General features: G+C 32.5%; 9 protein-coding genes and 1 long non-coding RNA gene across 10 annotated transcripts; 7 read left to right on the plus strand and 3 right to left on the minus strand.

Moving 5' to 3' along the window:
- The first annotated feature begins 42,487 nt into the window (after positions 1-42,487).
- LOC127239245 (uncharacterized) lies at positions 42,488-47,644 on the plus strand. Its single transcript, XM_051257314.1, has 5 exons — positions 42,488-42,608; positions 42,696-42,745; positions 43,761-44,928; positions 46,393-46,509; positions 46,612-47,644. The coding sequence occupies exons 3-5, from the start codon at positions 43,768-43,770 to the stop codon at positions 47,425-47,427; spliced, it is 2,094 nt and encodes a 697-aa protein (XP_051113271.1). The 5' UTR covers positions 42,488-42,608; positions 42,696-42,745; positions 43,761-43,767; the 3' UTR covers positions 47,428-47,644.
- A 4,664-nt stretch (positions 47,645-52,308) lies between these two features.
- Positions 52,309-53,021, minus strand: LOC127239186 (glutathione S-transferase T2-like). Its single transcript, XM_051257214.1, has 2 exons — positions 52,619-53,021; positions 52,309-52,502 (listed from the first exon to the last, which is right to left on the minus strand). The coding sequence occupies exons 1-2, from the start codon at positions 53,019-53,021 to the stop codon at positions 52,309-52,311; spliced, it is 597 nt and encodes a 198-aa protein (XP_051113171.1).
- Positions 53,022-62,913: 9,892 nt separating this feature from the next.
- On the plus strand, positions 62,914-64,991 carry LOC127239359 (uncharacterized). The gene is made up of 3 exons (XR_007836111.1): positions 62,914-63,253; positions 64,706-64,787; positions 64,890-64,991. It is a non-coding gene; the product is annotated as an uncharacterized LOC127239359 (long non-coding RNA).
- LOC127239358 (RHOMBOID-like protein 2) lies at positions 63,859-66,694 on the minus strand. The gene is made up of 5 exons (XM_051257465.1): positions 66,396-66,694; positions 65,215-65,542; positions 64,895-65,136; positions 64,687-64,804; positions 63,859-63,987 (listed from the first exon to the last, which is right to left on the minus strand). Exons 1-5 carry the CDS (start codon positions 66,692-66,694, stop codon positions 63,859-63,861), a joined length of 1,116 nt encoding a protein of 371 aa, XP_051113422.1.
- A 1,916-nt stretch (positions 66,695-68,610) lies between these two features.
- Positions 68,611-75,092, plus strand: LOC127239362 (oxysterol-binding protein-related protein 3C-like). The gene is made up of 10 exons (XM_051257466.1): positions 68,611-68,966; positions 70,454-70,547; positions 71,074-71,190; positions 71,305-71,377; positions 71,478-71,596; positions 72,046-72,167; positions 72,321-72,497; positions 73,185-73,329; positions 73,470-73,648; positions 74,592-75,092. The coding sequence occupies exons 1-10, from the start codon at positions 68,866-68,868 to the stop codon at positions 74,833-74,835; spliced, it is 1,371 nt and encodes a 456-aa protein (XP_051113423.1). The 5' UTR covers positions 68,611-68,865; the 3' UTR covers positions 74,836-75,092.
- Positions 75,093-78,166: 3,074 nt separating this feature from the next.
- LOC127239187 (uncharacterized) lies at positions 78,167-80,902 on the plus strand. Its single transcript, XM_051257215.1, has 3 exons — positions 78,167-79,536; positions 79,722-79,738; positions 79,869-80,902. The coding sequence occupies exons 1-3, from the start codon at positions 78,167-78,169 to the stop codon at positions 80,900-80,902; spliced, it is 2,421 nt and encodes an 806-aa protein (XP_051113172.1).
- Positions 80,903-83,612: 2,710 nt separating this feature from the next.
- LOC127239189 (uncharacterized) lies at positions 83,613-85,519 on the plus strand. The gene is made up of 2 exons (XM_051257216.1): positions 83,613-84,126; positions 84,174-85,519. Exons 1-2 carry the CDS (start codon positions 83,613-83,615, stop codon positions 85,517-85,519), a joined length of 1,860 nt encoding a protein of 619 aa, XP_051113173.1.
- A 14,831-nt stretch (positions 85,520-100,350) lies between these two features.
- On the plus strand, positions 100,351-103,276 carry LOC127239355 (magnesium transporter MRS2-3-like). Its single transcript, XM_051257461.1, has 6 exons — positions 100,351-100,853; positions 101,148-101,345; positions 101,433-101,561; positions 101,789-101,958; positions 102,052-102,238; positions 102,977-103,276. The coding sequence occupies exons 1-6, from the start codon at positions 100,461-100,463 to the stop codon at positions 103,274-103,276; spliced, it is 1,377 nt and encodes a 458-aa protein (XP_051113418.1). The 5' UTR covers positions 100,351-100,460.
- Positions 103,277-114,062: 10,786 nt separating this feature from the next.
- On the plus strand, positions 114,063-119,176 carry LOC127239426 (telomere repeat-binding protein 2-like). Its single transcript, XM_051257565.1, has 10 exons — positions 114,063-114,543; positions 115,069-115,178; positions 115,268-116,081; positions 116,161-116,373; positions 116,451-116,510; positions 116,601-116,680; positions 116,767-117,008; positions 117,099-117,428; positions 118,288-118,351; positions 118,521-119,176. The coding sequence occupies exons 2-10, from the start codon at positions 115,098-115,100 to the stop codon at positions 118,689-118,691; spliced, it is 2,055 nt and encodes a 684-aa protein (XP_051113522.1). The 5' UTR covers positions 114,063-114,543; positions 115,069-115,097; the 3' UTR covers positions 118,692-119,176.
- Positions 119,177-128,900: 9,724 nt separating this feature from the next.
- LOC127266692 (scarecrow-like protein 14) lies at positions 128,901-131,141 on the minus strand. Its single transcript, XM_051297042.1, has one exon. It carries the CDS (start codon positions 130,987-130,989, stop codon positions 129,220-129,222), a length of 1,770 nt encoding a protein of 589 aa, XP_051152999.1. The 5' UTR covers positions 130,990-131,141; the 3' UTR covers positions 128,901-129,219.
- Positions 131,142-144,179: the final 13,038 nt, after the last annotated feature.

Here is a 144,179-nt window from a genome sequence, read left to right on the forward strand (position 1 = left end):
TCCACAGCTTGTCCGAGGCTACTGATGCCTTTTCCATATCTCACAAAATTGCATCCGAAGTTCAAACAATCGATTTGTCCTCTCGGCGGATGGAATCACTCCAACCCTAAGGAATCTCTCCAAAAGTAGCTAGGGCAAACTCTCTCTAATTGTTTCTCAAGTCTAGATTGTGTGTCCAACAAAAAAATACAAGACTATATATACTAAGCGACAAATTAATCTAAGTCATAGCTTGAGTGGCAAGTTAATCTAAGCCACACATCTTGATTAAGATCAAAGGATCACAATTTCCAAGCAAACAAATAACTTCAACCGGGTCTGGGTTGCAATTGGTCCGTCTAAGGTCGGGTTCGAGTCTTACGGAGCCATGCCACTTATGTTAAGATTATTATAGTGTTTTAAGTTGAATATTAAATAATTTTTGAAATGGGTTAGAAACCCTAAATTTTCCATAACCTAGATTATGGTTTTTGGAGAAGAGTTTGTGATTGTATTTAAATATTATGACTTTCGGAGTTGAATTATGTCTCTTTGAATGAACGTATTGTCCAAATGGTTGTTTAGCAAGATAACATGAAATTTTAATGAACTTGTTGGATTTCAATATTTTCTTTTTTTTCTTTAGTTGTCAAATAAAAATATTATGGATGGAAAATATTTTATGAACAATTTTGAAAACTTTTGTTGTTTTCAATTATGTTGCAAAGTATGATTTCTTGGCCAATGATTTTATGGCTTAGTGGCTAAATATTTATAAATGGAATGTTTTGAGTTGAAACTCATTTTTAAGACTTACCTAATCACACGTCTGATATTGGGTTAAATTGTTAACTGAACTATCCGTCAAGTCATATCAACTCGTCGATTGTATAGGATGATAAGGCGTAGGCTTCCACCATTGTGCCTTGAAAACACATGAAGATATACCACCAATAGTTTAGGATAATTAGATAACCTTGAATTAGATCTTGAATGGGCTAGGTCATGGCATTGAGATGGCGGATTTTCTTTTGGGTGATTTTGAGTTGCACATAATTCATAATGAAAATGGTTTTTAGACCGTCATCCGTGATTGAGTTATGGATTTTGTACAAACTCTTGTTGATATGTTATGTATGAGAGTAGAGGGTTTGGTTGTTGCTCGTCCCTTGAAAACTAATAAATAAATTGTTTTACGCTTACTTTGGGCCTTAAACCCTTATGTACCAATTGTGAAGTTTTCTTTGAGGGTTGAGATCCTATATTTTCTATGTGTACTTATGTGATGTATCATGTGAAATAATAAAGTTGAAAAACCTGATCAAACCGATCATAATTAAAGCCTAGTGCAGTTTTCTTTATGATGTGTTTATGACAATTATTTGAGAATGAAAGAAAGACATAAGGGAGGCAATAAAACACTTGTGTGTGTGAGTTATCATTATATGATATGTGTAATTCATTTAATCTACCTTTTCCAAATGATTTTTTTGGTATTTACATGTGTGTTGGCTTACTCAACCGTGGTGTTGATCCTATTTCTTCAATTTTTTAGGTGATAATGCTTCCGATAAGTTTAAATGATGCATCCACGTTGCATGATCCATTAGGCGAAAATAGAACTATATCATTTCTTCTGATGCTTTTGAAAATTATTAGTAATGTTTTACGAATTAATGCTTTATGAACTAATTTGGCTTATACTTTTGACTCAAACCATATTTATTTATATGGCAAGCCGGTGAGCTTTAGCTTTTAAATTTATATTTAGTTTATTGCATTGGGTATTTTAGCCTTAGCACAACAACATACCACTTATTGGGTAATGAATGAGCTGTCCGGAGTGGTGTGGCAATGATACTCTAGCTTGAGCCGACTGGTCTGTTACAGTAGTTGATTTTTTAAGTGGTATTAAGTTGTTGTTCAAGGGTTATTGTAATGGTTGCTTGTTTGCAAAATATTTTTTTTTCGCCTTTTTCGCCAACGCAACGAATAAACAAGTTCAAAACATGTTCTTTGTAAAAATGTTTGCTTCAAATGCTAAACATAATTTCGAAGAAAGGTTGAAACAACTTGCATACAATGCAAACCATTTCGAGAGGATTAAATACAACTAATCCTCACTAGAATAATATGAAATACGCCTACATGACAAATTATTTCACAACGACAATTAAAACTATTGCAAACACTACAACTTTGAAAGACTTAAGTCTTACATTCAATGCCTCATTTCTGCAATCACTATTTATTACATCTATGGAACATTGTGGCTAAGGAATATATATTGGGAATAATTATAAACGGTTGGACTTTGTCAGAAACACAAGCTGGTGAAGCTTGTGCAATAGAGAGGATAAGCTGTGAACATTTTAATGTAAAAACTTAGAAAAAATATATACTCAGGTTTTTTTCAACAGATGAAATACCTTTTTCACTTTAAGAGGTCTACTGCCATACGGGGTAGTGTAGGAGATGCTCCATTCATCCAGCCAAGAAGGTGCAACTACAATTGGTTTTTACGGTGATTAAACTCAAAATCATTCTTATCATTGGCATGTTTGTTGTTCCACCAAATATTCACAGGATTCAACCATAAAAAAATAAAAATAAAATCATACCCCTATCTAGAAATTGTAGAATAATTACCTTTTATCTCTTCCGAAGGCCTAAGAACCTAGATTGCCACTTCTACCTCGCATTTGTATCGTGGACACTTGTACCCCAATTCCATATCACCCATGAATCTTGCCTATAGTTTCTTTTGGTGGAAGACATTTGCGAGAATAAGGCAAAAGTGCACAAAATCCACATGTGGCTTCATGAAATTGCGTAAAAAAATCATGCATACTTCCAAAACTACGTCAAACTTCTTCATAGTTTTATAAACTCTGCATCTAATCCTCTCGGCCATTTTTTTAACGGTGTTTAACCTATATGCTCCCAAACTGCCAATGAGTTTCAGAATCTCAATTTATAAACCCTTAAAACTATAAATATACTCGTTCTTCTTATATTCAACATTAAGAAACAATAAATATACTCAGAAATAATTGTTTTTCTCTTGTTCTAAATTTTTTTTAATGTATGATATTTCGCTTGTTATGAATTTAATTCCCGATGTGTATTTTTTTTTACTATGAATGAGTTCGATCCAAATTTCAAGAACAATGAGATGGACCCTACAAACCGCAAACAACAATGAAAAACGATATGTCAAAATTGTAGCGACATCTCTGACTTCAATAAATAACCGAATGGTGTTAACTGGAGCACTTTCAAATGTGTGTCAGACATTTCTGACTTCAATTTATGAATTTTATTGTAGAATATGGAATGAAAATCCGATAAATCTATAATTTGTATTCTTTAATTGGTCTATACAAGATTAAATAGTCACAACTAAAGCATATATAAATGTAAGATTTTACACAGTATCCTTATAAATATTTATCAATATATTCTGAGTGCATAAATTTAATAATGTAGTATATGAAATACTATAATATGTGTAAAAAAGACCATTATTGATATATAAAAGAAAGGATAATTGCTTTAACATATCATGTGATACCTTCTCTAATTTTTCAACCTCACTATGGAAGTAAGGAAAGATAAATCGGAAAATTAAAGATTTGTATTCTTTATCGACTTTGTGAAAAAATTTAAAAATCATTCAACAGGACATATGGAATGCATTTAAAAGTTTATGTAGTTCTATAATGAGTATTTAATACCACAATAGAGTACAGAAATTATACATACAATCATATAACATAGCACAATAGATTTAAGATATGTAATTGCGAGTACCAAATAAATACATACTGAATCTTGGACGTTTTAACTTGTAGCACAAATATCAACCCACAAACATCACAAATGTGCTAAAAACAACAAATAGTACAACAATCACACAACAAAATAATTTCGTTTACTGTAAAACGATGCCAAAATTTAAAAAGAAAACTAAAAAAAAAAAAAAAAAACCTAGACTCTCACAATGGCTTATACTGGCATGAACCTAATTAAACTCTTCAATTAAAACACTACATAAAAACCTGCAAAAATTTTCAATAAATTATGTATTAATAAAAATGACAACGGATATACAAGTACGAACAAACATAAATAATGGTGAACATTGGCTTCTCAGCAACTAACAAAGGCACATGGGAAACAAGGCTTACACTAAATTCAACTGAAAAAAAAAAGAATATGAACAAGCTACTATAAATTTTTGAGCAAAAATCAATATTGGTTCCAATTAAATCCATTTTTTTTGGTCTCATTTAAAATTAATTATCAAAACTAGTCCCATACAAAAAATAAATAATCATTTTTGGTCCTACCGTTAAAATTTCAATGGAATGAGCTGACGTGGCATGTGATTTTGAACAAACACGGACATGTTAATTATAACACAGGCGTATTGTATCAATCTAATAAAATAATTTTGTATTTTTACAAACACGAGCGTGTTTAAAATTGAACATGCCCGTGTTTAAAATAAATTTGTGCCTTACATGCTGCCTGCGATTCCCAGGGCAGCCCGTGTTCATTTCGTCTTCACCATTGAGGAACCCTCTCGACGCTCATCTCACCATCCATGGAATCGACGACATGCTCAACCCTTCCTTCGCCGCCAAGTGCAGTGCCTCCGAAAATTCCGACGTCAGTCCGATGGCGCAGGAAGGTCGCTGCCACGTCAATCGGACTTTCCTCCGTACAGGCTTCAGCATGGTGGCGGAGACCACGGGACCGTCATTAGATCAGAGATGCTGTCGCTACTATCAGTTACAATTTTTTCAGTTTTCTGGCGGTTTTCAAATCGATTTTGATCACCACGTTGTCCCAATACGACACTGTATTGCAGATCTCACCATTGGGACAGGGCTTATTACTCTTGCTGAAAACAGAACCCTTGATCATCCGTTGGAACATTTCTTGAATCGAAGTCGAGTTCCCGAAGAACGTCGACGGGATGTGGCACACTGTCGACTTCATGTTGTTTGGGTTTCACTCCACAAAGTACGACGAGTTCTTGTTCTGCACAATCAACATTTTCTCATCGACCTCCTTCGTGTGCATTTTGCCGTGAAACATGTTAGAGGCGGTTAGGTACCGGCCATGGCGAGAAACGGCTGCCCTGGGAATCGCAGGCAGCATGTCAGGCACAAATTTATTTTAAACACGGGCGTGTTCAATTTTAAACACGCCCGTGTTTGTAAGAGCTAATAGGAATTTAAGATACCATAGAGGTTTCAAACCCTTTGAATGACTAAAAAGATTTTCTTTGGGACCAGATAGGAGAGTTAAAAATGTGGATAGTGGGTTATTGCATCTCTCGCAAAATCAAACTTGTGTTTAACTATTTCATTTTAATTATTTTTTAAAAACAAAAAGATACATACACATAAACTAAATATTAGTATTCTAGTGAATAAGGAGATATAGACTCTAATATTATACTTCATCTGTCTCATTTACCATGTCCAAATTTTCATTTTCTATCGTCCCACTTAGTTTGTCATTTTCTTTTTTTTTTTTGGAAAAGAATTATAAACTTTAATCTTATTTTAAATTTTTTAATTTATAATTTTTAAAATTTTAATTAGATTAATTAGTTATCTTAATCTTAATATATAATTATTTTTATTATACAATAATTACTTTCACAAATATATTTTTAATTATTTACTAATTATACTCCTCGTAAATTCTTGTGCTCACAGTAAAGATGACACCATAGTCGGAATAGAGGGAGTATAAATATACAGCAGAACTGTGAGAACATTTGAATGGATTTTAAAAATACATAATAAAGTCAAATTTACCCGCAACAAGAAAAAATGGACAAAAATATGAATGAAGACCAATAAATAACCAATAACAAAAATAGAGATTGTAGACTAACTTTTTTGCACTGATGATTGAATTCCATTTAAAAAACAAAGATAGACATTTTAATCCAAGTCTCCACAAATAAATAGACAAAAAATATTATGAAAATAGATTAACTTTTGTACGGTCTTTAACAAATATATAATTAATTATAATGGAAATTATTTAAACAATAAATAGACAAAAACATTAAGAATTGGATTTGACTAGGGATGACAATAGATCAAATATGGATTGGATCCGGTCGGACTTGAGGTTCGACCTGAATACATATTATTGGACTCGATACTTGAATTGGATCTGGCTATAACTAAATCCAAACAAATTCGAACCTGACCCGAACTATACACGATAATACCGAAATTGTTTTTTACAATTCTTAATATTTAAACTTAAAATTGAAATCAAACCCGAACTCATATCCAATATATATTAAAATGTGTATATTTTATTCAAAAATATTATAATAAATTAATAAATAATAAATAAATTAAACTATTATTATAATTGATATATTATTAATATATTTATTAAGTCCGAGTCGGATCGGATCCGAATAGGATCTACCTTTAAACACAAAAAACATGAACCATAACCAATAAATATACTCATAACCTAATCCGTAATTGAATCCAACTCCAAATAAATAAGTCGGAGCCGAATTGGGTCTCCGTCTTGGCTAGGTTTGATGTAGAAACCGTAACGGTATGTTTGGACTGTTTTCATTGGGAATATTATTTGTCTGTTGAAACAATTAGTGGTTAATTTTATAGCCATCTTGTTTTCTTGCAACTATATTTGGTGTTTGTCATTTCTCGTTTGTTCTTATTTTTGGATTTTCTTTCATTGGGATATGTTTTGACTTTTGTAATGTGGTGTTTTCTGTCTTCGTATCTTTAGTTTTAGTTGAGTTAACCACTATAGACTATATATATATATATATATATAACTATTTTATCATTTAAGTATATCCAATTCTAATGTATTCATTAGTTTTTTCATTATTTCATTTTTTACCTTAATAAAAAAAAAATAAAAAATTCATATACTTTACACAAAATTACAAACAATATTAGAAATAAATTTGAAGTCAAAATTGTCTTTTTATCATTTTATTTTACTATGATCTATAAAATACTAATATACTAAAATATACGTGAAAATAAAAAATACTTATATTTGCGCGAAATGGAGAAAGTATTAATTACAAAATAAATACAAATTAAGTAAAGACTCAAAAAATATGGGTAACTATTTAACGCCGTGATATATATGAATATTAGTTAATATGTTAATTTTTATTGTTTTTATATTTTATATCATTCATATTGTTAAAATATATATTAGAAAAAAATATATTGATAAATATATATTAGAAATAATAACTTTTAAATTGTTGAATAACTAAAGTATATTCAGTCTGTTTATTCAATATTTTTACATGAATTATTTTTTTTCTTTTTGTTGTGGTAAGGGGAATTGCATTGGTAATATTTAAAATAATATATTGTATTACATGATTGATTTTTTTACGAGTGTATAATATATATAATGTGTGTGTATATTTTTAGTTTTCTAATAATATTTATGAAAAGTTATTTCATTAACTAATGTTATGTGAACAAACTGAATATTGTTACCGAGAGATGACAAAATATTTTTAAATTATAATTTCTGTGATTTTTAATATATCTAATTTTAACTTTATAAGTTTAATTTTTTGATATTTTATATTTATAAATAAAAATTATAATTTGATAGTAATTTCAAATGTATAAAAAATTGATATTATATTTTTGTTATTTTTTCTGATAAATATATAATTTTAAAGAAATAAATATATTAAAATATGATTAATCAAATGATAGTAATTTTGAATTGAGTTATATATTAATATATATATATATTATTTTGGGTGTGTTTTTTGTGATTATTTGGGAATAAACTTAGTTTAAATTTGATATTAAAATAATATTTAATGGGATGTTTGTAACAAAAAAATATATATTTTTTGTGAAGAGAAAAAATCAAATAGTAAAAAATTAGGTGGTTTGGTGTAAAAAAACACACCCTTAGTGTATATGATAAAAAACATATTATGCAGTGATTATTATATTACAATTCATCTACATCCAATCATATGTACTCGCTTCAGTCCCATAACAAATTATCCACTTGTCTTTTGCCTCATTGTATTTAATATTGAAAATATCTTTATATTTGTATAATTTTTTATACAAATATTATTGTATTAGTATTATAAGACATCAATAGAAATATTTTTGTCATTTTCTCTTTATTTGTAATACGATTTAATATAATAATTAATATTCAAAGATCAATACGCAAAAAGTAAATGAATACTTTGTTATAGGACGGAGGGAGTATTACAGATAACATCAAATTTACATTTATTGAATTATTGGAAAAATATTAATTATGAAATAGGTATTTTATTTTTTTAAAAAAAATATTACAATATATATTTATATTTTAGTGTCAAAAACTTCAAAAGTATATTTGTAGACAAATAGTAAATTTTTACAAAATCCATCAAAACGAAGCTTAAGGTGTTTTTGGTTACATTACTGTACACACAGTACAAAACTTAAGGTGTGTTTCTCCAGCCTAGTTATGGGCTGGACTGGATGAGTTTTAGGTGAAACAATCTGAAAAGGTTTATTTATTTATTTTTTTCTTTTTATATTATAAATATAAAAAATTTATAATAATTATAATTTAATAAAATATATACAATATATATATATCATTTTGTAAAGAATAAAATTTTTTACAATACAAATAAATAAAAATTTAGAAATATATATAGATGTAATATAAATTTATAATCAAATTATACAAATTACTACACATTTATATTATTATATTCATTACCATCAAATTAAATATACTTCCAAATTCTCCAAAGCGAACCCAAACCTAAACATAAAATAAACACATAAATTTAAAATCGCCTCAAAATTTAAATAAAAATTATATTCAAACCCAAATTTCCTCAAAAACCTCGGTAAAGAAACACACATAAGACACTGTAAAAATTCTCAGGTGTAAACCCATTCCTTCATTAGTTGACATTTAAAATATACTTTATACGGGAATAAAATTTCAATATTTCACATTTGCAGGGTAAAACTTTTTGTGAATGTGGTATGACATTATTATTATTTGAGATAAATGCATTTTTAGTCTTATAATATTAATTATTTTATTATTTCTATTTTAGATAAAAAAATATATACAAAAATAATAATATATATGATCCTACCGGAATTGAAATAAATTAGTCATACAAAAATTTCTAACACTAAAATTTGATTTCACTTTAATTTTTAATTAAATATACAAATATATATATTTATATATATTAACAAATATACAAGATTATATTCATCATATCAATACATGGCGATAAATATTACTCTTTTTGTTTTATATATTTTGCAATATTTTTCTTTTTCGATTGTCTCATATATCCTACAATAATTTCAAAATAGAAATTAATTAACTCTCTAATAGTTATACACTATATTTTATTCCATCAAAATATTCAAGATAAAATATACACTTCTTTTCTATTATATCACTTAATTCACAAATTATTATAATTAATACTCCATCCGGAGCTATGTAACCCATTTATTTTTTGGATATTGAACTTTAAATATTAATATTATATTCATACATAATACAAAACAAAAGACAAAAATAAAGATATCTTTATCAGTGTTCTATAATACAAATACAATAATTTTTGTATAAAATATTATACAAATATAAAGATATTTTTAATATTAAGTATAAGGATACAAAAAACAAATGAATATATTTTCATTAGGTGTTTTGTTAATTAAATATCTTAAAGTTATTATTGTGAATATGTCAAATTCAAACGGCCGTATATTTTTGAATTCATATCTTATTTTTATGAAATTTATATAATTGGATAGATTTTTAAGTAACATTTTCAACGCTGCAAACGGTGAGTCAATTCGAGTTCATATAAAAAAATTTTAGCCAAAATAATAATCAAATGTCTGCTGTATATTTCAATTTATTTTTTCTTTTAAAAAAAAGCGTCAATAAGATTTTAACTTGAGTTTTAAATATAAAATTTCACTTTCTCACCCTTCATGTCACCCCTCCTCTCAAACACTCCTTAGAAACCCTAGCCATCACTCATTCTCTCACACTCAAGTTTGAAGTGATTTTGAAGTAAGTCTTCGTACCTTTTTTCTTATTCACTCTTGAAATTCGGGATCATAACATGTATGCATCATTTTAAATTATTTTGTTTATTTAAACCATGGACTTAATGTTTTAAAACTATATTCATATTATTCATGATTTTATTTTCATTTTGACATTATATGAGTTATTTGAAAGATAAATGAGTTTTATATGATTTTCTGAAGATATACATTCATTTTCTTGACAAAAAAATTATTACAGAGAGCTTGACGGATTTTTTGTAACTTTTGGATGCTATTTTCATACTTTTGTTTCATGTTAAATGTATATATTTGGTTTACCTTTAATTAGAGACCAATTTTATTCCATTTGGATATAAAATGAATTTTATATAAATTTTTAAAATTACACATCCTATTTCTTGGCGAATGATCTATTGAGTATGTTTAACTTCTACTTGAGCTTCTTTTTGTATTTTTGTTTAATTGGGAATATAAATATGTGTTATCTTTAATTAAAGACCATGTTGGTCCCATTTGAATGTAAAATTGATTTTTAATAATTTTTATAATACAATTGTTTTGTTTTTCTAAAGTAAACGGACTATTTCAGTTAAGATAATATTTTGAATGTAATTCAAATTAATAATGACATTTTTTGTCTTTAAAGTATAATTTAGGAATGTTAGCTTTAAATTGGCACTATTTTCATAATTTTTGAGCCAACAATAAATTTATAGTGAATTTTATAATTAGATTTACGCTAAATTTGAGTAAGTTGATTTATTGAACACTACAAAAAAATAATATATTTGTAACGGAATTCCGTCCCTAAAGTTCACGTAGCTAACGTAATTTCATTCCTAATTCCGTTTCTAATGTCATTAGTAACGGAAAAAGTAAATTTAGAGATAAAAACGTTTTGTTACAAAAATAATTTTTTCTTGTAGTGGAATTTGATGATTATGTGAAGTCCGACTGAACCAAGTCTCATGAGTTGGTGGTAGTTGAGTTGGTTAGCCCCTAAGTAAGGTAAGGAGTTAATTTATGCATATTTGAAATGAACTGACCATCTAACACGTGCCTTAGTTAAATAGGTCATTATGATTATATCTCCTTATGTTATATGTACGTGTGGTGAGCTTGTTGTGATATGAGATTAATAATTGATAATTTTTGTAAGCCTTGAATTTGGCTAGATTTAGCTATTGATTGACAACTCGATTATTAATTTGTATATGTCGTTGATTGGCAAGTCGATTATTAATTTGTGTATGCTGTTGATTGACAAGTCGATTATTAATTTGTGTATGCCGTGAATTTGGCTAGATTTAGCCGTTGATTGCCAAGCAAGTCAATTTATTTAATTTGTGTATGTCGTGGATTTGGCTAGACTTAGCCGTTAATTGGCAAGTTGATTATTAATTTTTGTAAGCCATGAATTTGGCTAGACTTAGTCGTTGATTGATAAGTCGGTTATTAATTTGTGTATGCCGTGGATTTGGCTAGACTTAGCTGTTGATTGACAAGTAGATTATTAATTTGTGTATGCCGTGGATTTGGCTAAACTTAGTAGTTGATTGGAAAATCAATTTATTAATTTGAGTATGACGTGGATTTGGCTAGACTTAGTAGTTGATTGGCAAGTCGATTCATAATTCGTTAAGCCGTAAATTTGGCTAAACTTAGCCGTTAATTGACAAGTCGATTAATATGTTATGAGCAGTGGATTTTGGCTAGTTGTAGTTTTTGTATAGCTATAAATTATTGTTTGTAAATTACTTCGTGCATTGCATATTTAATTCCTTATTCAATTTTAGCTGATGTTTACTACTATCTTTCGTACAGATTTGATTTCCGGATATTTATCCACTTGATGCATCATAAGGATTGGACTTTATCGACCATGTATGAATTTTTTTTTTTTATTGGATATAATGGTTGAATTTATGAATATACATACTCCTTACTTTTGAAATCTCTACTTTTGAGATGCATTGAATTTTTTTTCTTTAATACATGTAAAGACTTCTTATGGTTACATGTTTTTGAAATATTTATGAGTGTTGAAAAATATATTTAAGACTTCCGCAAATAAAAACTTTTACATTCACTGTTATGATATTTAAGCCTTAGTATCAGAGCACGCCATACTTTTACGTGATGTTTTTTCTGATGTTGGCGTATGACACTTTAAATTTTTTTTTTTATTTGGGGTGTTACACTTTTATACTTCTATACATATTTATACCATATTATATAACTATATCAATTCAAAATTTTACTATTCGAAACAAAAAAAAAAAAAAAAATCAAAACTAAAATTTTACAAATAAGGACACCTGTTAAATTATTTTATGTAGAAATTATTTTCATCGTATGTTCTTCGTTAAATACTTGTATAATAAAAAAGTATTTTGAGCTGTGACAGAGAAAATAGTATTTAAATACTTATATTGTACTCGATTTATCTAAGATAACTTTTTTTTTTTTTGTCCGTCCTACGAGACCACTCTCTATTTTTAGTAAATTTACCAATTTTAAATAAATTAAATTAAATTTCTAAGTCAGTAGACTCGTTCAAAACCTCTTTAATTTATCTCCTCAATTAACAAATATTTTTATTTACCTTTAAAACTACTTTTTTTTTCTATAAAACTAATTTACGATAATATAAAATTTTATTCTCAATAAAATGATATTTATATTATATATTTTATTGAAATTTAATATTAAAAAAATTTAAACACATATTTTAAATTTCTTTTTATTATTAATTAACTAATCTTCACCATCTAAATAATTAATCTATACTATTTAAATTTCCATGCCCAAACGAAAGGCTTCATCTTTGCCCGAACGAAGGGAGTATCTATTAAAAATATCATATCAAAATTCAAATATTTTCTTAATCTCACTAATTCTTTAGTATCCATAAACTTTTCAAAACTTCAATTCAGTAAAAATTTATTGTATAAAATAGCCAATATCTATTTTTTTTTTGTCAACAGTGAGAATATATCATTTATTTAAATGTTATTTCAATTTTATTTACTTATTTAAAGCATCGTTAATATATTTATTTACTTTAAAATTTAAAAATAATTTTAATTTAAATATAAATAGTTTGTGAGATTTTGAAAGGTTTGTACTATTTAAAAATAAAAATTTCTAAAAATATCAAATTAAATAGTACTATATATTTATTTTTATATTATATTAATATTAAGTTTATATTAAAAAATATCATATCACTATATATTATATAATAGATTTAATTTGAGATAATTTTAAAATATAATAAAAAAATCTTTTCTAAAAATAAAATTAAGTTCATTTTTGTTTTTATTTTTTTTCTTTTAAAAAATGTGATAAATAAAATGGTATCCATGCGAGTTTTAGTATAGTATAATATAATATATTTAATTTTTAATAAATTTAAAATATATCTATGTATTTTAAAGTTTAAAATTCAATTAAAAATAAGAAATTTTAAATGTAAATTTATTTAATATTTCATCTCAAAAAATAATTATTACACAATTTGCAGCGGTTCAAATACAAGATTTATCAATTTCTATTTGTAGTAGTGAAAATTTCATTGAATATCACAAATATTCTTAAACTTATATTAATTTATATCAATACCATCGTATTAAAATAATAATATTTACATAAAAATAATAATGGAGTATAATATATTATTTATTTTTGGAAAATTACGTTGATATATTTTTTTTCACAAAACAAACAAATTTTGATGTATTTTTTACATGAAGTATAAAAAAATTATGTGAATAATATAAAATAATAAATATGTTTAATATATAATTTTTTTTTTGGATAATTATCTACTCTTTTTGCAAAAATAACACACAATCTTTCCCGGCCATAAAAATATGTTCAAAATTTTTTAATATAAAAATTAAGAAAAATAATATTTTAATATTCTTGATAATAGTAAAATTAGAATTTTTATAGAGTTTAGTAATATAATTTTTTCAGTTAAAATAGAATATACCTCTATATATATATATATATGTGGAGCTTATCGGCCACAATAGTAGTGTAAATAGATATAATATTATTATTATTAATAATATTAATAATAGTAATAAATATTTTTTTAAGAAATTGTACTTTTTCATTGAATATAGTATTAAAATATATTTAATAAAAAATAATAAAGTAAATACACTTTACAAAATTGAGGGAGTAATTTTTATTAAACTCCCATAAAATTAAAATATTTGGATTAGATGTATTTTTGATCGGTATGCTTAAAATTAATCTTAATTATTAATTAAGTAAGAATAATTAAGTTAATTTTAATATTTTTATGAATTAAGGGAAATGAATAATCATCAATATATATATATAATTAAGTATGATAACAAGACCGATTTTGCAAGTTTTAAAACTAGTCTATTCAGAATACTTTTAGACCTCGTAACCCACCATGTCCCCTTTCAACTTTGCCTTAGAACTCACCCCATCTTAAACCATCCGGGTTCGAGGCCAACTTAAAAAACCTGCTTTATTTTATAGATACATTGAAAATTATGAAATATAGAAAAATAAAAAAAAATAAAAACGAAAGAAAGTAAAGAATTATAAATTCAGGCACTATGAATAATTATGAAAATATATAATATTAATTTTTTAAATTATTAATTTAATCGGATTTGGGATAGGGCCGGATTTGGAATGGGTTTTTGAACAAACACATAACTCACCTTGGACCCGGCACAATTTAAATTCTTAAAACACATTTTGTCTCTAAAGAAAATTGTAGCAGCTTTGAATATCACTGAAGAAGAAGCAATACATATTCGAAGTGAAAGAAGAAAATTATATGGTCTGTAACTATCGAATATAAGAAATATAGGGAGAGAGTTTTCTATTGCAATCCAAGTGACTAACAAATATGATTAAATCAAAATTGATCTATGAACTTCCAAGTTTCTTCAGAAACCACGCAGCCATGCGGATCCTTTATCATTCCCACGCAGGCTGAAGAGGAGTTAAATAATCCAAGTTCAGCTTGGCGCATGTAATGCGGAACTGGTTCACAAGGAGAGCCTTGGTGAAAATATCGACCAATTGTTGAGAAAAAGGAATATAAATTGGTTCGAAAAGGCCGGAAGCATAGTGGTGTTTAATAAAATGACTCAATATTAATATGCTTCGTCTTCTCATGATGAACAAGATTCTTGACCATGTGAATCATGGACTGATTGTCACAGTAAAAGAAAATTGGGGTGGGAACTGAAGTATGAAAGTCGTGGAGGAGGTACGTGAGCCAAATAAGTTCAAAGATAGTGGAGGCGAAAGCACGATATTCCGCTTCGGCGGAAGACTGGGCAATGGTGGCTTATGTCTTTGTCTTTCAAGATACTAGACGTGGGCCGATGAATAGATAAAATTCACTAAGTGATTTGCAAGAGTTTATGCAAGAACCCCATTCAGTATCGGAGAATGCAGTTAAGGTGAAATTTCCAATTGAGGGAAAGATGAGTTGTTGGTGTTGGATTCCTATACGATATTTCACCACTTGAAGAGCAGTTGTCCATTGTGTAGATGTAGGAGAGCTCATGAATTGTGTGAGTTGTTGCACAACATAGCTAATATAAGAGCGAGTCATGGTTAAGTAGTGCAAACGGCCCACTAGTCGACGGTATTTTTTGAGCTGAGACAGAAGACTTCCATTGACTTGTTGTAATATGAGGCCGATTGCACAAGGTGTGGGACTTGAATTGGCTTCAAGAAGTCCTATTTCATCGAGAATAGTTGCAATAAAACATTGTTGAGAGATTGCAATTCCAATCGAAGTATGCTCAATTTGTATGCCTAAGAATAAGTTAGCCATGCCTAGATTTTTAATAGTGAACTTGAGATGGAGAAACTCTTTGATGGTTGTAATAATGTTGCCGGAGGATTTTGTGATTAGAATATCGTCAACATAGATGACAAGTGTTGTAAAGTGACCATCTTTGGAGAGAGTGAAGAGACAATGAACATTTGATGATTGAACAAAGCCAAAATTAATGGCTTTGGAGGAGAATTCCTTATACCATTGAAGAGGGGCCTATTTAAGACTGTATAATGAACGTTTAAGCTTAAAAACAAGACCAAAGACAATACGGCTACCTTGTGGAGGCACCAAATAGCTATCTTCATTCAAAAATTCATGTAGAAATGCATTGTTAATGTCTGATTGATGGAAAAACCATCGATTTAAGGATGTAATAGCTAGAAGAACACGGACAGTGATAACTTTAGCTATACAAGAAAATGATTCATTGTAGTCTTTTCCTGGTATTTCGAGATATCTCTTAACTATAATACGAGCCTTGTATCGATGAATGTTTCCATCCGAGTTCCGCTTTAGGCATAAAATCCATTTACAAGCAATTGGTTTGACACCAAGAGGTAATTTGGTGACTTCCCACATGCCGTTCTTGGCCATGGCCTCCAACTCCTCTGCCATGGAAGTTCTCCAAGCAGGTTCATGCTGAGCCTGATTATAGAATTTTGGTTCTTGATCATCAAGAGCAAAAACATTGTGCCATATGCGAGAGGAAGATGGGGTGGGATTAGAATGATTGGTTGTGTATGGACAAACATAATCTTTAATCCATGCAGGAGCTCTGACAATATGTTTTGGATGTGTGGGACTTGGGTTGGTGTATAAGTGAGAGGATGAATCAAGACTGATATAAAGAGACTTTGAGACAGTGTCCGTAAAGGGCGTTAATGCAGGTGTTGGTAATGGAAAATGGTTGAAGATGTAGGAGTAGTATTGGTTATATATATGGGTGATGAGGTAGGGATGCCATGATATGTAGAAGATATGGGAAAACTATAAGGTTCAGATAATGGAGGAATAGATTTTGTTAGGTAAGAGAATACATCTTCTTAAAAGAGGACATCTCGAGCAACAAGACATTTTTTATGATCAAGACTATAAAACTTGTAGGCTTTTGGACTTTGAGGGAAGCCAAGAAATATATATTTTATGGCTCTAGGCACTAGTTTTGATTTATAGGGTTGAGTGTTGGAAACATAATATAAACAACCAAATATTTTAAGATTAGAATATTTTGACCAAGTCTGATGGAGTTGGCAGTATGGGGTGTGCCAGAAAAGAACATAAGTGGCAACTTATCAAGGAGATAAGTGGCATGAAGTAAGACATCACCCCAAAATTTAGAGGGTAAGTTGGCTTGAAAGAGAAGAACATATGTGAGTTGAAGTAGGTGTTTGTGTTTTATCTCGGCTCCGCCATTTTGTTGAGGAGAGTGAGGACATGAGTGGTGATTTGTATGGACCCCAAGTGTCCATGTGAACTAGTTCAAATAAATGAGAAACACAAGACACATTTTTATTGAATGGTAGGCGAGTTGGTTTAGACTTGTGGCATACATCGCAAGGCATACAATCAAATGATTTAAGAAAAGGTAGGTGTTGAAGGGTGTTTGGTGAAGCATGACCAAGACGCTTATACCAAGTTAATGAGTCATGGTGAGCTCGGAATGATAAGCTGTGAATTCGATAAGAAGTATTTGAAAGGGTGTAGAGGTATTTTTCCAATTTCCCAGTGGCTAGAACATCACCGTTCAAGTCCTGCATTTCACAGAAATCAAGAAAGAAGATATGGTTATCGTTGGTGTCTTTAAGTGTGCTTACAAATATAATGTTCAAATGAAAATTGGGCAAGTAGTAAATGTATGACAAAATGAGACAGGCAAAATGGTTATGGAACCAGCATGATTGACTATCACACTTGTTCAATTTGGCATAATGATATAGGGATTGGTTGAGATAGGTGAGAGGTGATAAAAAAGCTAACAATTATAGAAAATATGGCACGTTGCTCCACTATCAATGAGCCAAGAATTATTATCCAAATTAGTAGTTTCAATAAAAGAAGTCGTACCTGGAAAATCAACGACGGAATTGATAGCTCCTACTGATGTATCAGGTTGCTGATGTTGCATGAGGAAATTTTGAACCTCAACTTTAATCAATTCACTTATAATTGGACATCTTTTTATGGACTTTATATTTTGTGACGACACAATCAGCTGAACCTTTTTTCTCTACGAGCTCTTTGTACCAAGCTAGAATTCCATGCAATGAAAAGTAAGTATCCTTTGTGCGTCCTTTCATTTTGAAATATTAAAAAATTGCATTTCATTTGTCAATTTGTGATTTTTTTTTTATCAGTTTGCTTCTTTCCAGAACCTTTGTTGCACACCATGAGCACACTGTGTTCAATCGACATGTGTATCTCACATTCTCAACTTGTAGGATAATAGAGTATCTGTGACATCCCCCGGGCGCAAGCCAAACTAAGTCGGGCGTGTCGGGATCGTAGACTGGCCCCACAGGTCAAAACGAGTCCTTCTTACGCGATTTTGTCCTCACTCACACAGAAAACGTAGGAAACTTCCCAAGGGGTCCCCATTCTCAAAATACTCTTGGGTAAGCACGTTTAACTCTAAAGTTATTTTAGTAGTGCTCTTGAAAAGAAATGTATACATTATTGACATAAGTAGTCTATTCAATTCATCTAATGTATATTCACTCTTTGATGGCTTAGCACCGGCTCATCTATACTCAGGAGTTGGCCTAGCACCGACCCAACTCTGGAGGTATTACATCCTCCCCCACTTATGAATGCGTACTTCTGTCCTCAATCACGCGCACCCTAGGAGATTTTGTACCACTCGTGCTCTGAAATCAACACATATAAAAGCATTATTAATTTAACACACACACGAACACAGGAAGAAACATAAATTAATACCATCAATTAATTAAAGATTGAATTAAAGATATATAATGAGTTACCCACCCCAACGAATATGTGCAGACATATATGAGTTTGGAGTTGGAACTTAGCAGCTCAACAAGCAACTCCGACATTTTTTCTTCAGTGCAAAACCTCAAAAGGTTTGTGTATAAAAAAATTGGCGATATTATGTACCATTAAGTCGTAGATGTTATGCTTCAACAAATCAATGATGGCTTCGACGACTTTATGATCTCCCGCTTCCAACTTCTTCTCCACGAATCATCGCCCCTCAGAACTTATGGCCGCCAAACTCATACGTGATCTTAGCTCCTCCCTCTATAGCTTCAAATTAATCAAGGACAAAGGGAGACAACGATGAGGAAAAAAAGGATGAGTTCTTGTTAAGATAATAATTGTCAGGATTTGAATGGTTTGCATAATTGCATCCCGTTGCCGACGACGATGATGATGAATTCAAATATTTTGCAGGAAACGCCTCAAAATTCAAACTGCTACAGCCTCGAAAATTAGGGTACTGCCATCTGGGAAGCCAATCTGAAATAAAATACCTGAAATCCATCGTGCCACTTGAAGACGTGAAATTGGGACCGCCAGCGTTGATCATCACAAACAAAAATAATCACAAAAAGGTACAATGTTAGTGGAGAATGTGAGAGGAATCTTTATGGAAGTTCGTATTTATAGATGATAGGATAGATTGATAAATCTAAATAATGCCCCCTCCAAAAAAAAAATAGTTACCAAATTTAATTAGATATGGATAGAATATGAATATGATATGGATTTAATATCCAAAATTAAATCAAACAAAATCCACCTCCGCAGACAAAAACTATTGTGGATTGTATCTAATATCTTTTGGAAAACTATTATGACGAATATTTACAAAAAAAAAAAAAAAAAAAAAAAAAAAACTAATATATACGGATATTTACATATATGTAATCTATCTAATCTTATTTAATCCGATCTATCTAATGTGTTTGTTTGGAGATTTGGATTTTGAGTTGGGATTTCAATAGTAAAAATTTTGAATTTGAATAGTTGTATGATGTGATATAAATAAGTGTTGATGTGATATTTTAAATGTAAAATTGATTTTTAGTATAATATAAAAAATAAAAAATAAGTGTTTGATTTGATATTTCTGGGGAAAAAAAATTGGATGAATAGTGTAAATCCAATCCGATCCCCCAAACAAACACACCCGTAGAGTATATTTGAGATTGATAATTTGTTTATATTTTTCAGAATAAAAAATTAAAAAATAATTTTTGGTAAATTTTAAGTTGTATTGAAAGTATATTAATTTACAAATTTTAAGTTTAAGTTTTTATGGAAAATTATGTAGTAATTTTGGAATTTTAGATTTAAATTTTTTTTTAAAAAAAATGAAAATTACCATAATTGTTTTATAAAACATACTATCCTATATATATTATGTATATATATATATTTCATTTTTTATTCTTGAATTTTATATATAGTTTGATATTTATTTTATTTTATTTTTTTTCTTCATGTTTTTTCCCCTCTTTTTATATGTATATAAATATATATATATACATATATAATTTAGTTTGTAGTTGTTTAATGTTAGGGTAAATATGAAAAAGAATAATTCGGTAGAGATATCCGTAGAAAAATAGAATAGTAACCATGTGGGTTTGTTGAGAAGGGCGAGACCGATTTGAGAGGCTTGGGAGAAAAGAGAAGCCGAGAGGGTGAGGTGAGGAAAAGAGAGAGAACTGCGAAAGGAGTTCCGGTGAGTGTCGAGTGTTCTCCAGTGAGATTAGAGTGCCAATTTTGGTGGGCGTCGTGACTTGGAGTATCGAGCTGACCTTCAACCTTGAGACGTGGTTATCATAGGCCATCCGCACCATGGACAGAGCCGAAAACAAACTGTCCCTCCCGCTGGAGAACGTTCGAAGCAGTTCGGGTTTAATCGGAGAAGAAGGTGATGCCCGAAACCAGTTGTGTTGCATTAAAATTCCAATTGTATGTTAAATGTAAATATTTTGGCTATCAGTCAGATTAAGTCTATATTAAGTGATATATTAATTTATTGGGATTAGATGTATTTAGCAAGTGCGGGCATCCTACGTGATGATGCCAATTAATAATAAGGGATATAGATAAGGTTGTGATCCAAGTTTTCTCCGAAAGGGTTGCGCCATATGTTTGAAGAACACAAAACCCTCTATTGTTTGCCGATCCAAATTCGACTATGCTGAGGAATAATATCAGATCTCATTTGATTTATTTTTATCTCAATTATTTCAACAGATCTTGGGATTAGGGTTTTATTCCGGATAAGATGTTGATGTCGATGTCGATTGTGCGATATGTTGCTGGGTATATCGTCTGTCATTCTCCCTGAGAAGATCGATTTGTCATCAGAAACTGCCGTCTACCGCCGTAGTCCATCCGCCGGCGTCCGGGAGGTGTTCGCCAGTAAAAAGGAGTCGTCGGTGGTGATCAAGAATGAGGAACATAGATGAACTCGAACTAAGCAGGGAAGTCTTTTTTATTTAATTGCAATTCTAGGCATGTTCATTTGTGTTTAATATTGCTAATTTCATTTTCCATAAGATTTGTGTTTAATTCTAATTTCGTTTCACCTTAATTGATTTGGATTTATTTCGATTAACCGCTTCAGACTGCAGACTAGTATGAAGTATGTTAGATAAATCCAAAAGATTCGAAAATAAATTCAAACCAATTTCTTGATTAAAAAAAAAAAGTATGTAGGTTTGTTTGTTTAATTTTTTTATTTGAAAATATTTTTTGATGTGAGATACATAAATAAAATTGCTTATGTAATTAGACTTGTCAAAACGAGTTAATGGGGCGGATTGACCCACAACCCACCGTAATCTGCAAATAAGCAGGTTGTTTGCGGGTCAACCCGCGACGGGGTGGATCAAAATTTCATCAGTCCAATCCAACCCACTGACGGGTGGCGAGCTAAGCGGGCTAGCCCACGGATTTTTTAAAAATATTAAAATAATATTAATATTTTCGTAATTAATATTTAAAAATAGTTAAAAATAGTTTTATTTTAAAATTTAAATAATAAATATTTTAAAATAAATAACAAATATAAAAATTGTCAATTCTAAATATTATTAGTTGGTGTATTTGAAAAAATAATAATAAGAAATACTCTATTTTAAAAATAAATCATAATTAATTTTATAAATTTGTAAAATGATGAAATTATAAAATGGAAGACGAACAAAACAAATGATGAAAAATCGAAACAAATTACAGTGACATGGATAACAACAGATAATATTGATAATTTATTTAAACTAATGATAATATAAATTTTATTTTATTCGTCTTAACTTAAAATATTTCTTTTCAATAGATTAAAACTAATCATATGTTATTTATTAAATAAAATGACAAGATGATTTTGATATTTTTTTAATTTTGTATGTTATTTATAAATTAATGGTACATTTGTAATTTATATAAAATTAAAATATATTCTGATATTAATATTTGATTAATTTTATTATAATTTTTTAGTGTGATGGTAAAAAATGGTAAAAAAATACTTTTAGTTAGACATGTGAGTACTAATTATTATATTTAATTGGTCCGCGGGCTAATCCGCTTCACTGCGGGCTAACCCACCCTGAATCCGCAGCCCACGCGGGTTGGCCCATTTAAATCCGCATTTTAACGGACTTAAAACATCACAACTCAACCGTTCTTAAAAGTAAGGCGGGACGGGCCAACCCGACGGGCTCAACCCATTTTTACGGCTCTATATGTAATATAAAAAATAACATATGAGGTTGAATTTTGACTTTTGTGACAAAATAAAATATGTATATATAATCGTGTTAAAAATAAAAAATAAAAAGGGCAAACAAACCGAATATTTCACTATAATTTTTAAAATTATAAAAAGTTTTCTTTTGATTTAAAGTATGCAAAAATATTTTTTTTAGTTGAAACTTTCAAAATATTCAAATCTCATTTCGTATAATTGAAATTTTCTATTGTATATAAAATAATTTAAATATATATATATTTTTTTTGTATATTTTGCAAATATTTCATCATTTTTTCAGTCGATAATAATTAAAATGAAATACACTGAGTTTTTTTTTTTTTTTTTTTATGTATATACTTTTACTATGCAAGTGTTTTTATTTTTTATTTTTTATTAAATTGGTCGTTTGTTATATATATATATATACATATATATATTTTTCAGTTTTGTCGATTATATAAAAAATTCAAGTTTCTTAGCGCGAAGGAATATTTAGGGGAATCCGTAAAAATATATATTATAATGAATTTTAATATTAAAAAAATAGAATTATATTTATATTTCAGTGCTTTTATTTTTTATGTGTATTAATAATTTAATATAGAAAAAATTGGTATAATTTACATATTTTTACATCATGTTTTCTATCAATAATTTTTACTTCGCCTCTTGTATCAATTTTATGTTTTTATCTATATGTCAACTTATTTTTATTTTGATATTTATAGTGGTTAATAATATAAAAAAAAAATTTATATTATATTTTATGTATGAGTGTGATGGCTAAAAGAAATGCATGGAATATAAGAGCAGTGACAACGCTCTTAAAAATCGGCGAAGTTCATTTTTATTTTGTTTTATTCAGTTTTGAACTCTAAATTCTTTACATATAGTGACTTCAGTTTCGATCCTTAAAAATCGGCTCAAAATCGATCCCTCTTTCTTTTTTGCAGCCGCTATCCGAAAGTGCGCACTGGATAAACCTCCGGTCGAACCTAATACCTTGCAAACCAGGTCCGACGAGAAAGTCACACTAGGCGAACCATATGTGGCAAGTGACCTGAGGCGTCGGGGGTTTGAACCCATGACCTCACGGTCACACGTCCAACCCCTGCACCACCAAGTCATCGCTTACGGGACTCAAAATCGATCCCCCTTTGTACAGCGACTGGTAGTCGAAGCCTTTTTTATTTTTTTTTCCCCTCTCTCTTCTCTCTCTACTTCTTTCCAAACTCAGCTTGTTGCCGTTGCAGTTGCCGTCGCCGGCAACCGCCGCTACTGTAGTTCGAGGGCTAATCCAGAGAGTAGGGAAGACGAAAGCAAGCGACCGCCGCTGCAGTCGCCGCTGACCGCTGCTGCTGTTCAAGGGCCTTTCTGTGTATATAGATACAAGCAGTGTCTACATCTCTGGTGCTAAACCGGTTTTATTAACACGTCCGTGTATATTATAATACGCACGGCTTGAAGTCTGAGTTGAATTCAAGTGTGTTTATTTGTGAGATTTGTTTTTTGGTTTTACTATTTCAAATTTTATTTTTTCTAAAAAATATCAAATCAAACACTTATTTTTTATTTATTATATTATACTAAAATTAAATTTTACATTCAAAACATCAAATCAATACATATTTATATCACAACAAACAATTATTTCAATTAAAAATTCTACTGTTCAAAACCAAAATCAAAAATCAAAATCTCATAAGTAAACACATGTTTGTGAGTCATTGCACAATTTTTTTCCTCTTTCAAATTTTAACTTTGACACGTAAAAAAGAGAAGAAATGGAAGCATTTCACAATATTGGTCATGGTGAGTGCTCTAATATTAAAGTATAAATAGAATGATATTATCTTTTTGGAAAAAAAAATTCTAATTAAAATTATTTTATATGTAATTTAATTTTTATTTTAAATAAAAAAAAAATTAGATAACAATTATCCGTTGAAATTTTTTATAAAAATGTATAATTTAATACTCTAATTTTATAATTTTTACTTTTTTTTCTTATTAATTATACTAAAGGTGTGTTAGTTTTGTGAAATAGTTTAAAATGATATTATTATTATTATTATTATTATTATTATTATTATGTGAAATATAGCAAATTGGTTAAGTAATATAAAAATAATAAATATGTAATATATTAATTTTTTGGAAGAAATTAATTATTTGTTTTGACAAGAAAAAAAAAAACATTCTAAATACTCTTCATTAATTATAGTACAATATTCTCTTTATCCCAATTTAAGGTACATTGTTTTTTCTTTGTCCCAATATTAAGTATCTATTTCATATTTTAGAAAAAAATGATTATATATTAATACCAAAATTTTCTTAATTTTTATTTAAATTACAAATATGCTATTACACCTACCGTTATTTTATATATAAAGTCAAATGATAAAAATATTAAAAATACTTATACACTTTCACTGATCAGTAAAATATTATTATTTATTAATATATTGCAAAATACCAAAAGACCCATTTGATTTGGAACTGACAGAGTATAATTAACTAATTTACTCTTATATTTATATTTACTTTAATATTGTAATATATAAATATTTAAAAATTAAATTTATTTAAAAATTTATTTAATATGTAAATATTACTATTATACTATTTATAATTAATTTTTTTTAAAAATTTTTATTAAAATTATAATATTTAAATATATTTGTGTTAATACTATTTTTATTTTTTTATGATTGATAGTTTATTAAATTTTAAATTTATTTAGTTAAATTGTTGGTATTAAATTATTTTAAAATTTGTCATTCGTTTTGTATTATTAAAATTATATTTTCTCCATTCAATTTCAAAGTATTTTTTTTTATAATTTTCGTATGTCTCATTTCAAAATATTTCTTTTTTATTTTAGAAAAAATAATTATACAATATACCAAAATACCTTTAACTATTACTTAAATTACAAAAATACCATTACACATACAATTACTTTACATATAAAGTTAATTGACAAAAATATCAAAAACTATTACACAATTCCACTAACTAATAAATACAATTCAAACTCCGACGCCTCAAGTTACCTGCACACATGGTTCGCCTAGTGACTTTCCCGTCAGGCCTGGTTTGCAGGGTATTAGGTCCGGCCGGAGATTTACCCGGTGCGTACTTTCGGGTAGCGGCTGCGAGTTCCCACATCATAAAAAAAATAAAATAAAAATAAATACAATTTTTTTAATCTACCACAAAATTCCCAAAAGCCACTTTGATTTGGGACGGGAGTATATATTTTAAAAATAGTTAACCATGAGTATTAGTTATTTTATTTTTAGATTAAATATTGTTCATTTAATATTAGATAGTAATATTTGGATATTTATTGTATTAGTATAAAATTTATATATAAATAATCTTGAATTATTTTATTTCATATATATATATATGTAAAAAGAAATATTAAAATGAAGCAAAAATAGATAATAATAATTATTAATCATATTTCTTATGATTAAATATAGTTTACTTATTTGTTATTTTCATTTATGTGTGTTGCACTTGTTTTGTTATTTTTATTTTTATTTTTGGAAAAACATTATACGCCTTAATTTTATTTTAAATGTTTAATTTATAATTTTAATTAGACTAACTAGTTATCTTAATTTTATTCTATAATTATTTATATTATATAATAATTTTTTTATTAATATATTTTTAATTATTTACTAATTATAAATTACTTAAATTTCTGTGTGTGCAATAATTTGAACACCATAGTAGGAACGAAGGGAATAATATATATCTTCTTTTTCGGGATGTGCGATGTTGTTGGATACTACGGTTGTATTATATTTTTTGAGATGATTTAGACTCGGTTCGCTATTGATGACTTGTAAGTTCTTTCCTGCTTGAATCCAGTTGCAAATCTTATTTTTCTCTTTACACATCTGTGTAAATATTGAATACGGTCTTGTTCAATCGATCAGCTTGTTGCTCATTACGCAAGTACAATCGTGTTTAATTCAGGTAAGCCGCAGTTACATTCACATTAATATTTTTCATTGATTTTTCAACGATGGACCAAAATCGATTAAAATGATTTATACTATGACTAAAATTAATTTTTATATTAAGATTAAAATTAATTATTTGTAATTGTATTGAGACCAATTTTAATTTTTAACCTATTATTTGATTTGTTTGTTTTCTATTACTAACTAATTTTTTTTGTTTGAATATTAGTTACTACGATGCTCCCTCTTTTCGGATAAATTATCCGAATTACTATATATATATATATATATATGAGAATTTATATAAAATACAGTAAGTAAATAATTAAGGAATATATTGGTAAAAAATAATGATTATATAATAAAAAGAATTATAAATTAAGATTAAAATAAATAAATAATTTAATTATGATTAAAAAGTTATAAATTATGAAATCTAAAATATGATTAAAATATATAATTATATTTTTTTTAAAAAAATAAATTATATAAACATGAAAGTAAAAAATATAAACAATTTATGTGGATGGAGAAAGTATTATTATTATTTTTTTTTTTTAAAAAAAAGCTAGCATATTCCTATCAAAAGCTATTGAGTAATAAAATATTTAATTAAAAATCAAAACCACTACATTACTCTCTCTATCGTCCAATTTTATATTCATTTGACCGAACACTAATTTTAAAAAAATAAGTAAAAATAGAAATTTTTACTCCCTCCGTTCAGATGACCTCTTTTTTTTTTTTGTCCCATAAAAGATGACTCCTCAGTGAATCTATTCATCTTAAACATATTTAATAAATATAAATCGATCAGCTTGTTGCTCATTCACATTAGTATTTCTTTTCATTGATTTTTCAATGGTGGACCAAAATCGATTAAAATTATTTATACTTTCCAGGGGTCACCCATCCTCAATTCGCTTAACTCTAGAGTTTTTTCAATAGGCCTCCCAAAAAGAAATATGCACATTATTGACCTGAGTAGTCTATTCAGTTCATTTAACTTCTTTTCACTTTTGGATGGCCTAGCACCGGCTCATCTATACTCGGGAGTTGGTCTAGCATCGGCCCAACTTCGGGGGTATTACAGTATGCCTTACTCAATGATGGGAGTGGATCCATCAACAAGATTTGTCTCTTTGCTATCTCAAACATATTATTTAAACTTGTGTGTTCAATCGACATGTATATCTCATGTTCTCAACTTGTATGATAAGAGAGTACGTCTTACTCGGTGATAGGAGTGAATCCATCAGCAAGATCTCTTTAATTGTCATCCTTATAAATAATTGAAAAAACATTTTATAATAAATACATTAAAAATATACTATCTCTATCTCATTTTAATTAATATATTTTCTATTTTTCTATATTCCATAATAATTGACATATTTTTTTATTTTGGATAAAACTAATATAAATCAACTTAATTAAGCATATAATATATAACACCGTATAGGACTAATTTAAAACCTCTTTATTTCTATCTATGAACTCAAAAAATAAATATTTTTATCTAAATTTAAAACTTTACATCTTTTATAAAATTATTTTATGATTTTTGCTATAATTTTTAAAATATTTAAATAAATATTCTAAAATTTTTAATTATGTACATTAAATTTAATTTAACACTATTAATATTATTAATTATATAAAAATAATAAAATAATATTATAACTCATCATTATTATTATTATTATTATTACTTAATTAAATATTATTATCTTAAATTGGTGTGTTTACTTATGCAATTTTGATTTTGATTTTAGTATTCCAATAATTTTTATTTCAAAAATATCAAATTAAACACCTAATTTTCATTTATTATATCATACTAAAATTTAATTTTACATTCAAAACATCAGATCAATACATATTTATATCACATTAAACAAATATTTCAATTGAACATTTTACTATTAAAACCAAAACCCAAAATTAAAATCTCCAAATAAACACATTCGCTGCTAATAAAATATGTCAATTACTCGGCCGAAGGGAATATAAAATTGTAGATTATAGTAATGCAATTTTATTAAAAACAAAACCATTAATTAATGCTAGCGGTATAGCTTAATAATTTGACTAGACTAAAATATATATGTTTGTTTGAGGATTTGGATTTTGGGTTCGAATTTGAATAGTAAAAATTTTGAATTTAAATAGTTGTATGATGTGATATAAATAAGAATTGATGTGATGTTTTGAATGTAAAATTGATTTTTAGTATAATATAAAAAATAAAAAATAAATATTTGATTTGATATTTTTAGAGGAAAAATTTTGTTGGAATAATAGAAATCCCACAAAATCCTTCGGGGCAAACACACGCATTTTCCCGACATTTGGTGCAGAATTATCGTGAGAAAGAATGTCAACAATGTCCTTCCATTCCATGCACGGTTTCATAATACTTATTGAGCTGGTCTGGTCAATTGATAAATCAATTTTTATATTACACACGACTCATTTTCTGTTATCACAAACAAACATTTTTTTTTTAATTTTTAATAAATATATTATTTTAAATATATTTAATAAATATTACACGTAGGATCGACTCAAATCTATTTATTTATATTTCTCTTCTAAAATAACAAATATTTTATTTATATTTAAAACTCTTATTTTTTTTTATTAAATTAGTTTTAAGTTAATTCTAAATAAATATATACATTTTATTATATAAAATTTTATTATCTTCAAAATAATATTTATATATAACGCTAAAAATATTTAAAATTCAACAACACTATTTATATAAAAAATAATAAATAATAAATTATTTTTATGGTCATGTAACTGGACTTATTTATCATTTTAATGCCGTAAGTGAACATTTTTCGCACATTTAGTCATTCATGTCTATGTGGCACCTGTATGCATACCTGTAGACGCATATCGGTCGGATCAGCTCCACGTGACGGACACGTGTCCGCCATGTGAATAATATTTATTTTATTTTAAAATATAAAAAATATAAAATATAAAAAGTTTAAAAAATAATATTAAAAATTTAAAATAAATAAAATAAAAATCATCCACGTGTCCTCCGGATCAGCGCCTCGTGGCCTATATGTGGATAATTTTATTTTTTATTTTTATTTTATTTTAAAATATAAAAAATTAAAAAAATACAAATACAAATAAAATTAAATTTTAAAAATAAAATGAGGTAAAATTGTTCATAACTCTCGTGTGGTTTCAAAATTCAGCGTAAAAGCTCTCTCTACTTTAAAGATTGCATGACACCTCCTTATACGTTCAAAGACGTTGCATGAAATCCCACCCCCATGAAACTTCCCTTATGTGATGAAAAGATAATTTTCTATCTATATTTTTTGCATGACGAGGGGTTTCATGCAATATGTTTTAAACTATAATGGGGTGTCATGCAAATTTTAAAGTAACGTAAAGATTTACGTTGAGTTTCGAAACCGTATAGGGGTTTCATGCAATACTTTTAAAATATAAGGGAGCGTCATGCAATTTTTAAAATAAATGGAAACTTATATTGAATTTCACACCACAATGGAGACAAACAATTTCACCATAAAATAAAAATTAAAAATTAAAAAATTAAAAATTAAAAATTAAAAATAAATAAAATAAATATCATCCACATGTCCAACAGGTCAGCGCTACGTAGTCTATACGTAGAAAACTTTTATTTTTTATATTAAAAAGAAAAATAAAATTAAAAAATATATTAATCTATAAATTATTATAGACCACGTTGTACTAATTTGACGGACATATGCATAATTTTTTATTTTTTTGTTTTTTGTTTTTTTTATTATTATTATTTTAATTTATTTAATTTTATATTTTTATATTTGTAATTTTATAAAAAAATTATTTAAAAATATAAAATTTAAAACATAAAAAATTATCCAAGTGAGCATTGACGTGGCTGACATGTGTCCGCATGCATGCCACCCAGGTGCCACATAGGTATCGATGGCTAAATATGTGAAAAAATTTTATTTACGAAACTATTTTAAAATAACATCTACTTACGGAACTAAAATGATAATGAGGTCTAGTTACATGACTAAAGAGTCAATTTACCCAATAATAAAATTATATTATAACTTATTATTAATAATTTTTTAATCTACACTATCTAAAATACCTATCCCTAACTAAATGGGTCATCTGACCCGGGCGGAGGGAATATATTATTAGATAAAATCTTAAATATTTAATACTTCGTTCGTCTTACCAAATTAGTCTGTTTTTTTTAGTCATCTCATAAAATTAATTCAATTTTCTATAATAATAATTAGTAAATAATAATTAAAATTAAGAATACAAATTTAACAAAATTATTAATTTATTTAACTTTATTGTTTGTTTGATTATAAAATTAAAAGATGAATTAAAATTTTGAACAATAAAAATCAAAATAAGTGATTAATATAATTAAAATAGATATTTATGTAATGTTTAAAATCTTAAATTAGTTTTTAATATAACATAAAAAAAAAAAAATTAATGTTTGATTTGGTATTTTATGATTGAAAAAATGAGTTAATAATGAATTTGATTTTGAATTTATTTTTGAATTGTTAAAAAAATTAAAAAACAAACTTATTTACCTCACAAAATTATAAAATTACTTTTCAGTTTAGTATTTCAGCGTAAAACATAATATTTTGATATCATATATGCAATTCGGTTAGAGATGGTTCGGTATGGTACCAAAAATACCGAATTATACAATGTATCGTACAAAAGTTTGTGGTTTGTTTATCGATACCGTACAAAAAAATCGGTATACATCAAAATACCATTTTTTTTTGTATATTTAAAAATATCAAATTGTATGTTGTTACAATACCGAAAAAAATTGATATGATATCATATCATACCGAAAATTTGAAAATTTCCGTATTTATGTGATACGGTATGCATGCTATTTTGGTAGTACGATATATTTTCATCCATAATTTTGGTATAGCAAATTATTGATATGGTATCAGAATTGTAAAATATCAAACCACAAATTTTGATACGGTATATAATATGTGGTATAACAACCAAATTGATGTGAACGTAATCGAATGATTCGAAACTTGCAAACCACAGGAGATAATGTAACAAAATGATGCGAAATTTGGTGGAAGAATAGAGATTGAAGAATATGGATAGGAGGATAATCTTGTTTTTTGATCCACATGATTGGTTGGATAGGCACAATATGAGAGCTAACCAACACACAACAAAAAATCTCTAAACCAATCAAGGAATGAAGTTGACGCAACAAGCGGTCCGACACCAATTAAGAGGTGACGAACTATCTCGAATCACTCGAAAACAGTCCGATTTTGAAAGACTACCGAAGATTGCTTCGCACAATCTCAAATAATTAAACAAGCAAGAATCACTATTGAAAGCAAATAAATTTTATAAGCAATAAAGAGTGGTGTGACTTTACAATGATAAACAAGCCCTTTATATAAAAGTCCTTGAGAGTAGAAGAAATGAAACGTTGAAAAAAGAAAACAAATTAAAAGACAATATCTAATATAGGAAACATAAAAAATAAGAAAACACCCTAAACAAGGAAGATAGTGAATATGTTACAAATTTAAAGGAAACATAATCTACAAGTAATCTGAAAATTTTGGGATTCTTCCATAATTATTGATATAATTGGTATTATTGATTTTCAGTCCCGATTCTTGGGATGGAGGTCTCGGCATGACTCGGTTAAGTGATCTTTGAGTCAGGCACATAAGAGATGCAATATCCGTAAGGCCCGGTTTCAACAATCTTTTCGATTTCGAGAATTGAGTTCATGGCATCTTGGACTAAATTCGAGATAGCCACTTGAAAAATTTGGGTTTGGCTCCGAGTTATTGGTCCAGTTGATAATATTGTCGGGTCAGTAGACTTTATGATGGTCACATCATCTCATCCCTCTTCAAAAGGTTGTGCCATCAACCGTTCATCGCCTACATCGAAAGGAGTTAAGTCAGAAATATTAAAACTTGCATCTACACCATACTCACCTAGTAAATCCAACTTGTAAGCATTTTCATTTATGTGCTCGATGACTTGAAATGGACAATCTCCTCGCAGGGACAACTTTGACTTTCTCTTGGTTGGAAATCTCTCCTTGCGAAGGTGCAACCATACGCAATCTCCATATTGAAAATTCACTCCCTTGCGATGGCGGATGGCTTTATTGGCAGTTCGTGAGCTGCGCTGCACAAATTCTTTTTGCACATCTTTGTGGAATTGTTATATCTTATGTGCTCGTTCCCTAAAGTCCATATTAAATTGCTCATTTTTAGGCACTAGCACTAAGTCAAGTGGGGTAAATGGGTTAAAACCGTAAACAACGTCAAAATAAAACATGTTAGTAGAAGAATGTATCGTCTTGCCCTATTATAAGCAAATTCCACATGTGGGAAACAATTTTTTCCCAAGAAGCCAAATTCTTTTTTATGATGCATCTAAGTAAAGTGCCAAGTGTACGATTAATGACTTCAGTTTGTCCCTCAGTTTGAGGGTGGTAGGATGTTGAAAATAGTAACTTAGTACCCAATTTTTCCCAAAATATTTTTCATAAGAAACTCAAAATTTTTGTAACTCTATCAGAGATAATAGAACGGGGCACTCCATGCAAACATACAACTTTTTTGAAAAACATATTAGCAATACGCATGGTATCATTAGTTTTGCAACAAACAATAAAATGAGTCATCTTTGAAAATCAATCTACCACTACCATCACAAAATCCTTACTTCCCTTTGTTCGGGCAATCCGAGGATGAATTCCATGTTAACATCAACCCAAGGCATGCCCGAAATAGGTAATAGGGTGTATAAACCATGTGGCTTTGAAGTAGACTTTGCTTGCTTGCGCACCACACAAGCACTAATGTGCTTCTCGACGTTTGTGCACATTCCGGGCCAATAGAATTTTTCTTGAAAAAATTTATAAGTTTTTGTGACACCAAAGTGTCCCATAAATCCACCTTCATGGGCTTCATTAGTCAACACATCTCTAAGAGACCCTCCTCTAGGAATGCATAGTTGGTCATATTTGTATAAAAACCATAATTTAAGAAGTAATCCTTATATCCAGATTTTTGACATTTTGAAAATGGTTAAAAAAATCTAAATCATTCTCATATAGTTCCTTAATGTATGCAAACCCTAGCAATTGTAATGTCAATACAGTAAGAAGGTGAGTGCGCCTAAACAAAGCATCAACATCTATATTTTCCTTGTTTTTCTTAAACTTAATGATGCAAGGAAATATATCAATGAATGCTACCCAACGAGCATATATTTTGCACAATTAAAATTGATTCTTAATGTGCTTAAGAGATTTGTGATCAGTTATGACAAATTCCTTATGATGTAAGTAATGTTGCCATACCTGAAGCCCTTGAACGAGTGTATATATCTCCTTATCGTACGTGGGGTAATTCAAGGTTGCTTCATTCAATTTCTCGCTAAAGAAGGCAATGGGCTTATTGCTTTGCATCAAGACAGCCCCAATGTCGATCCCTACTGCATCACATTCAAGTTCAAAAGTTAGATTAAAATCAGAAATTTTAAGTATAGGTGCATGAGTAAGTAAGTATAAAAGTTGATCAAATGCTTTTTGTTGATCTCCCCTCAAATTAAACTTTTCATTCTTGTGTATCACCGATGTCAAGGGGGCTGCAATGGAACTAAAGTCACGGATGAATCTCCTATAAGATCCCACCAAACCATGAAAACTTCTGACCTCACGAACAGTGGTGGGTGTTGGCCATTGTTGAACCGCACAAATATTTTCTTCATCAATTTGTATACCCTGCACATTAACAACATAAATGAAAAATATGAAATGCAAAACACAAAAAGAACACTTATTCACATTAGCATACAACTTGACCTTCCTCAATAGATTTAAGACAACCCTAGCATGTTGAATATGATTTTTCAAATCACAGCTATAAATGTGAATATCATCGAAGTACATAACTACAAATTTTCCTATGCATGTCCTCAACACATGATTCATCAATCACAAGAAAGTACTAAGAGCATTTGTGAGTCCAAAACTCATGATGAACAATTCATATAATTCTAACTTAGTTTTGAAAGTAGTTTCCATTCATCACCCTCGCCCATTCTAATTTGATGATATTCACTATTTAAATTAATTTTAAAAAATAGAGTAGCACTATGCAATTTATCTAGCATATCATCAAGTCTGGGAATTGGATGCATATACTTAACAATAATCGCATTAATGGCCCTACAATTAATACACATTCGCCATTTACCATTTCTTTTTTTGCACAAGTAAAAAAATAACATAACAAGGGCTCAAGCTTTCTTTTACCAAACCCTTATCCATAAACTCTTGCACTTGGTGTTGGATCTACATTTGTCTCCTCGGAATTGGCCCTATAAGCTGGCTGATTAGGAAGTTGAGCTCCGGGGATAAAATCAAATTGATGTTCAATTCCTCTCAATGGTGGCAATCCTCTTGATAGATCTTCGGGAAACACCTCAAAAAATTCCTGCAAAACCACATAAAACTCGGGTGATAGGTTAGACTTTAAATCTTGTAGTGGTAGACAATAAGACTTACACATCAAAATATAAATCTTATCAGTTTCCTCCCCTCGAATGGATCTAAAATCCTTTAAAGTTAGTAAACTCTACCCAATATTGGCACTCATTTTGCTAACACTCAAATCACTTTTTCTTTTTTTCTTGTGGTCTTACATTTCTCTCGTATTTGATTCTTTTTTCTTTCATTTGCTTCCCTCGCTTGTTTTTCTTTAAGCTCATGAATGTGGTTCCATTGGATAACCCTCTTGATCTTTATGTTCTTCTTTAGGACTTAGTGGTTTCAACACCATTTTATTGCCTTCATATGTCAAGGGAAAGGTGTTCATCTTACCATCATAAATAACTTCATTATCAAATTGCCATGGACGACCAAGTAATATGTTGCAAGCTTGCATAGACCACATCGCACGCCACCTTGTTGTTGTATTTATGGATGTGGAAGTCAACTTCAACTTGCTTATTCACCTTTACCTCTCCACTATTATTCAACCGTTGTAGGCAATATGGCTTCGGGTGTGGCTTTATCTCAAACTCATACTTCTTTGCAAATGGCTCGCTAATCACATTTGTACAACTACCATTATCAATAATCATACTACAAATGTTACCTTCGATCTTGCAACGACAATGAAAGAATATTTTCTCTTTGTATTTCCTCATCATCTGGTTTGGGTAGTGTACTCAAGGCTCGCAACATCACCACCGTAACTTGATTATACTCTTCATTGTCATTTGATAGAGTAGCTCCGAAAATATCCTCTAAAGCGGGCATACGATCACGGTCAAAGTCAACCTTATTCTCAATTGTTACCTTACTAGATTCGGTAAGAACCATAGTATGCTTGTTAGAAAATTTGGATTCATAATGCCCCTTGTCTTGGCATTTGAAAGAAGTAATATCTCGGTTCTGTGTAGGTTTGGTAAGGACAATTTCCTTCAACTTTGATTTTGGTGCCTTAAGCTTTGGCTCAATCTTTTTCTTTTCAAAATCGAGTCCTTCGTGTGATCTCGGGGCAAATGTTGTTCTATATGAACTTTAGGGCATCATTTGTGCTTCGATTGCATGACTTGTTGTCCTACTTTTGTGTCTTAATTGCTTCTCAATCTTTATGGCACGTTGTAACTACTCCTCGATGTTGAAATAATGATGTAACTCTAGGGAGTCGTGAATATCTCTATGGAGTCCTCCCATAAATTTCTTCTTCGTAGCTTCCTCATCCTCCACTATGTCAGCCCTTATCATGGTCGTTTCCAACTCTTTGTAATACTTCTTAACCGTGCGGGAGCCATGCTTAAGTTCTTGCAGTCGCTGGTAAAGCTCTCGTTTATACCAACATGGGAACACCTATGGTTTCACATGGGATTGGGTGGACGGGGTCTATTATGGGTTGTTTCCCACTCATCATCATATTTATGAACATATCTTTCACGAGAGATTCGTCCTTTGGACTCCGGGGTGTGACGTTGAGGACTACGAAATTCTGGTGGGTCAACTGTGGGCCTGGATTGTGCGCCAATAGAGAGGTGTGCACTTAAAAGATTCGAATTTTGGTTTAGTCCTATCATCTTTAACTCAAATCTCTCTTCGATCTTTTTGGTCAGTGTTGCATTGATTGCATCATAGATAAGCTTGGACTCCAAAGGAATTTGTTGTCTTTCTTCATCACCCAACATTAGGATAAGGATATAAATGTATAGCATATCAGAAAAAAATATAAAGACAACCTCACTTAGGTTTCTTCTCTCATATAATAATCTCTCCGGAATATAATGCACTCTCAACAAAATCACCAGTTTATTTTCTCTCAACTCGTGTATCACTAAACACAAGTGTGCTTACCAATATTCTTGCGTACTCTCACTCTCATAAAATTTTAGAGAAGATTCTCTATTCAATGCCAAAAATAAATGCACAACACACATGTACATTAATTCCAAACACGAATATACGAAAAGAATAAATATGAAGATATTAAAAAAAGAAATTAGAAGAAAATTATGGAAAGAAGGGAAAAGGGATAATATATAGAATATAATAATATTTTGTGTAAAAAAAAGATTACTCTCAAGCTAATTATGACTTTTTTTTTCATTATTTTGCTCTTTTTTGCTTTTTCCGGATTTATTTTTTGTTTTTTTTTTGAAAAAACAAATTCAAATCAGAATCGTGATAACAACTACAAGATTGTACAACTAGCTCTGATACCAGATGATGCAAATGTAACCGAATGATCGAAAACCCGCAAACTACAGAAAATAATGTAACAAAAAGATGCATAATTTGGTGAAAGAATAGAGATGGAAGAATATGGATAGGAGGATAATTTGGCTTCTCGATCCACAAGGTTGGTCGGATAGACACCACGTGAAAATTAAGCAGCACACAACACAAAATCTCTAAACCAATCAAGAAATAGAATTGACGCAACAAGTAGCAAACGCCGATTGAAAGGTGATGAACTATCTTGAATCACTTGAAAATAAGCCGATTTTGAAAGACTACCGAAGATTGCTTCTCAAAATCTCGAGTAATCAAGCAATCAAGAATCAATCTTGAAAGTGAATAAATTTTATAAGCAATATAAAGTGGTGTGTCGTTGCAATGATAAATTATGTCTTTATATAAAGGTCATTGACGGCAGAAGAAATGAAACATTGAAAAGAGAAACAAATTAAAAGGCAACAACTAAACTAGGAAACATAAAAAATAAGGAAACACTCTAAACAAGGAAGATAGTGGAAATGAAACAAATTTAAAGGAAACTTAATCTATAAGTAATATGGAAACTTTGGGATTCTTCTATAATTATTGGTATTATTGATTTGTAGTACCGATTCTTGAGATTTTGGTTAAGTGATCTTTGAGTTGGGCAAATAAGAGATGTAATATCCAGAAGGTGCCTCTTTAACTATCTTTTCAATTTCGACAATTGAGTCCATGGCATATTGGACTAAACTTGAGATAGCCACGTGAAACGTTTGGGCTCAACTCTGAGTTATTGGTCCAATTGAAAATAGGTGGGCATGCCCTATGGTCACTCCTCAAGGGGATTGCTCTATAAAGATTCGAGTTTATTGGGCCTCCTTAATGCCCTCATGGTAGGAATATTGCCCCTTGGGTGATAGGGCTCTCGTCTATGACTTGGTTAGTATTCCAACCGATATTCCTATAAGTGCCTTTCTTTTCTCTTCTCGGATCGGAAACAACTCATTCTAAATGGTCGGCCTTAGACCATCAGTCAGTTTGCAAGATATTTTGTAAGCTATATTTCCAATATTAGCATAGAAACATTGGTTAATCTCTCTTCTGATCATCGCAACCATAGTATCAGCCTAAGAAACTTTCTCGTCAAGAATAGTGCCAAGTTGGTTTAATTCATTTTTCTGATTTCTAGATCCATTAGCTGTGGTGTTACCTCCAGTATGGTGTTGAGGTTGATATGTTGTGTTCGTCATTCTCATATTCTTTTCATAATGCAAGTGCATACGTTCGAATAGTGTCCCACTGCTTGTACCAATAATTGATTCCAAAATTTACTCGCTCTAAGATCCTTTGAATAAACACGTGCCCGGATCAAACAATTTGCATTGGACAAGAGATTTCAAGCCAATGATGGGTCCCAAAGATACTCTAAAGAACCCTTCTAAATCCAAAAATAGTTAGCTAGCCTAAGTGTACTCTGTCGAAGTAACCTTATGCCGGTGTATGGAATGATCAACATGTAGAATATTGATATACCAAAGAATATGTTGTAAACTGAAGAGTAAACGAAGGAAAGTAAAGTAGTAATGAATTTCTTAGTTGAGAAAAAAAAAAAAAAAAAAAAAAAAGAAGCTAAAATTGTTGTTGTTTTTGGCTTGTTTATACACAAGCCAAACAGAAGATAGCAAAAAACAAAAATAATCCTAACAACCCCTAAAGATAAGGGATAAAGTAACATGAAATTCTAACGAACACGGATAGATCTAATAAGTTTTTGAATTGAAATGTGAGCATCTTCCTGTGGATAAGCTTTGGCTTGAGGGTATTGGTGTCTTTTACGTGGTTCAGTCCACCTTTTTTCCTTCAAGCTTATTATTGAGATCTCTTCTCAGGTCATGATAGTTTTCTTTGGCATGACTCGGACTAAGGGGGCTTCGGCTGATTGATGGCACAAGAGGGTTGATCCTCTGGCCCATCGGGTTTGACACAACACATGGATTAGAATCTAACAAAGACCATGACAACAACACAAACTCCATAACAAATAACACTAACTAAAGACTAATGATAACCACCCCTACTTAATACGATTTTCGTGTGTATCTATCACTCACACACTCACAGATAGAGCTGGAAAAAACAAACTGAACATGACAACTTGATATGAACCTAACACGAGATAATTGGGTTTGTGTCAAGAATTTCAATCTAATTATATATACAGGTCAACACAAACTTGACACGATAATTAACGTGTCGACTTGGGGTTGATGTCCTCAACTTGAATCTGACACGACAATCCGATTATAATATATTAGTATTAATTAATAAATTTATTGTATATGTAAAATAATTTTAATTTAATAATCAACCCACGTATTAATTTAAATTAAAGTTAATTTTAAATAATTCAATCCAATTCACTGTACACATTACCACTAAAACTGAAAAGAATTAACATAATACGATAAAAACGATAAGAAATAATTAGATCTGGATCAAGAATTTCGACCCAATTATATATACGAATCAACATAAATCCGATACGATAATAAACAAATCAGATTAGGAGAGAGTAATTTAATCCGTTGAAAATATTTAACTCGACACAAACCCGGCACAAATTAACCGACTACTACGTCTGCTCACAGTTAGCCAAAAACACTAGTCACTTCACCTACACAACCAAAAGGTTAATTTCGTACTACAAGATTACATACATCACTATAGGTTATTTTGAACTTGTGACCATGAGGTCATGTGTTCAAACCCTCGACGCTTCAGGTTCACTTGCCACACATGGTTCTTTTAGTGTGACTTGTCTGTGGGGCTTAATTTGCAGTGTATTAGGTTCGGCCAGAGGTTTACAAAGTACGTATTTTCGGGTAGCGGCTGCGGATTCTCACGTCATTAAAAATAATAAAAAAAATTAAAAAAAAAATCTAAACTTGTACTACAAATATGTTACAGAAATAAGCAAATTAGTGAGGAGCAATCTCAAAAGTCGAATTGAAACTTCTTTATAAAGTACTATTGGACCCACTTCTTTTTATCCAAATGAATTTGCTTATATGTTTGATTTTGATAGCACCAAATAAACCACATCAGCACTGTAGGTAGATCATATGATCCATATACATCCAATCTAATTTTTAATAGAGCTAGAATGATTGTTCGAAAACCTACCAAAAAAATCATCCAAAATCACAAATATGACAACAAAAAAAACATATAAGCATAATACAATGCTCCCTCTACGAAATTAGTCCAATTTTTTTTTTTTTTTTTTCGACAGTTCCACCAAATTAATCATATTTTTTAATAAAATAATAATTAACATATAAAAATTTAAATTACAAACTTACATATATTGTGTGAAATTACTAACAATTTTCATTTGTTTGTTGAGTAATACATTTTAGAGTTGAGTTTAAGATTTTGGATAATAAAATTTTAAAATTTGATGTGATATAAATAGATATTGATATGATATTTTAAATATTAAATTAAATTTTCATATAATATAAAAAATATATTTAATTTGTTTGTATTTTTAATTTGAGATATTTTTTATATTAGCTACGAGGAGCGTGTTGATAATATAAAAAATATTTTTTTTTTGTTAAATGGTTAATTTTTTATAAGTTTGTAGAATATATATTGTATTTTTTTTAATAATATTAATCATAGAACGTATTAAAAAAATATTTGTTGAGATGTTTAATTTAATATATTGAATGGGAAAAACGATGAATAATGGGATGAATTTATATTTTATTTTTTTTATTTTTTGAAAAAACAAAGGTGGGTGTGTTTACGTGTGAGATTTTGATTTTAAGTTTTTATTTTAAATAGTAGAATTTTAAATTGAAGTATTTGTTTGATGTGATATAAATATGTATTGATACGATATTTTGAATGTAAAATTAAATTTTAGTATAGTATAATAAATAAAAAATAAGTCTTTGATTTGATTTTAAAAAAAAATTAAAATAGTAAAACTATTTCAAAATCTCACAAATTAGTGCTTTAGTGTTTAAAAATATTTTGTATTTTTATTGTCATTTATTGAGAATTGTAAAATATTATTACAATATTATTATTTTGTAAGAAAAAATAATATATTATTTCATGTCCGATAAATTTAGCCTCATTTCTTTGTATATTTACGAATGAAACTAAATTTGACGGACGGAAAAAATATTATTATGAACGGTGATATTATTTTGTGAAAGAGAATAAATTTATAAAATTATCTATCACATTATTTGTAATTAATAATTAAATTATTTTTTTATTTATTTATTTTTGAAAGAATTTTGTGCAAAATGTTATTTAAATTAAAAAAAAAATTATAGTCTTTTATTGTTTAATTACATTTGGATGATTAAAATTGTTTTTTTTTTTTTTACCTAATTACTATTTTACAATTGTTACAATAAATTTTTTGTTGAAAATAATTTCAAAATATAAAATATTCGGCATAAAAAAGAAAAATTATTTTTATTTCTATTTTAATATTCCACTAAATAAAAATAATTAAAATAACAATATATTATAAATATTACATAAATTAATCATCTAATATATTATTTCTTAAATTACATCCTCAAAAATATTAGACTAATTTAACAGAAAGAATATTTGTGGCTTTGTTCTTTTATCTATTTTCTTTTCGCACATTTTTAAAAAATATATATTAGACGCATATTTCTTTTTATATTTTCTACGCAATTTATATATGACATCAAAAAAATTATACTTTTCAAAAATCTCATCAAACAAACGGTGTCATTATTTTGCTAAAACTATTTTATACATTGAAGCTAGCCCAAGCCGCCCTTAGCTAGTAGGCCTAGATAGGCCCACATAAAGACTCTAAACCAAACCCAAAGTAGAGATTCTGGACCGGATTAAAATAGGTTGGGCCGGTCCGACCATCTTTAATAGTTTCTATAATCTCATCGTCTGTAATAAAACTTTTAAAATATGTCAGTTAGTTGCATTCTGCTATCTCAGATTTTTGCTCGCCTTTGGTAGCGAAGATATTGGAGCTTTCGACGACGTTCGCTGGTTTGTGGCGGAATCCCTAGGTTCGTTCAATTTGGCTCGACGACTGCAGGTGGGATATCGCTTGGTTTTCTTCTTATGGATCTTCCGTTTTCATCGCCTCAAAGGTTTGATTATGTATTCGTTTTTTATGCTGTAGGAATTTAGAATTTGGGTTTGTGTTCGGGATTGGGTTTTCGGAGGAACAAGGTCTGAAGTTTGGAAGGATTCTTCATTTATTCTTTATTTATTCTTTTAAGTTGAGTTTGCTATTCATTTGTTCTGTACCAGTTTCTTTTTGTGGCTAGGGATCTTGGGCGCACATAATTTTTTTTCTGTAGATGAAAATTTTGCAGTTTCAAACTTCAGTGGAGGTGCTGGCTTATTGCAAGTGGATGATAGTTTTTCATATTTAGGGTTCGTTATTGTGGCTATCGTGATTAGGAATTTTTAGTGCTGAATGGTGTGATAAGCTTCATTGCTGGACCTAGAGAGCCTTCATGATGAGAATTACCTTGTTCGTTGTTTTTCTTTTGGTATCCTCTCTGCAATCTGGAGTTCAAGGTGTTTGTGCAGATGCCCCTTTGAATGAATTTCCACACCAATGGCATGGAGTTCCAACAGAAGAGATGGAAAATAGTTACAGTTTAACACATTAATTCTTGGGCACAACATTCTTGGAAAATAGCTTTCAATTGTTCCTATTGGGGTTCAAACCTTTAGCTTTATTGTTTATATCTTAGCCAGATGTAAAAGCTGCATTACTTCTTCAATTGTGTATAACATGACAAATAATTATGTGGTTCAAGTTAATCTATCACAGTCGAGAATGAAGATACAGACACAACTGGGGATTGGGATTGAAAAAATTATTTGTATAGTGTAAGCCATATTCAATTTCTACGGCCATAAAGTTTTTTGATGATTTTCACTTATCAGTAATCTCAAGATGCAGTTTTAGTAAACATTTATTTGACAATGTAAAAAATTGCTACACATCTCGTTTCTCTAGTTAGGAAGACGGCAAGTGACCTTTTTGTTTCATTATATCCATAGACTAAGCTAATAGAGTAGTTATTCATGTTGTGAATGTAGGTAGAACTGAATTTTTCATCCAATTCCATAGGTACTTGCATTCTAGTTTTTATATTATCTTTAAATTCTTTACCATTTTGGCTTTCTTTGAGCATTGGATGCATCTAATATTTATTTTCGATTTTTTAAGGCGGAAAATGGTCAATACCAGAGGCAAAAAGAAATCTGAGAGCTTGAATAAAACTAAGAATGAAGCTTCTGAAAATGCTTCAACTGAAAAACAAACTTCTGAGTCGCTGATAGCGAAGATGGAAGGAAAGCATTTGGGGGCTGAATTGGAAGATAAAGAAGCAACAGTTGATGAAAATATAATTAAAATAAAAGAAGCATTGTGCGTGGAAGAAACTGAGAAAGCAGCAAAGGTAGACTATTATGATGAAAATACAGTTGAGACAGGCTCGTTTGATGTGGCTGAATCAGATAAGTATACTTCTGAAAATGATGAAATGGATGATCAGGAAGATGAACTGACGGAAGATGATGACGAAGATTCTGAAAGGGATGGAAATCCTATTGATGAAGATGAAGTTGATGAAGATGAGGCAATAGAGGACGATGATGAAGATGATGACTGGGATAAACCAAGTGAGGAAAAAGCTATTGAAGAAGATAGTGAAGAGATTGAATACAGCGACGAAGAGTCAATGGAAGATGTCAGTGATGAACATGCTCAAAATGATGAAGAGCTAGCAATAGTTGTTCGGAAGGACACTGAAGTGCAAGACGTACAAAAGGTGAAAGTAAGTTCAAAGACGATTGAGGAACCAAATCAAAAAAGTGGAAAGTTGAATAAGATTGAGAAATTGGGAGAAAGAAGTGAAAAGTTGAAGAAGAATGAGAAATCGGGTGAAGGAAGTGGAAGGTTGAAGAAGATTGAGGAACCGAGTGAAGGAAGTGAAAAGTTGAAGAAGATTGAGGAATCAAGTAAACGAAGTGGAAAGTTGAAGAAGATAGAGGAATCAAGTGGAAGGAGCAAAATGAAAGTCCAAGCTCAAAGGCTGAAGAAAATGGAATCAAGAGACAAGCCCGAATCATCAAGTAAACAAAAGAGAAAGAAGAGAGTTGAGAGCATGGGAATGATTTTCATGTGCAGTTCCAAGACAAAGAAGGACTGCTATCAGTACAAGGTTCTTGGTCTTCCAGAAAGCAAGAAAGATATTGTGGAAAAGATTTATGCTGGGATGCGGCTATTCTTATATGATGTTGATCTAAAACTGTTGTATGGAATCTATAAAGCTGCAGGACCTGGAGGTTTTAACATTGAGCCGAGGGCCTTTAAATCACAGTTTCCATCCCAGGTAAACCTAACTCCTGGCCTATCACATTATCTATTTTTTTATTTTTTTAACTCTTGGCTTACAACTTACAACTTATAGGATCTGTTCTGCCTCATTTTGTAGAAGGATTGATAAACTTTGGAAGATGGTTTGTTATGTTTAATGATGATAAACTTTTTAATTGTGTGACTTTGCTGTGCGTAACCTTTTTATCAATATCATGCTCATGAACCCTTTATGTAATTGATTTCATGTGAGATTTGCACTTAACAGGATCCGCCTGTCTTTTAAGGGAGATGTGATTTTGAGTTTAGAGTTCCTATTATGTTTATTCTTATTTTGCATCTTGCTGGTGTGTTGCTTCATTTTTGTAACTGTCGACAGAAAAAATAAAAAATATAAAATATAAAAAAAAAAAAAAAAAAAGAATTTAATGCCCACAGTAATTAATTCCACTGATCTTTTAATAGTGCTTTTGAAAGATAAATGTTATCTGTAGGAGGGTGCAGTTTTGTTCCATTTTTGTACAGTGCTGTGTTTAGTATAGGTATCAAAAGATTGTTCATGACTTAGTGATCTTCGCAGGATATCAAATTGAAAGTATTAATCTATCTGACACTGTATTGGATGAGAGATATTAATTAACTGTTCTGGCACATATTGCAGCATGTCTCTTGCTAAAATATATTACAAATTTCATATATTAAAGCTAAAATTAATTTAATAAAATGCTAGCGACCTCCATCATAAAATATATGTTGAATTTGAAACTCATCCTTTTCATATTGTAGCTTTCACTTTTTTAAAATAAAAGATTCTCTCTTTTATTTCTATTCTTCCCCTGTGTATTTCTAATCAATTGTATTTGTTATTCTACATTTTTGTTAATGTATGTAAAATTTTCTAAAACAACTTACAATTTGGTTGAGGAAGTAAATAATAACTCTATATTGTTTATCAACTTGTATTTTCTCGAAATATTCAAATAACAAATGATAATCCTAAAGGAATCTACTTAAAACTGGATAAGAGAATTGTAAACTAGGAAACAAAGAACATTTTGAAAGAAACTAAAAAGGGGAAGGGAAGGGTATAAATGTGTTGAAATATTGAATGTGGCATGCTAGAATAATGATGATTTTTATGGTTTTCCAAGTGAAAAAAGAAATATTCCTATAGATGGAGTTCTTAACCCTTGCATATTATGGATCGTAGCAAATACCTCTCACCCAATAAAATAAAAAATTAAGGTGTTCTTGCTTTAGTGTCTAATCTGTTATTTTCTGGAGCTCTTTATTACTATTTTTCCATGCTTGTTACCACTTTTGTTCCGATAAGATTGTGAAATTGTTCTGCTGTGGAATTTGACATTTGATTTGTAAAGAATTGGTACACATCGACATGTGGTTAGTGAGAGAGAGGATTCCTTGATTGCTTGTGCTTGATATCTATCTTGATAGATTATAACTTAGGGTCTTGTATTAGGTACGGTTCACTACTTTGGACGATTGCTTGCCTTTACCAGAGGAGAAATTCAAGAAGGTTATAAAGGACAATTACTTCACAAAAAGCAAGTTTGATTGCAAGCTCAATTCCGACCAGGTAGATCACCGCACCACCGTAATTTACTGTCCACACGGATGCATTACGCTTGTAGAATGTAGATCACTCTTTGCTAAATCATTTGGAACACTTTCTCCACAGGTTAAGGCATTGTGTAGAATGTTTGTTGCCTCGAGCAAAGGAAAACGGCCTAAAAGGGTCAGCAGACCCGAAAAAGAGCACCCTGTACAAAGAGACAGAGCTAGAAAGCAAAGAGTCGGCGACAAGAGGCGCCGTGAGCCAGAAGATGATCCCCGGTACAACAATCGTTCTCCTAAGCACTCTAGGAGAGTTTCTAGCTCAGTAGTAGCACTGCGTCGATCCCCATCTGCTCTAGCCCCTATGTCACCTCCCCATGCTTACGGGAGGACTACTGATGTCGACCCTTATGGGAGAGCTTCATATTTGGATGGTCGGAGCCATTATAGAGAAAGAAAAGATAGAATAATAAGGCCCCGTGAATCTTACAGAGATTTGCGTGATCTTGACCTGGTGTCTCGCTATCCAGCCCGCTCTGATCCTTACTATCTTCCACTTAGAGATGGTCGAGATTCCTATTTGGACCGGAGCAGTCCGTACAGAGATGAACGGGATCATTACATAGTGGGAATTCGCGAATCATACAGAGATTCATATGCGGATCGCCGCCTGTCATACATTGACAGACCGTATTCAGTGGCTTACAGCTCTAACAAGAGTGATCCGTTGTCAGGTCGTGACGATGTCTACAGGGGAATTGAGTTCAGTGACTCTTACAGGCGAGAACTGTTTGAACATGACGATGACATCAGGAGGCGCCGCGGCATTGGCAGCCGTGATCTCTATCCTGCAGCATACCAACAACCATCGTATGTCGAGCCCGTTTACTCCGCAGAATATCCTTCTCGGACTGTCCTGGCACGCGAGTACCATATTTAAAATGTTCAATAGGAGACCGTTTTCCTTGTCGAGACAACTCGGGCTGATGTTGTAAGGTTTATGATGTGTGTCGGGACTTTTCGGCAGGTATATTGTGTGCTGGTTCTCTGAGTCATACTATTTTCTGCTGCGACGAACAAAGCTTCTGTTTAGGATTAAATTGGAAATGTTCGTGTTTCTGTGGCAATAATGACAATGGTATGATGTGTTATTTTTAGGCTTTCGAAATTGAGAAATACTGATATTAAATAATGTTCGATATAAATGTTTTGTATGCAGACTTCAAATAATAAAATATGATAAAATTTTAAGTAAAGAAACAAAAGCTTTGGGTTTTGTATTTATAATGTTGGTCTCACAAGTCCAATCACTTAGGGTCAGGCTGAGCAAAATATCCTAAATTCGAAAATTCAATCTGAACCAAATTGAAATTTTAAATTTGGTTTGGATTTTTCGGATTGGATCGGATTGAATTTTTAACAAATTTCGGATTTTTGAATCGGATCGGATCGGTATACTTAAAATTCGAACTAATCCGAAATTCGAAATATAACATTTGAATATATTTTTTTATTATACATATTTAATATTTTATTAAAAAATATTATATTTTGATATAAAAAAAAAGTCAAATTTATTAATTATATTTTAATATATTTAATTTTTATATATTATATATATTCAATATTATAAAATAATAATAAAATATAAAAGAAATTCAAAAATTAAAAAAAATAATAAAAATATTTAGAATTTCGATTTTTTCGGTTTGGTTCGGATTTTTTTGTTCGGATTACGGATATTCGGATTTCGAATTTCGGTTATTTCGATTCGATTCGAATTGGTTTTTTCAAAAATTTTGGATTTTCGGATCCGAAAGTCCGAATGCTCACCCCTACACTCACTACATGACTCCACCTTACTATTCAATATGTGGGCAGCTTATTTTTATTATTATTTTTCTTTAGCTAAATTGCACAAAATCTATCTATAGTTTTACAAAATTGTGTTAAATCTCCCATATTTAAAAAACTGCGCCAAACTTCCTCATGATTTCATAAACTTTGCGTCTCACCCCCTCGACGCTCCTTATTTAACGGTATTTGACTTAAATGCATCCAAAACTGTGAATAAATTTTAAAATCTCAATTTCTAAACCCCTAAAATTAAAAATATATTTATTTTTTTTATATTTAGCTTAAAAAACCGTAAAAATAAATTTTTAAAACTTGAAAAAAATAGCTAATTTTGAGTATATTTACTATTTTTGTAATGCTAAATATAAGAAAAATAAATATATTTGTAATTTTAGGGGTTTAGAAATTGATATTCTAAAATTTATTCGTAATTTGGGCATATTTAGGTCAAATACCGTTAAATAAAAAGCGTCGAGGGGTTAGAGACAGAGTTTATAAAACCACAAGATAATTTGACACAGTTTTAGAAGTATAGGAATTTAACGCAAATTTATAAAATCACAAATAAATTTTGTGCAATTTAATTTTTAATTTTTATTTATTTATTTATTTATTTTTTATTATCAGAAAGAGCATGAGTATATTAATAATAAATGAATAAATAAATATACATATGTCGGGAATGCCGGGGATCAGTAGTTGAAATTAAGCGGCCGAAACGCTGGCCTGTACAATCATGTTGGAGAGACTAATCCTAGCCCAGCCAAAATAGGTCAATAAAAACTGCCTATATGTTTGTTCGGGGATTTGGATTTTGAATTAGAATTTGTATAGTAAAAATTTTGAATTTGTATGATGTGATATAAATAAATGTTGATGTGATGTTTTGAATATAAAATTAATTTTTAGTATAATATAAAAAATAAAAAATAGATGTTTAATTTGATGTTTTTAGAAAAAAAAAAATAAATAAATAAATAGTGAATTTAAAATCCAATCCTCAAACAAACATACCCTAATAATTAAGATATCCAGAGGCCATTCGTAACTAAGATATCCATCAAAGTATTTTTTAAATATTATTTTATATTCTCTTTCCTCCATTTTATACCCTCCTTCCTCTTGCTCAACAAAAAAAAAAATTATTTATATTTATATTTATATCAAAATTATTTTTTTAAATATATTAATATATATATTATTTTATAGAAAATAAAATTTTATATAATACATAAATATAAAATATATAATATAATATATATATAAATATAAAAAAAAAATAAAGAATGTATTGATCATCTCTTGAACATCTCCGCAAAGATGTCCAAGAGATTTTTTAATTTTTTTAAAGAAAACTTTTTGCTTCTCTGGCAATAATGTGGAGGAGAGAATTGCGATCTCCTGGGTGAAGATCTCACCGTTGCGGATGCCCCGAGGAACTTCGAAACAGGATATTCTATATTATTTTTTATATTATTTTTTGAAAATTATATGTGTATATTTTTTAGCTAAAATAATACATCCTATATTCAACCTAATTTTTAAAATATAGCAATTTAAATAGTATAATTATTTGAAAATAAATAGATGTGTATATATATATATATATAGTTGTTGATGTAATTTTTCAACAAAAATAAAGTAAAATTCAAAGATATAGAAAATATCCTTAAACTTGATTAATTAGTGCCTGAGATTAGGAATCTCTAAACACTGTATGGTACAGAAAATAAACTGGAAAATAAAAGACTGAAATTTAAAGTGGTGATCCCCAAATCTGACTTTGCTTTGTTGAAGTTGATTGAAGATGCCTTGCCAAATGATGATCCAAATCCTTAAATATTCTTTGAAGAAACTGTACTGAAAACCGTCGCCCGAACGGTTACAACGTCTCCTTCCCAACCGTCTTCCAACCCTTCTCCTGCTGACACGTGTCCTCAGCAGACCAAAATTATCCCTATATTTCACTCTTTTGAGCCGACTACAGACCTTCCGCCCTTTTAGCCCGACTGCCAATCTACAATAGTATGGGTCCGACTGCCAATCCTCCCGACTTGCAAACCATCTGACTTGTTTGAATTAGCTACAGACATCCCGACTAACAAACCGCCCGATTTGTTGGTTCTGCCGCAGAATTCCGACCTGAGAACTTCCCGACCTGAGAACCTCCCGACTTGCTGACTTCCCGTCCTGAAGGCCACCCGTCTTGAGGACCTACCGACCAGAGGTCCTTCCGTCCTGATGACTTTCCGTCTTGATGACCTCCCGACCTGAAAACCTTCCGACTTGAGGTCTTTCCGTCTTGAGGACCTCCCGACCTGAAAACCTTCCGACTTGAGGTCTTTCCGTCTTGAAGACCTCCCGACCTGAAAACCTTCCGACTTGAGGTCTTTCCGTCTTGAGGACCTCCCGACCTGAAGACCTTCCGACTTGAGGTCCTTCCGTCCTGATGACTTTCCGTCTTGAGGACCTCCCGACCTGAAGACCTTCCGACCTGAGGTCTTCCTGTCTTGAGGACCTACCGACCTGAAGACCTTCCGACCTGAAGTCTTTCCGTCTTGAGGACCTACCGACCTGAGGTCTTTCCGTCCTGATGACTTTCCGTCTTGAGGACCTCCCGACCTGAAAACCTTCCGACCTGAGGTCTTTCCGTCTTGTATTTTCCTTAGAAATAAACCTATTTTCCTTGATTTCCTCACGGTGTCCTTCAGCCAGTTCAATCAACCCTATTTTCAGGCCCATTCTTCTTTTTACCTTGGGCTTTTAACCTAACTCTAAATTTCGTACGTAACAATAGTGTTACTTTAAAATTTTTGAAAATTAACTCACCCTTCGACTGAATGTTGGTTCGCCATCTCAAGAATTAAAATTTTTATCTATGATAAAATTTATTATTTTTTATTTGTAATGATCTAAAATTTAATTGAATAATTTTGTTATGTTTATTTGACATTTATTTTTTTATAGAAAAAAATACAAGAAAAATGTCCTAAGGTTTCATTATTATTTTTGAATTTTTTCTTTTTTCTTTTTTGCATTTTTTTAATTAAGGATGATAAATTCTTCCGAAGTCATAAAAATGTTCTCCGGCGTCGGAAAGAAACATGTGCGCCTCACATGAGCAGTCGTGGCTACGCTGGCGCTATGTGGCAGGTGACGTGGAAATTTGCAATTTAGGACAATACGTCAATTCAATGTCTAATTTTTATCCCCTAACACCTAAAAAATACAGGTGACAAGCACATCCGCCTACATGGCATCTCCACTGTCTAAGTGGACATTCCTAGAATTGAGTTGTTAGACCATCCACAACGGGCGCTTCCCACGTCACTATTTTACTAAAAATAAAAAATAAAAAAATTTGTTTGACACAAGAACCGCATGTTGGGAAGATAAAGTTCTTTCCTGTAATTGTTCTTTTTGGGTGGACCAAGGTGCCTATTTTCATATTTAATAAATAATATTAAAATTATATATATCATATTTATATTAATTTGTTTGTTTTAAAGATTTTATTTAAATTTATTATATAAATTTTTATTTAATATTTGTAATAATAGAAAATTTAAATATATTTTTATATTTATTTTAAAAAAATTTTTAATGAATATTTTATAAAACATTTAATCTAATATCTACTATTAATTTAATTATAATTATTGATTAAAAATTTTTTTTTTTATTAACATATATAACTTAATTAAAATTACACATAATACAAATAAAAATAAAAGTAAATGAAAATATTCATAAATTTAAAAGTAAACTTACATGATTTAATTAAAATTACACACAATACAAATATTAATTGAAAATGCATAAAACTATTCATAAATTTAAATGCAAACTTACGCAACCTAATTAAAATTGCAAACAATACATATAATAATTAAAAAAAAAATGAAAAAATACTAATAAATTTGAATGCAAACTTACGGAAAGAATTCGCGTGCCAACCTTTCTTTCACTCTTTTTCAAAATCAGTTAGATTATCATCACCTTTGGCCATTAACATCATGAGCATCTCCATCTTATTTGAAGCAAATTGTAGTCGTTTAGCATCCCGATCAATCTTCCTCACTGTTTTTTCCAACCTTTTAGCTTTCAGAAGTGCTTCTATTTTCTCGGATTGTTGCTTCAAACTTTGTTTCTTGACTGCTGCCATATGTTTCATACTTGAGCTAAATTCGCTGTTTTTTCGTAAAATTTTTCATATTTTTTAGTAGGATTGGAAGTGAAATCCTCATTTTGCACTTGTTTCTCCCTCTTCTTACTTGCTTTAATACCGGGGGGGCGAGTAGGAGGAGTTGGGTCATCCACATCAAAGTATGGTGTCGCCGAACACGAACTTGAATAACCACCATCTTCACTTGTTTTCGTTCGCTTTGAACTTCCACCACTGTTACGAGATGATTCGCAGTAACTGGCCTTCCATTTGGGCTCATCTCTGAGTATACGCCGAGCATCTTCATGGACGAAATCTTTCTTCTCATCGTCATTTGAATATATCTTCTTTGTTGCATTGAGGACATCCTTGCTTTCATGTCCACTGCCTATGTTTCGATTAGCCTCCTCATAACACCCAACAAACTTTTGCACAGCCTTACATATCTTACTCCAACGATTTTTACATTGAGTAACACCTCTGCTCGTTGCACTTTCAAGCTTGTTCTCCATATAGTACGATGCAATTATTTTCCAGAAAGCACTACTTGATTGGTCAGTGTTAGTTATGGCATCCTTACTTGTGTTTAGCCATGCACTGATTAGAAGTTCGTCTTCGGTCCAGCTCCACACCTTCCTCGTATCTTTATTTAAATAAAAAACAAAATTATTAAAAAAGATTTAGATTAATATTTTTTAACAAATCAAAATGATAAGATGGATTGAGAGTAGATGAAAAGAATATTTATTTTTTTCAAAAAATACCAATTTTTTTTTTTTATATCGTACGAAAAATTAATGTTATGGTTGTAAATCTATATCTCGTATTGTTGGCTTTTACAATATACGATTTAATTAGTGGAAGCGAAATTCAATTAACCTCAAATTAATATTAATATTTATTTTTTATTTGGATTTTTTCCATATAATTTATCTTTTTTAAAAATATATATATAATTATACACTTTAATTATATTTTAAATTTTATAATTTATAATTTTCTTAATCTTAATTGAAATATTTAGTTATCTCTTAATATATTTCTTAATCACGTAGTAATGCGGATATTTTATTCGGGACGGAGAGAGTAGATTTCTAATATGGTTTGCGATTTTCCAATTGCGCATCAAAATTCAACCGGTGACTTCGACGTTTTAACCGGTGAGCGACAATGGCCCATTCTCCTCCGGTAACGATGCAGCTGAACTGTGGGTAAAAGAATAAATTTTCGAATGGCTAAAATTACAATAATTATATTTAAAATATTACATCAATATATATTTAAAATATATTGAATAATTATTTTGATTTAATAATTTATTATTCCAAAATCCAAACTAATTCCAAAACCAATGAACAAACATACCCTATGTATTTTATTGATTTGAGATATAATAATATAACGTGATATATAAGTATACAAAATATAATATATGACTATATATATACATAACTGAAAGTCTGTTTTTATGTTTTGAGAGAGAAAGCGTATGAGAAAGAGTGAGTGAGGATAGATAAATTAAAACTTAAAATGTGTGTTTTATTCCACAAATTTCACCTTTTTTTTTTTTTTTTAATGACGTGGGAATCTGCAGTCGTTACCCGAAAATGCACCTCCGGCCGAACCTAATACCTAACAAACCAGGCCCGAGGAAAGTCACACTAAGCGAGCCATGTGTGGCAGGTGACCTGAAGCGTCGGGGATTTGAATCCATGACCTCACGGTCACAATTGATGACTTGATAATCCAATTAAATGACACATATACTCTATGAATGAGTCATAACATTTATTTATTTTTAAGGATGTGATTGTGTTTTAGTGTAAATTATTTTTTAAGGAAATAATGAAAACTCATGCTACATGCAAGTGTATTTATTTATTTTTAAGGATGTGATTAAGGATGTGATTGTGTTTTAGTGTGAAGTATTTTTGATGTGAAATATAAAAGATTGTATTGAGAAATAAAAAAATAATAATATTTTATATTAAATACTCCCTCCGTCCCGATGCAAGATTGTTGTTTACTTTTTACACGTAGATTTTTTAATATTAGTATTGTGAGGGGATCTTAAGCATCACCCCTCCCTGCTCCACTCTCAGCATCATCAAACACCCATGTATAATGTACACACTCATGTATCTATAAGGTACACATTCATGTATCTATACATGGGTGTGTGTGGGACAGGGAGTGGATGGCGCTGAGGATCCCCTCCCATTAGTATTCTAATGGGTTATAGTGAAAAAGACGAAAACATCCCTATTAGTATTGTGTAATATAAAAATAATGGCATTTGTGTAATATATTATAAGTTTAAAAGATATTTATTATGTTAGGTAGGTAGTACAATTACTAAATTAGGAAATTGTAACCTTATTTTGGGATGGACGAAAATGAAAATTGCAACTTTTCAATGGACGAGAGGAGTATTATTTTTTGTAGAAGAATATAATATATATATATATATATTAAGAATTGTGTGGTAAAAATTAAATTGAATAAACAAACCTTAAGTTTGATTTCAATTTTTATTATATAATTATTATATATTTTTTATAAAAATATATTTGTTTTTCTACAAAAATAACTACTACTATCAAAATAAAAAAATTAAAAAAATAATAATAATAACTTCAAAACAACTTGTTCTTTCTTTTCTTATTATAAATTTTTATTTCTTTACTATGAAATGTTTTCACCCAATGAATATTTATTAGAATTTGGTTATGTCTGAAAACTTTAAACAAATTGACTACAACATATATTACATATTTATTTATAGTGTTAAATTGATAATTTAATAATAAATGTTTAATTCAACTTATTAAATAAGTTTGTATTAATATCCCTAGATATTATTGGTGGTGGTTATAATGTTGATGGGTCAAATAAGCATAATATTGATATTATGACAGAACATAATTGCAAAGCAAACAATACATACTTATGTATATTTTATATATTGTATTATGTTGTATAAATACGTCTATTGTGCTGAAATTGATAATATATTAGGATGTATATTGTATTATCATGTGCCGTCAAAATATATGTTATTTATTATATTATTTTGTGTCGTTAAACATGTAATGTATATATATTTTACTTAAATGTGTTGATTGAGCCAAATCAACATAGTGGTGCTGATTTGATTCAATCAACACGGAAATTATACCATATTATAGATATTTTCCATTTATTTTGTATTTTCATACGTGTATTTGAGGGTGTCTCATATGTCTGTGTTTAAAAAAACGTTGTCGTTAGAACATTGATTGAAGATTTATCATCATTGATTAATCCGTACATAAAAATACCGTATAGAGCATAACGGATAACATGTGCTATTACCCTATTAGTTATTTTAATTTCTAGAAAAATAGTTTTTTTTTCAATTTTAATTTAAACAGTATTTAATATGATATTTTATAAAAAAATAAATTTTTTTTACAATGATAACAATTGTGCAGAGAAAAGATTAAGTTATTAATTATTCATTATGAATTATGAAAAATGTATCAATTAGCCCAAAAAAATGATCAATAATTTGTTATTATAAAAGAAAATACTTCAAAATATAAATAGAAAGAAGCCTAAATCTAAAAATTTATATATTGAAAATCGTATCGGATATTATTTGTTAAACCATTAGCCTAAAGCAAATTTAAGGTTTATTATATTTATAAATTTTTTGTTTGAATTTTAATTTAAATAATATTTTAATATATTATTTTGCAAAAATAATAATAATATATTTTTATTAAAAATTTATAATTAAATAATAGTAATTTAAATTTTAATCAAAACTCAATACAAAAAAAAAAAAAAACTCTAAAAAAACATAAGCAAAAAATTACACACTTTTTTATTTTATTTTATTTTATTTTTATGTGGGACTCTAGTGAGTGCAACGGCTCACTAACTTTCACTTTTTCTATATATATTATATTCATATATGGGATCCATTTACTTTACTTTTTTTTTTTTAAAAAAATAATTGTTGAGTAACAAAAAAATTTGTTCAGGTTTTTTGAGAATGGGTTTATGGCTGTGGACTGTTGTATAGTTCAATGGGTCTGTTAATGGCAGTGTGATCTAAATGGGTCTGAATATAAACTAAACGGCCCAAGTGTTACTAAGAAATAGGTTTTTTTCGAGAGAAACCTGTGATTAGGATATCGTTGAATAGGTTGGACAAAAGGAAGACGAGCAAAGAAAGATAAAGGACGATACGGAAGTCGGCCAAAAGGAAGACCGGCGAAGAAAGATGAGACGACCGATACGGAGGTCGGTCAAAAAGAGATCGGGCGAAAAAAGATGAGAGGGCAGACACGGAGGTCGGACAAGAGGAAAAGTCTGTTAATTAGTCGGGCGAAGAAAGGTCTGTTAATTGGTCGCTTATTAAGCGACCTGTTAATCGTCTGATCGATTGGCCGGTCATTTAGTCAAACAGTTGTTCAAGCCGTTTGAAGGGACTGGATGGTGGTCGCTTGATTGGGCGATCGATGAATCGTCTGGACGAATGGTTGTTTAGCCATTTGAAGGGATTGAATGGTGGTTGCTCGAATGGGCGACTGATTAGTCGTTTGGTCTAGCGACCAGTTAGTATTTGGATTGGTCGGTTGGTCAATCGTTAGGTTAGGTCGGTTGGTCAATCGTTGGGTTATTCGGTAGGTTCAGTCAGTGGATGGTCCAGACGATTTCTCAGTCGGGTGGTGATTTATGATCCGTCTGAAAACGCGAAGGTTGTTTTCAAAGTTATAGTGTGGGCAAACGGTGGCTAAATATAAATGCGACCAAATAGAGTTTTTCAGACGGTTGTAAACACGATGAGGTTTCTCTGTCAGTTATAATTGGTAGTGCACGATCTGATAACTGACTTAGAAGGCATATAAGGGAAGTTACAACCGGCGAGCGGATCGGACAAGTGGAAGGCAGGCAAGAGGAGACGTAGCAGCAGGTGTGCCGATCGGACGAAAAGCGGTTATAAGACGATTGAGAGAAGTTACAATCGACAAGCGGATATGAAGACACGACCTGGTTGTGGCGGTTGACATAGGTTTTAAATAGGTCTGTTCATGACCTAAAGAAACCATCTTCAATCGACATCAAATTCAGTGAATTGCTTTGGGGATCACCATTTACTTTTTCAGTCTGTAGTATTTATTTTTCTAGTTTTTCGTACAGTGTATAGGAATTCTTAAATCTCGGACATTTTATTTTATCAAATTCGAAGATAATTTGTATTTTCGGATTTTATTTTTTATTGTTGAAAATCGGCATCAACCATAATAATAATAAATTTTACAAAAGTATAAATAAAATCCTCCGATGAAATTGGTAAATTATATATACGATTCATGTTAAGTTAAAAAAACTCATTATTAATGTGAAATAATTTATAAGACTATGATATGGACAAGTAACAAATTTTGTACTAGGCTTGTGTTAGGTTTGTGTTGCCTTCAAATCTCTTATTTCCAAATTCTTTGTTCCTCTATTCAAAGAGATAAGAAAGTGACATATGAAAAAAGAAAGTGACATATAAAAGTAAAAGAGAGGGAACAGAGAGGCAATATAACTTACGGGTGGGCAAAAAAAATTCGAATCAAATCGCTGAATCGAACCGATTTTCGGTTAATCAAACAAATTTGATTCGAATATAAAATATTGTATATTTGATATTTGTTCGGTTCGATTCAATTTCGATTTTTTATATTTTTTTGATTGGGTTAATCGAACCGAATATATTTATATTATTATATTTAAAAATTTATATTAATAATTATATTTGGTTCGGTTTCGGTTCGATTTCTGTTGTGATATTTGAAATATTTGCAAATATTTTAATTTAATTATAATTTTAATTATTTTTAATATATATATATTTTTTAATTTCGGTTCGGTTCGAATTATTGAAAATATTTTCTATTAACTGAAATTCGATTAACTGAAATTTTTTTTTTCGGATACAATTCGCGATTTCGGGTATTTGTTCGGTTCGGTTCAAATATCAAATACCTACATATTTGCAAATAATCGAACCATATCCAACCCTAATAATATGAAAATTTGCAATCGTTACCCTTCGAGTGCACTTTAGCTAAGCTTCCAACTTAACTTAATAGCTTACAAATTAAACCAAACAAGACAAGTTAATAGACAAACTATGAAATAAAAATAAATCCTGCATAGTGGTGGATCGGTACGATATTTTCCTATACCGATACAATGCCGAAAATTCGGTATGACAGATATACATATCGTACTATACCCGTACTATACCGATAATTTGGTATAACAATATTTTCACTATGTACCAATATTGTAACACCCCGGCTCGCAAGCTACGAAAAGTTGAGCGTATTGGGATTGTAGACTGACTCCACAAGTCAACACGAGTCATTTCGGTTCTGTCCTACGACAAGTACTCTTAATTTTAGAGTTCTTTTAGGTCTCCCGAAGAGGAATATGCACATTGTTGAGATGAGTAGTTTATTTAATTCATTTACCCTCTAAGCAACTTCGGATGACCCAATACTGGCTGATCTACACACGAGAATTGACCAAACAACAACCCAACTTCGGGGATATCACAGATATATCGAATATTAAAATATCAAAATGATATACGATATTTTCGACATATACCGAAATACCGAAAAAAAATTTGGTATTGCAATATATACCAAAAATTTTAATGTATATACCGAAATATTGATATTTTCGATGTTTTTTCGGTAGAATATATACAATATTTGGATATTTCTTTTCCACCAGTAATTCCGCAATATTAGGTTGCAGCAAAATAACATAATGGAGGGATACTTCCTTTTTCTTTTGTATATTTCACACATTTATAGAAACAAAATACGTATATATATATATATATATAAAAGGAATATGAAAGTTTGTTACACAAAAAAACAAAATAAACTGGGCAGCACTAACAGATGGCTGTATTAATTAATTTGCAAAACTAATGTGGACAAGTACTAACCTCCGAACCTAGCTCTATTGTAAAAATGTAGCTGATCTACGGTAATTTTATTTCAACCATAAACTTTGATTTTTACTCTAAAAATATACTTCCTTCGTCGCAGATACCGTGTCTGCTACACTGTAGATACAATATTTTAGGAGGGGTATAATTAGTAGATAATTAAGAATGTATTAGTGAAAATAATTATCTTATAATATAAATAATTATAAATTAAGATTAAGATAACTAATTAATTTAATTAAAATTAAAAATAAAATAAAAATAAAAAAATTTAAAATGAGATTAAAGTGTGTAATCATTTTCCAAAAAAGAAAAGTGACATGGTATGCGGGACGGGCATAAACGGCAACGTGAACATGGTATCTGGGGCGGAGGGAGTATTATTTATATATTCCTCTTTTATATTATTTTATATAATTTTTCATATTTATAAATTACACCTTAACTTTAATTTATTTTTACATTAAATTCATACACATATAATTTATATTTTATTTAAAAATTATATATATAAAAAATTAACATTTATAATTAATAACTATTACAAATAAAATTAAACATTATTTTTAAAAAAATAAAAATTATATCACTTTTCAAACAGTAAAATTATATATCAATGTAAAAAATAAAATTATACATTATTTTTTTAAAAAATAAAATTATATATACTTTCCAAAAACTAAAATGATATCACTTTTAAAAAATAAAATTATACATTATTTTTCAAAAAAATAAAATCACATACAACTTTTTAAAATATAAAATTATATATCATCTACTAAAAAATTAAAATTACACAATACACCAAAAAGATACAAAAAAATAAAAATAAAAAAAAACACCACAAAAACTCAACTTAAAAAATGGAGTAGAGTAACAGTGTGCATACCCCATTTTTGGTATAATATGCAGTGGGTTGGAGATGATCTAAGCACGTGGATTAATTAATTAGGTTTCAAATATTGTACTCCCTCCGTCCCACATTGGAAGTTTTGGTTACTGTAGACACGAGAATTTAGAATAAATATAATTAGTAAATAATTAAGAATATATAAATAAAAATAATTAATCTATAATATAAATTATTATAAATTAAAATTAAAATAACTAATTAGTTTAATTAAAATTAAAAATTTTAAAATTAGATTAAAATCCATAATTATTTTCCAGAAAAGGAAAATAACATGAAATATGAGACGTACAGAAACAACAATATGGACATAAAAGGTGGGACGGAGGAAGTATAATTTAGTATTAGGTTAAAATACTCATTATTAGTGTGTAATAATCTGTAAAACTAATGCGGACAAGTAATTTTTATTTCAGTTCTGCGTGTAGATATAAAACTTTTTTTTAAAAAATAAGACAAAAACTTTATTTATTTTACCATATTTCAGAAAAATAAAAAAATTAACTATTAATTAATTATATTATTTTTCTATTGATTAGCCACATTAATTAAAATACTCATTACTAGTGTGTAATAATTTGCAAAACTAATGTGGACAAGTAATTTTTTATTTTAAGTTTGTATCTAAACGCAAAACACTGAAATAAATAATAAGATAAGAACTTTATTTATTTTGCCATATTCCAAAAAAAATAAAAATAAAAACAAAAACAAAAACAATTAACTATCAATTGATTATATTATTATTATTTTTATTGATTAACCACATTAATTAGTTAATTATATTCAATATATTTATTAGTCATATATATATAAATAATATTTCCTCCGTCCCTTAACAATATATCGATTTTTTTATTTTGGTTTGTTCCATAACAAAGTATTTATTTCTAACTACCCTTTCAATTTACAATATATTACACAAATGTCATTACCTTTATATTATACAATACTAATAAGGGTAATTTAGTCTTTTTACATTTATTTCTACTTTATCTCAATATAATACTAATATTTCTAAAACTCCGTACAAAAAAACATATTGATATATAGATATGGGACGGAGGGTGTGTTTGTTTGAGGGTTTGGATTTTGAGTTGGGATTTGAACAGTAAAAATTTTGAATTTGAATAGTTGTATGATGTGATATAAATAGGTGTTGATGTGATGTTTTGAATGTAAAATTAATTTTTAGTATAATATAAAAAATGAAAAATAGGTGTTTGATTTGATATTTTTTGGGGAAAAAAATAGAATGAATAGTAGAAATCCAAACAAATCCCTCAAACAAACACACCCTAATGTACATTCGAAAAATAGTGGGTGTGAGTTTCAGCATCACTAAAAAAAAATACCCTCTCCGTCCCTATAATCTATTTTCTTTTTTTTTGTCTGTCCCAATAAAAGATGATCTTTTTCGTAAATTTATTCTTCTTATATATATTTAACAAATATAAATCAATTTAAGTGTATTTCTAACTTTTTACGCATAGGGCCACTCAAAACCCCTTTATTGCTCAATTTCTCATCAATAAACAAATATTTTTATATATATTTACAAATTCTCATTTTTTATAAAATTGGTTTTAAGTTAATTATAAATAAATAAAGATTTTTTTTTTATTTGTATTATATAAAATATTATTATTTACAAAATGATATTTATATTGCAGATATAATTCTAAAAATATTTAAAATACTAACAACACCACTCATATAAAAATATTAAATAATATCATAATTTATTATTAATAAATTACTAATTTATACTAACTAAATACCGTGTCCCTAACCAAATAGTTCATCTTACCGTAACAGAGAAAATATAAGTTAAATAGTAAAATTTTGAAACACCTCGAGTTGGAAGAAATATAAAATATAAAATACTATAAAAATTTAATCAAGGACTCTTCTAAATATAAATTAATAAATAAAAAATAATAAAAATTTTGAAGAAAATTCCAACCAAACCACTTTCAAGACATAAAAGTGATTATTTTTTTTTTCCTCTCATATAATTAGTTATTATTTTTTAAAAATATATAATTATATATTTTAATTTCATTTAAATTTTATAATTTATAATTTTTTAAATTTTAATTAAATTATTTAATTATCTTAATTTTAATTTATAATTATTTTATTTCAATATTTATTAATTATCTTAATATATAAAAATGAAAAAGTAAAGGTAGTTTTACGATATGATAATTTATGAAAATAAAACTATTGTTTTAAAATGGACAAAAATGATAAACAAAACTATTTGTATTGGGGACGAAGGAAATATATATCAATATTTTGCTACTTTTGCTATGTCTCATCTTCATAGACGAAGTGTTGCATAACCGTGCATGTTAAGACTTTCTTTGCCTATAAATATGGCATCATTTGTAATGAATTTCTTGCATATTACACATTTCAATCTCTCTCTCCCACCCTCCCTCTCTCTCTCTCTCTCTATATATATATATATATATAATTATATAACATATTCAATTTATGGTCGCGACATGGTTTGTTTTTCTTCTGAAAAAATCACAAAATTTTGCATCTCGTCTAGCTTATGATCCTCTTAGGAATCAAAATATTTCAACCGCTGCGTTGCTTGCATGACCAAACCTATTCCGAGTTTGAGTCCTCTGCGCGGCTCCGGCAGGAAATGGACGGCCGGTGCCGACGGATTTGGAGCCTTGAAACGGCATCTGTAACGCCTGTATAATATGATAATTCCGGCGACTATGAAGCAGGCGCAGATGACGGCTAAGACGCGCGCTGAAAATGATTGCTTGGCTTTCCTTCTTGGATACACCGACATCGATTCCGGGGTACAGTGACGATCCCATGCTTTAGGCGTCTCGGAGGCGTCTCGGAGAAATATATATATATATATACTCCCTCCGTCCACAAACTAATTTTATTCCAATCATAATTCTATTTTTCTCTATTATTCTTCAAATATTCAATTTTTTCTATTATTTTAAACAACTTTTTATTTTTATAATTTTAAATAAATTTTTTAAAAATTTAAAAAAATAAAAATCAAATTTATAATTTTAAAAATTAAAAAAATAAAAAATAAAACAAACACACCATAAATGGTTGGGATTTGAATAGTAAAAATTTTGAATTTGAATAGTTGTATGATGTGATATAAATAGGTGTAGATGTGATATTTTGAATATAAAATTAATTTTTAGTATAATATAAAAAATAAAAATAAGTGTTTGATTTGATGTTTTTGGGGATAATCGATTAGTCCAAATTTTATATAATCGATTATATAAAAACATCAAAATCGAATCCGGATAATAAAAATTGATATATATATATTCGATCCAAATGATTCCAACTCCCAAATTAATCCAACCGTGCCCGCCAATGCACACGTGTGTGTGTGTGTATATATATATATGTATACGCACAATATGAACTAGCGGCAAAGCTCGACGCAAAGATTTTGAATCCGGGCAGTGTTGTTGACGGCGTCGTCCAACATAAAAATTTGGCTCCTATGGGTCGTCACGCATGTCAAGTTCAGCTGATTGTTAAACTGGATGGACTGCACCAACGTAACCGCAGACACACAGAAATAAATAAATATAAATGATCACACATAATTATAGTACTATGTTTCATATATTTAAAAATTAATTTTTGAAATTATTCATATACAATTTTCCAAAACTCTAGGAAAGGTTTGTGGAGTTGAAATTGATATATATATTTATAACATAATATTTTAAAAATAAAAAATAATTTATTTTATAATGTTTGGTATATTTTGCATATTGTAAATTTCGATACAACATAATTTTTTTTATACATCGTACCAAACCATCTCTACCACAACTATCTCTAAAAATTATATTTATCTTTTGTTATTAAATTTAATATTAAAAATATTTTTATATTTGTATAATGTTTTATACAAATATTATTATATTAGTATTATAAGATATTAATAAAAGTATTTTTTACTTTTTTTTTCCTTCATACTTCCTCTGTCCCAATACAATAGTCCTGTTTACCCGTCCCAAAACAATAGGCTCATTTCCATAAATAACTATTTCACTGTAAAATTACCCTTACTTTTTTTATTATTAATACACAATTGACACTATTTTTTATACTAATATACTCAAGGGCAAAAAAGTTTTTTACTCATACTTTTTATCCACTATCAATATATTCAGTGTTAAATACAATCCAGACTATAGTTTTGGAATGAAATAAGGATTAGATATATATAGATACTGACCATGCATCGTGCATCGCAGCTCCATAATGGCGTGGGGACACAGCTCAGGTAATGACACCAAGAGCAATGGTTATTTCCATCCACCCCTCGAAGCAGCAGTAGTAATCCCACCGTGAATCTATCTCACCAAATTAAATTATTTAATTAATTCATTAATTATTGGGAAAATTAAATTAAATTATTTTATATATTTATATTTATAGATTACCCGGCAATCAAAATGATGGCGGCAATGATCAACAAGAAGCACTGATAGGCCTTGTACTTGGGCTTGGAGTTATTATTGTTAAAGTTCTTGACCCATCCGAACTGAGGGCGGATCAGAAGAACAAAGCCCAGTAAGAATCCTGTGCTAAATCCTCCCAAATGGGCGAAGTTGTCCACATGAGGTAAGATTCCCACCGCCATATTTATTAATATGATAATCACCAAGCTCACCAGCGATTCCACCTGCACTCGTCATGGAGCATATCATATCAACATACGTGACAATATTTATTAATAAATTATATATCTATACACACAAACCTTGTTCTCGTATATTGTCCAATTTACAAAGAGTTCCGACAACATTCCGCCGAGCAAACCAAACAACGCGCCCGAGGCGCCCACGGAGATGTTGTCTCGAACGAACAAAGCGGACGACAAACTCCCGCCCATTCCTGAGATCACATAGAGCAAACCGATTCTGCCGAATCCGAATTCTTCCTCGAGACGAATGCCGACGAATAGAAGGCTCAACATATTGGCAAAGATGTGAATCACCCCGGCGTGCAGCCACATGCACGACACCAATCGCCACACTTGGTGCTGCTCTACCACCTTCTTCACCTCCATTGCTCCCATTGCAAGGAGCCTAATCACATGGAATGGAACGAAATGGAATGTGATTACAACTAGAGCTGTAAAACAAACAAACAGTTCGCGAACTCGACTTGGTCTGGTTCGATTTGGTTTATTTGAGCTTGTTAAGAGCTCGTTCGTTAACCTAAACAAGCCGTACACAAACAAAAATTTTAGCTCGTTGTGTTCACAAACGAGCTTGAACAAGTTCGCGAATATTCAATAGTATTTATTAGAAAAATTAAATTAATAATTTTGTATTCAATAAGTATATATATCTTTATAAATATTATACTTCCTATATCCCATTGAAAGGTTGCTATTTTTCATTTTCATCCGTCCAAAACGAGGTTATGATTTCCTAATTTAGTAATTCGACTACCTACCTAAAATAATAAATATCTTTTCAATTTACAGTATATTACACAAATGCCATTACTTTTATATTACACAATACTAATAGGCGTATTTTTGTTTTTTTTACTACATGCCACCATTTCAGGAAGGAGAGAGTATTTTTTTATATTTTATATTTAAATTTATTAATAAAAATTATAATTATTATTAATTAAATTTAAATTTAAAAAAAAAATTAAACAAAAAAAATAAAATTTCTCTTAACGAGCCGAGCCAAACATAAAGAAAAAAATTGTTAAACGAGCCGAGCTCAAATAAAAATTTAAACTTGTATCTCTTAACGAACGAATACGAGCCAAACTTGAATCATTAACAATCCGAGTTCAAACATGACAAACTCGATTATATTCAGCTCTTTTACAGCTCTAACTACAACGAACCAACCCAACGTTAATTAATCAAATCAATATATATATATATATATATATAATATAGAGAGACTCACTCACGTGGTGGAGGATGGGCCGAGCAACGGGTTCTCGTGCGTGCTTTGGAACGCAAAGGGGCCGAGCTCCCGGGCGGCAAGGCAGTCTGCCTCGTCGTAATGGGCGGGGCAATTGTTGACGTACATGGTGACGATAAAGATGATTATATTGGCCACGATGATGGCGGGCACCAGCCATGGCACCCATTTTGAATACCTGCTACTGTTGTTGTCGGAACAATTACGATAATTTTGGGAATGGGGATCTTTGATCGGAAGTACGGCCGTGGACTCCGCCGAATAGGCCAAAGGAGTCCTTCCCATTGGGACCAATCGAGGTTAGAATATCACAGAATTATTAATTATATTTATTTAATTAATTAATTAGGAAGCAGCTAAGGGTCGGTTGGTCGGTCGGTCGACGGATCCACGTACGACGGGCGGGCGGCCAACTCACAAAGCACAATGCATGATCAACAAATCATGCAACCCAAGCCTCACTGCTTTCCTACATATTCGTGGGTAATCCGCAATGGATGGATGCATGCAATTAATGGAATGTTAATTATATATTCAACTATTTTTAGTACTTTTTGTATATATGGGAGAATTGAAGGGACTATCTAAATTTTTTTTATACCAAAATAAAATTGATATGCTGTATAGTTAGGTAGTGCTAGAAAGTTGAAGAAGTTTTGCCTGAATACTTTTAAAACTATTCATCAATATTAATTTTTAAATATAATCACACCACATATTTTTTTTCATTTTAAAGGTATAAAATTTAATAATATTCCGTCCCCATAAGAAGAGTACCGTGAGTTTTTTGCACGTTGATATTTGAATATTAATTGTTATATCAATACATACTCCAAATAAAAAGAAAATGATAAAAATACATTTATTAATCTTTGATAATAGAAATATTGACATTTGAAGAATAAATATAAATATAAAGATATTTTTAAAATACAATGATCCAAAACTCAAATGTTGCCTTTTTTATGGGAATGAGGTAGTATTTAATTTATTATTATTTTTTTTAAAAAAAACTTTGAAAATATATATTGAAACCGGATATATATTTTTATTTAAAATCCGTTTATTTAACAATTTTTTTAAAAAAATTTTTACTGTTTGAACTCTGCATTTTTCGAAAAAAATAAATTTTTTTTCTCACAAAGTATCCGATATTAAATATTATTTTAATACTAAATTCAAACAAATTATTTTCAAACTCAACAAAAAGAAACACACCATTAATTGATGACATTTATTAGTTTAATTAATATTTTAATTTTTAGTAAAATAAAATATAATTGTGTTTCTTTAGTCAAAAAATTCTCAATTTTCTACTATTTGAAAACGTTTCCTAAAAAAAATATTACCTCCTTCTATCGCCAACATCTGTTCACAGTCAATCTATCAATTTGCATTTGACGTCATTGTTTTTAAATTTAAAAATATCGTTATATTTGTATAATTTTTTGTACAAATATCATTACATTACTATTATAAGACACCAATAAAAATATTTTTATCATTTTTTCTTGATTTATATTATATTTTGATATAATAATTAATATTCAAAGATTAATATAAAAAAACAAATGAATAAATTAGCAGTGAACTAAAATAATACTCCCTCCATCCCAATACCATGTCCACGTTCCCATTTCTGTCCGTTCCACATACCATGTCACTTTCATTTTCTGAAAAATGATTACACATTTTAATCTCATTTTAAATTTTTAATTTTTTTTTAATTTTAATTTTAATTAAACTAATTAGTTATCTTAATCTTAATTTATAATTATTTATATTATAAAATAATTATTTTCACAGTACATTCTTAATTATCTACTAATTATACACAATATTTGAGACGAAGAAAATATATTTTTCCATTTATAAAATATCGCATAATATGTTATTTTAATGTTAAATTCAAACTAAAATTTTCGACGACTCGTCGAAGAAACAAACCCTTAAGTCATATTAGAACTGTGGGTTTAGAGATTTGACACGGTCAAACTTAGTAAACGTGGACCCATGGCCTGCAATAATCCCGTTGATTACTCCGGAGGGTCAATGATTTAATCGGCGGCACGCGCCGGCGGCCGCTTCCAATCACATGTGAGGTGTAGATCCACGCGCGGGGCTCGCACGTGGATTTTCTAAGGAGGAAATTAGAAAGCACGAACCGCCAACTTGAAGAATTGTAGTTCCACTCTGTATATGCTTTGTTGTTTTTCCACATTTGCCCCTATGTTTTTGTAGATATGGCCAATCTGAATCGAATTCATTTCGGTATTCAGAGGAATCGCCGATCGATCGATCGAATCGAGGATTTCAAAAATTGATAGCGCGCAGACCGGTCCAATCCTGATTTTTTGATAGTGCTGGGATTCGATTTGTATTCCTTCTGTAATTTGGAATATATTTGAATCGGATTTGAGTTAGGTAATTTGAATTAGATTTTTCTTGCGGAAAAAATGGGTAGTCCGGAGAAGAATCAGAGCAAAGGGGGATTCTTTGCGGCCATGACATCGGGGCTATCGATTTTCGGAAACGCCATGCACAGATCCGTCAACGGGTAAATAGCTGTAACTTCTGCTGTTTTTAAGTTTTTTGGATGCAAAATCAGGTTTTTTAGTGTACTCAAGAGTTTTGTTTTTATCGAATTTATTTCTGTCCGTGCACTTGTAGTTTCGTTGATGTTGACGAGTTTCAATTTGGAACCTTGCTTCACTAATGATGGAGCTTACGATTTACTTGGTAGATTGATGAATGCTGCAGCTTCAGCATAGTTGCGATTTTACTGCCTAATAGGGTCCAAGTGATTGGCATGTCGATTGCGATCTTAAATATAAATCTGGAAGTAATAGATATCTCGAGTTTGTGTATTCATACATTTGTGAAGTTTTCTGGTGGACACCCAAGGGTTTTGGTACTCAAGATGTCATTTGATTTGGTATGTTTGAGATGTGAAGGAAAAAAAAAACTGTTTTGTTCTTGATTATAAGCATTTTTTTTTTTATAAAACAATGTAAAATCGAGTGAGTTATGTGTCCTTACTCATTTCCTCAGAGCATTTTGGAGGTTTATTTTCTACTCCTTCAATAAAACCAATGTTAAAATTGAGTTCTTAGTTTAGTCTTTTGGTCAAATGTAAGTAGTGCAGAGGATAAATTTGACATCAGAATTGTATTGGTTTTGTGCTGTGGTGGTTTCATTTGCATTGGCTTCATTCAACAAAGCTTGTTTGGATTCTCCATTTCAATTTAAATTACACATCCAAACCCGCCCTTTTGGTGTTTATTATTTTAAATATCCAAAAATTTACAATGGCTAAAGAGGGCACGTATGCTATACTTTATTGTACATTAGCTATGGAAGGAAAAATTAAATGAAAGACTTGATTGGAATGCTATCCTAATGGTTGAAATGGAGTTTGGTTTTCCCTTTTGTTTTGTTTCTTGGAAGATGTTAATTTTTCCATTGAATCTTGCCTAAAATTATGGATTCAAAAGCAATATATTTACTATCCAAGCTCTCTATGAATCTATCCAATATTTTATCATATCTTTTACACCCGTTCTTCTCTTTTCTTGGGCATCTTTTATTTGCAAATAGATTATTATTATTATTATTATTATTATTATTATTATTATTATTATTATTATTATTATTATTATTTTCAAAAACATAATATTGCAATCAGAAAAACAACTTTTAAACAACTCATGTATGAGATTCCAAACATAAGGACATGTTCTTTTTGCTTTGGTTATCTTTTCCTTTGTCATGCAAGTATTTCCATTTCTTTATGATAACGATGCATATGAAGAATATAATTCGTTACCACATTAGAGACAAAGTTGCTTCATACTTTTGGATTTTATTTTATTTTTTTTTAATTTCTTAGGAATTATAATTTTCCAATGAACTAAAAACAATTCTGTTGTTTCAATCTTGTTCACATTGAAATGGGTTATATTGTTTTAATTTATTCTATTTTGTAATACATGACAAGTTATAATGTAATTTATTTTAAATTTGTGTTCCTTTTTCATTGCCTAGATTTCTTGGCTATGAAGGGGTAGAAGTTATTAATCCTGAAGGAGGAAAAGAAGATGCTGAAGAGGAAGCACATAAAGGAAGATTTAGGCAGGAAGTGAGTTTTCTTGGGGTTATTTTATTTTTCTCAAAAATGATTTTGATGCCTTTTTCCAAAATAAAGTTTATACTTTTCATGGTAATGGAAGAATCAACTCCTCCATGCACTTGTACTAGGATTTCCAAATTTTATTGCAAAATTGATTTATTATACGATCATACTTTGCCATATCTTAAGACTAAATGCATATCAAAACTCCAAATCAAGTTTATGTGGTTGAAACTCTTTCCACTTTTTTATCACATTTATCCATTACAATGTTTTGGCATTGTATTAAACAATGAAAGAACTCAATTATCTCCAAATTGTGTTTGGAATATTTTTTGAAATATCAACAATACTCTTGGATTTTTTTTTTTTTCTTTATTTTTTAAAATTAATGTTTTTCTCTCTGTATCTGTAGTTCTCATACTTTATGTATTATGCATGAGTTATTACCTGCTGCATTATAAGTCGTTTTAACTGCCATGTGGATGCATGTCTATTGGTGTATGAACTGATACATCTTTTGTTTCCATCAAAGGAACGAGATAGTTATTGGAAAATGATGCAAAAATATATTGGTTCTGATGTCACATCAATGGTGACTCTCCCCGTCCTCATATTTGAGCCAATGACAATGTTACAGAAAATGGCAGAGGTTTGTGCATTATCATCGGCTGCTGTTTCTACTACTGTTGTCACAGGCTCCCACCTCACCTGGTTCTATTTATATGGTTTTTTTCATTTTTTTTATTTTTATTTTTTATGACAGTTAATGGAATACGCCCATCTTTTAGATCTAGCTGATACATGTGAAGACCCATACATGCGGATGGTGTATGCCTGTAAGTAATCTTGTTTTAAACAGCAGGGATTTTTACTTATAAAAAGTGTAATACATGAGATTTATGATACTTTAGTTTCTGCTGTTGCACTTTAATCCAGCATCATGGGCAGTATCTGTTTATTTTGCTTACCAACGTACCTGGAAGCCTTTCAATCCAATTCTTGGTGAGACTTACGAAATGGTTAACCATGATGGGATTACATTCCTCTCAGAGCAGGTGAATTGGTCATCTAATGAACTTGTGTTCTATAATCCAATATACTTTTTTATCGATTAATTTCTTCATCACTGTTCTTCCAACACTATTTTTGAATTGTGTCCCCAAAAATAATAATAAATAATACTAAATACTTTTTACAAAAATCGTAAAGTAAAGAAAAAACTTCAAATATTCATTACAAAAAGTCAAATATTTAACTTCAAAATAATATATTTTATATTTTTGACACAATTCCTTGTACCACATACTAAAAATCAATTCATCTAAAAACGTTGGATGAATCAATATTTCTCTAGAATATACTGGTTGAGATCATATCTTGTGGGAAAAGATAGGTGCTAACCACATTCTCATTTCCGGAACTTGTTGTGAATAAAACTTGTTCAAATATATTGTGTTGCTTTTATAGGGTTTAAGTTAATTTTAAGATTTTTTCAATTTTGTAGGTCAGCCATCATCCTCCAATGAGTGCTGGTCATGCTGAAAATGAGCATTTCACATATGATGTGACATCTAAGTTAAGAACAAAATTTTTAGGAAACTCTCTTGATGTCTATCCTGTTGGAAGGTATTTTTGCATGAATTATACTAGTTTCATTACACCTTTATGTATATACATATATATATATATATATATGCAAAAAGTCATTTAGCATCCTTTTTTTCTTTTATTGAAATAATTGATCCATTCTGAGTAGAATTTGTGGTATCTTCAATGCAGAACTCGTGTCACTCTCAAAAGAGATGGTGTTGTCCTGGATTTGGTGCCGCCTCCAACAAAAGTCAACAACTTGATTTTTGGCCGTACTTGGGTTGATTCACCAGGAGAAATGATCATGACAAATATGACTACAGGGGACAAAGTTGTTTTGTATTTTCAACCTTGTGGTTGGTTCGGGTATGCTACTTCCAGCTATTCTTGCTCTTTAGTCAGCCAATTTCTCTATTCCCCAGACACTGTCATTGCTTCTTCTCTGGGAAAATAATGACCGATGAGCCTAATATAGATTTTCTTTCATTAATGATTGATTTATGGAATTTTTTAATCCAAAAATCTTAAAATGAAACTAATGGAAAAATAAAACCCTTGTCTTGTGTGCATTCACTTCCCATCTTAGTTCTTGTCTCTCACGGTAGTTTATGATTTTCTTGTCATACCTTTCATGAATTCTCTGGTTCTTGAATTTAATGGTTGAGATGCCTATTTGATTGAGATCAGGTTTGGGGTAATGTCAAAGAGCAGATTTTGTTTGTACATTTGATTTGATAATGGTGCCATTTTTTGTTTCTCTTCCTCGGTTGATTCTTATGACAATGCCGAGGACCAGGGATTGTTGCACTGGTGGTTATTGGTTGTCTGTAAGAGGAGATTCTTTCAGATAATAAATTAACAGGATGCAGCTAGTTTAAAAAAAATATAATCTCAGATATAGCGAATAATTATCCTACTTTAAAAATGACTTTTTAAAACACTTCCAGTCATTATAATTACAGGAATTTTGACTGTGGAGTTGTTGATTGGTAAAATCAACCTCATGGGCTGTTTTAAAGCTGTCTCTAATATCAATATCCATTCCCTATGCAGAGCTAATAGATATGAGGTGGATGGGTATGTATACAATGCTGAAGAAGAACCTCAAATATTGATGACCGGGAAATGGAGTGAGTCCATAAGTTACCAACCATGTGATCGGGAAGGAGAACCTCTAACTGGCACAGAATTGAAAGAGGTGGGAAAATTCATACATTTACTGTTATCTGCTTCTTAACCTCTACAAAATTTGGTATATTCTGAGATCTTGAACTGATCTTTCTATTCTTTTCAACTTTGAAATTGAGGATTAAATTATTATATGAATTGCATTTGTAGGTTTGGCATGTTGCTGAAGCTCCACCAAATGACAAATTTCAATTTACCCATTTTGCACATAAATTAAACAGCTTTGACACTGCACCCAAGAAGTTGTTGCCATCAGATTCACGTTTACGTCCTGATAGATGGGCACTTGAGAAAGGTGACCTATCTAAGGCTGGAGCTGCAAAGAGCAGGTCAGTCTCTCCCCCTACACAAGCACACTAACGAACATGCTTAAATAAGAAGATTTCTGTTTATGAGCCTTGATGTTTAGCATTAAATCACCATTGTTTGTGGCTTTGTGTTCATTTAAATTCACTTCATGGCTTTTGGCTACCCCATTACACATTCTATGGAGTTAGTTATGCTTTCTAGAACAACAAGCTGCACACTGTTGATTCTTGGTTGCTATTGTTTTGTTCTCTGTACTTTTCCTATTTGAAATCAATTGACTGTGAATAACTCAAATAGGTAATTATCTTTCTTGATAATAATAATTTTTTTTTTTTTTTAAAATAGTGCCACTTAATCTATATTGAACCTTTAAGAACATCAAGCATTTAATAAGTAGAATATTTGATATGCTTTGACATGTTCTATTTATAACTGCAATATGACCTTGATTCAAAGTATCATTAGCATTGTTTACCTTCTACGTAGGCCATATTTGATTAGATAAGTCTTGAACAATGTTATATTGGTCCTAAACTTCTCTCGTTACATAATGGGTTCTAGACAAAAATTAATGTTGTGGCTAACTTAATTGCATACAACTTTTTCCGTAAGCTCAAGGCAAGCCAGTGAAAAAGGTTCTTGACAAATTAATGTTGTGGCTAACTTCCCTTTGATGATCAATTGTAAGGAATCAATCAGAGCTGTGACATCTAGTGAGCATGGCTGCATCGGAATTTCCTCAAAACACCCTTTTGAAAGAAATAATTATTTACTACATTTCTTATTGCTGGCTTGTGAAATTTTTTTTCAATTTTCTTACATTATGCATTTCCTCAATGATTACTGAATTTTTATGTACATTCTACAGTCCTTGACTAATTTCTTGTGACGGAAAATTAATTAATGTCTCACCGTTCTTGGGCCTAACTTCCATCTGTTGTTTTCATTATCACACCATTTTAGTTTGGAAGAGAGACAGAGAGCCGAAAAGAGAGCCCGAGAAGCAAAGGGCGATCATTTCACCCCAAAGTGGTTCGATCAAACTGATGATATTACATCCACTCCATGGGGTGACTTGGAAATATACAGCTACAATGGAAAGTACACAGAGCACCGGAATGCCATCCAGTCCTCCATGGCCGCTGAAGTGGATGATGTCGAGTCGACAGAGTTCAATCCATGGCAGTATGCGGAGCTGTCCGATTGAGGTAGGTAACCTTACTCGTTGCTGCAGTATGTGGATTATAAGCTTTGCTGGACTACGGTTTGGTGTGATGTTGCATTCAATTTTTGCTTGTTAGAATTTGGCCATTGTAATGTTATTTTATGGTTTTGTGGATATGTTAAAGAGATGCATCAGATAGTTGTGGTGATGAAGGGTTTGTTTTTATTTCACTGCCACTTTTTTGGACCCTTTGGGAAATTGTTCTTAGTTTATTTTACTAGATAGTTTTGGATTGTTCACTGTCTTTGCTGTGGATTTGATATTTTAAAAATAAAAAATATCCCATTAATATGATGAGTGTAGGGATGGATAACCATATCGAAAATATTGAAATATTGATTTATTTTATCGAAAATACAGAAAAATTTGGTATACTGGTAATTTCTGTGGATACCTGATCGAAATTTTTGGTATAGTATTGAAATAATTAATTAGTAGTTTTATATTTGTTTTTTTGATTTATTTATATATTTTTAATTTGGATATATACATATATGAAAACTAAGGGTTTGGATTTTGGGTTGGGATTTGAATAGTAAAAATTTTGAATTTGAATAGTTGTATGATGTGATATAAATAGGTGTTATGTGATGTTTGAATGTAAAATTGATTTTTAGTATAATATAAAAAATGAAAAATAAATGTTTGATTTGATATTTTTGGAGGGAAAACCCAAACAAACACACCCATATACCTACTTTTTACTATTATTTTAATAAAGTTTAATTTTTTTAAGTTTTTAGGCACAATTTAATTAATTGATATATTATTTTAAATAATCTTTATTCTATGTTTTAAATATTTTTATTATTAATAATATGATATCATTTTTCAAATATTTTTAAGATTTAAAGATGATATCATATTCTATTAAGATGAATAATCAACACTGTAATATTGCAGATTAATATAATATTGTGTTATTTAGATTAATATAATATTGTGTTATTTATTGATTTTGTAAGTTTTGTTGATATGGATTCAAAGATAATTTGAATAATATTTATTTCATGACATTATTATTATTATTATTATTAATTTTATACAATTTTTTAACTTTTTTAAGATGACGAGATTATAGCACCTTTTATTAGACTAATCTTGACTATATATGTTCTTTTTTATTTTTTATTTGTTATGAAGTATAGTATTTTATATAATTTTTTTATTGTAAGTATTGTAATATATAAAATTTTATTTTATATATTAAATGTGTTATTTATTTAAATTTATATTGGATTTTAATACACAAGACAAAAAATATTTTATTTATTAGTAATTTTAAAAATTATATATATATATATTACTCCATCGGTCCCTAATACAAAAAAATTTGATTTTAAAAGTTAGAATAAAAAATTTGTTATGAATTTGTTGGGTGAATTATGTATTATTGTACATATTCAGATATAGATAATGAAAAATAGTAAGATTGGCTCGCTCGCAAGCGAGCCGAAGAGTTAACTAAAACAAAATTTAAAGAAAAGTAAGTAAAGATGAGCGGTTGACAAAGCATTCAGTGGAGACAGTGGGCAAGGGATGGATGCAGCGAGAACGGTGGTGAGCAGAAGCGAGTGGATGAAGAGGAGCATATTATATATTTATATGTGAATGATAGTAGGCGAGCGGTGAGGAGGTTCAGTTAATGCTGTGTCTGCGTTGTATGTTATTAGATGACTAGGTTCTGTATGTTATTAGATGACTAGGTTCTCATGGATGTAACGAGCGAATGAGGAAGGTAAGCAAGTGAAACATATATTTATAACACGTAATGATAGAAGAACTGAATGTAATTGCGTAGAAAATATTAACACAGAAAACAACTTCGTTGGTACTTGACCTTAAGAGATTTACAACAAGATTTTAATGATGTCCAGAATCAGAACATTATAAACAAGTAATTCTACTGTCACTAGAAATTTATGTGGCTCAATAGATCCACGTTTATGCCCTTTTAATTATCATAATCTCTGTCTCATTAGTGACTTTACCCTTCTATTCCCTCTCTTTAATCACAATCAAATTCAGAACAGCAACTAAGCAGGTCGCAAGGCTCCCGCGTACTTAGCTACATTGAACTACCTAGAATCTGTTAATGAATACGACACGAAACTAGGCTAAGATAGTCGATTCTTCTATGTTCTTCCACAACGAAATAGAATTCTAATCCTAATATTTAGACGCAAATATGACTCTTGATAGGAGTGAAAAATGAGAAATCTTGATATTTCATTACTTACTAAAGAAAACAATAAAACTCTACATTACGAAAGCAGTAAATCAAAGCAAGAAAACAAAGCAGTAAAATATTTTAGAAAACAGTAAGGTAAGCGGCTAGAAGAGGAGAAAATCTCAACTCCCCTCGCCATTCCTATCTAGAGAATTCCCTTACAAAGTTGGAGCTATCGAAAAGCAATAAAAATTTATAAAAAATTGTTGGAACAATATTTTTCTCCAACTTTTTTTTGGCATATGGTTCTTCTTGCTTTTCCCCTGCTGCCTTTCCTTGTTTCCATTCAGGTTACTACAACAGACTGCCTGCAACTCTGCTGGTCTGCTCTTCTCGATTTGGGAAGCTTAGAAGAGACAAAAAGAATGAATTTTTGGGTGGTCAACCTTTGACAGAGTTCATGCAGGAATACATCATTCCACTTTCGTGCAAAGGGTTTTAATTGAGTTTGTCCTGTTGCTTTGTTTGTCTGCTTCTTGATAAGTCGTGGGGGAGTTTTTTGGTTGTTGCATGGGTTTAGAGAGAGAACTGTTGTGAGAGAAAGTAAGTTAAACCATCTCAACCCCAACCCTTCCCTTCTCCATGCATTGAAAGAGTGCTAGACACATTTACTTGCCGGAGACATCGTCGGAGGAAGAAGAGATTGGAAATCCGATCAGGAGATTCGTCCAAAGTCTGAGCAACCCTGCTATCTGCTAGTTGTCATTACGAGTTCGTGACAACTTATACCTGTGGAGGGATTTTCCTAGGTGGTTTGCATTATAGTATGGGATGAAGGAGTCTTGGGCTGTTTAGTTCATAATCAACTTTGATTAGTGAACTTCTCCTGGATTGGAATCCCCCGGATGTAGGTTGGTTATAACCGAACCGGGTTACCAAATATCTTGTCTTTTATTGCTTTGGATATTGTCCTTATTTCGTTGACAAGATGATGCTATAACTGTGATTTTACCACGCTTCGGGAGTTGGCCCTTTTGGAAAAGTGTACAAGAATTTATTGGGGTTGCACTTATTCCATCCCAACATTTGGTATCAGAGCGGTGTTCTCTAAGTTGCTGAGTAGATTCTTTCACAGTTGCAAAGATGAGTAAGGAAGGTCGATCTACATCGAGACCTCCATTGTTTGATGGAACAAGTTATCGAAGTTGGAAAAACAAGATGGAAGCTTTTCTGATGCTACAAGGTGAAGATGTTTCTGAAGCTGTTGAGTCTGCATGGTCTCATCCCATGAAGACCATCCAAGATGAAGATAATATCATCTCTCTTGTGAAGAAACCGAAAAGAGAATGGACTCCCAATGAAAAGTCGGCTGCAATCGCCAACTCGAAAGCCCTTTTCTCGATTTTTAATGCTGTAGATGAAACTCAAGCGAAGCTGATATCCAACTGCAAAGTTGCTAAGGAAGCATGGGACATCCTGGAAAATGCATTTGAAGGGTCTGTACAGGTTCGAGAATCAAAGTTGGATCATGTTGAAACCTTGTTTGAAGGACTGAAGATGAATGAAGATGAAACGATTGCTGATTATCATAACGGATTCATGGATGTTGTGAATCAAGCTGAAGCTCTTGGAATGCACTTCGAAGAAAAGAGACTGGTGAGGAAAATGCTTAAAAGTCTCACAAAATATTTCAGACCGAAAGTGATTATGCTTGATGAACCACCAAAGCTGAGAAATATGACATTGGATGAACTGTATGGTACGTTGGTGAGCTATGAAATGAACTATATCGAAGATGAAGCACCCAAAAGCATGGCTCTAAATGCTGAAGACTTGAAGATGATAGAGTCTGATGAAGAAATGGCACTGCTGAGCCGTAAACTTTCGCGAATGATTAGTGAGAAACGAGCTGCCAAGCTGAAGTTTGGGAAGTTTCAGAACAGAAATAGCTATCAGGGAGGAGGAACATCCAGTTCTCAACGAAAATACCCTGAGCAGAAACCAACTACATACAACAAGCCAAAAGAAAGATTCGATGGTGAATTTAAGAAGAAGTTTGTGGTGTCTGCAAAACCAGAGACGGTTCAAGAACCTACCTGTTATGGATGTGGTGGAGTTGGACATATTAAATCAGATTGTCCAACAGTAAAGAAGAGGGAAAAGAGAGTTTATCAAGCCACATGGAGTGACAATGAAGATGGTGAATCTGCTGGAGGTGAGGAACTGACAGAAAGTGATGAAGTGGTGGCATTTATGGCAAATGCTGGTGAAATCAGTAAAAGAAATGAGGAATCCAACCCGAAAGCTGCTGATGAGTCAAGGGAACTTGATGCTGAAGAGTTGATCGAAGCCTATGAGGAAATGGTAATCGAACAGAAGAAAGCTGTAGTGAAGAACAAGGAGATGCTGGAAACAATCTATCGTCTGGAAGATCAAAAAGAAAAACTTGAGGATGAACTTGAAAAACTGAGGAAGATTGTTGATGATAAATCTGCTGAATCACAGAAGTTGAAGTCAGAGAATTTGAATTTGAAGGATGAAAATGATAGACTTCGGAAAGGAAAAGAAAAATTAGATGAAGTCCTTTCGATTGGTAAACCATTTGGTGATCACAAAGGATTGGGATTCTGTGGATCTTCTCAAAGTAAACCAACTACATTTGTGCGTGGTGGTTTGTTAACTGATGTCAAACTTCCAGAGAAGAATTCAGTATCTGTAAAGAAACAGAATCCAAAGAAGAGCAAAAACAGAAATTGGAACAGATATCGCAGAAGAACTCAGAATGATCGATCGTCGTTATTACAGCCTACTGACTGCTAGTACTGCTTGTATCCTGGTCATTCAGCTGAGAAGTGTTTCAAACTGGCAAAGGATGTTATCAATGGGAAACACATTCGATGGCCTACAGAAGGTCTGAAACATAACATCAAAGTCAAATTGGTGTGGATGCCTAAGGAAGGTCTGAAACAGGTGGAATGCAATGTGATTCTGTCAAGTCAAGAGTCTACCAGGGCAGATCGATGGTACTTTGATAGTGGTTGCTCACGACATATGACTAATCAAAAAGAACTTCTGAAAAATTATGTTGAAGACCGAAGTGGAGATGTTATCTTTGGTGATGGTGCAAAAGGAAAAATCAGTGGATATGGCGCTCTTAAAAAAGTAGGGATTCCAAAGTTGTCGAAAGTCTACTATGTTGAAGGACTGAGTACAAACTTGATCAGCATTAGTCAACTTTGTGATGATGACTTACATGTGAAGTTCACGAAAAATTCATGTGAAGTATATGATACTGAACAAAAATGCGTGATGACTGGAGTTCGATCAAAGAACAATTGTTACTTGCTGGAATATCCTCAAATGGAAGCATTGATATTGAAAGATGATGAATCTATGTTGTGGCACACCAGATTGGGTCATGTCAATCCACAGAATCTATCGAGGATTAGCAAAATTGGAGCTATCAGAGGATTACCCAAATTTTCAAAGATCCCGATTACTACGTGTGGTGACTGTGCGAGAGGAAAACATAAGAGAGCTGTACATTCCTCACTGGAACAACGTTTCAGCAGCAACTGTCTGGAGCTGTTGCATATGGATCTCATGGGTCCAGTCGATATCTGCAGTCTTGGAGGTAAGAAGTATATCCTGGTTTGTGTTGATGACTTTTCAAGATATACATGGGTAGATTTCCTACGTGAGAAAAGTGATGCCTTTAATGCCTTTGAAAAATTTAGTACAAGGCTTATGAATGAGAAGAAATCAAAGATTGACAGGTTGAGAACTGATCATGGAAAGGAGTTTGAGAATCGCAGGTTTGCTGAATTCTGCAATGGATTGGGAATTAAGCATGAATTTTCTGCCCCAAAGACTCCATAACAAAACGGAGTGGTGGAAAGAAAGAATCGAACCCTACAGGAAATGGCAAGGTCAATTATGCATGCCAAGGGAGTTGCCAAATATTTGTGGGCTGAAGCTATTAACACAGCTTGCTATGTGATTAATCGAGTGTATCTCAGACCCCACACAGAAAAGACAGCGTATGAAATCTGGACTGGAAAGAAACCAAATGTCTCATACTTTCATACATTTGGGTGTAAGTGCTATATTATGAAGGACAGAGATCAACTACATAAGTTTGATGCTAGATCAGACGAAGGTATATTCTTGGGATACTCTCTGAATTCCAGAGCTTACAGAGTCTTTAACAATCGAACTAAAAAGGTGATGGAATCTGTGAATGTGATATTTGATGATGCCCTCTCGGAAAAGAAATCCATACATCCGAGTGATGATGATGATGATGATGATGATGATTATGAAGCCACTCCCACCAAAGTAATTCAGAGTCATCCAGATGTTCAGAATGTTCCTCAGACTCAGAATGATGTACCTCAGACTGGTGACAGTGCTGCAGAGAGCTCAGTCAGATTTGATTGGTCAGAACCAGAGTGTTCAACCGATATTACCACAACCAACTTACAACCTGCAGAGAGTGAATCTGATACTGAAGCAAGAAGATATGGTTCCAGAGTTCCACAAAACCATCCAATTGATGCAGTTATTGGTGATCCAAAAGGAGGAAGATTAACTCGAGGTAAACAAATTGATTTTAAGAATTTGTCTGGGATGAATTGTTTTATTTCCACAGTTGAGCCAAAGACAGTAGACGATGCCCTCAAGGATGAATATTGGATTAATGCAATGCAAGATGAGCTGAATCAGTTCACAAGGAATCGAGTTTGGTACTTAGTTGAAAGGCCAACTAATGTGAATGTTATTGGAACGAAGTGGATCTTCAAGAATAAATCATATGAACAAGAGAATATCATCAGAAATAAGGCAAGGTTAGTTGCACAGGGGTACACACAGATTGAAGGCATTGACTACGATGAAACATTTGCTCCTGTTGCACGTATTGAAGCAGTGAGATTACTGGTATCTGTTGCATGTTCCTTGGGATTTACTCTCTACCAGATGGACGTCAAGACAGCATTTTTGAATGGATGGATTAAAGAAGAAATTTATGTTGAACAACCAAAAGGATTCGAGGATCCTTTTCATCCAGATCATGTGTACAGACTGAGGAAAGCGCTTTATGGTCTTAAGCAAGCACCAAGAGCCTGGTATGAGAGGCTGTCCAATTTCCTGCTGGAAAAGAAGTATGTTCGAGGATCAACAGACAAGACCCTGTTTATCAAGCTACAGGGAAAAGATCTTATGATTGCACAAGTATATGTAGATGATATTGTGTTTGGATCAACTGCTGAATCGTTGAAGAACGAATTTGTGAGATTCATGGAAGCTGAATTTGAAATGAGTATGATTGGTCAGCTCAATTTCTTTCTGGGATTACAAGTTAAGCAGCTAGCAGATGGAACTTTCTTGAGTCAATCGAAGTATGCTCAGAATATGGTTGAGAAATTTGGCCTTCGTGATTCAAAGGTTGTCCGGACTCCTTTAGGACAACAGGATAAGCTATCGAAGGATGATGATGGGAAGATTATTGATCGGAAATTGTACAGAAGTATAATCGGGAGTTTGCTGTATCTGACTGCTAGTCGCCCAGATATTTCTTTCAGTGTTGGCGTATGTGCAAGGTTCCAATCAGCTCCTAAGGAATCTCATCTGAAGGCTGCAAAGAGAATTCTCAGATATGTCAAAGGGACAGCTGAACTTGGGCTATGGTATTCAAACAGATCTAGTCTTGATCTTATTGGATTCAAGGACTCAGATTGGGCTGGATGTTGCGATGATAGGAAAAGCACAACTGGTGGATGTTTCTACATCGGGGACAATATTGTGAGTTGGAGTTCGAAGAAACAAAATTCAATTGCACTATCCACTGCTGAGGCTGAGTACATTGCTGCTGGGAGCTGTTGTGCTCAATTGTTGTGGATTCGACAGATGCTGCATGATTATGGCATTATTCAGGATTCATTCACTCTATTATGTGACAACACAAGTGCTATTAATATCTCCAAGAATCCAGTTCAGCATGGGAGGACAAAGCATATCGACATTCGATATCATTTCATTCGAGACTTGGTAGAAAATGGGGTGTGTAATCTGCAACACATTGGAACAGTTGAATAGAAAGCAAACATTCTCACAAAGCCTCTGGATGGAGACCAATTCGAGAAGTTAAGGAGGAACTTGGGTATGTGTTCATGCCCTCTCTGAATTTCATTGCATAAGTCAAAAATTATTTATCTCCAATTTATTTTGATTTCATTGATGAATATTGGAGATATATATATATCTATATATTTATATATGTAAGGGGAGAAATTATATACTCTGGAAATTGGATTTTGGGAATCGTGGTGATAAGGATCATTCCAGAGAGAGGGATTTAAGTTGCAGAAGTTGAAGTGACTTAAAGTTGTCAGTAACGCTGCAGCTGCTGTGTCAAGACATCTTTTTGGGGAATTGATTGACTAAGGGGGAGAATTCTTAATTGAAAATTCAAAAGCGTGTTCTGATCGCCTCTCTACTCTGGCTATTTCTTTTGGCAGTTGTCGTCTGTAGAGATAACCTCCTCCAGTCACAAGGTTTTCCCTCATTCTTTTCTCTCTTGCGAAAAATCATGGCTCGAACCCGTTTTGGGAATGTTCGTCGCGCTGGAGCCGAAGGTGGTAGACGTGGGCGTGTTGGCACTCGAGGCAGAGGTCGTGGTCGACGAAGTGAAACTGTTAGTCCCTCTCCCGACCCCATGGAGGTTTCTGAATCGATTAATAATCTTCCGCCACTGGCCGAAGGAAATCTGAAGGAAGCAGAGGATGATACTGTTACACAAACCCTACAGTCCTTGAATGAACAATCGAAGGTTCTAGAGGAAAATGTTACTCCAAATGAAGGTATCATCACTGGAAATGAAGTTGCTGTTGCTGTTGAAGAAGAGCCTCCAACTATCGCTGGCGAAGCCCCCATTGAAGAACTCAAAAAGGTTGCTGAGGAGCCCCTGGTTACTGAAGAAGTTCAAAATGCTGGTGATGCTGAGGAAGTTGTTCCACAACACGTCGCTGAACATAAGGTCACTAACACACATATAGATGAAGTGGTTGCTGAAGAAGAAGTTCCTACGGAACAAGTTGTTCATGGTATTGAATAGAAGGTACAAATCTTGAGCCTCGTTCTTCCTCTGAAGATCTTGATGCTCTCATTGACAGGGTCGTGAGTCAGCTTCCTTCTCAAGATAAGGAGTCATCTTCCGAAACGTCTGGACCAGACACAGTCCCTGAATCTCTGTTACTTGGAAAAATGGTGGAAGGTAGTGATGAGGTTGTTGCGACACCAGAACAACAACCATCTGCAGAACAGGCCATGGAGGCTGAGTTTACTCCATCCTCGTCAAAGAGACAACCCTCCAAAAAGAGGAAGTTGTGTGCTGGTGTTCCCGGGTCTTTTCGAAAAAGGCTCAAACGATCTTTTTCAAAGAAAGTCATAAAGGGAAAGAAGTCCAAAACTCGTCAGAAAGCTCACGGATCTCATTCCATTACTGCGCAACAAGCTATGGATACTACACACTTTGATGATCTTGCTGAAGTGTTTGAGTATGACATTCTCGCCGACCGAAAATTTGTGGTTGAAAAGAAATTCACAAGCAATGAGCATTTGGAGGTTGGCTTTTCCGACTATCTGCGCCGGAAAGGATTGTTTCACTGGGCTGTCAAACTACGGAAGTACTGTCCAAAATTGGTCAAGGAGTTTTACGCTAACCTTTCTGCTCATGTCTTAGATCAAGACTCTCCTTGGTTTCACAAAGCTTATGTGCGTGGCAAGGTTTTTGAGCTAAGCCCGCGCGTCATAAACAAGCTGTTAAAACTCCCTATTGACAATCCTGAAGAGCTACCCTCTGATCTTCTGAAAGACTCCACGAGAGATGTTGCCCTGTTCCTGTCCTCACGCAAGTCAGTGGACTTTGGTAGAAAAGGACTCAGTGCCTCTGAGCTTTCCCTGAGATTTCAATGTCTTTTCCGTCTCTGCGCCAAGAACATTCTTCTAACCAGCAATGGAACCAGTATTGGTTCTGAAATGGGTAAACTAATGTATTCCATCGATCGCTTTTGTCCTAACATTAACTTTGGTTTTATTGTGATGTCAAAAATGGTCAAGTTCTCACGAGGCCAGAAGACTGAAGGAACGAACCTACCGTATCCTGCCTTGATCACACTGTTATTGAAGAAGAACGGCATTGTTCCTGATCCTGCCGAAGACGTCATCAACCTTGAAGTGTTTCAACCCAAACCGAATATCCTCAGTCTGCACAACGACATCACCGACGACATCCTCCGAAATGCAACCGAACAGCTTCTTGAAGCCCGACGGATTCTTCAAGAAGTGGTGCAAGAACAAGCTGCCATCCGCATCACTCTGGGTGAGCATCGTCAGAAAATCATCCGTACGGTCAACCTTATGCCGAAGATTGAGCGGTTGACAAAGCATTCAGTGGAGACAGTGGGCAAGGGATGGATGCAGCGAGAACGGTGGTGAGCAGAAGCGAGTGGATGAAGAGGAGCATATTATATATTTATATGTGAATGATAGTAGGCGAGCGGTGAGGAGGTTCAGTTAATGCTGTGTCTGCGTTGTATGTTATTAGATGACTAGGTTCTCATGGATGTAACGAGCGAATGAGGAAGGTAAGCAAGTGAAACATATATTTATAACACGTAATGATAGAAGAACTGAATGTAATTGCGTAGAAAATATTAACACAGAAAACAACTTCGTTGGTACTTGACCTTAAGAGATTTACAACAAGATTTTAATGATGTCCAGAATCAGAACATTATAAGCAAGTAATTCTACTGTCACTAGAAATTTATGTGGCTCAATAGATCCACGTTTATGCCCTTTTAATTATCATAATCTCTGTCTCATTAGTGACTTTACCCTTCTATTCCCTCTCTTTAATCACAATCAAATTCAGAACAGCAACTAAGCAGGTCGCAAGGCTCCCGCGTACTTAGCTACATTGAACTACCTAGAATCTGTTAATGAATACGACACGAAACTAGGCTAAGATAGTCGATTCTTCTATGTTCTTCCACAACGAAATAGAATTCTAATCCTAATATTTAGACGCAAATATGACTCTTGATAGGAGTGAAAAATGAGAAATCTTGATATTTCATTACTTACTAAAGAAAACAATAAAACTCTACATTACGAAAGCAGTAAATCAAAGCAAGAAAACAAAGCAGTAAAATATTTTAGAAAGCAGTAAGGTAAGCGGCTAGAAGAGGAGAAAATCTCAACTCCCCTCGCCATTCCTATCTAGAGAACTCCCTTACAAAGTTGGAGCTATCGAAAAGCAATAAAAATTTATAAAAAATTGTTGGAACAATATTTTTCTCCAACTTTTTTTTGGCATATGGTTCTTCTTGCTTTTCCCCTGCTGCCTTTCCTTGTTTCCATTCAGGTTACTACAACAGACTGCCTGCAACTCTGCTGGTCTGCTCTTCTCGATTTGGGAAGCTTAGAAGAGACAAAAAGAATGAATTTTTGGGTGGTCAACCTTTGACAGAGTTCATGCAGGAATACATCATTCCACTTTCGTGCAAAGGGTTTTAATTGAGTTTGTCCTGTTGCTTTGTTTGTCTGCTTCTTGATAAGTCGTGGGGGAGTTTTTTGGTTGTTGCATGGGTTTAGAGAGAGAACTGTTGTGAGAGAAAGTAAGTTAAACCATCTCAACCCCAACCCTTCCCTTCTCCATGCATTGAAAGAGTGCTAGACACATTTACTTGCCGGAGACATCGTCGGAGGAAGAAGAGATTGGAAATCCGATCAGGAGATTCGTCCAAAGTCTGAGCAACCCTGCTATCTGCTAGTTGTCATTACGAGTTCGTGACAACTTATACCTGTGGAGGGATTTTCCTAGGTGGTTTGCATTATAGTATGGGATGAAGGAGTCTTGGGCTGTTTAGTTCATAATCAACTTTGATTAGTGAACTTCTCCTGGATTGGAATCCCCCGGATGTAGGTTGGTTATAACCGAACCGGGTTACCAAATATCTTGTCTTTTATTGCTTTGGATATTGTCCTTATTTCGTTGACAAGATGATGCTATAACTGTGATTTTACTACGCTTCGGGAGTTGGCCCTTTTGGAAAAGTGTACAAGAATTTATTGGAGTTGCACTTATTCCATCCCAACAAAAATGAACATATGAATGTATGTATTTGTGTATTATAAAAGAATGAATCTGACCCTATTTATAAATCTCAAAGATCGGCAGTTGCAGAACAGTTGAGTGGTAGTTGGATCTGATTGGGTAGTTAGGCGGTTGACGGCGGTTAATCTGTTGAATAAGTTGCACTGGCCATAACTCCCTGGGTGCTGCTTCGTCCGCTTCAGAGTGTTAAGGTTCAAACCTTCCTCACTTGCCTGGATCGCTGGAGGGCATCAGCGCTGCTCAAGCGATGTTGTCGTCGCTGGCTAGTATCGGGATGACTGGACCGCTGAGAGATGAACACTTAGTGAATTTTTGGAGTGGTTCACTCTCGCTTCGCAGCAGTGGATGTCTGGTCGCTGGCGCCGGCACAAACAGAAAGACGTCGCTTTCCAAGCCAAGATGCCGTCGTTTGACTTTCAAAACTTAGCTTTTCTGAACAAAAAACATCGCTTAAAAAAAGGCAAAAAAACGTTAATAATTTCAACAGACGCGCTTTGGATTATACCAAGCGAAACAATTCAATAAATTATGCCATAAATCATATATTATAATGGTTTTCACTTTTTATAAATCATATATGGATAAATCACACTATTTGAGTATATCAATGGTGGTGAGATTCCTTGATCCCAGTAAAAATCTATTTAGACCAAGAGAAAATGAAGAAATACTTGACCCTGAGGTACCATATCTCAGCGCTATTGGCGCATTAATGTACCTTACGAATTGTACCAGACCAGATATATCTTTTTCAGTAAATTTACTGGCCAGGTTTAGCCCATCCCCCATAAAGCGTCATTGGAATGGTATCAAACACATTTTTCGTTACCTTCAGGGGACTCATGACCTCGGTCTATTTTATTTGAATAAATTTCGAAATGAATTAATTGATTATGCTAATGTTGGTTATCTGTCTGATCCACACAAAGCAAAATCTCAAACTGGCTATTTATTTACTTGTGGTGGAACCGCAATTTCTTGGAGATATGCTAAATAGATAATAACAACTACTTTTTCAAACCATGCTGAGGTTTTAGCAATTCACAAAGCAGTCCTGAATGCGTTTGGTTGAGGTTTATGACTCACCACATTCAGAAAAATTGTGGCTTGAATTCTAATGATATATTACCTCCAACAATATTATTCGAAGATAATGCAACTTGTATAGCTCAATTAAATGGAGAATATATCAAAGGCGATCGGACAAAGCACATATCTTCGAATTTTTTTTTTTTTCACTTATAATTTTCAGAAGAGTGTTGAAATTAATATGCAACAAATTTGATCGTCTGAAAATTTTACAGATTTATTTACGAAGGCACTACCGACTGCAACATTCAACAAATTGATACAAGGAATTGAAATGCGTCGGATGAAAGACATCAAATAAAGTCCAAAACAGGGGGAACACATTGATAAAAGAATGATGTACTCTTTTTCTTTCACTATAATTTTTTTTCACTAGATTTTTTTCTAATAATGTTTTAACGAGACACATTCTTTGTATATAAACATCTAATTGGGAGTGTTATAGACGTATTCACTATGCAGCCCCTTGTTGTGATACATGTATTGAACTCGGAAATCGTGTGTAGGTTGAGGTTTGGACGTCTTTAATTGGTTAGAGATGCGTGTATATATGTAACTTGATTTGATAAAATTAAATACAGAATTTCACCAACAAAACTTCTATTTCTCTCTCAACCATATATAATTATTCAAATACATATAAACCTTCGTACATATATATAAATATAAGCACACCCGTACACACACATCCATACGTATATATATATATATTACACTTATTAATATTATATTATTGACATACATTTTTCTTATATATATATATATATATAAGGAGTATATATTTAAAAGCGATGATCTTATCGAATGAAAAATAAGAATTTTGAGGATTTTTGAATTTTTTTTTTATTTTTTTATTTTTGTATTGGTTGATGTATTGGATTAGTTATTCTAAAAATATGGGTCAAACATATTTACTTACTTAATTAATATATATGTATTTTTAAGAAATTATTCATAACAAATTTTTATATGTATGTATTTATCAAAAATATTATACAATAATTTTTTAATAATTATTTTTATTGATAATTCGATGGAATTATTTAATTAATATATTTAAATAATTGTAAAATTATTTTTATTATTGATTAAAAATAATTTTATATATAATTTGGATTTTCGGGTTGTGACTAATTCTACCTTCAACCTTGTAATTTTACTCCAAAAATCTGAATTATATATTAAAATTATTTTGAATCAATAATAAATAGTTTTACAAATATTTAAATATATTAATTAAATCATTCCATTGATCATCAATAAAATTAATTATTAAAATTAATTATTGTATTTTTTTTGATATATATATACATATAAAAATTTGTTAGGAATAATTCCTTAAAATTAGATATATTTAATTAAGTAAATATTTTGGCCCAATCCAAAAATGAGAAATAAATTTCAAAAGCCCTCCAAATTTTTGTTTTTCATTCGGTAGGACCACATCACTTTCAAATATATATAATTATTATTAATTACATAACAACGCTAATACATGTATACATGTGATAGAATTAAGGCCAAGAATAAACAAATTAAATTAAAAAATGAATCAGTAAAATAATTATACAGAAATGGTGGGTTGTCTGCAAAAATTAATTAGCACAATAACAGAAGGAATTGTAAATGCATGATGGAGTACTATTTTATATTAGTACTAGTCAATATCTATATAAGTACATACTACATCTTGATTTCACCAATTAATATATATCATAGATAATATATATTATATTTATGAAAATATATTTATAATACAAACATATGCTATATTATAATACATCATATGATATTTTAAAATGTTATATTATGTAGAAATATATGATATTTATTTTTATAACATATGCTGATATGCTGAATGATAAAATAGAACAATTCTCTACTGGTTGACATGAATTAAATACATTGTATATAAGATAAACTATTCTTTTGTCTCATATCCAACTCTCTTTTTATCATTTTAGTACTTTAAGTGGACTATATCTGAAAATAGTACCGTAAGTAGATTTTTTTCGCTAAAATGATCATTCGGTACCGGACTCGCCACACTGGTCCGTTGTTGCTCACGTGACGTTGATGTAGCAACATATCATCGCCACGTAGATGCCATGTCGGAGGACCATTTTAGCGAAAAAGTTTTACTTTCAGGACTATTTTCAGACATAGTCCATTTAAAGTCCTAAAAATAATAAATGAGGTCATATATAGGATTAAAAAATAGTTTAGTAAGATATTTGGTAAAATAAAAAATAAAAAAAATTACAGGTGTCGCTGATGTGGCTTCTATATGGTGATGACATGTCAATGCTACATTAGCAACGACGGACTAGCGTGACGAGTTTAGCGCCAAATGACCATTTTAACAAAAAAAATTTTACTTACGAGATTATTTTCAAACATGATTCACTTAAAATCCTAAAATGAAAAAAAAGTTAGATATAGAACTAAAAAAACAGTTACCTCTATATATATATATATATAAAGCATATGGCCACTTCAAATATATGCGTGTGTATATATATATATATATATATAGTTTTTTTTTTGTGATGACGTGGAAACCACAATCGCTACCCGAAACTACGCACTGGATAAACTCCGGCAGAACCTAATACTCTGCAAACCAGGTCCGACGGAAAAGTCACATTAGGCAAACCATGTGTGGCAGGTGACCTGAGACATCGGGGGTTTGAACCCACCCATGACCGGTCACAATATATATATATATATATATATATAGTTAATTATATAAACTGTGTTAGTATTGTTAATGGTAAGATACGATCTACACAGGAAGAGGTCTTCAATCCATTTTTAAGTGCAGAGTTCACATGATCCCAGATTGATTCTTGATCCCTTTTAAATTAATTAATTGATTATTAATTATATCTTATCTTATATGTCTGTTTGTGCCCTAATTTAAAAATCCTAGTTAGGTTTAATCAATCAACTTTATATCTATCTATATAAATATAAATATTGATGGATTGTTACTTTATTACCATTTAATGTAGAATGGTCGTTAAGAACATTCAGCTTGATAAGTGCAACCAAGATTTTTTTTTTGAAAGAATATAATTAAAAAACTTAATGCAGATACTACCAAAATTTTTTTAAAAAATATCTGATAAATTGCCTCGAAATTTAAAAGGATCCCGATGCAAATTAATTGTAGTTTTGAATTTTGTCTTGAAATTATACTCGTTGGTATTTACATTGTTTTGGACTTTCCGAAGTTAATTTCAGAAGCTTCGGAATTCTCGAAGCCATTTAGCATTAGTGTCATAGAGTGCGTAAGTTTAATAGCCATTAAATATTTCCGAGGCTATTAAACTCTTTATCCGAGCTATTAAATTCACGCGCCACATGCTAGAGAATGCATTTCAAATGGCTTCGGAATTTTTGAAAAAATTATTAACTTTGTTTTTTAAAAAATAAATATATAATCTGATGACGCCTGCTGCCGCCCGCCGCCGGAGAAAAATATAGTAGAGGAAGAACTTGGTGCGGGCTGCGGCAGCCGCGACTGTGGAAGGTTGCCGGCAAAGGCGACTGTGAAGAAGAAAGAGGAAGAAAAAAAAGAGGGAAGAAAGGAAAAAATCGGGGAAGAAGAAGAACCTGGTGCGGGCTGTGGCGGCGGTGGAATGTTGCCGGTGGTCGGCTGACGGTTAAGGACGAGAAAAAAAGAAGAAAGGAAGAATTGGGCGAGCTGCGGCGGCAGCTGTGGGTGTGTATAGTGCAAATTTATGCTAGTTTTTAAAGTATTTTAGGGTTTTTTAATTTTGAAGTTTTTTTAAAAAAATAATTTTTAAGAGTTTTTAATAAAAAAAATTTAAAGATATTTTCCAAAAAACTTTTTGAGACGATTTAAATAATTAAAAATAAATAATATTTATAATAAAATTTCAAAAATTTTGAGACATTTTGCTTTAAGTAAAAAAAATATTGCATCCGTCCCTTAATAATCTATCATTTTTTTTTTTTTTTGGTTCGTCTCATAACAAAATTTTCATTTTATTTTTTTAGTAATTGTACTATTTACCTAACATTATAAATATCTTTCCAATTTACAATATATTATACAAATGTTATTACTTTTATGAGTTTATATGATAGAATACTAATAAAGATAGTTTAGTATTTTTACTCTAATTTCTACTACATCTCAATATAATATTAATATTTATAAAATTATATGAAAAAAGTAAATGAATAGATATATATGAGACGAATGAAGTAATATATATAATAAAATTTTAAAAATTTTGATACCAATTAATGAACTTCGAAATTTCTGAGTTTTTTTATTAAAAAATAATATGTATAATAAAGTTTAAAAAATTTCGAGATCATTTATAATGGACTCGAAAATTTTTTAACTTTATAGCAGTAGTCAATAAATGGCCTTGAATATTATGTGTTTTTTAAATTAAATAATATTATATAGAAAATAGTATCGAAATTTCGGAAATAATTAGAATAAAAATTATTTAATATTATTTATATTATTTTTAACGGTATCGAAATTAATTTCGAAGCGCTCATTTTCAAAATTCTGTAGTGGGTGCGAATTCTTTCCTAAACAAAAAGAGAATTTAAGTAAACAGCTGCGGGTTCCCACGTCATTCAAAAAAAAAAAAAAAAAAAAAAGAGAATTTAAGTGTTTGAAATTTGGTGGTTACCTAATAGCCCCTCTGGCTTAGCAAAAGGAGCTCGGTTATTAAGGTATTTTAGATAGTATAAATTATTAATAATATGTTATTATATTATTTTTTTATATGAATAGATTTGTTGACATTTTAAATATTTTTATCATTATTTTATAATAAAATATATAAAATATAAATATAATTTGATAGAAAATAAAATTTTATATGATAGAATATTATTTATCATTATCATAAATTGATTTTATAAAAAATAGAAAGTTTTAAAGATAGATAGCAATATTTATTAATTAAAAAGACATATAAATAAAAGAGTTTTAGTACATATAAAATGTTATAAATTTAATTAAATTGATTTATATATTTTTTGTATGTGTTTGAAATTGTTAAATTTATTAGAAATAGAAAGAGATCATTGATCATCGATAAAAACAAAAAATAAATCACGGGACGGATGAACTATATAATAATAATAATAATAATAATAATAAAGAATTTAGATAAAAGAAAGCTTTGGGTAATGTCATTGTTTGTCACCCGTGACCATTTTGCAACGTCTTTTTGTTTTCTTCCTCTTGTAAATCTTCGTCCTTTTCTTCTCCTTGGGATGTGTCCTTTATTCCTCTTTATTATTCTTATTATTGTTGCAATATATAATTAATTAATACATATTTATCTTCATTTCTTCTAATGGATTAGGTTTAATTTATTGGCTGTGAGAAATTTATAGGAAATTAATACTAAATCTTAAAGATATTTGGATACATATCCCCTCTAATTTAAAGTGATTTTGTATTAATAACTATTGATTTAATTGTGATTCAAGCATAAGGAAAAAAGAGCTTATAAAAATGCAATCAAGAATATTGTCAATCGTACGTGTTAGAATATGAAATTGAAATTCTCTATTTCAATTAAGAATACATATATATTTATAGTGATATATAAATCGTAAGAATCTCTTAAATAAGATAATTACCATAAATATAATATATTGCTTATAAATATACCGACATGGTGGGAGAAGATACTTTCTCTCTATAATTGATAATTTCTCTAGGAAAGTGTGGGTTTTCTTGATGAAGCAAAAAATCCGATGTTTTTAAAATATTTAAAAATTGAAAGATTTTATTTGAAAATCAAATGGATAAAAATATTGAACATTTAAGAACCGACATTGGTTTAGAGTTTTGTAACGCTTGGTTTGACAACTTTTGTGTAGAAAATGGAATAAAGCGTCAAAGAACTGTTCTTGTTACACCGTAACAAAGTGGGGTTGCCGAACGGATGAACCGGACCTTAGTAGAGAGGGTTAGAAGCATGCTTGCTTCCTCTGGGTTGTCCAAAGGATTTTGGGGAGAAGCCTTGGTTACGGCAGCCTATTTAATCAATAGGTCACTGTCGGTCCCTTTGAAGGGAGCTTGCTCCGAATCGATTTGGTGTGGGAAAGATATAGACTTGTCCATCCTTAGAGTATTTGGTTGTTCCGCTTTTATTCATATTTCTTGTGATAAGTTGGAAACTAGAACCTTAGAATGCATTTTCTTAGGATACCCCGAGGGAGTTGAGGGGTATAGGTTGTGGCTAACTTCTAAACCGGGATTAAAAACTTTTGTGACTCAGGATGTGATGTTTAATGAACATGAGATGCCTTGTTTGATGAATAATATGCCAAATTAGATAAATGGAACTCTTAGTGATTTGAATAAGACCTCAAATGAGGTGAAGCATAAAAAAAAATGTTATGTGTGAATCTGAAAATGTTCCTGCATGCACAAAATTTGAATCTGATCCGGAAAAAGAATCTGAAAATTTCTAGCATCTGCCGGGACCAGATTTAACTTCTGAAAATTCTCAAAATCCGTTTGAAAATGGCACCAAGACTGAATCTGACCCGGGAAATTTCCAGATTCTGTCCGGACCAGATTTAGGGTTTGAAAATTTTGAAAATCTGTCCCAAAATATTTTAAATTCTGAAAATGTACAAAATCTGTGTGAAACTAATTTGAGTGCTAAGGATTTGCATGAACAGTCTGATTTACATGAAAATCTGTGTGAAAGTGTTTTGAATTCTGAGAAATTTCAAGAATAGTCTGATGTAGGCACAAATTCTGATGTTTTGGATTCGGATTTAAATATAGGAAGCCCTGGATTAGAGAATAATCAATTGACTAGTGATAGAACTAGTAGTAAGATAATTAGAAAACCATCTATGTTTGATGATTTTGCTAATATTTTTCTTGCCTTTGATGTTTTTGAATCTGCAGGTGGGATTGGTTAAGGAAATAAATGAAAATAAAATTGGACATGGTCTTTTGAAAAAGTATCTTTATATTTTGAAACATATAGACATTAGGTGTCATTTGATTAATGAGGTAGTTTTTAAATGTTTGATAAAACTTGAAAAGATATTTTTTGAAAATAACCCTGCGGACATGGGATCAAAGATTTTATCGGTTACGAAATTGGAATTGGGTAAGAAAATAGTGTACATTGATACTTTTGATTAGAAGTGTTTTTTAAACTGTAAGTTAATCACTGTTTTGGAAAAGTAAAAATGCACTGTTTTCTTAACTGTTTTAAAAGGCTGTTTTGCTGTTGTTTTCGTATGTAGATAAAATGTGTAAATACTATTCGTGTTAATAAGTCTGTAGGTTAAAAGACTTGGAAACAATTGATGATTCGGACTTTGATGACACCCACTTTTAAAGCACATTCTCCATGCCAAAAAAGGTGGAGATTTGTGGAGTTTTGGGCCAATGAAAAAGAGACCCAATACAAATACAACCGATCCGCCCATTTGAAGCCCAGGTCCGTAACCCGCAACCCGACCCGAACATTTGTGTGAGACTTGCTGGCTGGATCTGTTGGATCGCTAAACCGGTCTAAACCGGTCCGGTCTGAACCGGTGTGCTTTATATATATAAAAAGCTTCCCTAAACCGGTTCATTCATTCATTCATTCGATTAGATACAGAACAGAGAGAGAACAGATCGCGATTCCTCTCTTTCAGCCCTAGGCGATTCCTTCGATGTCACCTGCGTTCTCCGGTGATTTTGTCCGACGATTTGGGAAGCTCTCCTTCTCCTTCGATGCACACCTTCTCCCTTGGTGTTTCTACGGTTTGATTTAATCGATTTGTGCCTTTATTTGTGTCTCACGATGTATATGTTGTTCGCGGTGTAATAGGTTTGAAATAATTGTGTTTCCGTTCGGGTTTGTGTGTTAGTTCCGATTCCATGGCGAGTCTTTGTGGTTTGGGTCTTGGATGTATATTTGATGTCGGTTTGTTCAATTAATGGGTAAAACTGAGTCCGAGTAGATTGCTTCCATAATAATAAAAGTTTCTTTAAGTTTTCGTTAGATTCGAGATATTTTTATGCGAATATTATTGTTGATCTTAGATTAGTAATAACAAATACAATAAGTAAAAACTACGATCACCTCCCCAATGAAAACTCAAAGTTCACAAAACGAAGAATATTAAAAACAGAGAGCACAACAATCACCTGCACTCAAAATAAATTTACGATAAAAAAAAAGAGATTTTAAGAACAGACGAAGAATGTTAAAAACAGAGAGAACAACAATCACCTGCAATTAAGGTAAGTTCACGAGAAAAGAAAGATTTTAAGAATAGAGAGCCAAAATAGCAAATAATCTCCAAATCACAAAAAACAACTTAACATGAAAGAAAAAAGGAGACTGAGATATATATACTTCCCTCCACATCCACATCCACATTCATCTCTGTCATCCTAATCATGAAGAAAGAGACATTATGAAAAAGAAGCTGCTCTTCAGAAAAGCTCTCTGCATGCCTTTCTTCCTGCCAAAAAGAAATCGCCGCCGGCACGACTCCGGCAATGATAGTGAACGGTTGAGTACCGAATATACACATTTGGCCAAACCACTCTCTGTTCCTTTTCCACATTTTTGGCAAAACGTGAATCCATTTGATTTCCGAAATTAGGCGGAGCAGCAGCAAGAGCAATTGAAAAAAAAAAAAAGAAAGAAAAAATTTGAACGAACTGAATGAAGGAGAAGAAGGGGAGACAGGGTGCGGCATGGATATGTTGTAGATCAGGGCTTTTAGCGTAACAACAACAACAACAACAACAACAATAATAATAATAATAATAATAATAATAATAATAATATAGTTATAATTATATTTAATATATATTATTAAATTCTTATACAAATAAAAAATATTAATAAAAATAAATAATTAAAAAATAAATAAATTATTAATAATATATACAGATAATAATATAATATTATTTTTTATATTTATATTTTAATTTTTTTAAATATGTTACGTAAAAGAAGAGATATCCCACATCTTACCAAATAGATATAAATAACAAAATATAAAATCTAAATCTTTTGTCAGTAATATAAAATTTAAATCTTTTGTCAGTCAGCGGAATGCCCCCAACATTTATGCCGATGGTTGTTTAACAAGAAATTCAAATGAATTTACGATTATTTCAACACAAAATTATAATATTCTCGAGAATATATATTCATATATAAGTAGATGTGTGACTGGTTTCCTACAACAACCGAAGCAGGTATACATGCCAATGAGATGAGAGTTAATTAGTAATCTCTTTCGTTAGTTTTTTTCGAGTGCTAGTTGTCTAACTAGGCCTTCAAAACCATAACTCTATTGACCGCAACTTTAACATTTCCTTTTAAAACAGTCGTATCAATATTCAATATGTCTAAGTTTTTTATGTACATGCCTAAGATCTTGATGCCGTCGATGGACTACTTGGCTTTGGAATTTTTTCCGTTGCCATTGAAAAAAGTTACTTTTGCTTTGAATTTAGATAATACAAATTCAACGTGATCAATAATATCCATAGACAAAGAGAAGAAATTAATAACCTAAAACATAATGATATAGTTTTAAAAAAAAGTAATTAACTCCAACATGCTTTCGAAATTATTAACATTTCTACCAAACTATTATGTAAAGCAAGAGATATTCTACCAAACTAATCCTTCTACCCTTGTAACGCCAAACCTACATATATAATCACTAAATTATTCATTATGTTAGGGACCAAAACCACCAAATTGTTAGGTGCCTACACGGGTCAACCCAAAAAAAATTAGAGCCGACAAAATTGAATGCCCAACAAAATTAATAAATTTATAACTAAGATACGAAAAAATACACACAATAAAAGAAGAAATAAAGTAACTCTATCCAAAAAGACAAAAACTAACAAATTTTTTGAAATCGGCATACGGCCGTGCCTCTTGAAGTGTCCGACAACATTTGTACACTTCTAATATGAAATAGACAGAAAAAAAAAATGAGGAACATTGCACAAAAATATATTTTGATTCAAGTTTCAAGTGAGATTTGAGATTTTTATCGAAAGGAAAAGGACTTGTCGATTGGAGCCTTAGAGTCTCCGACGGCGCCAACAGGGTGACGGAGCAAAAAAGCGAACAACAAAAAACAAAAAAGCGGCGGCAATAGATCGAACAACGACGTCTAGGTGGAATTGTTGGTTCGGGTTTGGGTTCAGGTTCGGGGTTTGGGTCTGGGTTGAGGTGAGTGAATGATTGGTGTAGTTGTTTTTTATTTCTTTCCAAATTTTGCCTAAATAAAAAATATAGTAAGGGGCATAACGGTCAACACTAATAAAAAAAATTAATGTTGTTAGTCTAATTTTGAATTGGAGCGAATATGTAAATATTTTCGAAACCACTTCTTAATGAGTCTTTTTATTTTTTGTGCAATTTTGTAATTTTTCCACATATAAAATGAAATAGTTAGTTTTTTATGTTTCAGTAAAAATTAATTTTTCGTCAAAAATATTAAATCAATATGTATTTATATGTCCCATTTGAAAGTATATATTTACTTTTGATGCAAAATTTAAGAAATAATAGTATTTTAATTATCGTGGGTAGTTAAAAGTAGTGTAAAACAATTTTGTCCTTACTTTTTAGTGTAAAAACAATGATGTTACAATAAAATAAAAGTATTTGTAGAAAAAAGTGAGATATCTTTAAAATGATTACTTTCTACTCGAACAACTAAAATAAAAATATTTATACTCTATGAGTGGACGGAGAGAATATTAAATAATTATTTTAATTTTAATTTTTATTATTTCAAACTTTAAAGTCAACTTCTAAATTTATAAACAAATACACCTCAGGTGTGTTTGTTTGGGGGTTTGGATTTTAAGTTGGAATTTGAATAGTAAAGATTTTGAATTTGAATAGTTGTATGATGTGATATAAATAAGTGTTGATGTGATGTTTTGAATGTAAAATTGATTTTTAGTGTAATATAAAAAAATAAAAAATAAGTATTTGATTTGATGTTTTTGGGGGGAAAAAATTGGATAAATAGTGTAAATCCAATCCAATCCCCAAACAAACACACCTCATATACTTTTTTTTTTAATACATACTTATTTATAATAGTGTAATTATAAAATTATCGGTACTTTTATATATAAGTTTATAATAAAATAAAAATAAGATGATAAATAACAAAGAAAGAAAGAAAAATAAAAGAATTAGTAGTTAGTAGTAATGTCTACGATTACTTATAAATTAAAAAATAATTAAATAATATAATAAATAATTAAAAGATAATAAGAATCTAATTTTCCTTTCGTTCTTTCTTTGGGAGCCAATAAAAAAATTCAAGAATGGCCTTCTCATTATACAAATACACATTTAGGTAATTTTGGGTGTGTTCCTTTAATGTTTTTAGATGAATGTATTACGAAGAGTCGTATTAATAATATAAAAATTAATATTTTGTATTTAATTATTGACTTTTTCGCGGATGAATAAAGTATATATATAAATTATACTTCTCCGTCCGAGTTATATATATACGTGAATTTAATATATAAGTATATTATAGATTATAATACAATGAAAAGATAAAAAATAATAATTTTATTCTTAAAGTCATTTATTTTTAGTGGTAGTATGTAATATTGTGTAAACTATAAAAATATTTATTTAATATAAAAAGTAATTTTACTAAAAAAACAGAAAAAAGTTTAGGACATATTTGAATTGGACAAACAAAAATAACTAAATAATTACATGACTTATTCATATAATTGTTACTAGAAAATAAGTTTATGTAAATAAATCATTTGTTTGTAAATTTCAAATATTTTTTGAAATTGAAAATTTAACAAATAGTTAAAAGTAATAGTACTGTAATTAAAATTCTATCCACCTTAATTACCGCCAACAAACTCCGATAAATGCATATGTATCTATCTGTATCTATTTGACCATAACCATACCCAATTTCACGTTCCCATTAAAAAAACGTACAGATTCTGTTGCACTCCGATTCATTCAATCTTCGACCTCCAGAGAAACCCTTCCCTAAATCATCACTCGATCTCCAATCCTCTTTAACCCTCCAATTCCTCCTCCGATCCGCCATTGTTGGATTTCTCAATCTCGCCGCTCTGCTAGTGTATACATATTGACTATGGAAATGCCCACGCCTTACTCGCCCAAACAATATGCACCGGAGCCGCCAATCCTCCGCCCGACGCCCGGCCACCGGAAGAAGGTTGCATGCGTCCGGCCGTGGTTGCTGGTGGACTCCGGCGGGCAGGCGCATGTCGTCGAGGCTGGGAAACATGACGTCATGCGCCGCACCGGATTACCCGCCCGCGATCTTCGAATTCTAGATCCGGTCTTATCGTACCCTTCCACTGTCCTCGGCCGCGAGCGCGCCATTGTCGTCAATTTGGAGCACGTCAAGGCCATAATCACCGCGCAGGAAGTGCTGTTTCAGAATTCTCGAGATCCTCTGGTCACGCCTTTTGTGAAGAAGCTCCAGGAAATCATTCTTCGCCAGGGTTTCAAGTCCCCTCAGGTTCCCCTAAATCGCCATTAATACGTAACATTATGCATTTTTAGAATGGTTTTCAATTTAATTTTTGGATTTGTAGTTTCTCTCTAACTGAATTTAATGCATTGGATTTGATCGAATCTCCAGCAATTGCTTGTTTAATGTGTTTTAATGTTCCTTGAGTAATTGAAATTCATGTTTCATTAGCAACATGCATTGATATAGTAATGTTCACATCATTCCAATTTGGTCTTCTCTTTCAAATTAGGAGTTTAGAGTTTAATGCATTTGCAATTCTGCATTTTGTAATCCCTTTAGAAGGAAGGAGATGGCACTAACAATGGAGCATCTTCGAATCTGTACAATTCGGATCAGCAGCAGCCATATGAAAGGTGGAGGGATACGGACACAGAGCAACAAGGTTTGCAAAATGCACGTGGTCTGAAACTTCTTCCATTCGAATTTGTTGCACTCGAGGCATGCCTCGAGGCAGCTTGCAGAAGCTTGGACAATGAAGTATGCATTCCTCTGTTTGTTTGTCTGCATTTTGTATTATGTTATCCATCGTACTTACTAATTTAATTTCTGTCTGATTACGACAAGGCGAGGAGATTAGAGCAAGAAGCGCATCCGGCACTGGATAAGCTAACTTCAAAGGTCAGCACACTCAATTTAGAACGCGTACGTCAACTCAAGAGTCGATTAGTTACCATCACTGGGCGCGTGCAAAAGGTATATAAACACTTCGCTTTAATATTATCTTCTGCACTATTTTTATCGTTGTTGTAGTTTCCTGTTACATTCCATTTTAAAGATTTTTAGCTATTCATACCGTTAACGGCACCTTTGGACAGATATTTGTTTCCATCTTTTGGAACTGATATTTTGTCCACTGCTGTTTTAGCTATGTTGTCAGTATTGTAAGCCATTCTTTATGAACTTTACCTTGAATTTAGCAGGTACGAGACGAGCTTGAGCATTTGCTCGATGATGACGAAGATATGGCAGAGATGTATTTGACTGAAAAGCTCGAGCAGCAGGGGGAGGAGCTTGAAAATTCATCTGTTTCTTCTGTAAGTGAGATCGATGACTTGCCTGGAGAAGTGGTTCCACCCGAAGAGGAGAACAGGCATGGATGAAGCTTCTTCTATCTTTTTAACAACATAACCTTTAAAACAATTACTAGAACTAGAACTAGAACTATCACGCCATTTCATTTCAGGGATTCGACTGAAATCGTAATGAAGGGTGAGGATGGTTCTATTCTTTCTCAGATCATTGGTGAACCTAATTCTATCAGAAGAGGCACTCAAAGCACTACCGCGAAGCGCCTGGATATAGTGGATCTAGAAATGATCTTGGAAGCATACTTTGTGCACATCGATGGAACTTTGAATAAACTATCCACGGTTAGCTTCATTTTATCCCAAACCTCTTTTCACTTTTTATGCATGATGAAAATCATTAGAGTGTGTTTCTTTAGTATTTGAATTTGAGTTTGAGGTTTGAGAATAATAAAAATTCGGGAAAGGTTAGGGTGTTGATTTGGAAAATTCAGTACCGTGCATCCGTAATATATATATATATATAAACAACACACAATCTTATTATACACAACACATGTTGCATAGTAAAGACATGTATTGCTGGTTTATAATTATAAGTGTGTTGTATAACAATTTGTAATGTGCTTAAATCAATTATTATTTGTGTTGTATAAGACTACAACATGTGCTTTTAATTCATGTATTGTATTTGTGTTGTTGGTTCATAATTACAATTGTGTTGTATGACAGTACGTTGTGGTGTGCTGAAATCAACTGTTTTTTGTGTTGTATAAGACTATAGCATGTGTTGTTAGTTCATGTATTGTATTTGTATTATATGAATACATACGGTGTGCCGTTTGTAGTAACACCGCTGCGATGTGCTATTAGTATGCTGCGAAATTTTAAGATTCAACACAGTAGCCGCCTAAAAATTCAAATTGAGATAGTATTTTATGTTTATATAAATAGGTAATTGATGTGACGAGACATTTTAAATGAAAATTGGCGCAAGTATATAAGTTCACTCGCTTTTATTATTATTATTATTATTATTATTACTATGGTTCTAACTATATGTGTGTTTGCGTTTGGATGAAGCTGAGGGAGTATGTGGACGATACTGAGGATTACCTGAACATAATGCTCGACGACAAGCAGAACCATCTTCTGCAAATGGGAGTGATGCTGACGACAGCGACTCTTGTGGCTAGTGCTTTTGTGGCCTTAACGGGAGTTTTTGGCATGAACATCCATATTCATCTTTTCAGCGATGATGCAAGAGACCTACCCTTACGGATGCGCCAATTCCTTTGGACTACAGTCGGAGGTACCATCGGTTGTGTTGTCATGTATATAGTTGCAATTGCTTGGTACAAACATAAAAAGCTACTCCAATAATTAATCCTTGTTATCCCACAAAAACAAAATTATAATTACATTAGAAAACACAAGGATTTGGCATTGTCCGGTTGCTTTCGGCATGTGAGGCTGTATTCCAAGGAAGTTTCTAAACAAAAATAATACACCCTTCGTCTCACATTGAAAGTCTGCGTTACAGTATACATGAGAAAAGTTAGGATAAATATAATTAATAGATAATTAAAAATGTATTAGTAAAAATAATTATTTTATAAGATAAATACCACTTGTAAGGGGTCGGATGGTTCCTCCTCGAACACCTTCCCGTTGATTCTTCGACACCCTCGAGAACTCGCTAGTACAGCCTCGCACACATCTTTGACACACGCTAAAGCAAGAACACTATAAGATGCATCGGAAAAGTAGAGTGTTTTATTAATTCTGAAGTGAGGTACAAGCGAGGACTCCTCTTCTATATATAGGCACTCTAACATGTATACGCTAGTTCAGATGTAATCAGCTGACACTCGGACTATGTGGTGAGTCGACGAACACCCGGACCAAGGATTTGTCGACTGATGCTCAAACAAGAAGGACTGGAAGGCCAGGTGATTGTTGCCTATAGTAAGGACGCAAACTAACTAGCGCCAGGAACGCCAAGATGGATGATCAGCGTCGGGACTGAGGGTTTGGTTGGCTGTCAAATGAACAAACCCGGATCCGATTGTTAGGTGGTAATTCCCGAAGATACCAAAAAAAGTGGCGGCCGTGTCTTGTATATAAGGCTGGCCTTGGTGATTTTATATTGCCAATTTATAATCTAAATTTGTTAAAAATGAATAGGGTTTGTTATAAATTAAATAACAAGATTTGGATATTTCCAAATTTATATTTATATAGATTAGGAAATGAAATATTCTATTTTAAATATGTTTTTTTTTAATTTAATTTTTTGCACTTTCGATTTACAAAGCACCGGTTAGATTCTATATAGGCATATTGTAATTGTTGTAAAAACTAGATCCAACATCTCAATACAAGTAATTTAATTTTTCCGTGTTTCTTGCTCTTGTTTCTGATTTCTTTAGTATTAAACGTCTGGATATTGTGTTTGGTAGAAACTTAGAATTTGATTACTCTAAATCCTTGCCCTTAGCTATCAAAAAGTTAGAAATTTCAACCTACGGTAATATTTTGGCATGTCCAATGGAACAAAAATTTGTAGACATGGGAAATTATCCCAAATTCATGAGATTATGATCATGAAGACTTGTATAATGTTTGATGGCTTGTTTCGAGACAAGAATATTGGCGAAAGAAACAAATGTCGTCCCCACAGTATCTTCAGGCCTTCCACCGCTACCAACACCCATCTCGGAATGATTCACTCCGACTCGGTTGGAGAGACCGACGCCATCTAAGAGCTATGAGGCATCAAACTCATTTGAGGAAATGTGTTAGCAACCATCCACTGTTTTCTAACTATGGCCCAATGGTTAGCAAGTATAAACACAATCTCAGTGACTTCCCAAGTTGAAGGTAGTGTCGGAACATATCAATTACAACCTTTGACTTTGGTCGAGTTTGGAAATCACAACCAACAATGACTGCACGCATATGTTCTTTTGATTACCGATGTCAACACCATCCAAAATTACAGTGTGCCGCAGACTATGTCTTATACTCCGGTGGCCGTGCAAAATGGCAAGCTATATTCGCAATCCACTCTTCAACAGTGGATAACTTTGCTATACATTTCTTGAGTTGCGCCTTACTTTCAACAACCTTAAGTACCAGCAGCTCAGAGACCCAATATCATTTTGGATCCACCACAATGGAATTTGTAGCCCGTACAACCTGGACAAGAATATCTGGGTGTAGTAAAAATGTTAAAAGACACCGTATGCCAACACCGTAGTGCCTAAGGCCAGGGGCCTCACGGTCTGACATACCGAAAACCTTTTGTGAAATAGATATAATGCAATTACCCACTACCTCGATAAGTTAGGATACTTGAGTCTCTCATGTTCTCGAGAGAAGATGACTAATCGTTTGTGGAACATGTGGCAAGATTTACAATTCTAATCGGGAAATTACAAGTTGATGAATTTTAGAAACTACAATTATTCACATTTACTCTGATAATAACCGCTTTCACAAGGTACTTGTTCATCCATAATGACTCCATAAAAATATGCACTCAAATGGAGCGACAATTTCATTATAAATTTTACAATCCCATATAGAATATTACACTCATAGATCTTATAGAAACGAAACAAGAATTTGGAGAATGAACTACATCCTTTATCGAAAAACTCAAACGGACTAAGCAGAGACAAACGAGCTAGACATAAGTGGCTAAAATTGAAGTAGAAGATGTGGCTGACGGATATGAACTACCGGATGTTATCGAGGGGGCAGCAATACATCTTGTACTTGAAAAACTATACCCATGCTCCAATTTCAAGCCTTCAAACGGTAAAGTGATACCCAAACTCTGAAACAAAGATTGTCGATTTGATGTTATACAGATGTACGAGTTTTTTATGAACTACTAAATGATCCCCAGATACAAATCTCTAATGGCCAAAAATTAGCTTCGCCCTAGGAAATCAAATGAAGAAAATATTGTAAGTGGTATAACTCATTTCGACATGCCACTGAAAGCCGCCTTCATTTCAAGAAAAAAAAAATCATACCAAAGTCCTTAAAGAATGGAACTATTAAACTCGTTCGGATGAAAGTGGATAATGAATCATTTCTCAAATTTTAGATCGTCATAATAACGGTACGAGCAACCTCACCAGAGGAGTTACCCCTCTGAGATGACAAAGCGCCTTGAGGGCGGTCACCATACAAATGTGATAAAGGCAAGGAGAAAGTGAAAATTTCTAATATTTCATAACTACCGCCTAACCGTTAAAATTCTTTTATGATGAATGCACGAATAACAAGCTCTCGTTCTATCAATGGCTTTGCCCGGATAATCTATCTCGGCAAGCGTCAAGAGCATTTTAACACTGACCATCACAACCATAATCATCATTGCCAGGCTACACAACCGCACGCTAAAAACCGACCATAGAGTCATGATGATCGCACACCACTCGCCCAAAGAGTTCAAGCGCCGAACTTTCACCAATCCACACATCCAAAGTCCATTATAGAATGATGATGATCAAACGCTTCTTGCCCAAATTGGTCAAGGGCAATTCCAAACTTTCACCAAACTATAGGTAAGTGTTTGCCAAGGGTAAAAATTACGAGGTTGATTACAACAAGTATGTGGAGGCCTATCAACTGCAATTATAAATTCCAAACCCACGGAGCAATCCTACTGAGAATTGGGACGTAGTAAAAAGGATAATATCCCGAACAGATTTAAAATTGCAATATCCTAAAATTTTGCCATCATGTTTACATCGATTAAAAAGGAAATATGCCATTCAAAGAAAAAAAAAACAAGGACAACTCTGTTTTCTCTTCCTTGCGACCGCCCTCTAAACGCCCAGAGAGTTATTGAGGAAAATCAAGATTGACCGGGAGTCACAATTGTGGTGTTCGATAAAAAAAGCAAGAGTCCGACATCGTAATAGTAAGATATCGCAACCAAAAAAATCAAGATCCCCACTATATGATTCTACGCGACAATCGGGTATGCATACATTGGTTGACAACGTTGTAGCCAAATACACAAGACTGACTCGAACTATTACTCAACAGAAAATAAGAGCTTTGGTTTCAAGAAAGGAAATCATACGCTTGAGTAACTTACATGGTTGGACTACATCCCGGGACATAAAGGTAAAATTCCATAACCCAAATCCCCAAATGACAGGAATAATGGTCACCACACTATCTCATCACAAAATAAAAATTCTGCCATTTCAACACGGAAGAAAGTCTCTACCAAAACACTACAAGTGGAAAATGGGATACAAGAATACACCAACAAGAATCTTTTCGACCTTATTGATTTGGATTCATTAGGAATTCAATTTGAAAACATCACACATGACTATTTGGATGCAATGCAGCCAGAAGGATAAATAGTTGAAGATGAAAATTATGTCCAAGAATTAGACGAAGACATTACAACGGCGGAGGAACAACTTCAACTAGACCTTTTAATTGAGGATGATGGCACAACAACAGAATTCTATGATTGCGGCGATCCCGATCTAAAATGAATATCAGCCCGAACTCAACACTTGTGTAGAAGATGAGGAACCATGGGTGTGTTTGGCCGCAGACAACTAAAATACACAACCCCACACTCCGTCCTTCAATTCATTCATGTCAATATCATCAAATTCTTCCAGCCACTTAAAACTATTATAAGTTAAAATACATCTTGATAGCAGGCCGATAGATAGGGTGTTTGTGGACAACGACGCACTTCTAAATGTCATGTTGTCCTCAATATTATGAAAGATTTGTAAAACCATGGCCGATCTACTGAAATTAGATATTAAGATGATATTTTTTGCAGGTCAACATACATAGCCATTTGGACTGTTGATTGCAAATATTGATGTCGGGCCAAAGAAGATACCATCCGTCTTTTTGTCGTCGACACACCCACTACGTATTCGGTATTGTCTGGAAGGAATTGGATTCCCTATGTTTATTGTGTTTCATCTATCCTGCATCAATAATTAATATTTTAGGAATGAGACAAGACCAAAATGTTGGATGGGGATCCAACACCTTTTGACCACAACACTTAACCATTTGAGTTGATGTTGTATATGAACATAAATTTGAAATTCAAGGCACTAAGGTTCACATTGGCAGATGGATGCCTATTTAGGAGAAAAATCAATGATATTCTCTCAAAATGTGTGGATATGAACAATGCCAAGTTAATTATGGCAGAAGTCCATGAAGGTGTATGTGGAGCTCATAAGGCCGGTTCTAACATGAGATGGACTATTCATAGGTATGGCTACTTCTGGCCGACCATTTTGAAAGACTGCATTAAATATGCACGTGGATGCGAGAAATAAAAGATGTTGGGTAACTTCAAACATCTTCTGGCCGCAGAATTGCAATAAGTTATCAAGTTATAGTCGTTCAAATCATGAGCTATGGAAATAATTGAGAAAAACTCGTCTTCGATTAAACATCATTCACTCATACTAGTAATAATAGATTACGTTACAAAATAAATTAAAGATGTACATTTGACGAAATTTGATCAAACCAATGTCATTCGATTCATAAAACACTAAGTCATTCATAGGTTTAGTATTCCCCAATTCATTACCACAGACAATGGGATAAAAAGTGCATCACTCATCGCCTTATTACCCTCAAGTCTATGGGCAAGATAAAGCTAACAAGCTCTGTAGGCATGTAGGAATTCAAAAATGCAGCAACAAGTTTCACTCCATTCAAATTGACATATGGCTATGATGTCGTACTTACTTTAGAAATCACTGTCCCATCATTAAGGAACAAGTCCGAAGGTTTTCCAGCAGAAATTCATGATCAAAACCTATCATGGGATTTGGAAAATTTAGATATGGACAGGAAATCAGGAAGCTAATGTATGGAACGACACAAAATTAAGGCCGAGAAAATATACAACCGCAAGGTTAGGCCCCTCGAATTCAAACAAGGTGACTTGATATGAAAAACCGTACTACCCACTGGAATCAATATTTATCCTTCAGGGACATGTATGTTATTCGGCATATTTTCTACAACTATATATGATCTAGTGACTCAACTGCCATAAAAAAGAATATCAGGCAGCTACTTTGTAATTCTCTACAAATGCACAATCTTTTACACTTCTAATGCACTATGACTTGTAAGAGGATCTAGAAAAGCGAAAGATGCATTTTAAGTAATTTATTTTTTCAATCAATCAATTTTTCCCTCTGATATCGAAAAATATGACTTGTCAAAATGACAATCAGCAAATTGAATCTTAAATAAATCACCAAGTAATAGTTTGAGATATTTTATAACAGAAGGTGATTTGTACCCATCATATATCATCAATCTTCATTAGGTACACATTTTTTTACGTTGGTACCGTGCAACTGGCACATAAATTGCACACTCAAAAGGTTACAAATATAAACTATTGAATTTTAATTATACACTAATTGTATTGAGGATAGCAATAATAGGTTGTTGGTCTATGTAGTCTAATTAGTATTGATGCATATAAATTACATATTCCCAAGAAGATACAAGAAGTTTAGGTTTCATCAACATCGGTCTATCAAATAGTTGTAACCTCTTTTATATGCAATTCGTCTCGATGCATCGATAAATATCATAAAATATCTGAATGGTCAACATGGTGGATGTACAAGTTATATATATCACCATGAATTCGTTCTAAAAATGCAGGAGATTTAATTACTTCTTTTGTTAGTAATGGTCGAATTATTAACTTCCATTGTGAGTAAACAATATGTTTCAACTTATTTGCATTTAATATTTTTTGATTTTTGAATGAGTTGTCATGAGTATTTTTGATAATTCGTCTCATTATAATGCTACTAGGATGTCCAAATCGATCATGCCAGATAAAAAAATATGTAAACCTATGGTCTAAGAGATATATTTCAATTGCACTTAACTTCATGGAATATAAGCCAAAAGATAATAAAGACAACTTTTTTAATGCAGATCTATTTCTATCAATAAATTTTATAATTAATAAAAATTTATTTGCTCATTTGATGTTTCAATATGATATTTATTTCGATTAATATAATTAAGATTTAGCAATTTTGTTAAATTTATTAGAAAATAGTGCATTTGAAATATCAATTTTTATTCATTTAAGGAGAAAAATTATTGTTCTTTCGGAACCTTCAATCAAGTTTGCACTATCACATATATAGTATTAATATAAATATTTTTCAAATTCGGGTTAGTTTTTATTTTTCTTTTTTCAAGATGGTGAACATCGATGCATTATATATAAGACATTAATTATCTTTAACATTAAATAATGACATTCAACATTTATAATTTTTTTCCTTCTAAAAAAAATCACAAAAATAGATATATTAGTAAATTTTACAAATACATAATATCTAAACAATCATGATTTTTAAAATATGAATATTCATAATTAAAAAATAATTGCACACCACTGACTTTTTCATTTAGTAACTTTAGGTTGGGAGTAGGCTTGGGGGCAGGGGAAGAGAAGTTATATTATTTTTATAATATTAATTATGAAACATATTGAAAGTTTTTTGTTAACACATTAAGATTTTTCACTCATATTTTTCAAATAATTTATTTTTAATTAGAGGTAGAAAATGTTGGATTTTTTAAATATGCATATCATACCAAAAAAATATCAAAAATATCAAACTTTCGGCATACTATAAATTTCAGTACAAATGTTATATCGAACTTTTTCGATACGGTATTATATATGGTTTGACATTATCAATATATATCAAAATACCAAAATTATTTCGGTATACAATAAAAATATCATATATTATGTTGATATTTTGCTATTCGATATATTTGTATATATATATATATCGATAATTTAGTATATTTATACAAAAGTTATTATTTTTATTTTTCATAAATTATAAATTTATTTTTAATTTTAATATTTTAAAACAGTATATACCAATAATTTTGGTATGCCGAATTATCAGTACAATACACTATATATATATTTGTTACCGAATTTTTAGTATATTGATTTTTTTGTATGATATCGGTATATTTTTTTACATAACGAAAGTTTTGAAACGACATACGTTATGACTCGACATTTTCGGTATGTCATACCGAACTATTCCTATTTTTAGCTACATTTAATTAGAATGGACAAAAATGAGTATGATCCGAAAATCTGACTCAAACAAAAGACGAAAAATCAAATTCAAGTGAGGCTGGACAGAGTTAGTTTTTTTAAAAATAAAAATAATGTTACTCTTTTAAACAATATATTTCATAATTTATAAACACTAACGGCCTTCGGTTGAGAGTTTGAATTTTTAGTTTGAATTTTGAATAGTAATATGATATAGTAATATAAATAGATATTGAAGTTCTACGTATAATTAATTTTATAATATAAAAATAAAAAATATGAGTCGAGATATTATTAAGAGAAAAAGTAGGTGAATGGTAAAAGATTTGGAAAAAAATTTAACCAAAAATAAAAATTTTCAATTTATATTTTAAATAAAGGAAAAAAATCACTTTTGGTCTCAATATAAAAATTCATCAATTTTAGTACCATTATAAATAATTTCAATCAATTTTGATCTCACAGTTAAAAAACTAACGGAAATTGCTGACGTGGACATAAAGGAGTTAACGTGGCAGCTGACCTAGAACGTACACGGCCATGTACAATTATACACGGTCATGTTGTCATACGACTATGTATATTTCAGTGTACAATTATACACGACTATGTTTAATTTTACACGGCCATGTTTAATTTTACACGGCCGTGTCCTTTTCTGTTTTGGTTTAGAATTTTATTTTTTTAAAAATATATTTTAAATTTAAAATAGTTGATATCCTTAAAATGGAAAAAATCAATAGTAATCCTAATATAATTAAAATGTAAAATTTATAATATATGATCTTTTGAAATATTTTGTTTATAATTATACTATTTATCAAAAAAATTTCTCTTATAAACATTCAATTACACAACTAATTTTATTGTTTTATATTATGTTATTTTTTATACATTTCCATACAATTTCAAACAATTTCAACGAAGATATATATAATTGTATTGAAATATAAAATTAATTTTGAATACTATAATATATAAAAAATAAAAAATAGTAGTGTAATGAATATTTTTAAGAGAATTTTTTTTATAAATAGTAGAATTATAGACAAAAACATCTAAAAAAACATATATGATTCATTTTTGTATTTGAACTAAAATTGATACATTTTAATTATATTATGATTACTATTGATTTTTTCTATTATAACTATATCAATTATTCTAAATTTAATATATGTTTTTTTGAAAAAAATATACAAAAAAATAAAATTTTAGACCAAAATAGAAAGGTACACGGCCAGGTAGAATTATACATGACCGTGTATAATTATTATATACAGAAATATACATGACCGTGTGATAATATGATCGTGTATAATTGTACATGACCTTGTACTTTCTAGGTCAACTGCAACATCAACCTCGTTACGTCCACGTCAGCAATTTCCGTTAGTTTTTTAACGGTGAGATCAAAATTGATTAAAATTATTTATAATGGGATCAAAATTGATTGAAATTGTTTATAATGAAACTAAAATTGATGAGTTTTTTATATTGAGACCAAAATTGATTTTTTTCCTTTAAATAATTACAATAAAAATTTACTATAAAAAAAAATAATTTGAATTTCTATTTAATTTTTAATATTATTAAAAATATTTACACAAGTAATTTATGTAAATAGAAAAATTATTTAGAGTAAATATTGAAAGGAGTTTGGAATTGATTCTTCTTTTATTTCATTGAATACAAAAGTTTATTTATGAGCTATAAAATGTCGATTAGTCATCAAAATCGACACTTTGACAACATAAAATATAGCACATATGACCAATGATACGTATCACATTATGAGTCAAAATAAAAAAGTAATTTTTAGATTTAAAAAAATAACTTTTTATTATATTGAAGCATAATTATTAATATATTTAAAATATTGGCTAAATTGCACAAAATCTACTGTGATTTCATGAAATTGCGCCAAAATCCTAATACTTCTAAAACTGCGTCAAACTCTCTCGTGGTTTCATAAACTCTGCATCTAACCCCTCGACGGTCCTTATTTAACGGTATTTGACCTGAGAATAAATTTTAAAATTTCAATTTCTAAACTTCTAAAATTACAAATATATTTATTTTTCTTATATTTAGTCTCAAAAAATAGTAAATATACCCAAAAATAGTTATTTTTCTCAAGTTTTAAAAATTTATTTTTACTATTTTTTTAGGCTAAATATAAGAAAAATAAATATTTTTGTAATTTTAGGGGTTTAGAAATTAAGATTCTAAAATTTATTCGCAGTTTGGGTGCATTTAGGTCAAATACCGTTAAATAAGGACCGCCGAGGGGGTTAGACGCAAAGTTTATGAAATCACGAGTGAGTTTAACGCAGTTTTAGAAGTATGAGAGATTTTGCACAATTTCGTGAAATCATATATAGATTTTTGTGCAATTTAGCATAAAATATTTTCTAATTTGAAAAAAAATAGGCTAAGCCCAACGTGGCCCAAATTTTGTTAGTCCGGGCCCAATAGAGCTTTTTAATAGGGTGGGCTGCCCCAATTCCATTTTTATTTATTTTTTTATTTTATTTTTTATTTTAGAGTTATTCAATATTTCCTGCATGTTCATTTTTAGCAGCTTTCTGAATACTTAAAAGATAAAAATTTCCCATAAAAGAAATAAGTTAGAGTTTGATGTTGCTAAGTTTTAGTTAAACCACAGATAGAGCCCTCGGTTAGGCATGAGTTTGGTGAGAGTTTGTAAGGCATAACTGAACCTAAAATCAGTTGCAAATTTGTTGGGACATTTCGACAAGCCTCCTTGTAAATCGCTTTTTCAATGGTAATAATTTAAAACCCCTCCAAAATTAATTAACTACCAATAAAATCCAAAATATTTAAGAATTTGATCTAAAAAACCACAAGAAAAACAAAATTTAAAGAAAATTCCCTCGCTTGATGACCCAACGTTTTTCTCGAGGGGTTAAACGAGGATCCACCGCAGGATTTTCACTTCCCCGCCACGTGTCAGCATCAGGAAGCGTCTGGTAACCCACACGAGAATCGGTCTTCAAGGTGTTCTTTGTGGCGTGACCTTTTATAGCCGGTGGTGGGTGCCCATCTACCTATAGGTTCGGTGACAGGGGTCAATGTTATAGCAAAATTTGGGGTTTAGGCTGGTTTTCTCTGGGTTTTTGTCCCTCTGTTGGAAGAAATTGTTCGATCAGAAAGGATAAAGAGAATTCTGGCTGATTCTTTGTCGGCGTTTTGGTTTTGAAATCTTTCCTTATCGTTGCAATGATTTCTGGAATTCGGGCCGTTGATGATGGAGGATTGAGTATTCGTTCTTTCACAGGGGCTGGACATAATTCTGATCTTCGTTAGTGGGGATCGTCGAGGGCTTTTAAATTTGGGGGAATTCGTGATGGTCTGAGAAGGTGGTGATGATCGAATTCTGCGAGTGGTTTTTTGACACGGGCGTGTTGAACTGTTGGGGAAAGTTGGAATGATCGGAATTTGCTTTTTGCTCACGAAGAAGAAATAGGTCTCTGTATTTTTTTTCTGCTTCTGTTTCATTTTCATGGCTACTTTTTATCTGACTGTGGAAATATTCGAAACGAATGCTATTTGAAAATCAAATCTCTCTGATCAAGTTCAAACATAAAGAATTGCATTGATGCAATAATAAACTGCCTATTTGATGATATTAAGGATTTTGAAGACGAATTTAAAGTTCATGTTGTTAAGCTATATGTCCATAGTATGTTGAAGGCCTTGGAACTAATTTGATTAAGAGTAAATGTGATTTCCGAAAGGGATTCTCTGCACAGAAATAATTTATGCAATAAGGATTTGCAGTGTTTCGACAATAAAGATAAAACATTTTTCTAACATCAAATGAAAATTCTATAGGAAAGCCATTCTTAACTAACATTTGGTTTTACAATATAAGATCCTTAAAATTATGTGTGGTGATGGTTCTGATGTTGGATGTTGTAGGTGTGTTGTTGCTGTAATAATTTGATAGCTTCTTGACATGCCAAATAATTTGAGGTTTTATGGCGAACAGATCTTCTTGGTTATGGTTTATAAGAAGCTATGGCACTGCAGAAGAGGTTAGAGTATGGGTTTAACGGCTATCGGGTGCCTCCCACACCCCGAGCCGCCCGATCTGTCAGGGTGGGTATTACCTACCTAATCCATAATCTTCATATCTATTTATCTATTTATCGCTTCATTGTATTTCCTTTTGTCGATTGTTGTCTTAGAGGAGGTCCTTATCCAAGAGAAAATTCGATGACCAGCAGCAAATGTGCGCCTTCGATTTACTGGCGACCGTGGCTGGAAAGTTGTTGGACGGCGGAGGTTGTCCGCCGCCACCACCACCACCAGCAGTGAAGGATCATCCTGTGATCGACAAGGACACAAACAAGGCTTCAGAGGAAGATCATAGTGATCAGGATCGTGTCCAAAGGAATTTTTTGATCACCGAGATTGTGTCCAAAGCTCCCGATCCAAATGCTTGCTGCCCTCAAAATGACATCATCTCGAGGCCGGTATCCGGAATAACAACTTCTGATTGCTCGCAGAAGGAACAGATGGCCAATGATAACTGCAAGCTCAGCCTCGGGATTTTCACGCCGCCTGTGACAGATGTCGAGTCGCCTCATTTTCAGTTTTCTATTAACTGTAAATTGGAGGATGAGAATAAAATGGATTCTCCAAATAATACCAGGAATTTGTCTGTAGGTAATAAGGCCCTGTTGCTGTCCAGTTCAGGACATCGGGAGGTTTGGGAGAAAAAGCCGTCTCCATTAGTTAGTTCAGTCGATAATTTCAAGTTTCCCGTTAGCAAGAGCCACGGTCCTTGCGGCTCTTTCCCTGTCAATTTGGACAATAATGTAATGTTAGGTAATAGGGATGATGACGGAAACTCTTCCGAGTGCACTGAACCCAGTGCTCGTATTATTAAGGCTTCTAAGCCGTCTTCGCAGGTCGAAGATCATAAGTTTAGGAAGTTTCTTGCTTCCAAGCATTGCAAAGTGGCTTCAGAGGAGAAGGGCGACGAATGCTATAGTGTCGGTGAGTTGCATTTATATTCATCGCCATTGAGGCACAATTTAAATCGTATGTTTACCGGGTTTTTGCATCATTTTGTTAGATTCTGCGCCATGCGATAATCTTCACAGGAAGGACGCTTCCAAGCGGCCTAGGCCTATGAAGGATTATCCTTTCAAGAAGAGGAAGATATTCGAGTATAACTCGATTCCAAATTCTGATGAAGGCACTAGTAATGGTGGAAATGGAATTTATCGGGTCCCTGAAAGCGTCGCCAATGAATCTAGACTCAGCTCTGGTCCATTGAGACCACGAGGTAACTTTTCATCTGAATCTTGATTTGGTGTCCGTTTTATGCTCGAGGAAGTTTTGATTCATGTGAGGCAAATGCAGCAATCCCGGCTCCGCCTACGCCTGGAGTTTATGCATCGTTACAGACCCGGAATGCTCAAGGTACAAACTACAAACCCTCTCATGGCGAAACATCATTTAACATTTGGCGGAGGTTCTTATGTCTTTGTTTCCTGCTTTTCTTTGGATCAGTTAAGCTAAAAATAAAAACTTTTCGGGTGCCGGAGTTGTTGATTGAGGTCCCGGAAACTGCAACCATCGGTTCTCTGAAGGTATTCCAACTGTTACTAACTATAATATTCATTCACTATTGTTTAAGCAATACGTCGCTTTATATGGCGGCTTTAATCTTGCGCAGCGAACGGTTGCTGACGCAGTAACTTCAGTGCTCGGTGGGGGGCTCCGTGTTGGCGTACACTTTCAGGGGAAGAAGATTAGGGACGATGCGAAAACATTACTTCAAACTGGAATTTGTCATGACAACAAGATCGATGCCCTCGGGTTCACCCTCGAGCCGAGTCCCCCACCGGCCCCCATGCACTTGTTTCCTCAGGCCCATCACGATCGGATCCTGTGTGAGAACCCCCAGCCTCTCGCAAGGTGCTCTTCAATCCGCACTTTCATTGCGCCACTCTTAGTTATGCCAACAATCTCGTTCGAGGGCTAACAGAACACGTTACCCTCTGCCAGGTACCCTCCAACTCCCAGTATCAGTAGTAGACAGCAGGGGAATGTCGATGCACCTCCCCCCGATCTGTCGGGGACTAGTTTGAACAATTTTATTGAAAGCGATCATGACTCGGCTCCTTCCCCTCCCACTCTCTGCCTGCCTTTGCACAAATCAGATCATGAATCGAAAGCACTGGTTCCCGTACCTGCAGTGAAACAAGAACCGCTGGCTGTAGTTCCTTTGCGGAAATCCAAGCGGTCTGAATCTGCACAGCGCCGGATTCGTCGACCTTTCACTGTTGCTGAAGTCGAAGCTCTAGTCCAGGCTGTTGAGAAGCTCGGAACGGGAAGGTATGCATCCATGCTTGTCTTTCGTGCTGTTTGAATGCTTGCTTGCTTGTTTGTGTTAAGAAGAATCCGAGCTTCCAATCTAAAACCAATTGGTAATAGATGGAGTGATCCTTCATTCTTATAAGCCAAAAAATTCCCACATTATATCTATGTGGGACAGTATTCAACACTCTCCCTCGAGAGATAATCTCGAAAATCTATACAGAATCAACCCAATACGGGCATCATGGCTTTGATACCATGTTACGACACGGATCTAGGGTTCCAATTTAAACCAATTGGCTATAAGTGGAGTAGTCCTTCACCCCTTATATAAGGTATGTAGGGAAATCCCAACATCATATTCAATGTGAGATAGTCAACATTTATCATTCGAGATGATAATCTCGAAAATTCATACAGGAATCAATACCCAATACGGGCACCATGGGTCTGAGTCATAACATGGTATCAGACCCATGGTGCCCGTATTGGTTATTGATGCAGTATGGATTTTCGAGATTATCATTTCGAGTGGGAAGTGTTAAATATTGTCTCACATTGGTAAATGTGTGGGAACTCTCTTACTTTGTAAGGGTGAAGGGTCACTCCACTTATCATCAGTTGGTTTTAGGTTGAAAGCCCAGATCCCTTCTTAACATGGTATCAGAGCCAGAGTGCTCTTATTGGGTATTGATCTTATTTGAAATTTTGAAATTATCATTTTGAGGAGGAAGTGTTGTCTCACATTGGATATGATGGAATTGTCTTATTTTATAGGGGTGAAGAGCTACTCCACTTATAATCAATTGGTTTTAAGTTGCAACCCCGGACTCCCATCATAACAGTTTGTCCCACTAATTTACTATGAACTCCACAGATGGCGCGACGTCAAGCTGCGAGCTTTCGACAGCGCAAAGCACAGAACTTACGTGGATTTGAAGGTAAGAGAGATGCTTCCCGATTACACGATATGCCAAGTCGAATGCCTTCATCGGTTGAATAGGATCTGTTTGAGATTCGACGGTAGATTTTAAATGATTCCAAGGCTCATCGGTGACTGAGACAGAGCGAGCAATAATTATGTATCCTCCGGAACTGATGTTCTTGCAGGATAAGTGGAAAACGCTAGTCCACACGGCAAGAATATCTCCTCAGCAAAGGCGGGGGGAGCCGGTGCCTCAGGAACTCCTCGACCGGGTGCTGACAGCGCACGCTTACTGGTCGCAGCAGCAAGCGAAGCAGCAGGTCAAGTCCCATCCCGATACTTGTCTTCTTCTCTGATACCTAACCACCCACCCACCCACCCATTTTCCATATCTTTTTTTCCTTTACTTCCTCTCTAGTAATAATGTTGTGTAGGAAACAAAATAGGAAGATTTGTGTCTGTGTCTGTTTGTGAAACAAAAGAATTCAGCAAATACATTAGGGTGTAATATGTCTACATGGAAAGATGAGCGTAAAACTTGTATAGGAAATAAGAGAGAGAGAGAGAGAGAGAGAGAGAGAGAGAGAGAGAGAGTCTACCATCTATCTATCCATCTATGTGGTGATGGGAGCAGTTTGGTAGTGTTTTTGGTTTTGAATTGTAGTATAGTATTGCGGTTAGATTCATTCATTTGACTTGTTTTAAGGTTTTGTATGTTTACTGAACTGTATGCTTATTTAGATCATTAGAGAGAACATTAGAGAGACAATTATTTTACTTATGTGTTTCTATCATTTGTCATCCATATATAGATTACTTTCTCGTCAATTCAATATAATCATTTTGTTAATTTCATCCAATTTCAATGTATTGTTTCTTTTTTAATAAAGTACTTTTAAATTTTAATAAAAAATATTTCTACCTTAGATGCAATATTACAAACAATGTCTTTAAAAAATTAATGGATTTAAGGATAAAATCATCTTTTTATTTTTTTTAATTATAATATTATATATAAAATATTAATATAAACATACAAAAAGCAAATAATTATACTCCCTCGAGTTGGAGTATTAGTTTTATTTTTACTATGAATTTTATTAAACATTATAAATAATCTTAAACTCACTTATATTAATATTATTATAATGATTTAAGGCAGCGGTTAAATGCTAATTTGATTAAATTAGAAAAATAATTTGAACTAATTAGCAAAACTACAAATACATATTACTAAATTAGCACGTTAACTAAAAATAATAATAATAATAATAAAATAGCACATTAATTTTAATAATTAGCAAATTTTCATAAGGCAATAGCATAGGTTGTGTTAATTAATATGCTATATATTACTATATAATATTTATTACTTCCTTTATAAATATTTGTAAATTGAATCAAATTATTATTGTATTTACTAAAATATAGATATATTTTGCTATACATAATTATTTAATATGTTATTTAAATATGTGTTATATATTACATTAATATTTATTATTTCAGGTGGTAATTTGATCCAAGCAATACTGTAATCGAAACAATGATTTAAATATTAAATAATGATTTTTTAAATTATTGGTATTTGAAATAAAATTTAGAAACGCTGATTTTGATTTGGCATTAGTCTTATATTTTTTGTGCCAAATTAGAGTAGAATGATTGATTGTGTTGGAAATCGGGGGACCGATCGAATAAGAGGTCCAATGCCTCCGAGTAACTTGCACCGCGGAACTATAAAATGTTTTGATGTAGCCACATCTTTACAACGTGGTTGTTGCGCGGTTGAAACGGCACTGTGTGTTCGTGCACAAATTGATGGTTGAATGAGTGCAACAAAGAAATAATACACAAAGTTTGTTTACCAAGTTCGGTTTTCCAACCTACGTTTGGAGAATTCCAATTCATGAGTCTTAACTAAACCAAACCTTTGGTTTACACCATACAAGACACCATACAAAACTACCCGACCTATCTTTTACCCAAGCTCCATTTAGTTTTACAAACTCTAATATACTGATTGTTATTACTCTGTAACGACTCCAACAGATCAACGGTCAAGTTAAGATAAGATTGCATACAAGATGGTTATTTCATTTGGCTTCGACTCTAAGAATCATTCTTCTCGTCTCTTCAAACCTCCATGTATAAACCTCTCAACACTATATTTGATGGAGAGAAAAGCATACTCAAAGTTCTTGTGTATCATCATCCACAAAAATACATCCATTCACACAAAACACAAAACCTAAACACAAATGGACAAGGTTGGGTGTGTGCAGTCTTGTGGCAGCAAGGACGAGGCAATAAATGCCTTACAAGACGAATGTAGCATGCCAATGCCTTATCTGCATGTCTTCTATATGGGACAAGTCGATTTGTCCCAATAAATGATCAGCAGGTTTGACCTGCCCAAAGGTGGCATATTTGCCACGGTACCTGTCTGTGGTATTTTTTTTCTTTTTTGTCAATTTTGTGTCATACAGCAGTTCCGACAACTTGACTGATGCCTGTTTATTGCCAAAAACAACAAAAAAGAATTTTGTCTTTTTGAATAATATAACATATTGTATTTGATGGTACGGTGAAGTCCAATCAATCAAGTCCCATAGGTCTGTAGTGGTTGAGTTGGTTAGCTTCCTATAAGTATGGTATGATTTAAATTATGTACATCGGAAATGAATAAACAATTTGATTAAGGGCCTGAATTAAGTAAGTCATTATAATTATGTCTTATGTGCGATATCCAGTGCATTCATTGTGCCATGCTATTATAAATTATTTACTGAAGTTAGATTTGATATGTAGTGTATGTGATTAATCATTGTTCGGGTTATTTGTGCCGATGATAGGCAAATCATTGTTGGTAGTTGATGTATGAATATGATAAACTGTAGTTGGTTGGGTATGTGAGCCGTAAATTCGGCTAGGCTTGGCCATGGTTGGTGATCGATGGGTTTGGAGAGATTTTAAAAGATCTTTGAGATAAAAATATGATATATGGTATAAAATAAAGATAATATTGTGTGTATTCATGTAATAACTCCAAAAATTTTGTCAAAAAATAATTAAAAAAAACTTTAACTGGCGAGTATACATGTCGAACTCAGAGAATATGTTAATATCCTATATTTAATTAGAAAATGTGCAATTAGTTAATGCAATCGAATAAAATGAAAAGATAAACGAGCATAATTCAATCTAACTAAAAATTGATAAAAATATATGTGTAGCAGGGAGAATGGAATGAGGTCTTTGTGTCTGAACAGTGCATTCCTAAATGGCTAGATCGTCTTGGAGGAAATGATCCGGATAGCAATAGTGTGTTAATGAATAATATATGTATGATTTGGAGGAAATTCAGAGGAATGAGTGTGATCACACTTGTTCCCTTAAACTCAATTTTTGACTCGATTGATATTTGACCTTAGTTGATTTACAACGAGGCTTCAGTGATACCTCGTTAAGAACAATCTTTAAAAGAAAAGCCACTATCACTGGACATTTTTGCGACCTGATAGACAAGCGTTTATATCTAATGAATTATTATTTAAACTGTTTCGCTAATAATTCTACCATTTTGATATATTTCTTTAATCGGAGTTAAATTCAGCTCACAACTAAGCATATCAACAAGACTCTCGCATACTTGGATGCTAAAATAATGATCAAATACATAATTCAAGAAACACATAATTTAATTAATTTATCTTCAAAATAATTATAAAATAAAACTAAAAATCAATAAATTAATATTTTACAAGTAAAATCCGATAAATACAATTATTGGAATAAATTAATATAAATAAGACCAAAGCTTGACATAAATATATAAATAATTAAATAAATATGAATTATACAATATGCTAAAATCAAGCATTATCAATTGACAAATCTCAATTGATTGAATAAATGTGTCGTGAGTTCGGCTAGACTATGTTTTGCTTGACAAGTCGATGTAATAGATATGTGAACTGTAGATTTGGCTACATTTGACCGTAGTTGGCAAGTCGATTGATTGACTATACAAGACCATATATTCAACTAGACTTGACCATTAATTGACAAATCGAATAATTGATTGTGTGAGTCATGCATTATAAGAGAAAAATATTTGAAAATGCACCATTTGTTTAACTTCCAAGTCAACTTTTCAACCTCATCGTTTGTATACACACTTCATAATTCCTGAATCCCTTTAAGTAGATATTTCTATGAATTTCATCTTAGGATTGCCTAGAAGTGGAAGTGGAAAAGACTCGATTTTTGTGGTTGTCGATCTATTTTCAAAGATGGCTCATTTTATACTATGCACTAAAAACCACTGATGCTTCACATGTAGAAATTTTGTTTTTCAAATAAGTCCTTAGGTTGCATGGAATTCGTAAAATCATTGTTTTTTTTTTTCGAATTGGTGACAAAATTGCTATTTTCAACTTCACATCGCCCAAAAACAGATGACCAAACTGAATCCGTGAATAGAACTGTAGGTAGTTTATTGAGTACGTTAGTTCAAAAAGCACTTGAAATCTTTGGAATAATGCTTACCACATGCTGAGTTTGCTTACAATCGTACCATTCATAGGGCTACAAATTGTTCACCGTTTGATATTGTGTATTGCTTTAACCCACTGACACCTCTTGATCTTATGTCATTGCCTCACAATGAGCAAATCAATATTGATGGTAGGAAGAAAGCAAAATTCGTACAAAAATTACATAATGAAGTCCGCACAAGACTCCAAAAAACGGCTGAGCAATACATAAAACAAGCAAACAAAGGTCGTAAGAAAGTTCAACTCCATCTGGATGATTGATTTTGGTTGCATTTGTGTAAGGAACATTTTCTCGAGATAAGAAAGTCCAAGTTAACACCACATGGTGATGGCGTCTTCCATGTTTTGGAGATAATGAACGACAACGCTTACCGTATTGAACTCCCAAGTGAGTATTAAGTACATAGTAATGTACTACTATTAATTACAATCTTAAAATATTATTTTGGAAATATGTTGTCATTATTATGATATTGATAAAACGCTTTTGGGAACATGTATCAATTATGTATATTGAAATATGTTTTCTATGAGAATGTTTTGCCAATTTAATGTAGTAAGTGTTTTGTCTCTCTTCCCTTTGGCTTATACATAGGCTCTTGTATCTACTTTCATATTTTGTTATAATATATTTGTTTTCCTTTGAAAACTTGTATTTTTCATTATTTTTACTTTCAAAGTGTGAGTGAATGATTCCTTGCATTGTTTTCAAATTGGGTCTTTGAAATTATCCATTGGTTCCTAGCTTCTAAATTCTTGCAGAAGAATTAAGCTTATCGATTTGTTCCTTTTCCATACTTAAGATTTTGGGTCCAAGATTAAATTCTTAAGGTCAACTAGATTTGGTATCAAATTTCTGTGCTATCTCATTTATTTTCTTTCTCGAATTCCTTACATTGATTAATGTTATTAGTCTTTAACCTGGAAAAAATAAACGAACACACACGGGTTATGTTACCTATAATGATAAGTGTCACAATGTATGTAAGAAAAATCATATAAATGGCACTTACAATTTAATGGGTTATAATACTTTGTTTTAGGTGTCATTAACTGTAATAAATACGAATCATTAAAATTTTATTCAATGAGACAAAAATTCTAATAATAAAAAAAAAAGAGTAAGTCATTCATATTTTCAAAAGTGCTCCCCCTAATGTGGATTTTACTTGAAATCTTGTAGCCGACGCACCCCGATATTCTTCACCATTTTTTCAAATGTTGCATTTCGTAAAGCCTTGCTTAATAAATTTGCTAAATTATTGTCTTATCGAATCCGGTAGACATCTATTTCACTGTTTTTCTGAAGATCGTGATTAAGAAAAATTCAATGAAATATGTTTCATCATATCTCTTTTAATCTACATTTTTTCAGTTGAGCTATATAAGCTTGATTATCTTCATATAAAATAGTAGAAAAATTTATTTTAAGATCTCAAGTTATAATCCTTGAAAATATGATGAATCAATTATCTCAGCTAACACATTCTCAACTAGCCCCGTTAATAGCTATTATTTCCGCAAGATTTGAAGATTGAGCAATTAATATTTTTTTGGTAAATCTCCAAGATACTACAGTACCACAATATATAGCCAATTTAGCCTTGGTTTTATGCGGCTTAGAAAAACATCCAGTATATGCATATTTAATCAATTTACGTTCAACTATATTTGAGTATAATAGACGGAGATCAACACTTCATTAGAGTTAACAACAAATATGGTTAACTCATTTCAAAAAATATTTTGTTAGATACACACACCTGTTATTTGTATTTAGTTTAGACTTTTACTTGTCAATACAATTCTAATTATTATTTTTACAAAATATTAAAAGCGTGTTTCTTTTCCATAAATTTGGCTAAATCTATTGTGCACTATGGAAGGCGTAAAATCTTGCCTACGCCAACATGCTCTGATGCCTAGGTTGGTAGGGGCTGTTTCGACCATACACTCAGAACATATGTTCGGGGTGCCTAGATTGTACCACATGCCACAATCTGAAAAGAGTCAATTTTCTTATATTAATTTTTAAAATTATGTCTTCTTTTACTGGGTCTTCTTCCGGTAGCAAAAAAATAAATCCAATTTGTCTATACTTCTTCTATTGTTGGCATTATTGGTCATTATTTCCTCTTCACTTCAGCAAAGTAACGGATAAAACAAATATTCCCTCCATCCCAATAGAATTGTGTTGTTTTTCCATTTTTGTCCGTCCCAAAATAATTGTATTGTTTTCTTATTCAGTAATGATGGTCCCCACTTTATAACAAAATTATTTATACTTTTCCAAACTATCATTAATTATTATTCAAATCTACTTTTTAAAATCATTCAAAACGCAAAGTATTTTAGTCTTTTACCTTCTACTTTATACTCACTTTCAATTAAATATCGTATCAACTTCCAATAAGACATCTTTTCTGAAAGAGAGAAGTATTAAAGAAAAAAAAACTTACAGAGTGCGGCTAATTTTGGAACTTCCGCAAGCTATTTTGTGAAAGAACCAACAATGAAAAAAATCAGATTTTAAGTGAAATATAATACTATATTTGAAACCTTCACATACCAAATCACTAACCCATTTACAAAGACTGATTATAAGTCTTATAAACCTAATTACTAGAGAAAATAAGAACAAATATATATACACGGTAAACTACTAAATATAATTTAATTGTATAGACGAGATTTCAAGGCGTGATATTCTGTGACCGGAGCTGACTTTTGCTCTTCCTCATATCTCCGATGAACTCGTTGGATTCTGACACAGAGTAGGTGCGACAATTCCATTTACTTGTTGGAGTAAGAATATATTTTAAATTTTTCCACCATTGCTAGCGTTGCTGTGTTGGTAAAATTTAAATCCAAATTAGCATTGGATGATTTTCGGAATGAAGGGGAAAATGGTGACGACGGTGGCTATGAAAGTAGAATGAAAAGTAGACAGATTGGGTTTGTTGGAGCTGGAGGAAGATTAGTTTATATATATATATATATGTATATATTTAATGATTTTTTGTCTGTAAACTCAAAAGAAAAAAAGGATTAAGTTGTTTTTGGTTTAACTGCCCAAATACATGACATAAATATCAGATTATTGCAATGTTCGAAGAGATCACGCTCTTAAATGATGTTTGCCGGAGATGAGAGGAAATGATGACTGGCAATGGCGAAAGCATAAATGCAGACAGATTAGGGTTTTTTTGACTACTTGAAAAGGAAGGCAAATTTTCGAAAAAAAAAAATTTGAAAATTTTGAGATTGTGCCACGTGGCACAATTTGGACACTGGAATATATATTCCAAGTGCAGGGTCGAAAAACACCGATGGCAACTCCAATTCCAATCGACTCACAATTTTGAGAAATACTCTATTATTGGAGCAAAATCCTTTAAATCGGATTTATTTCTTTCTCATTTTTTTAAAGAATCTATGGAGAAACATTGCAACATTCTCTAAAATAGAGGATAAATTTTTTTTATTATTTTTTGGTCTGCCAATTTTTATTTTTTTTTTATTTTGTATTATTTTATAAATTATAAATTAGATATAAATATTTATAAGTTAAACTGTTTTTTTAGTCTTGGTAACTGGATTTTTTTATCATTTTACTCTCTTAAGTGGAGTATGTCGCAAACTAGTCTCATAAGTGAAAATATTTTGCTATTTTAGTCATTCGGCGCCGGAGACGCCCGCGTGGCTCGCCGGAGGCTATGTGTCCGCCAAGTCAGCGACACTTGGCGGACACATGGATTTTATTTATTTTTTTCATTTTTTTTAAAATTTATTTATAATTTTATTTATCTTTTTAATTTTTTTTATTTAATCCAATTGAAAAATAAATAAATAAATAAAATAAAAAGATAACATAAAATCCACGTGTCCGCCTCGCTGATCTTGCGGGACACCTGATGGACACGTGGCTTCCGGCGAGCCACGCGGGCGTCTCCGGCATCGGAGGACTAAAATAACAAAAATTTTTTACTTATGAAACTACTTTACGACAGACTCCACTTACGGGACTAAAATGATAAAGGGTCCGTTACGAACTAAAAAAATAGTTTACCCTTATTTATATTACAATGTATATATGTTAATATTAAAATATTAAATAAAAAATATTATTAGGATTAATATGTAAATAATAAAAGTTGAATCAAAGTTATATAATTATGTAAAATAAGGAATATATATTGAATATTCTTTTAGAAGGAAAAATAGAATCTGTTGGGGATAATTAAAATTTAGAAAAAAAATTGAAAAAAAAAAAAAAAAAAAAAAAATCTAGTATTTGGAGATGTCCCAAAGTCTTAACCATCCTAGGTTAAATTCGTTCAAAATCTTTTGCACTGCAAATCTCTGTCTCTTGGCTGTCAGAGAAGGTACGCTCATTGACGAAGCAATCGAAATGTTTGTGTTGTCGCACAAAATTTGGGGCAATACTAACAGTTTGTTTACATGTATATCATTTACAAATTTTAGTGAAGTACGTATACGATTGTTGATGCTGCAGTGGTTAGTTTTTCTTAATTTTGTGCCTCGTCAGTTCATCTGGATATGTTTAGTTTCCCTTTCAATATTCGACTCTGACGGGGGATGTTAGTGCGATTTTGTCACGTGTTTTATGCTGGGTGAAGATTGTTTGCTTAATTCTGCAGACGTCATTTGGAGTTTGTATTAGTTTGGAAAATATAAAAAGTTACATGGAAAATAACTGTCTGATGAGATATAAATTGGTGTTTTGAACTAAGAATAGGATTTTGATTAATTCATTAGATAGAAAATAAGTTTTGAACGTGATTTATTTTAAAATTAGAGTTTTTGGTAACATAAACGTACGAGAGTGATAATGATTAAATTGTTCTACACAACTCTGAATGAAATGGATGAGGCTGACCTGGGAGGAGTTTCCCTCTTACACTGTTTTTGTTTAATGATTTTAGGGTTAGAAAAGGTGTTAGCAGAAGGTAAGTGTTCAATTCGATTGTGAATCGTAAACTCCAATGATATGATAAGGTAGGTAATCATTGATATTGTTGGAGTTTTGGTTAGATGAAAATTTCTTATTCTTAGCTTGGTAAATTGAGCTATATAATGGTGACTCATTGAAGCTATGCTCTATCTTGTGTTTGATTTGAGATGGCATGTCTGAAATAAGTCGAAACTAGGTTCTGATACATCTGAAAAACCGAAACCCATAGTAGAAAAAAGATCTAAAATCATCACCTATTGTTATGGATCCTCCCTCAGTCCAGTGATATACCTAAAGTTGCAAATGGTTAGAAATTTGAGGAGAACTTTTATTCACCCACATCTGATCAAATAGAGAGACTGATTTCGGGGATATTGCTTTCCTTCCATTAAACCCACCCAGTGGGGCCTTGATAATACTGCTTCCTCTCTAAATGTCAGCAGTAGGATGGGAGATACTGAACATGGAGTAGAAGCCAAGCATCCGAGCATGTTCCATGATCCACTTGCTCTTTGGGCTATTGGCTAGAAATTCCCACCTTCACCTTGTGATCCAGTGAATCATGGTGATGGGAGGAGGATGGCAATTTTGTGAACCTCTCAGAGCAGTTGCATTGATCCTGACAGTTGATCATAGTGGAACAGGGCCATCAGTTGGGCTTTTACTCCATTCTTTCTTGCAGACAAGGTTCCGAATTTTCTCCTGTTACTGTTAATAGCTCCAACAGACGAAGTGATGGCACAAATCAAATGCAAGGCTGGTTCAAAGTATGTTGAGCAAAGGGATGAAGAAGCTAGTAGATTCCTTCCTCCCATCCCAGTCATATATCAATTTGGACAAATATGAATTACCTCAAAAGTCTGGGGCTATGGCTTCTGTCGATGTCGAGAAGGACGGGAAGGGGAGGGAGGAGGAAGCACCAGTATCTATCTGACTGGAGGATTTTTCATGTTGAGAGAAGCAGAGCAACTAACTTACTTAGAGATGATGAAATTGAGCTATCTCAACTTTTTGAAAGAGTTGTTGTTGAATATGTACCACATTGAAAAAATGTGGGAACTCCCTTGGCTTACAAGGGTGAAAAGCCACTCCACCTATCACTAATTGGTTTTAGGTTGAAAGTTCGGATCCTTTCTTAACATATATCAAAGTCATTGTATCCGTACTAAGTATTAATCCTGTTTGAATTTTCGAGACGATTCACTCCATATCAACGATTGGTTTTAGGTTAAAAGATCTCAGTACCCTTTTAATTAGGTGTGCTGAATCAATCCGTTGCTGCCGATGGCTGTAGAACAGAATATGTTATAGCTGAGAAAGGAGGAATATATGCTATGTTATGTTGATCATTCATTCTTGTGTGGGTCGGGTCGGCCCGGGCCTCCAACAAGATAGAGCATACATAACTCTGCCTTTCCATCCCTGCAGCATCCATCCGCTGTCCTCATCCAGTAAGAAGTTGCTGTGGTACTCCCTTCTAACTTTCCCCGCCACTTCCTTCAGTATCTCCCGATCCAACGCCACCTGCTGGAACCCGGCCCGTCGGTTCCGTGCCTGCCACTGCTTGTACGTTTCCGGCCTCTCGATTCTCGCCGCTCCTTCGCACGCTACCACATTCATCACTTCCCCGCCTAGCACCTCCCTCTCAAACATCACCCTTTCCTGATCCTCCGACGGCAACGTGCTCTCCAGCATGTCGAAGAACGACGTGTAATTATGCAGAGCTTCGCGGAATCTGGTGACGAAGAAGGCTGCATTGTACGACCCGTTCACCACTCCGTGCACAAACAGCCCCGGGTTTATCCTCTTGATCAGTTTAAGAACCTCGTCCCTCGCGGGGGTGTTCACCCCCGCTGACTCGTCGTACGCGTGTCTTAGCCTGTACATACAGTTGACGACGACCGTTTCGCCTCTTCTGATCCTTAACTCTTCCACGGTTATGTCTTCCCATCTTTTGGCGATTGCGGTGTACTCCAACGGGACGTTGAACCTCCTGGCGTAGCTCATTAGTCTCCGTCCCGCCTGCTCGACTCTCTCAGCTGGCTTGAAACCTGGCTGAGGAAAGTCGATCCCGGTTATTCTGACCAAGGGCGAGCCACCCGGCCGCAACGAGAAGCCCTGTATTATGCAGGGCCATTGTAAGCCGTAAGATATCCCAAAATCGATTATGTGGATCCTCGTCGCCTTGTTCGCATACCTCCCGATCGACTTATTGGCAAACACATTGGACATCCTCTGGAACGGAGATGCTTGGACATACGTTTTGTAAGATCTCATGAGCTCGGCGGTTGTTATTCTCTGGCAAGCATATGCAGCAAACATTGCGGAGCCAGTGCCCGCCAGCCTTGCGTCGAGGGCGTTCGCGAAGCAATGCGCCAGCCGCTCGGTCTGATCGCCGTAGGGCGACGAGTGGTGCCTGATTTGGCTCAGCAGTGGTCCGGCTACGGCGGTGTTGGATTCGGACACGGCTTGCGCGGCGCGGCTAAGGAGGCTCCTGAGATCGACGGCTACTTCCTTGACGGCCTCGGCATTATTATTATTATCGGTGTTGGTGTTATTATTCTTTCGGCTGCGGCTCCCTTTAGGCCTCCCCCGTTTGGGCACTGTAGTTTTCCAATACTGCCTCATGCTTTTATGCTGGCCGTCTATGACTTTGATTTCATCTCCGGTGACCGGAACTTCGTCGTAGAAGCCTGGATTCATTCTCCGGCAGAGCAGCAACTTGTCGAACTTCTCCATTTCGTCGTGTTCTTCGTCTGCGTAATAATAATAAGTTGCTGATAGCTTACCTTTCCTTGTATCTGCTACGCCATCATCGTCCTCTCCTCCGCTGCGATGATTCTTCTGATTATCATTTGCAGCAGCAGCTGAAGAGGAAGGCGAAGGATCGGAGGAGAGGAGGTCGCGGAGGTGGTTCTCGGTGTCGTGGAGCAGACAGAAGCTGGCCTCCAATTGGTGATCGTCTTCTTCTTCTTCTTCCATAACCATCTGGTTTATGTAATCAATTACACCATGGAAATAGTCACAGGGCACCACCAGAGCTTCTTCACGGTTATTGGCAGATCCGGCGTCGGTGAAGGAAGAAACTCCCGCCATCGGAGAAATTGAAGGTCTTTCCATTTGTGAAGAAATGGCAGATCAGAATATACGAATACGAGAGAGAGAGACGCAGAATCCAATTCCAATTCCGATTCCGATTCGGCGTCGGTCAAATGAAATTTGTGTTTAAACTAGGCGTGGTAGGAGTGAGTGGGCAATCGCTGTCATGATTCTCTTCTTTGAATATTCAAATGGAGTAAAAGGCCTGTTTTAGGCTTTATTTATATTTACATTTATATATATTTTTTCGTATCCAATTATAAAAAATACTCCATCTCTCTCTATAATTTCTCCCTATTTTTTATTTTTATCCGTCCACATAATTTATCCTTTTTATTTTGAAAATATAATTATGTACTTTAATCGCATTTTAAATTTTAAATTTTATAATTTTCTTAATTTTAATATACTATTTTCTTATCTTAATCTTAATCTATAATTATTTTTACTAAATAATAATTATTTTTATTAATACACTTCTTAATTATTTACTAATTATACTTTACCTAAATTATTGTATCTACCATAGTACACCCATATTATATAGTACGACGGAGGAAGTAAAAATTAACAAAAGTTGAATAATCTTAATGTTTGCTTAATTTAAATTAATTGTACATAATTATTAAAAATTAACTAACAACTTATCATAATAATTTATTCCACACCTACCATACCCACCCACCACACGCACACTTCACCCATCACCAGCATTACATAATAACACAATGGTTAATCAGATTTTTCTTTTCTAAACGAATTTCTTTCCAAATCTTGGGAATTTTTTTTTTTTTCTCCAAATTTTCGTTTCGCTTTATTTAAAATCATTATAAATTATGATCGGTTATTTTTTATTTTCATTCATTGGGAAGTGCTGAAGAAAGTAGAATCTACAATCACAGATTGAATATTTTTCTCTTATCTACCCTGATCGCAGTATGTTCGATCATTTCATAGCCAGATAAAGTAAAATCGAATATTAATAGAAGGTATATAGTATTTTCTTTCAAAGATACTCGATAATATGTTACTGTAGAATATTTTTTTCATTTTTTACTATCATTAAGGTTTTAAAGATATGCTCGATTACAACTTTTTTTTTTTTTTGTTGTCACTTGATTTTTCATCTTGAATTAGTGAAATAGGTCAGACGGCCTATCAGGGGCCTACAGCTTGACTTGCATAAAGCCTGACTCAGTCTGACTTATTTATTCGAATAATTCGATACATGTTTATTTTAAAATATATTTAATTCATTAGAATAGGTTTAGGCTTTACAAAATGCTTTTCATGCCTATCAGACCGACCTATTTATATATATAATTTTAATATATTTATATATTTAAAAAATAATTTAATGATAATAACCAAATATAAAATTGATTAATTGTAGCTATAATTATATATATACATAAAATAATAATTGCATTTATATTTTTTTACTAATATTAAATTTTTTTAAAAAAAAAAAACTTACTATTATATAGGTTTTTAAATAGGCTTTTAGGCTGCACAAACTTAATAATAGACTAAGCTTAGGTTGTATAATTTTTTTCTTACAAGTTAATAGGCTAAACTCAGGCCTTAATTTTTCAAAATAGGTCTGGTATGTTTAGCCAAAGTCTGGCCTATTTCCATCCTAGCTCCGCGACCCAAGCCAACCCGCAACTCAAACCCTTTACACGGATCCAACTTGTAAACTTGCAACCCGCTCCGTATAAAACTCTTCTTCCTCAAATCGATTCATGTGGCTGGAGTGCGATTTCTCTCTTCTTCTTTGCGTGTGATTCTTTGTGAAGTTTTTGGGGTTTCTCTTCTTGGTATTGGTTTCAACCATTTCTTTTCGTCTATATCTCCGTTGACGTTTCCTTCTGCGCTGAATGTTAGGGGGTTTGATCGGGAGTGTAGAGGTAATGTTCGGTTATTCAATCCGTCGGCTTGGGGTTTGTTTGGAAGCGGTTGGTTGTCGCTATTGTATGCCATTCACCGCCGAGTAGGGTTGTAGACTGAACCAAACCAAAAGTTTCTCAATCTGTCATTGGAGAGTTGATTGGAAGTTTCCGGGAAGAAATCGCCCGGAGTCGTTGCCCGGAGGTTGTCCGAGCTACTGTTGTTCGCCGATTTTAGGAGACCTCTGCTGCTTGATTTTGGGAGTGACGAACAAGGAGTATTATTGTTTCTTCATTCAATTGGATTTTGTCGTGTTTAGTTAATTTGTGTTCTATTTCCAATTTACAAGAAGTTGATTTTATATTCTTGGAACACATTCTTATTGAGTGTTTTTTGTTGTTGTTAGAATATATAAAAACACAACATAACAGTGGTATCAGAGTTAGAATCTGTCAAAGCAATAATAAATTAAATAGGCATAATCTTCGGGTATCGATCGATCGATGGTAATAAATCGATCTTGGAAAAGGCTGAATCCCATATTATTTTACCCAACAAATCTCATTTGTATTAGTTGGTCTGCTGATTCCAGATTTACTAATTGGTTAACTTGATTGGTTAATTCTTGCTTTGGGTGTGTGATCTTGAAAATCTTAATGATAATATGTTATAAGAGTATATGCCAATTTTTCATAGAGTAATATGCTTATTGAAGCTTATTTTCTTGGGCATATTTTCTTGGAACTATATGAATTGTTAGTAATCTTTGCGGTTTGTTTAGTAGATAAGTGTTTACTGTACTTTAGGTGGTTTTGTGTTGCTATATGAATCTTTGTATTTGATCTGTTTTGTTGGATTAGGTCATATCCGTTCATGTACTTCTGTTTTCTATCTATATGAATTGTGTGTTGAGTGACATTTCTATGTTGTGTGATTAGTTGTTTTTCGTTGGTGCTATGCCTCTTAGTGATTGGAAACTACTGCTTTAATATATACAAAATTTTCTCAGAATATTTTGAAATTTATTTTTAAGTAGGCATCACTATAAGCATCTATTGAACATACTAATTTGAATTTATTTCTAAATGGAAAGTCAATCCTCTCATTTGGAAGCTTAAAGTACTCAAGGGGTAGAACACCTACAGAAATAATCAAACTAGCAACAATATTGAAAATAAATCCTTGTCCTATAAAGGTAAAAGGAAATTTTAAGAGGATGAATAGGTCTATGCTATAAATTGTTTGGTTTGTGGTGGAGCATGTAACTAGGTTAAGAAATTTTCTAGTATGACTGTTACGTATGAAAATTATGATTAGGTTAAAAAGCCCAAAGTTACAAGGAGAATATGGGCCAATGATTGGGTTGGTTGGATTGATCGAGGGATAGTGTGAGAAAATCGGGTGAAATAGACATGTTTCTAAGGTCCGTAGGTCGGAAAGTCCGCAAGACGGAAGGTTCGTAGGTCGGAAAGTCCGCAGGTCAGAAAGTCCGCAAAATGGAAGGTCCGCAGGTCTGAAGGTTCGTAGGTCGGAAAGTCCGCAGGTCGGAAAGTCCGCAAAACAGAAAGTCCGCAGGTCGGAAGGTCCGCAGGTCAGATGGTCCATAGGTCGGAAGGTCCGCAGGTCGGATGGTCTGTCAATCGGGAGGTTTGCGGCTGGACCAAACAAGTCGGATGGTCTGTCAGTCGGGAGGTATGCGGCTAGACCAACAAGTCGGATGGTCTGTAAGTCGGGAGGTATGCGGCTGGACCAACAAGTCGGATGGTCTGTAAGTCGGGAGGTATGCGGTTGGACCAAACAAGTCAGGTGGTCTGCAAGTCGGGAGGTTTGTAGTCGGACCAACAAGGCGGAAGGTTTGCAGTCGGACCAACAAGGCGGAAGGTTTGCAGTTGGACCAACAAGGCGGAAGATTTGCGGTCGGGTCAAAAGGGCGGAAGGTTTGCGGTCAGTCTAGAGAGTCGGATACTATTGCGAGTGAGCGAGAATGGTACTTTGGTCGGTTGAGGGCACGTGTCAGCAGGAGAAGGGTTAGCAGACGGTTGAAAAAGAGGCGTTGTAACTGTTCGGGCGACGGTTTCCAGTACCGTTTCTCAGGGAATATTTAAGGATTTGGATTTTTCTGGATAAGGGATCTTCAATCACCTTTAACAAAACAAAGTCAGATTCGGGGATCACCACTTTAAATTTTCAGCATTTTTTATTTCCAGTTAATTTTCTTATGTACCGTGCAGTGTTTAGAGATTTCTAATCTCAAACGCTAATTAATCAAATTTAAGGATATTTTCCATATCTTTGAATTTTACTTTTTGTTTGTTGAAAAAATACATCAACAAATTGAAATTCGATTGAAAGCATTACGATTTCAATTGGTAGAAGGAGTGTTATATAAACGGACATTCGAAGGATTGCTCTTGAAATGTTTGGGTCCCGAGCAGGCCTTGAAGGTGAAGACAGAAGTACACAGTGGAATATGTGGAGCTCATCGAGCAGGTCTGAACATGAGATGGGCTATTCATCGTTTAGGTTTCTTTTGGCCAAAGATTTTTTAAGACTGCATACAATTTGCCAAGGGCTACCAACAATGTCAAAGGCACGGACAGTTAATTCATATACCAGTAACAGAATTGCAAGCGATGGTGAAACCATGACCTTTCAAATCTTGGGCTATGGATATCATTGGTAAAATTCATCCTCCCTCATCCTAGAATCATTTGCAACAGATTATTTCACTAAATGGATGGAGGCGGTTGCTTTGAAAAAACGTGGATCAGAAGTAGGTGATCGATTTTGTGCTGAATCAGATCATATATAGATATGGTATACCTTATTCAGTAACAACCGACCAAAGTCTGGTCTTTACTGGGGATAAGTTTTTAAGCTTCTTGGCAGAGTTTGGCATTCGTCTGAATCATTCTTCGCCTTTTTATCCCTAAGCTAATGGACAGGCAGAAGCAGCTAACAAGATTATCATTGGGATCATCAAGAAAACGATTGAAGGGAACCCAAGGAAATGGAATTTGTTGTTATCTCAAGCCTTATGGGCACATAGGAATAACAGAAGTTCTGCCACAGGGTTTTCGCCATATCAACTCACTTTTGGACAAGATGCTGTGTTGCCAGCCGAAGTGCAGGTCTTATCCGGACACACAAGTTTTACCAATGATAAATTTACTGAGGAATATCAACAATTGATGTTGCAGCAATTGGAAAGTCTGGATGTCAACCGACTTCATGCAATTGATCAGATTGTGAAGCAAAATGAGATCAGGGCCAAGACTTATGGAAAGAAAATCTTTTACAGAACATTCAAAGAAGGAGACCTGGTCTGGAAGACTATTCTTCCAACATATAAGAAGGTTGATCAATTAGGAAAGTGGTCCCCAAATTGGGAGGGATTATTCATAATTCAAAAGGAGATCGGAAATGGTGCCTTTATTATTATAAATCAAGAAGGTAAAAGGGTACACGACTGTATTAATGCTAGATATCTGAAGAGGTATTTTCCTGCCTTTTCAAATTACAAGAAAGCATGAAACAGTAAGTTTTCAGAACCCATTTGCCAAGGGTTCGAACCTAACAAGGGTTCATTCATTGTCAGATGTTGAATCATGTCGAGGATCACTTTCTCCTGAGTCAGAATCGTCATTCCAGTGATTAGGGATTAGTTCTGGTTCTTCATGAATAAGTTCCTCTAAGCTAGGTCGGTACTTCTCCCATTGGTTCTGAATCTTCTCAAGATCATAGTCGGTCCGAGCTTTCATGTCTGTTACGGCTTGGTGTTCACGATTAACAAGAGTGTGTAATCTTGAAAAGACTACACGCTGATTGGAGAAGGTATGGTCCCAGTCAAGGTCTTGGAGTATGGCTGTCACATGGTGTTCAATCAAATCCATGTGATGATCAATGTCGGGAAGGCGACTTTGAATATCTCGAAGGGTCTTATATCCTTCTAGCACATTTTCCATCAGGCGAATGACACGATGGATGGTCTTTCTGCCTCGTTGGGAAAACCTGAATTTGAAATCTAATTGTTTGAGGATGCATAGTAGGTCTTCAGCATGACCTCCAACTGGATGATTACCCACAAAAAATGGTTGAATGACACCTTGCCAATTTTTTACAGGAACATGAGGACGGTGGGGTGGCATTTTAATGTCTGTTAGCAGGTATGTTCAAGGTTTGATTTGTGGATGAACGCTTATCTGCTGATTTGCAAGGACTGCAAAATATTTATAAGGGTGATGAATTGGTTGGTTCCTCGGAGGGTTGGAAATTTGGAAAGTGATCCTTAAAAATAGGATGAAAATTTTATTTACCAAGTCAAAGTTTCCAAAAGTTTACAAAAGAGATCCTTAGACAAGTTTAATCTGGGACCATTTATCCTCTGTCCTGGAGAGTCGCCTGTTATTGGCAGCCGACTGGTACTGCTTTATGAGTTGGGATCGGGCGTGAATCTTTAACTCCTGGTCCAGGTCGGCTGCATTATTTTGGTATCATTCAATCAGGAGTTGTTCATCATTTATATGGCCTTCCAGGACTGACTTCTCTTGATGAAGCGCCCTCAGTTCGGTTTCCTTTTGTTGGATCGATCCCTCTATTTGTGCCTTGGCACTATTCAGGCCTTTTAGTCGGCCAATTGCATGTTGAATGGATTCATTGGTTTTGGTCGGAAGCCTCCAGACTTATTCGATCCAAATCAGGCAAGGGTGTCTCAGCCGTCAAAAGTTGAGCAAACAAAACTTCATTCCTGAGTTCGGATAGTCGCTCCATCAGTTGGTGAAGAATGGGGGTAGCAGCCGACTCTGAAGATATTTGAAACAAAACACCACCAATGGCTTGAAGAAGGTTGTCAAGCAAGTCTGTTTCCAAGTCGGGGAAACATTGGTCAACAGCCTGTGCGATTACAGCTCGGGCGTCCGTCGGAATGGGGACAACCAACAAGAGGGCTAGATCAGAACATCCCTGAAATAAAGATGTTTATCTCAGACTGAATGGAGAATAAATGTCAAGAATCAATTGTGAAGGTTGTACGTACCTCTGGACAGATAGAGGTCGCTGAAGGTGCCAGAATAGCCTCAAGTACGGAAGGCTGGGCGGCTGGTATTACAATGGCTGACTTGTCGGCTGCTTCAAGTTGGCGTTGTGGTATGGATCTGGGTCCTTGAATGGTGAAGATATAGTGTGTCAAAAATCATGTTAACACTAGCTTGTAGTTTGAGATGAAGAATCTCAAATGGTTACCAGATTAACAGAAGTCTCTGAGTCGGAGGAAGGAATTTCTTGTAATTCTTGTTGTCCGCCCGCTCCTGGAAGAGGGTCTGGTGCTCTTCGGTCTGCTACCCTTGCGTCGGCTGCCTCTAGGACGGCTGCCCTCACTTCGGCTGCTCCTTGGTCGGGTGCTTCTAGGGCGGCCACAACGAGTTCATCGGGAGCTTGACGAGCGGCTGCTTCAGGGGTGGTTCTGTCTTTTGAAGCGATCGTAGCAGAGGCAGTTGCATCACTATTTGATGAAGTCCGTATTGTCGCCAGTTCGGCTGGTGAAGGCGCCTGTATCAAGGTCTGCCGTTTGGTCGGGGGTTCAGGTATATGAATTTGGTCGGTTGGTGACTCTGATGATTCGTTTGGAGTTGGGGCAGTTGGGGCAGTCGCTTTGGCTGAAGTCGGACCTGTATACCAGAAAGATGATTAATAAAATGTCATGTACATAAGTGGTATTGGATCAGAATTACTGGAAAAAGTACCTGGGCGAGGTCGGGTCCTTACAGGTGCCCGACTTGAAGGACGGCTTTTTAAGGTCGGTTGATTGTCTCCGGAGGGGGGAATAGCTTGAGTCTGGGAAGCTCTTCTTTTCCTCTGTGGAGTGCCCGACCCAGTTCCCTGAGTTATCAATTTTCTTCGGACATTAGTTAGTGGGGTCGTCCCCAATGTCAACGCAAGTGGGCGAAGGAGGATGTTCAGCAAACGATCCTTGTCAGGGGCAATCAGGGCCCAAGTAACCGACCACCACTCGCGAAAGGATTCAACTGAAGTTGGAGAAGTTTTGAAAGAGATGTAAGAGTTGGAAGTTATGTAATTGGTGAGCTGGGATACATACGGGGCAATCGATTTAAGAATGACCCTCCCATCCGGACTTTGAATTATTAAATGTGGATGAGCAATGAGACCAGGTAAGCCTTGTTGGCATCCAAATTGACGGGCCAAAAATTGAGGCTGGTAACTGAATGTATAGAAGACCTTGGGACCCTTTTTATCGATTTTCTTACTAGCGAATAACGACCTGGGATTAAGAGCAACATCCCAAGAAAAAGAATAAGTGGAATGTGGAAGTGGATCTGGTTGGGACAAAGGTGAAGGAACAGAGAATGGCCAAAACAGGCTGAATGCATAACCGATATACCTTTTGTGTGGCTAGAAATGGCTGTCATTTTGCTTATCAGTAAGAATGACAGAATGATCGTATCAGATGCTTGGAGGTTATTACGGCCTAAGCAAAGTCGGTTAAGGGCTACTCCTAGAGACTTCTCCAGTGTGGGGGCAATAGGAGGATGACCGAGTTGGAAGACGTCGGGAAAATAGAGCCGGAACCATAGTTCTAGGAACCAAAAAGGACCCGATGCAACAGTGTCTAATTTTTTACCATCTTTATCAGTAAGGCGGGTACTGACCCTAGATAATCCTTCAAAAAGATTGGCAAGGAAAAGAGTACCCAGAGAAAAGAAACGGGCAGATGCTATATGGATGGCCAAATCAAGGTGAGTAGGAAGAATACACTTCGAAGGGGAAGCTACAACATACTTACAGAGCCAAAAGAGCAGGAAAGCTGTGTGCTCCCGGTCGGTAATAGGGGTCCCGTCCTCTCCTTGTTGATCATTCAAAAATTTGGTCCAGCCCCATTCCTTCACGTATGTCAGAGACCAGCCCAAATGGTCTGCATTGGGCTCGTGCCCATCTAGGGCACCCATTACAGGGTCTTCCCCTACGATTGGCAGATGAGCGATCATGGCCACATCCATAAGGGTGGGGCCGATAGGGGCTGTTGGAAGAAGGTAGGTACAAACCTTAGGGTGCCAAAACGCTGCCATGGCCAGAAGGACTTTCTCATGTAAATGACATGGGAGAGTTGACAGACATATGGCCTAGTCGATTTGTTGAGTTTTCCATTGACCCTGGTAATGTTCTGCTACTCTTTGGTACCAGGTGCGGTATGGATCCTTAGGGTCCGTCAAGTACGTTTTGATGTTGTCATGGAGGCGGGTTGCGTTGTAGTTGGGGTTGTTGATCGCCAGTAGATTTCTTGCCTCCAAGACTTCTCTCATTCGGTTGGAGTCTTCAGGAGTAGTGCAGTAAGGGCGAATGGTTGGAGTAAACATTTTCGTCGACACGAGGGTGGTTTCAGGGATGGATCCGTCGAAGGGGAGTGCAGGGATGTATTGATTTGCCATGGTTTGGAGTTGCAGAAATTGCAATTGACAGGAGTAGTTTTGAAGAAAGGGGGAGTGTTGTCAAAAACCAATTGCAGTTGCAGAGGCAATTCCTCAGTGGGGTTGTGGTTTATGAACTTCTAAACGATGATTGAGGAAAGGCGTTTGAAAGTCCCTTGGCGGCAGGCAAGTTTTTACGTATGAAAATTATGATTAGGTTAAAAAGCCCAAGTTACAAAGAGAACATGGGCCAATGATTGAGTTTGTTGGATTGAACGAGGGGTAGTGTGAGAAAATCGGGTGAAATAGACATGTTTCTAAGGTCCGCAGGTCGGAAAGTCCGCAAGACGAAAGGTTCGTAGGTCGAAAAGTCCGCAGGTTGGAAAGTCCGCAAAACGGAAGGTCCGCAGGTCTGAAGGTTCGTAGGTCAGAAAGTCCGCAGGTCGGAAAGTCTGCAAAACGGAAGGTCCGCAGGTCGGAAGGGTCCGCAGGTCGGATGGTCTGTCAGTCGGGAGGTTTGCGGCTGGACCAAACAAGTCGGATTGTCTGTCAGTCGGGAAGTATGCGGCTGGACCAACAAGTCGGATGGTTTGTAAGTCGGGAGATATGCGGCTGGACCAACAAGTCGGATGGTCTGTAAGTCGGGAGGTATGCGGCTGGACCAATAAGTCGGATGGTTTGTAAGTCGGGAGGTATGCGGCTGGACCAAACAAGTCGGGTGGTCTGCAAGTCGGGAGGTTTGTAGTCGGAACCAACAAGGCGGAAGGTTTGCAGTCGAACCAACAAGGCGGAAGGTTTGCAGTTGGACCAACAAGGCGGAAGATTTGCGGTCGGGCCAAAAGGGCGGAAGGTTTGCGGTCAACCTAGAGAGTCGGATACTATTGCGAGTGAGCGAGAATGGTACTTTGGTCGGTTGAGGGCACGTGTCAGCAAGAGAAGGGTTAGCAGACGGTTGAAAAAGAGGCATTGTAACTGTTCGGGCGACGGTTTCCAGTACTATTTCTCAGGGAATATTTAAGGATTTGGATTTTTCTGGAGAAGGGATCTTGAATCAACTTCAACAAAGTCAGATTCGGGGATCACCACTTTAAATTTTCAGCATTTTTTTCCAGTTAATTTTCTTATGTACTGTGCAGTGTTTAGAGATTTCTAATCTCAGACGCTAATTAATCAAATTTAAGGATATTCCATATCTTTGAATTTTATTTTTTATTTGTTGAAAAAATACATCAACAATGACAAATGCTAGTCAAACAATTGAGTTTAGTAAGCATGTAATATAGTTTCTAGTTGTTATATATAGGGCAACTTGTTCGTGTTTTAATATGTAACTTTTCTATGTGAGATTTGTTTGTTCTCATAGTCGTGATTGTGAATAAAATTGTACTGTAGACATAATGACTTTTGTTTTGAGAAAATAATATTGAAAATTTGTTCCTTTTATTATAATAAGTACTCCTAAATCTTTGTGATCCAATACGTTGAAATTTGCTCATTTTACCTATTGGTGTGAGATATATAATTTGTTTTCTTTAGATAAGTACTGTGGGTATGCTCTTCATGAAAATTTATTGAAAGTGTAGTTCCTATGTGAATAATGATATGTATTTATTCAAAAGAATTATTTAAGATATTTTATATTTTTTTATATAAAACTTGTGTAATTTAAATCTTTATTTAGAACTGAACATCAGTTTTAGACAAGGAGGATGTTTCATGCAAACTTACGTTGACAAAAAGGGATTTCACGTAATAAATAAACCACAAAGTATTTTGTACATTTTTACTAAAATATTAGGGGATGTTATATAATTTACCCAAACAATAATAATAAAATAATTTTAATTTTAACGAGGATCTGTTTGTTTGTGTTTTTTATTTGAAATAATATTTTTTATACAAGGTATAGAAAATTGTATAGATAATATAAAAATAATATGTATAATATATTATTTTTTTTAAAAAAAAAAAAAATTGTGTTAGAGAAGTTCTCCTTAAAAAAAAAAAAAAAATACCTTGAGAATTTAATATTACATCAAATTTATTTTTTTAAAAATAAAAAATAAAAAAGAAAACGCTGCTTATACACCCGACGAATTCAGCCATTCAACAAACCAAACGACTTTGAATTGGCTTTCTAGAACCGACAATTAGATGAATAATCAAATCAAATCCAGAAGAGTTTTGTTTTGTATTATCTTGTAGGGCCCACCTAAGTCTTGCATCCCAAGTTAAGGCCCTTTCTCTCTCTCTCTCTCTCTATATGTACATCACATGCAATTTCTTCTCTCATTCCTCTCCGTGCCCAGCCTCTCTGATATTCAAGAATAATTTTGGGTCTTCAACTGCACAAAATTACAGGTAACAATATTATTTACAGCTTATCAACATATAGCATAATATAATTATCTCATTCTTGTACCAGTAATTATTTACAGCTTCGATAATTATTCAGGTTGTGCAGTGCAGGAGCAAGGAAGAATGCATGAGATAATAATTCTTTTTGTGATAGGTTAAGTTATACCACACCATACCTCTTATAGTAGTATGATTTAGAAAATTAAAATATTCGTTAATTATAAATTGTATTCCAATATTTGTATTTGTAATAAATTGAAAACTAACAATTGATTTTGTGTGGATATGATCTGTATAATATATATATATATATGACAGGTGGTTATAGTAAAATTAATATCATACTGATTTTCTGGTATAACAACGTTCAAATCTCTAAAATATCATTAAATTATTTGGATAGCACGGTTAAGAGTGTAGATTGCATAGTATTATATTTAAAATGTTTGTTTTTTGAACTTTAGATTGAGTATTTTTTTTTTTTTTTAATTTTTAATCGGTGCTTTATGAATTTTTGAATTGATTGTATTTAAAAAATTAACAATACACTGTGGAGCATAATTAATATATATTTCTATAAAGTACCAAATATATTTATATTGAGCACATTATATATTCTATAGAACACTAATTTAAAAAATAGATAGATACACAACTCTTATTTAACATAGTACAATTACACTAAAAATTGATTTTATCGAAATATTCAAACTGTGCTTACCACGATCTAAATTATTATTATTATTTTTTTTTTTTGAAAAGACGGGAAAACATCCCAGCAGTATATTGTGTGAGTTTGGCTTTAGTAATTAGTATACGGGTTTTCTCGAAGCAATCAAAATTATTTTTAATTAGTACTCTCTCCGTCCATTAAAATTAGCTCATTTGAGTTTGGCACGAGAATTAAGAAAAATAAATATTTTATTGAAAAAGTGATAGGTAGTTGAAGGTATTTTTGAAAAGTTAGTTAAAAAGTAAAGTAAATTAAGAGATAATGTAATAAAGTTAGTGGTATTTGTTGTAAATAAGTGTTGAATAATGAGTAATAATTAAATATTGATTTGTTGACTTTGCTAAAATTAGTAATAGAATAAATTTAATGGACGGACTAAAAAAAAAGTGAGAATAAATTTGAGGGGACGGAGGAAGTACATATTGTTATAGTGGTGTTGGGATTGCAATCTTTTTGTATATTATTACAATAGCCAATTTGGTAACAACGTCTATAGCGGAGCTAAGATTATTACATTATAAAAACAACTAAAAAACACACATATATATATATATATGTATGATTTTGTTTTAGGTATGTTTATATATTTTTGAACATGTTGGTTGTATTATTTATATATATCAAGTTTTGTATTTGAGGTTATATATATTGATAACTGCTGAACTTAATAATTTGCAAATTAGGTCCGATATGGCAAGTCGCACTAGGCTAATTATCTACGGCAGATAAGACCCGGAGACATCCGAATTTGAACCCCATAACTTCATAGTTACGAGTCCATTCTCACACCATCAGCCATACTTTACAAG

This window comes from Andrographis paniculata, unplaced genomic scaffold, assembly GCF_009805555.1.
Source record: "Andrographis paniculata isolate CXL003 unplaced genomic scaffold, ASM980555v1 Contig77END, whole genome shotgun sequence".
NCBI lineage: Eukaryota > Viridiplantae > Streptophyta > Magnoliopsida > Lamiales > Acanthaceae > Andrographis > Andrographis paniculata.

Coding starts and splice junctions, on each gene's coding strand:
- LOC127239245 (XM_051257314.1), top strand. CDS start 43,768: ATGGTCAATACCAGAGGCAAAAAGAAATCTGAGAGCTTGAATAAAACT. Junction 44,929..46,392: donor AATCACAGTTTCCATCCCAG/GTAAACCTAACT, acceptor GTCTTGTATTAG/GTACGGTTCACTACTTTGGA. Junction 46,510..46,611: donor GCAAGCTCAATTCCGACCAG/GTAGATCACCGC, acceptor CTTTCTCCACAG/GTTAAGGCATTGTGTAGAAT.
- LOC127239186 (XM_051257214.1), bottom strand. CDS start 53,021: ATGGAGAACAAGCTTGAAAGTGCAACGAGCAGAGGTGTTACTCAATGT. Junction 52,503..52,618: donor CCCCCCCGGTATTAAAGCAA/GTAAGAAGAGGG, acceptor AACATATGGCAG/CAGTCAAGAAACAAAGTTTG.
- LOC127239358 (XM_051257465.1), bottom strand. CDS start 66,694: ATGGGAAGGACTCCTTTGGCCTATTCGGCGGAGTCCACGGCCGTACTT. Junction 65,543..66,395: donor CTCGGCCCATCCTCCACCAC/GTGAGTGAGTCT, acceptor CCATGTGATTAG/GCTCCTTGCAATGGGAGCAA. Junction 63,988..64,686: donor GCTGCGATGCACGATGCATG/GTCAGTATCTAT, acceptor ACGTTGGTGCAG/TCCATCCAGTTTAACAATCA.
- LOC127239362 (XM_051257466.1), top strand. CDS start 68,866: ATGGGTAGTCCGGAGAAGAATCAGAGCAAAGGGGGATTCTTTGCGGCC. Junction 72,168..72,320: donor GATGTCTATCCTGTTGGAAG/GTATTTTTGCAT, acceptor TCTTCAATGCAG/AACTCGTGTCACTCTCAAAA. Junction 72,498..73,184: donor CAACCTTGTGGTTGGTTCGG/GTATGCTACTTC, acceptor TTCCCTATGCAG/AGCTAATAGATATGAGGTGG.
- LOC127239187 (XM_051257215.1), top strand. CDS start 78,167: ATGAGTAAGGAAGGTCGATCTACATCGAGACCTCCATTGTTTGATGGA.
- LOC127239189 (XM_051257216.1), top strand. CDS start 83,613: ATGGCTCGAACCCGTTTTGGGAATGTTCGTCGCGCTGGAGCCGAAGGT. Junction 84,127..84,173: donor TACGGAACAAGTTGTTCATG/GTATTGAATAGA, acceptor CTTCCTCTGAAG/ATCTTGATGCTCTCATTGAC.
- LOC127239355 (XM_051257461.1), top strand. CDS start 100,461: ATGGAAATGCCCACGCCTTACTCGCCCAAACAATATGCACCGGAGCCG. Junction 101,562..101,788: donor TCACTGGGCGCGTGCAAAAG/GTATATAAACAC, acceptor TGAATTTAGCAG/GTACGAGACGAGCTTGAGCA. Junction 102,239..102,976: donor CTTTGAATAAACTATCCACG/GTTAGCTTCATT, acceptor GTTTGGATGAAG/CTGAGGGAGTATGTGGACGA.
- LOC127239426 (XM_051257565.1), top strand. CDS start 115,098: ATGGCACTGCAGAAGAGGTTAGAGTATGGGTTTAACGGCTATCGGGTG. Junction 116,082..116,160: donor CGACGAATGCTATAGTGTCG/GTGAGTTGCATT, acceptor TCATTTTGTTAG/ATTCTGCGCCATGCGATAAT. Junction 116,374..116,450: donor TGGTCCATTGAGACCACGAG/GTAACTTTTCAT, acceptor AGGCAAATGCAG/CAATCCCGGCTCCGCCTACG.
- LOC127266692 (XM_051297042.1), bottom strand. CDS start 130,989: ATGGAAAGACCTTCAATTTCTCCGATGGCGGGAGTTTCTTCCTTCACC.